The following is a 107,937-nucleotide window of genomic DNA, read 5'->3' as shown; positions in this document are numbered from 1 at the left end:
CCCCAACCACTAAGCACACCCCCAAACACTACTCCCACAACCTCAAACAGCCCCTCAATCTGACTACCCAAGCCGCCCAATCCAGCTACCCACATCCACTGAACTGACTGCCTACACCCCCAACCCGGTATCCCACACCCCTGACCCAATTACCTACACCCCTGACCCAATTACTCACACCCCTGACCCAATTACCTACACCCCTGACCCACACACACCCCTGACCCACACACACCTCTGACCCAATTACCTACCCCGACCCCTCCATCCCACCTACCCACTCCCTAACCCGCTGACCAAACTACCCAACCCCGAACCCTCCTGATTCCATTAACCACCTCCTGACACCCTGAAGCATACTACTCACCCTGACCTGATCACCCTTCCCCTGATCCAACCAACCACCCCCCCCAATCAGACTACCACCCCCTCGATGCCCAACCCAACTACCCAACCCCTAATCCGGCTGTCCAACTCCTTCAGACCTGACTACCCTTCCCGACAACCCCCCAACTCACCATCCACCCACTCACTCATCCACTAACCCCACTGAAAGACTGGAGACCTGTAAAAACTTATCTGAATACAACAGTTGATTTTGGAAAAAGGAGGCGTGTCCTCTATGCTGCTCCTCTTCGCCAGTGTTCCCTGCTTTGTTGTTCCAGCCAGGATCGGAAGTCCCGGCTGGAAGGGTACACAAAGATAAGCTCGCAATGATCTCTGCAGTCAGCAGCAATGCGCGTATCAAAAGCTTGGTCAAAGAGGTAGTTTTTAAGCAGAAAAGTGAGGTAGCGAGATAGGGAGTCGGGGGGTGCAGGGAGGGAGTTTCAGAACATGGGGCCTAGGCAACTGAAGGCTTGGCCACCAAGAGTGGAGCAATTATAATCGGGAATGCGCAAGAGGCCAGAATGAGAGGAGCGCAGATAACTGGGAGGGTTTGCTATGAAGGAAACAGTGTTTCAATTCTAATTCCCGGTCCTTGGATTGAAAAAAATACATTTTTTTTTATGCAAAGGTCCCTCAGCACTGATGAATGAAGGAAAAATAATCAGGCCCCAGGTGTTTGACTTTGAGTTGATATGTAAATATTTACTGCAATTATTTTTCTCTAACATTAAACAAGGAACTCTGAAAAGAAATGGTGTGTGGTTGATTATGTAAATTGCTTAATAATTGTTATCCCTCTCTTGAAGGTATTCAATTTTACAGTTTCATGGGCATCAACTAGACCCCAGGAATGTGCCTGAGAAACTACTTCTCATATGTGAAATGATAGTCACAGTTGCAGTTATTTGGCTATACAAATAACCACAGCCACACATGATCCCATTCAATATCAATAGATACACATCTTCCAGTAATAATCGCAGAAACGCTTGCTACTTCAGGAGCCTGGGGCAGAACTGCAGCAAATATTGGGGTCAATCTTCCCAATTTCCTCTCTGTCCCACTCACCCTCCAACCAAATGCCAACGAACCTTACCTTACCATGGATAAACAATCACCAAACTATCTCTTCATTCCCTCCAACATGTTTCCTCACTTGAAAACATGGCCTTTGTTACTGATGACTTCAACATGGATGACTGTATTGATATCCTAACACTGACAGAAACATGGCCATTAACTCCTTCTTTACCAAAACCTCCCTAGCTGGTTACACTTTTCATCACTACCATGCTCATACCATCACTGTGATGCCACAGGTTTCATCTACAATTGTTGGTCTCTCCCCCTAGTGTTATCATCTGTCCATGGAAAAACTCGATCTAGGCTCCTTAAAACTGCACATCACCTTATTCGCAAATGCCCCCATTTCAGCTTTCTATTTATCATGATATACCAATCACAATAAATTTGCTTAACCATTCCCTCAACATCATCTTCAATAGTTCTGCTCCTGCATGACTCTCACAATGACACACCCTCCTCCTCCCACTCCAAATACAGCACCCCACCCCTGCCTCTTTAATTTCTCATACCTGAGGAGTGGAAACTTGAACATACTCTTTCTTAGGGTCCTTTTTGACTTCTATCTTTTTTACAGCACCAAAATGACCTAACCAGTCACAAATGGCATCCTCTATGACTGTAACCATGATGCATTAGCCTTCCTCATGCTCTCCACAGCATTTCACATGGTAAAACATGCCTCTTCTCTTTCAATGCTTCTCTTCCATGGTCCAGCTCAGTGTGACTCCATGGCTTGCTGAAGGTGGAATTCCAGCTACGTGAATATAATTAGCACATTTCCAGCAATGGCTTATTTTTTTCCCCCTGCGCCATCACCTTTGAAGGCCTCCATGGGATTAGCCTTGGCCCCTTCCAATTGCTTTTTTACATGTTGTGCCTTGGCACCATCATCCACAGATAAAGCTTCCACATGTATGCCATTGACACCAATCGCCCCACACATCTCTCAGTCCCTCCACTGTCTCATTTTGAATGAAGTCATGATGTCCTTCAGCTTGTTCAAAAAAGCCAAAGTTAGTCTTCAGCACGTTGCTCCCTTACAATTACTCAATCACGTTCGCCCAGCCACTGTCACAGACTGAACAAAATAGTTTGCAATCAAGACATCACAATGGAATGTGTTGAGTTTCAGACGCTGTATCCCATCAATTATAAAGACCACTTACTTGCACCTCTGCAACACTGCTTGCCTCCACCCTTTCTACGTGCCTTCATCACCTTGATTCTCCATTGCTTCAACACTCTCCTTGTTGCCCTTTCAATCTAACTCTAACTTGTTTAAACCCCTGCTTACGCTGCTATGCAAAAAGTCATGCAAGCCCACCATCCCAGCCTTGCTGATTTCAGTGGCTTTCTGCACCTAAAATCCTTGTTCAAAGGCCTTGTGTGCTCTCTCCCTCCCCGCACTATCTTCCATTTTGAGAGTTCTCCCTCCACTCATTTTTCCCCCTCCTCTTCCCCTGAAAAATCCATTCCTCTAACTCCAGACTTTTGTGCTTAGCTTTTCCTTTATTGCCCATCATTGTTGACAGCGACTCCGACCTTTTGGCTCTTAATTTCAGGAGCTGCACCCCACTACTCCCCACTTCTCCACAAACATCTCCAAAACCCATCTTTTCGACCTACATTTCAGTCACCCCTCTTCAGTTCTCCTTTCATGTCTTAGTATCCATTTTCCTTCCTCCTATCAGTGAAGTGCCCTGAGAGGCACCTGTGAAAGATGTTATATGAATGCAAGAGAATGAATGCTGAGATTGGCAAACTCCCCAGAGTCTGGGGTATGAACCTAGGAGCTTCTGGTCTGTCTGAGTCAGTATCACACGATGCAGTGCATTTGTAAACTGAACCATCAGAGACATTTAACAAAGTATCATTTATTTTTGTCAATTTTCCTTCCGTTTCTGTCGTAATGGCAATAACTCCTTCTGAGGTGCGGTTCCACAGGACACCTAATTTTTCGTTAAATACAAGGCAATAGTGAGCATTTGACTGCAGGCTGTGAAGAGCATACCAAGTGTGCCTGATTCTGGCATCCACACATTATGCACATTCCAGCAGGGATCCTTGCATAGCAACAGAGAGCAGGAACCTTGGCTGATTTTTACCCTCCCAAGCTACAGAAGCCAACTTTAGCAACAACCCACCACCCAAATGAAATTAACTCAGAATAGGAATTGAACTTGCGACAATTAATAAACCAGGTGGAGCCTCTTTCCTTGAGGCCATTAGGACAGAAGTGTTTTTTAAATGAAATACTAGAGTTCTAACCCTTTTTGCAGTCTCATTTCTAATTAGGCAAATTAATCATCTTCATCCGAATGGATTTATGCTGAGCAACAAAACTATATTATTGAACTCCGACTGCAGAGGGCACTCTTTGTAGTTAAATATGGATATGCATAACCAAAAGAAACTGGACTGAATTCAGTTGCATCTCTTTGTACAGATCCACATAAATAATGCTCATTCAAAAGGGGTGTCAAACATAGAAAATTGTTATTTCCAGTGCGTAAAAGTGTCCCAAGACAACTTAAAAAAAAAAGTGTCTAATAGAAAAAAAATCAGCTTATATGAAAAGGAAAGGGCTAGGCTTAATAAGCAACATGCTATTCTACAGACATTTACTTCGATGTGTTAAAGCTGTCAGTTGCTCTGTCAGTACTGACTGTGAGGGAAGAAGTTTGGCAGAACTGAGTTGCATCAGTGTAAAAAAAAGCAATGAAGTAAGGTAATGGAACACTGAAAAATATAGCTTATGGTCATGCATTAGTGGCAAGGCTACAGTACATTTTTTAAAAATATAACACGATATAAACATGCTGATGAGATGCAGAATTTCAACTACAGCTAAATTTCTGTAGATTCTTTTATTCAACTGTTTAGGTGTTTAGGTCCAGGGTATGACTCAATTAGACAATATTTTACCACAGATTTCAAATTATTATTGCAATTATATTAGAAAATCAACAGTATCAGTAACCTGAGTTCAGTTTCTTGGAGCTGGGGCATCCTGTTTGGGCTTCACATTTGTTGTGAATTGGCAACTTAGAAGTATGAATGTGTGACATGATGATGATCCTAAAAAAATAAACAGAATTTGATGACCACTGGTATAGGGTGGAGCTGGATCTTGGGTCAGTCAAGGCAAATCTTCTCCTCAGCTTGGTGACCTATGCCCTAAACCGTTCAAACTTTGCAGTTTAGCCGGGGTCAAGCTCCCATTGTTGGTTTTGTCCACTCCTCAACACTCTTCTCTCCGACATACCCTCTCACTAGCTTTGTGGGTTACTTCAGTTAGCCCAGCCTACTCTCATCAGTTGTCTGGCCTTACTCAACATACAGGCCCAAATATTCCGGTCTCCGGATCATCGGAAGATATGCGTCAGGGCCCTACGGAAGTCCTGACGCACGGACTATGTGGGAATTGCCCGGCAAGTTCTGATGGGCAATTCCTGGCTGCCCAGGATCCTGCACGATGTTTCTGACTCTGAGCTAGAATCGGAGGCTTGGGGCAGATCCACATGACTTACCCTGATAGTAACCCAGGAAATGTTAGACAAATCAAAATCTTGTCTAAAACCTGGGTAACTACCCCCACCCTGACCACCTGACTAGCCCCCGACCTGACTACCCCTTGAACCAACCTGACTACCCCCTCGACCCAACCCAACCCAACTAACACGCCCAACCGGACCCGACAACCCCTCGGCCTGACCCAACTACCCTCTCTACCCAACCCAACCCAACTAAACCCCCCGACTCAACCACCCCTCAAACCCACCTGAGTGCCCCTCGCCCGAACCTGACTACCCCTTGACATGACCCAATCCAACTAACACCCCCAACCTGACCAGACAACCCCTCAGCCCAAACTGACTACCCCTCAACCCAACCTGACTAGTCCCTTGACCCAACCCAATCCAACTAACCCCCCTGACCTGACTACCCCTCGAGCCAACCTGACTACCCTTGCCCCATCACCTGATTACAGCCCGGCCTGACCCGACTACCCCAAACAACCTAACTACCACCCCCCGACCTAACTATCCCCCTGACCCAACTAACCCGTCCTGACTATCCCCCAACCGGACCTGTCAATCCCCGCCAACTGGCCTACAACCAACCAACCGACAACCCATTCACCCACCTATCCACCTCACACACCTACACACCTCATCCAACTACCAACTCACCTACCTCATTCATCCATTCATCCACTCACCCACACTCCAAGACTGGACCTTTAAACTTACCTGAACATGGCAACTAGTGCTGTAAAAAGGGCGTGTCCACTCTTCCCCTCACTCTTCTCTGCTCTGATGGATTCCCCAGCAGATGTTGCGCTATGCATTTCCTTGACAGCTGGGATTGGAAGATCTCAGAAGAAATGCGCAGCATTGTCTGGTTGGGAGAACCCTCGCATGCAGCAGCAATGCACTGATCGCGAGATTCAGGCCATGATTTCCTCCCACCCTGTAGTCTCCTCAAGATGAGTAAAACAGCACATTTGCAATTAAGGATAAGAGAAAGAGAGGAGATGAAATGAAAGAGATAGAGAAAAGACAGGAGAGAAAACAAAGGAGGTGAGCAAACCAGAAAGGAACACAGAATAAACCTGAAGAAAAGGAGGTGGAGAAAAGAACCACGATGGAGGAGAAATGAAAGAGGAGGAGAAATGAAGGAGGAGGAGGTGAAAGCAAATTCATGCTAGACAGAAAGAGACAGAAACACATAGAAAGGAAGAGCGAGTGAGCAAGGAAAGAAACAAGTAAACAAACAGAAAGGAAAAGGGGAAGAAACTGGAGCGAAGAGAGACAGAAAAGCAAGAGAGGGAGCAGAGAGAGACAAGAAAAACTAGATTGGGGGGAAATGAAACAAAAATATAAAGAAAAGGAGAAAGATAAGTTTAAGACAGGAGGTAAAACAGAGAGAAAGAAAAAACATACTAATGTGATCCTGGCAAATAAAGCAAGGTTAGCTCACTCGAACTTGTGGCACTTACTGTGAGGTACTGGAGCATTACTGAGGCTGAGGCATTGATATGTTCAGCGCCAGTAGTCATTAAAGACTGCTGACAGTATTTTTTTTAAAGAGCATTTGGACAGATGGGGGTAATTTTAATCCCCAAAACAGATGGATTTGGACCAAGCGTGAAGTTAAAATGTAAAAAGAAAAGTCAAACATGAACCCAATCCTTTATGACCCTGCCCACTTCCAGTGTAAGGGAGATGGGGAGGGTAGGTTGGCAACTGACCTGATCCCAGTAGGCTGGTCCCTAACTTAAATATTTTAATGGAGCCTAAGATTTTATCCCTGTCCTACTTTAACACTAGTCGACTGGAAAGAAAAAGAGGTGAGAGCAGCAGGTAAACGTCTTTCCAGCACTTCACGTGAGCCAGAAGGAGAACTGCTTCCACAGCCTATCAAGCTACCCTGTTAATCTCCCCAGTGATCACAGAATCGTTACAGTGAAGAAGGAGGCCATTCGGCCCATCAACCCCACTGTGTTCATATCCAGCCTCCCCATGATCCAATGTCCCCCTGCTGTCCTCCACAGGACACAATGTCAACTCCAGCTTGTAATCTTCTCCACAACCTCTGCACTGATTTTTTCCATGGCCATCCCACTGCTCTTCACCACACCTCTACCCCCTGATTTTCTCCACAATTCCCACAAATTTCTCCCCAGCCTTTAATCTCTCCAGGCTTATGCACCAATCTATATCTCGAGCCATGATCTTTCGCTCCCTCTAGTCCACTCCTCAGTTGCAGCCTAGTGCCACAAGCCTACCAGTCCAACAGTCAACCAACTTTTCAGTCTGGATGCGAAAAGGAAACTAATTCCACAAGTTGGTAAACCGGATCTTTACATTAAATTAGGCACAACATGAAGGAAATCCGTACTTCTGACTTACCCAACCGCTGAAATTTCATCACCCACCTTCCCTGCTCCCTCCCCGTAAACCTCAGAGCCGTGAGGGAGGTAAACAGGGCATAAATATCTCATCACAAGGAAATGTCCCACCAGAAGGAAAATTTTATAAACAGACCTTGTGGAGAGGGTCTCTAATTAAATCAAACTCAATGCAGTGAGAGGCTGCTGGGGGACTTGCCCTCCTCAAAAGGGCCACAAGATCCTTTGGGATTATCACTGATAAAAGGGTCGGTGAAATACAACATCATGGAAACATTCACAGGATATTCGAGAAATCTTCCAATTTCCCACATAGCCAGCCTGGTGCACAGGGCTCTAATCTGCTTCCTGATTATGAGTTGAGCATATCAGGTAGAGTAGGTCTTAGGCCCCCATTCCCAATTCTGCAGGACTCAGGTGGCCAAAGTCTTGTGGCACTTGGTGCATCTGCCATCTCATTATTGAGACAGATGAAGAGGAGGTAAAATAGATTTTTTCAGAATTAATAGCATCAGTACTCTTAGCTAAGAGGCATTTTTTTTGGTAAAGTTGGTGTAAAATGTTTTGAAAAAAGGTATGAGAAAATGTGACCTTATACAATAGATATTCTCCAACTAAAGGTGGCACTCCTTGAAATACTAGACAGAAAGAAGTCCAAATGTTGGCTGGACTGCTCTCTTGTTTTGAGGAACATTTTCCCATGGAAAGCCCTGAGAAGACACACCAAAATATGATGAAAGACTTTGACTGACCTTACACCATCAGCCGACGTGCCTGAGGATTTACTGTCGCTACTCAGTACTGGCTCCTCTTTCTTAAACTGTTAAAGGAAAAACAGCAATTAGAAACAGTGATACATATTAAACATTTAATTTGGCAGCCATGAATTGGCAGTATCTATATTCCTATTGAGATATGATTGTCACATTCAGAGTCTCTGGATTAATTGCCTATTTGGGTCAATGGAGGACACCTAGAGAGCAGGATAGCAATAACCTGCACCAATTATCCACATACACAAATGTGCCATCTCGTTATGCATCCAAAACCTATTTATATCATGGGATGTAGCAGTATGAATCATGTTGCCAGAAAAATAACCCATTCCGGGCTCTGATTAGTTTTGAAGTTTCAAATTTTCATGAAATGATGGCTATCGTTCAAATCATAGAGGTTTGTGACCAAGGAGGTGGTAATTTGACACATCATGTCAGTACCAAATGAAAAAGAGCTTTCCAGATCCAGGTAAAATGATTTGAACTACAAAGGGAATAATAGTTATCGTATGATTCATGTACCTGACATGTTGTCATCTTTGACAGTCCAATTTTAGTAATAACACAGTAAGGGACGTGCAGGGAAGAACCTCAGGGCTAGAGTTTTCGGCTCGGTGAGCGTGGGTGGGGCCCACTCACCGAGGCGTAAGATGACGCAGGGTGATGTCGGGTGTGAGTCCCAACATCACCGCGCGTCATTTAGAATTTCAGTTTGGCAGGCGCGCAGCCGAGTCGGCTGCTCGTCCACCGAACTGTCAAAGGCCTATTAAGGCCATTTAAAAACGAATTAAACCGATAAACTAAGCTGCCCGTCCAACCTTAAGGTTGACGGGCAGGCGAACAGCCCAGGCGGCCTTCGCATTTTTCATGGAACCTCATCCATGGGCGGGATTTATAAATTGAATTAAATTTTTTTAAAAAATTCATTGAAATGTCCCAGCTCATGTGACACTGTTACATGGGGGGACATGTCTGAAATTTTTTTCTTTTCTTTATTCAGCTTTTTAAAACTTAAAATAATCTCCCTGAGGCAGCTCTGTGCCTCAAGGAGATTTCTGCGCTCATTTGCATGCATGCGCGAAAGAGCACAGGCCCCGAATCAGGGAATTCCCCCCCACCCGCACAGGGAGTGCTCAGCGCTTCTGGGTGCACGTCATGCTGGGCGGGCCTTAAGTGGCCCGCCCACATAAAATGGCGGCGTGGGCCCGATCAGTGGCACCGATCAGGCTCACGCCCGCCCCCGCACAACTCCACCACCGACAGGGAGAAAATTCTCCCACACGAGTTGCTCCTGACTACCTGTTCAAACTTTGGCAGCATTCAGTAACACTACACAACCCTGACAAAAGTAGTAATGCACAGATCTTCACTGGCTATCACAGTGACTAGAGAAAAAGAGATGAGATAAAGCAGAAGCAGTATAAACTTAGAATTAAAGCAAAATACCGAGGGTGCTGGAAATCTGAAACAAAAACAGAAAATGCTGGAAGGGAGGAGGTCACAGGGGACCGGACCCAAATTTTTAATTCCTCTCTGGCCACAGGGAAGGTGCCAGAGGACTGGAGAACAGCTTATGTGGTTCCGCTACTTAAGAAGGGTTGTAGAGAGAAGCCAGGGAGCTATAGGCCAGTAAGTCTCACGTCAGTGGTAGGGAAACTATTGGAGAAAATTCTGAAGGAGAGAATCTATCTCCACTTGGAGAGGCAAGGTTTGATCAGGGATAGTCAGCATGGCTTTGTCAGAGGGAGGTCATGCCTAACAAATTTGATTGTATTTTTTGAGGAGGTGACCAGGTGTGTAGATGAGGGTAGTGTAGTTGATGTAGTTTATATGGATTTCAGCAAAGCCTTTGACAAGGTCCCGCATGGGAGACTTATAAAGAAGGCAAATGCACATGGGATACAGGGTAATTTGATAAGGTGGATTCAAAACGGTTTAGTTGTAGGAGCTTAGTTGTAGGAGATAGAAGGTGATGACAGAAGGATGCTTTAGTGACTGAAAGCCAGTGTCCAGTGGCGTACCACAGGGATCTGTGCTGGGTCCCCTATTATTTGTTCATTTATATAAACGACATAGATGACTATGTGGGGGGTAGGATTAGTAAGTTTGCGGATGACACAAAGATTGGCCGGATGGTTAACAGTGAGGTTGAGTGTCTTGGACTACAGGAAGATATAGATGGGATGGTCAAATGGGCAGATAAGTGACAGATGGAATTTAACCCTGAAAATTGTGAGGTGATACATTTTGGAAGGAGTAATTTGACAAGGAAGTATTCAATGAAGGACATGACGCTAGGAAGTTCTGAGGAACAAAAGGACCTTGGCGTGTGTGTCCATAGATCTCTGAAGGTAGAGGGGCATGTTAGTGGGGTGGTGAAAAAGACATATGGGACACTTGCCTTTATCAATCGAGGCATAGATTACAAAAGTAGGGAGGTCATGATGGAGTTGTTTAGAACCTTGGTGAGGCCACAGCTGGAGTACTGTGTGCAGTTCTGGTCACATAATAGGAAGGATGTGATTGGACTAGAGGGGGTGCAGAGGAGATTCACCAGGATGTTGCCTGGGATGAAACATTTAAGTTACGAAGAGAGGTTGGATAGACTTTGGTTGTTTTTGTTGGAGCAGAGAAGGCTGAGGGGCGACCTGATCGAGGTGTACAAGATTATGAGGGGCATAGACAGGGTGGATAGGGAGCAGCTTTTCCCCTTAGTTGAAGGGTCAGACACAAGGGGACACAAGTTCAAGGCGAGGGACAGGAGTTTTAGAGGGGGATGTGAGGAAAAACCTTTTCACCCAGAGGGTGGTGACGGTCTGGAATGCACTGCCTGGGAGGGTAGTGGAGGCGGGTTGCCTCACATGATTTAAAAAGTACCTGGATGAGCACTTGGCACGTCATAACATTCAAGACTATGGGCCAAGGGCTGGTAAATGGGATTAGGTAGGTCGGTCAGGTGTTTCTCATGTGTCGGTGCAGACTCAATGGGCCGAAGGGCCTCTTCTGCACTCTGTGATTCTGTGCTGGATGGGGACAAAGGAGGGATTGACAAAGATGTCATAAACTGAAGAACAAAGGCAGTGTTGATGGTAGTGGTTAGTGCTAAAAAAGTTGCTCATAGTGGCATTAAGGTAAGAAAGCAGAATGTGATTATAGCAGGGGTAGCATTGTGTGAAAGAGCAACATAGAACAAGTAACAGATGGTCCTGTGGGGGAAGGGGTAGGGGGGAGGGGGCAATGGTGGGGAAAAACAAGGATAGAAAATGGGATAAACAAGGGAATAAAACTACAGATAAATGGATAAAAATAAAAATAAGTGGATAAAAAATAAAAATGAATGTAGAAAAAAGGGGATTAAAAAGGGGATGAGGATGGAGGGGAGAGTTCATGGTCTGAAGTTGTTGAACTCAATGTTAAGTCCAAAAGGCTGTAAGGTGCCTCTTCGGAAGATGAGGTGCTGTTCCTCCAGTTTGCGTTGGGCTTCACTGGAACATTGCAGCAGGCCAAGGATGGACATGTGGGCAAGAGAGCAGAATGTTGTGTTGAAATGGCAAGCGCCGGAAGGTCTGGGTCGTGCTTGCAGACAGATTGAAGGTGTTCCGCAAAGCGGTCACCCAGTCTGCATTTGGTCTCCCCGATGTAGAGGAGACCGCATTGGGAGCAGCGAATGCAGTAGACCAAATTGAAGGAGGTGCAAGTGAAGAGCTGCTTCACCTGAAAGGAGTGTTTGGGCCCTGGGACGGTGAGGAGAGAGGACATAAAGGTGCAGGTATTGCACTTTCTGCAATTGCATGGGAAGGTGCTGTGGGAAGGGAATGAGGTGTTGGGAGTGATGGAGGAGTGGACCAGGGTGTCCCGGAGGGAACGGTCCCTACAGAATGCTGACAGGGGGAGTGAGAGGAAGATGTGTTTGGTGGTGGTATCATGCTGGAGTTGGCAGTAAAGGCGGAGGATGATCCTTTGATTGCGGAGGCTGGTGGGGTGAAAAGTGAGGACAAGGGGGACCCTATCATGTTTCTGGGAGGGAGGGGAAGGTGTGAAGGCAGGATTGTGGGAGATGGTTCAGACATGGTTGAGGGTCCTGTCAACCACAGTTGGGGGGGGGGTGATCCTCAGTTAAGGAAGAAGGAAGGCATGTCAGAAGCGCTGTTTTGGAAAGTGTCATCATTGGAACAGATGCGACGGAGGCGAAGGAATTGAGAGAATGGGATGGAGCCCTTACAGGAAGCGGGGTGTGAGGAGCTGTAGTCGAGGTAGCTGTGGGAGTCGGTGGGCTTGTAATGAATATTGGTGGACAATCTATCACCAGAGATGGAGACAGAGAGGTCAAGGAAGGGAAGGGAAGTGTTGGAGGTGGACCATGTGAAGGTGATAGAAGGGTGGAAATTGGAAGCAAAATTGATAAATGCTTCCAGGTCCAGCCGAGAGCATGAAGCGGCACTGAAACAGTCATTGATGTACCGGAGAAAGAGTTGTGAGAGGGGGCCTGGGTAGGACTGGAACAAGGAATGTTCCACTTACCCCATAAAGGGACAGGCATAACTGAGACCATGCGGGTGCCCATAGCCACACCTTTTATTTGGAAGTGAGACAAGTTTAAGGAGAAATTGTTCAGTGACAGAACAAGTTCAACCAGGCGGAGGAGAGTGGTGGTGGATGGGGATTGTTCGGGCCTCTGTTCAAGGAAGAAGCGGAGAGCCCTCAGACCATCTTGGTGGGGGGTGGAGGAGTAGAGAGATTGGACGTCCATGGTGAAGAGCAGGCGGTTAGGGCCAGGGAACAGGAAATTGTTGATATGACGTAGGGCATTAGAGGAATCGCATATGTTGGTGGGAAGAGACTGGACAAGGGGAGAGAGAACAGAGTCAAGATAGGGAGAAATGAGTTCCGTGTGGCAGGAACAGGCTGACACGATCGGTATACCTCTGGGACACCTTGGTCCACTCCCCCATCACTCGCAACACTTCAGCCCCTTCCCACAGCACCTTCCCATGCAATGCAACACCTGCACCTTTACCTCCTCCTTCCTCACCATCCAAGGGCCCAAACACTCCTTTCAGGTGAAGCAGAGTTTCACTTGCACCTCCTTCAATTTGGTCTACTGCATCCACTGCTCCCAATGCGGTCTCCTCTACATTGGAGAGACCAAACACAGGCTGGGTGACAATGCTACCCCTGCTATAATCACATTCCGCTTACTTACCTTTACGCCACTATTAGCACCATTTTTAGCACTAACCACTACCATTAACATTCCCTTTGTTCTTCAGTTCATGACATCTTTGTCAATCCCTCCTTTATCTCCACCTATCGTTGGCCTTCTATCCAGCTCCACCTGCCCACTCCCCTTAAACAGTATAAATTTAATCACATTTCCACTTCTCTTCAGCTCTGAAGAAGGGTCATACGGACTAGAAACATTAACTCTGTTTCTCTCTCCACAGACGCTGCTATACCTGCTGAGTTTTTCCAGCATTTTCTGTTTTTGTTATAAACTTAGCATTAATGTTTTCTAGCACACTCCACATAGGCACGTAGCCCAACTAGAAATGAAACAACTGCAGTTATTTCAAGGCTTTCAGCTGGAAAATGTTACTGTTACAGATTCTTCACACATCAATCATGCACTCACAAATCAAACTTCTCCCCCACAGCCATATGGTCTTCAAAATCAGAAATGATAAAGTTATAAATGGTTGCCAGTCTGGAACTGTGAGCGCTAATTCTACTGAAAATGTCTTAATCTCCCAGGGCCGTGGTTTCTCCATTGTCATTTCAGTTATTTACCCAAGGTATATTTATAATATGTGGGACTAGTGCTAGTATCATCACTTCTAGCAATACAGGTTTTGTATAGCTGACTGAAACCACAACAACCAGTAAATATATAGCACATTAACATTTATAAAATACCACAAGGCACTTCACAAGAACATTATAAGCAAAATTTGACATTGAACCACATAAGGTGATATTAGAGCACTTGGTCTAAAACTAGGTCAAACAGGCAGCTTTTAGGGATGTTTTAAAAGAAGAAACAGAGGAAGAGAGGCAGACAGGTTTGGGAAGGGATTTCCAGAGCTGAGGCCAAGGCAGCTGATGGCACCAACATCAGTGATGGAACAATTAATGTGAAGGATTCTCAAGAGGCCAAAATTAGATGGGCCCCGATATCTTGGACGGTTGTTGCACTCGAGGAGATTACAGAGATAGGGAGGGGCAAGGCCATGGACAGATTTGAAAGCAAGGATGAGAATTTTAAAATCAAGGTATTGCGTAACCAGGAAGCAGTGTAGGCCAAGCACAGGACTGATGGATGAATGAAACTCGGTGCAAGTAAGGGTACATTCAACGGAGTTTTGCATAACCTCAATTTTATGGAGGGGAAGAATGTGGGTGTCCTTCCAAGAGCGCATTGGAATAGTCAAGTCTAGAAGTAACAAAAACATGGATCAGAGTAAGTTAAAAAGAAGATAAACTCACAAGTATTCACAACTGTAGGCTTCAGTGAATCCCGCTGGGTTTCAGACGGCTGCACAAGGAAGTCATTGCACAAAAGCATAGGATAAACGGTCTGTTGACTGACTTTCCAGGGCTAATATTAGCATTTAAATTTCTTCTGCAGTGATAGGGCAAACTATTCAATGCCTTCATAACTGGACAACTAGGCAGTGTGGTGAAATGTGTCACTGACAGTGCTATCAAGCAGCGCTTACTCAGCAATATCCTGCTCATTGTTGCTCAGTTTGGTTTCCACCAGGGACACTCAGCTCCAAACCTAATTACAGTCTTTACCCAAACATGGATGAAAGAGCTGAATTCCAGAGGTGAGGTGAGAGTGACTGCCCTTGACATCAAGGCAGTATTTGACTGAGTGTGGCATCAATGGGTCCTAGCAAAATTAAAATCATGTCCTAGCAAAGTTAAAATCCATGGGAATTAGGAAGCAAAATCTCCACTGCTTGGAATCATACCTAGCACAATGGAAGATAGTTGTGCTGGTCCAAGGCCAATTATTTCAAACCCAGAATACTGCTGCAGGAGTTCCTCAGGTCGGTGCCCCTCAACACAAGGAAAGAAATGGAGATGTTCTCTGATGAATACACAGTATTCAATACGTTGCACGACTTGTCAGACAATGAATCAGTCCATGCCTCCCCATTTTATTACATAATACAGCACTAATATTGACATTTGAAGGCGTGAAAGTATTTTACACTTCCATTTCAGAATATTCACAATTCCTCAGCCACAGGGATCAGTGCTGGAGCCTCAACTATTTTCAATCTAAATTAATGACTTGCATGAAGGGGCAGACAATATTGTAGCCAAATTTGCTGCTGATATAAAGATAGGTAGGAAAGCAGGTTGTGAAAAGGATAGAAAGAGCCTGCAAAGGGATATAGATGGGTTAAGTGAGTGGGCAAAAAATTGACAGATGGAATATAATGTGGGAAAATGTGAGGCTGTCCACTTTGGTGGGAAGAATAGAAAGACAGAATATTATTTAAATGGAAAGAGAGCACAGAATGCTCTAGCACAGAGGGATCTGGGTGCCCTTGTACATGAATCACAAATAGTTAGCATGCAAATACAGCAAGTAATTCAGAAGACAAATGGAATGTTGGCAGTTCAGAAGAAAGTTCACTAGGCAGATTCCTGGGATGAAGACAAAAAATAAAAAATACCTGGAAAAACTCAGCAGGTCTGGCAGCATCGGCGGAGAAGAGTACAGTTGACGTTTTGAGTCCTCATGACCCTTCAACAGAACTGGTTCTGTTCTGAAGGTTCTGTTGAAGGGTCATGAGGACTCAAAACGTCAACTGTACTCTTCTCCGCCAATGCTGCCAGACCTGCTGAGTTTTTCCAGGTATTTTTTATTTTTTGTTTTGGATTTCCAGCATCCGCAGTTTTTTGTTTTTATTCTTGGGATGAAGGACTTGTCTTACGAGGATAGGTTGAGCAAATAGAGCCTGTACTCATTGATGTTTAGAAAAATTAGAAGTGATCTTATTGAAGCATGTAAGATTCTGCAGGGGGCCTGACAGGGTAAATGCCATGAGCATGTTTCCTTTTGTGGGGGAATCTAGAACTAGGGAGCGTAGCTTAAAAATAAGGAGTCTCCCCATTTAAGACGTAGATGAGGATGGAGTTTTTCTCTCAAAGGGTCATTAGTCTTTGGAATTTTCTTGCACAGAAAGCAGTGGAGGCTAGATCATTGAATATATTCAAGGATAAGTTAGACAGATTTTTTATCAATGAGGAAGATCAGGGTTATGGGGACAGGCAGGAAGTGGGGTTAAGGCCACAATCAGGTCAGCCATGATCTTACTGAATGGTGGAGCAGGCTCAATGGGCCGAATACCCACTGCTACTTCTTATGATCTTAGGATTTTATGGATAACATGCTGTTATACAATAGCAGGTGTATTCTACCACCTCTATAAAATGAACGCATTGCTCTGTTGTTAAATTAGAGTTGCGCTTAAATGTGCTTTTACTTTAAGACCAGTAAACTCAAAATTAAATTGTTCCTAACGCATTAAATCTATAATCTTGCACTCATAACATTACAAATAAACTATGATAGTGTTAACTTAATTACAAATAATACTCCTATCTGTCCAAGCATCATTAAAAGTCTTGTATATGGGGCACACTTCCTGTACATACCTTACTTCCAGTGCCGCATTTTTATAAGGGGAAATCTCCATATCAACATAACACAATGGAAAAACACAATGGCCCAGATTTTGCTTTCTCAATAGTGGCAAATGCTTGGAAGTTCGCCACTTTAAAGGGACGCAATGGATCATTAATTCCAGAATTTGGTCTTCTTGCCCACAACTTAAATGGATATTCATGTGCAAAAGTTAGGGCAACTAGGAACAGGCCAGTGAAAGTAAATTTGTCAGGCAAGTAGATGAAGGCTTTATTGCTGTAAACTGTTATAATCGGCAATAAAAACATTCTTCACAATTACCCCAGCTCCTCTTCTGACTCATCCCCAGCTCCCCTTCCCACCAGTCCTCGGCTCTCCGACTCCCCTGGCTCCTCCTCCCTGACTCGGCTGGATCCTCCAGTGCATGAAGTGTTGTTTCTGACATCACAGGACTGAGGAGCCGAGCTGGGGGCGGGGGGGGAGGAAACTGAGGAACAGGAGGCAGGTGGCAAGAGGAAGCTGAAGGGGCTGGGATGGGGAGCCAGGGGAGTAGGGAAAGAGGTCTGAGGGAGGGTGGAAAGAAGAGCCATGAGGCATTGCTACTGGAGGGACAGGCTCTGGCAGACTTATAAAACTGCTATAAAAGCGTTAGAAGTATTTAAAAGTTCAAAACAGATTTAAAAGAGTCATAAATATTTTAAAATATTTAAAATCATTAAAAAGAACCTCGTCTGTTATTGAACTGAAGATTGACCTCAAGGGTCATGTCTTGAGCTCACAATGTCAATGGGCACATGGCTTCCTTGGCAATGCACCACACTGGAAGGCTTCACTGTTTGCCCCGAGGCTAGGCCCAGCTGCAGCAAGAAGAGTGATTTCCAGCTGCAGCCTATTCAAATAGGAATATTTCATGCACTCCGCAGCGAATGCCAAGGCTTTGCCACTGACAGGAAAATCCGGACCAATGCATGAAAAACCCTATATCAGCAAGTGAACATTTCACTGTCACATAGTGTTGATGAACCAACTAAAAGATTTTGAAGAAATCTACCTTTTCTTAGTGACTAAAATTTCTAAGATCTAAAATAAGGCAAGTTCTAGTAATTCAAGTTATGGGGTTGGCAAAAGGAGAGATGAGTTTTTTTTTATTCGTTCATGGGATCGGGGAATCACTGGCTCGGCCAGCATTTATTGCCAATCCCTAACTGCCCTTAAGAACTGAGCGACTTGCTAGGCCATTTCAGAGTCAACCACATTGCTGTGAGTCTGGAGTCACATAGGCCAGACCAGGTAAGGATGGCAGGTTTCCTTTCCTGAAGGACATCAATAAACCAGATGGGGTTTTACAACAACTGACAATAGTTTCATGGTCATCATTTGACTTTTAATTCCAGATTTTTTATTGAATTCAAATTTCACCATCTGCCATGGTGGGATTAAAACCTGGGTCCCCAGAGCATTACCCTGGGTTTCTGGATTAATAGTCCAGTGACAATAATGCTACACCACCACACCAAATTGTTACAAACTAAAATTGAAACTGTGCTGTCTCATTCCTGCAGGTAGTAAATTGTACTTAGATGTTTATAGCATGTAAAATTTATTTTTTTTCTTCCTTTTCCTTCTGTCTTGTATTTCTCTCTTAATCCAAACTTTCTTCTCCTCTCTATGTCCCTTTCTGTATCTTGCATTAAATGCTGGCCTAGCCAACGATGCCCACAGCCCGTGAAAGAATAAAAAGAAATCTAATTTGACTCTAATTCACCCTATTTCCTTCTCCATCATTCCTCGACTTCTTTCTAAATCACATTGCTTATGACAGACAGTTGGTTCCATCATTCACCAAGATCCTAGGTGCCCTGAAACAAAAACAGAAAATGCTGGAAAAACTCAGCAGGTCTGACAGCATCTGTGGAGAGAGAAACAGAGAGAGAAACAGAGTGCTTTTATCCTAAATGCTTTTATTGCTTTGATCCTAGATGCCCTATTGAGCTTTCTGCGTTATCATTCAATCTAAGGATAAGGAAAAAGAAATACGACAAATGGGGTTCACCGTTACTTCAGCTAATTCTGGGCCATTCTTTACTCACTGGATTAACTTTTACATCTTTTAATGCCTTGCTTACAGTTTTTAGGTCAAGACCTCAGACGTTCTCAAAAGCCTGGGCTTTGACTAGATGGCCCAGATTTTGCAGTAGATATAAGAATGTGGCTATGAGTGCTCGCTGTTATTAAGGAGTATGGTGCACAGCACAAGAACATAAGAAATAGGAGCAGGATAGGTCATACGGCTCCTTAAGCCTGTTTCATCATTCAGTAAGATCATCTTCTACCTCAGCTCCACTTTTCCGTCCTATCCTCACATCCCTTGATTCCCTTAGTGTCCAAAAATTGATTACTCTCCATCTTGAATATGCACAATGACTGAGCTTCCATTGTCCTCTGGAATAGAAAGTTCCAAAGATTCACAACCCTAAGTGAAGAAATTTCTCTTCATCTCAGTCCCCTAAATGACTGCTCCTTAACCTGAGGCTATAGTTCCTAGTTCTAAACTCTCCAGCCAAGGGAAACAACTTCTTCGCATCTACCCCATCAAGCCAACTAAAAATGTATACATTTCAATGAGATCACCTTTCATTCTTCTAAAAGCCAGGGTACATAGGCTCACTAGTCATTTTTTTTTCCACAGAGGATCCCTCCTATCCAAGGATTCCATCTACTGAACCTTGAGTGCAGGTCCTCTAAAGCAAGTTTATCCTTTGTTTGGAAAGGAGATCAAAACAATACAGTACTCTAGGTGTGGTCTCACCAAAGCCCTTTTCAATTGCAGCAAAACTTCTTTGTTCTTACACTCCTGCCCCCTTACAATAAAGGCTAACATGCCATTGTCTTCCTAATTGCTTGCTGCACCTGCATGTAACTTTGTGATTTGTGTATGAGGATGCTCAAATACCCCTAAATACCAACTTTTACTAATCTCTTACCTTTTAAAAAAATATTGTGCTTTCCTATTCTTGCTACCAAAGTGGATAATATCACATTTCCTCACATTGTCCCCATCTGCCACCTTCTTGCCTACTCATGTAACATGTCTCTATTCCTTTGCAGCCTCTTTGTGTCCTCCTCATGGCTTAGTATTGTCAGCCAATTTGGATCCCTTACACCCAATTCCCTCATTAATATAGATTTTAAATATCTGAGGCCCAAGTAGTGATCCTTGTGGCACCACCTGTTACAACCTGCCAAGCCGAGGGGAGGTAGTGGCATAGTGGTATTGTCACTGACCAGTATTCCAGAGACCCAGGGTAATGCTCTGGGGACCCGGGCTTGAATCCCACAACTGCAGATGGTGAAATTTGAATTAAATAAAAATCTGGAATTAAAAGTCTGATGATGACCATGAAACAAATGCCGATTGTTGTAAAAACCCTTTAAGGATGGGAATCTGCAGTCCTTACCTGGTCTTGCCTACATCTGACTCCAGACTCACAGCAATGTGATTGACTCTTAAATGCCCTCTGAACAGGGGAATTAGGGATGGGCAGTAAATGCTGGTTTAGCCAACGACGCCCACATCCTATGAATAAATAATTTTTTAAAAGCCCGAAAATGTCCCATTTATTCCTACTCTGCCCAACCCAAGCTAATTAATGTATTACCCCCAAACCCACGAGCCCTAATCTCATCTAACAACCCTTTCTGTGGCACCTAATCAAATAGCTTATGAAAATTTCAACAACTTCTGGTGTCCAGACATGTGCAGTTAAAAATGTAAATCATGAAGTTGCTGTCCAATTTGTTGTCTCTCCACAAGTTTCGCTACACAGATACCTTATTGAGAAATTCAGCATTTCAAACACATGAACGGCGTCTAAACCTGCCAGAAAAAGTTACACCTTGTCCATTCAAGTGTAAATTAATTTTTAATAATTTGGTAAATGTTAATTACTACCAAACAACCACTCTGACACTGAAAATTTACTTTTATAAGTGTGAAGTCTCATTCTTTCTGATTTTAATTATTGTTGGAGATTTAAAACATTTTTAAAAAGTTTTTCTTTCTTTTCTTCTTTTCTCTCTGTCTCTTAATGCCATCTATCTTTCTCTCTTATTTTGCTTTTTGTACGTGACTTCACCTTTCATTCAATGTTCTAACATACACTTCCACATTCTTCAAACTGATTGGTTGAAGTGGAATGCTGTGACTTGCCCTCTTCACACCGGTCCCAGATCCCCTTTAGAGGGCATGGTGCTGAAATGGATCTCTAATTACTGTAAGTTGCTCCATAAAAATCCACTAAAAGTTTGTGAACAGCTGTAAGTGGAATGACAGCAAAATCTGAGCCATATATGTTTAGCAGAGATTTGGACAAAGCTCCCAACTATATCTATGCATTGAGCAAAAGTGTCGTTTCAGAATTTTTTAGCATCTTTGCATCAGAAAGAGTTGATGCAGAAGGATGTGAAGCTCATATTTCTTCTTTTCAAAAGACTAGGACAACCTGGATTCTCAAAGCTGTTATTTAAGACAGATAAAAGTGCTAACAACTGCTCCTTTCCTATTATGAACACTTGCAATTAAAGCAGTTTGGCTTCTTTCTTGACAGGAAACAAAAGGACTGTTTATTGAGTAGGTATTTTTTTCAGTCGGAAGGCAATGAAGGATGTAGGCTTGCTTTTCCAAATGATTGAAACTTAGCAGGGGGATGTTTCAATCACCATATTCCTCCTGATTGCCTACTGTCCGTGTCACTCACAAGCCATTCCTCTATAATGGAATAAACTCTTTCCATTCTGCACCATTTTTGCAAGAGAAAATTATTTTAATGCAAAAAATGTGGAAACTACATAAACAATTCCTTTTGAGTATTTTATGAGGCAACTTGTGTTTATCAAACTTTATGTTTTTTAAAGAATCTATAAGATGGCAAACTTAGTAAGAGCACAATAAATGCTTTATATGGGAGGCATGGAGCCTATTAGTCTCAAAGAGGCCAAAGGCTGTTCAGGTCTCATTCTCCTGGGCACTTTCCCCACAAGACTGCTAGACACCAATATCAAGAGCCACCTCTCGATACTGCCAGAGTCTAACCTGCCAAAGTTTCAAAACCTCTTTCCAAGCCCTGCTGGCTTCTGGACTCACATTCAGAACTTTCTACTTCTCTCAATGTTCCCAAAGTTCCCACAGTATTGCATTTACTACCTAATCACATGGCCACCCCAATGCTTCCAGACCCACAGACCTCCTCCATTACAGTCTGATCATAGGAACTGCTCCAGTGTTCCTAGAACATTCTTTGCAGTGTTTTTGAAATCCCTGAATTCCTTTCCCAGTGCTCTGGGAACCCAATTCTCATATAGTCAGGCTTTGGCTCTTCTTCCTGGTAATCTCAGAAACACCCCTATTGCTGTTAGATCAGCATCCCTGGTTAAAACACGGTATAACACCTCTGTTCTTCATAGTCTCACACAGTGAATAACACCATAGAGATTTTCAATACTTTCTGCGCCACTGTTTTTTGTCACATTTGTGACAGTTAATAATGCCTCCTTGCTTTGGAAAGGTAATTGTTAGCTGTTTTGTCTTTCATTTTTAACAACAGATCAGCAATGTCACCTCACCAACAAGGCTGCTCATATTTCAAGTAAGAGTGAAATGTTGTCTGACAAGTTGTGAATGAAGCAGCATTCCACCAAGTCCTGTGGTATCAAGTTATCCACTTGTATGTGATACACTAAAATAAAGCTAGCTTATACTAGTGCACCTGCCAACACATTCTAGTAATTACAAAGTCGTAAACTGCTTTTTCACCAGTCAAAAGCAGATTGTGAGAGTTTTCAGTTTGCAGTAAATACATCCTTAGCAAATTACCTTTGCAGGAATTTATTTATTTTCAATGGATTTAGGTGTCAGTCAGTATGGTAGCTAAAATTGTGTCACACAAGATGCACCTCTACTTTTGTACAATATAAAAGAGCATTTCAGGATAACTTATCAGTTTAAATAAGAATTATTGAGACTTAAAGACACATTTGCTTCCAGCACCACCTCTTTTACCTTGAAGTAAAAGATGTAAAGGGTTAACATCAGAAGCATACATGATGATGTAATAATGATGTCAGATCACATGACTGAGAAGTAAGCGAGATCTGGAAGGAGGAGAAGCTCCAACCTTGTACAGAGGTCCAACTGTGTAAATACTTGCTGTAAATAAAGAGCAATGATTTTAAGAAACTATAGGCTCAAGCAGCATACTTTGGGAGGGTACAATCCCCAAAACCCCCATCTAGATCCCAAACACACAATAAAACAGAAAAAAGTTAGAGACTAAGAGTGAAGGGTCTTAGTTGTTACCATTTCAGTCTCAGAAGTGTCATGAAAGATGGTTGTCCTGGCCAAGAGACCAATAAACCACCACGAAAAATGAGCAGAATTTATATTTTCCAGGTTTTTATCAACAGAGGTCATGGAAAGCTTGATTCTTAAGAGTCCTTTCGAATTGATGCTATTTTGTGAATAACAGGGAGGATCACTAAGCTAAATTCTGAACCCAGTCACCCTAAGAATTTTATTCTTTGCATTAGCATCACTTTTCTAACTTCTTATAAATTTAAATTACAAAAGTTCAACCTGTTCAAGTTTGATTATGGTGCTGTAGAAGTTTATCATTTTTTAAAAATAAAGTTATCTTTTATTGCTCAAGGGAAAGGTGAGAACAAGTCCTTGTGCTAGGTATGCATCCCTACCAACCACATGGTCCCTGGTATTCTGATTGATGCCTAGCATTATAATCATCCTTTCCTTGTATTCTACTGTGGCAAAGGGTTAGTATTTCTTTTGGGGACAGAGTGGAATAGAAATATATGGCCTCATTGTGATCAGGTTGCTGACTGCTCCCTCTCACTTTTTTTGCGCCATTTGTCTCTTTTTCTATTCTATGCCACTTTTCATTCACATTCTTCTACTTCACTTCTTACAGTTCTCTCAATTCCTTTTTCATGTTAATCTCTTTTCCTTCACTCTTCTCATTCCCTTTCATTTCCAGCTCCTCCTCATGACTTAACATTTCATTCTCCTCTTTCACCAGTCAGCTAGTCAAGCAGCACTTAACACACGCAACCAAGTAGACCAGTTGGAAAGCAGTTGGGCTAGTGGGTGGGCAATCATTTGGGCCAGGGAACGACTGGGGCAAGAAATCAGGAAGGATCAAGGTGCTCTGGTTGGGTTGGGAAACACTTGGGATGAGAGGGCAGCAAGGTTGGTTGGCCGTGAAGAACTTTAAGTATCAGTAGACAAATAGTTGTGCTGCATTCAAAAGTAGGTAAACAAGAAGGTAATCTGGGGTTAAAAGGGTTCAGGCCAGCCAGATTATGATTTTCAAAGCTTGTCCTGACCAAGCAGCATTCCACTGCCCTACTCTCAGCTGAGTTCTTCCCTCTAAGTCTTTCCCAATACATCTCGGGTGTAACAGGACTCTGTGGCTCTGTAATTATTTTGACTGATAGCAGAGGGGATTTTGCTCATCAGAGCTCAGCTTCGCTGGGTCGCTTGGAGGATTCTTGCGCACTCTACAACCAGCTGAGCACGGGAACCTGCACCACACGCCATCCAAAACTTAGAAATAAAGACGATCTGAAAACCACACTCAGAGCTTGCAAGCTGATCCCTATCATTGGGAAAAAACAACCTTGAACAAATCCAAATGGAGAAGTCTCTGTTTTCAAGTAATTTCAACATTTGAGGAAAACAGAATCAAGTGCCTTCAGGACAAGCGAGCGCGGGTGCAAAACCAATCCCTCCATCCAGCCCTTCAACATCAACTTCGTATGTAGTAGTTGCAATCGGTTATTCAGAGAGACTTGGCCTGACATCACACGTGAGATGACATCAACCTAGACTGTGAATAGGTCTTTTATTTTTGCTGAACACTCATCTGTTGAAGCAATGGGAGGATCCATTAGTAGTGTAGGAAATGGAGACAAAAGGGGTAGTTTTAACTTCCCTCCTGAGGACAGGCCAGGGGTGGGACAGACAGGATTAAAGTGGAAAAAAAATTAGAGGCCTCCAACTACATCCAACAGAGAGGCAGGTGAGTAAGTTGCTCTCCAAAGGTGGTTACCAAATTTAAATACTGTAATACAGGTGAAAGTACCTCAAATACGGCAACCACAGGACCAAATCTGTGCCGAATTTTGGAACTTGCCTATTTGTAGGAAAAAAAATCGAATGCCTTAATTCAAATTGGAACACCTTAATTCAGTGAATGGGGGATGCAGGAAAACCAACTGATTAGATTGCAAAGCACTTTAGGTTAATGGCCATGTAGCTGCTGATATTAATTCACTTCTCATGCATTGGATTTAATAACTCTTTCATGCCACCACTACTTCCCTACATCAGCACACACTGCTTAAAATGAGAAAAAAACAATCAAACTAAAATAATGTTAAAGATACCCTTTAGTTGTAACTGAAAACTATTTGCTTTTTTATTCATACAATATTATGCAGTACTTTTTCATAACTCTCTTTGAACTGACTTGGGCCAGTTGCAAGAAAGCAACCAGTGCCCATGGAACTTAAAGGCTTTTAGGAATCAAGTGCAATGTTCGAATTTAGGCCAGTTGGCTTCCATTTTGGTGTCCTTGATGGCATCAAAGCTCAATGCATAAAACCTGCACTGTGGCAAAAATAGGCATATGTCCTGATCCCAAGTACATTTCTAGCTAATATTCTACCTCATTGAATTCTGCAAGAGTCTTTTGTTCTTCTTGGGTGAGTTTGACCAACCTCGCTACATCTGCAATAAATGCAAAATACTGCAGATGATGGAAATCTGAAATAAAAATAGAAAATACTGGAAAAAAACTCAGCAGGTCTGGAAGCCTCTGTGGGGAGAGAAACAGAGTTAGTGTTTCAAGTCCAATATGATTCTTATTTTGAGTCCAATATGACTCCGAAGAAGGGTCATATTGGACTCGAAATGTTAACTCTTTTTCTCTCCCCACAAATGTTGCCAGACCTGTTGAGTTTTCCAGCGTTTTCTATTTTTATTTTTGCTGCACCTGCACTGGGTTGGGTTAGGTGGGGTCAAGGTTCATCGAAACACGGGAAACATCAGGCGCACAGAGCAATCATACTTGGCTACTCCCTGAACTTTTCATAGCTGGGTGGGGTGGGGTCAAGGTTCAGTGAAGCGTGGAACAATACGTCCGGTTTTTGGACACTGCCAGTTTTTGGATTTGAGGTATTCTACCTGTATCTTTATCTGTCATTTTAATTCTCTGCCCTCAGCCTCCTATATTATTCTAACAAAATTCAATGGTAGGCTCCAGGGACAGCACTTCTCGATTAGATACTTTAGAGCATTCCAATCTCTGTCAACAATTTCAGATTGCAGTAATTGTAAGTTAAACCATTTCTTACTGTTATGGGGATCGAGTGACTGTACAGACGAATCAGCCATAAGGACAGGGAATTTTAGGGGCGGAGCTTTTTAGCCTTGGTCTTGGAATAAGCATGTAGTCTCACCAGGAGCCTGTAAATAAAGTTTACTGTTTCTTACAAGAAACCCATCCTGCACTCAAGTTTATTACGCACATCAAGACCTCTGCCCACATATTTTTGATCGGCAGCCGTTGGTGAATATTCTGCTTTTCTTATTAACATCTACTTTAGACCCACCTTTTTGTTTTTCTACTCGCCCCATCAGCAAACCCTTTTATCTTGGACCATCATCCCTTTTATAATTTAATCATCCATGCCTTCCACCCTATTCCCTACCTTTCCTTTCCCTGACCCTGTACTTGTTTAAAACCTGTCATAGCTCTAACTTTATCCAGCTCTGTCACAAAACTATAACAATTTTCATATTATTATTGTGGTTTATTGTAAAGTAAGTTTCTGGAGGTGAGTGTAGATGGTTCTGTCTGTGTGGTTTAATTAAATTAGAGCCAGAAAGGTTGCAAAATTGAAATTGTCAAAAGAAGTGAGGGGTGAAAGGCATTTGAAATACTAATGAGTAAACATGAATGAGGTCTTGGCATGTTGGGTGTGAAGGAAATTTGCATTTTTAGATAAGTGAAGGAGTTGTTTGGGTTTCAAAGGGATGGTAGGATGTTTACATCTAACAAGATAAATATGGCAAGGTTATTATGTTTATTTTTTCCAAAAGGTACTGACCATATTGGCAACATGAAAGATTTTTATATTATGGATAAAGTACATTTCCAAAGACATACAGAACAATGGAATTTACAGATTAAAGAGAGAGAAACATATATAAAGAAGGAAGGAAGGCGATGTTGTGGGGCCATATAAGAACTAAAAGGAGTATGTACAACAGCCTGGGAGAAGCCTCTATCCATGTTTGCAAAAGTCTGCTGTGTCCAGTAACTAAAGTTGGAGAAAAGCCTTTGGCATTCCACTGTTGAGTGGGTGCTGTGGTAAATTTGCTGGCTTGCTATTTAAATTAAAAATCTATTTTGGACTGTCACCTTAAAGGGGGTGTGTAGTTGGGAGTCAGGTTAATTAGGAGTTTTGGGATTTATTATATTATTAAGCAACTGTAATCTTATGTATGGGCTTGAAATATTTTCTTTTGTTAATAAATGTTTTTAGTTTTTAAAATCTCTAAAGGTGTTATTGGACTCATTACTTCTGAATTCAGTGCACAAATCTTCTTGTATTAAATACAAATTACAAAAATACTGTGATAGAGTGGTCAAGTTTCCCTTGTGGATCTGGTCCACCTGGCACACATCACCTGCCATGTCATAACAGTTCTGACGAAAGATCTTTGACCTTTAATGTTAATTCTTTTTCTTTCTCCACAGACACTGCCCGACATGCTGAGTATTTCCAAAATTTAGGCTTACCTGTGTACCACCTGCGGTCGAGCCCGTGATCAGTTGACTCTCCCAATGATCGGATCCTGCGCCCAACCCCCTCCCAGTGGCGGCAACCTGGAGTCCTAGGCCTACCCTGTCTTGGGGATGGTGCGTGGGAAGTCAAATTTTGGTCAAACAGCCTGCAAGACCAGAATCATGGAGTCCTTCTGATCTTAACAATGGTGCTTTATTAATATTATTGGGCTGCTTTCTACTGGCAGCCAGCCAAATGGACAACCTAGTCAGTGAGTGGAAGAAGACAATGACAGAAGGTCAAAGCCAGGGTCCCATGAGTTCAATTCCTGGCACTGGAAAGAAAGCAACAGCTCCAGTTGGCATTAGGAAAGCTGGAGGAAATCAATGAATGGGAGAGCTTGAGGGGGGGGCGGGGGGGGGGGATGCTGCCAATCAGATAGGGAAGCAGGCAGGGTGGGATAGGATTGGGGTTGGAGGAGGCCAAAGGCTTCCTTGAGGGGCCTGGGTGAAGCACTCCTGCTCTTTCTGGTGACAAGGAGCACTAAAAGAGTCACTTACCTTGGAGAGCTGGTAGGTCCTGCCTAGGGTCAACTTCAGAGAATCGCACGTGTTGTGCCTTCCCGTCACATATTATTAAACTTAAGTCACATGCCACTGCTGTCATCAGGTCATGACTATGGTACATTGATTAGGTCCCTGTATGCTTTTTGTGGGAGCCTCACTTTGGCATGATTTCTGCACTTTACAATTTGAAGGGATGGGAATGCCTAATTTTAATGTTTTAAAGCGTACACCCCCACCACCTGCTGATGGTGGGGTGGGGAGTGTTGATTAAAATCAAGACCATGGACTCTGATTCTTTGTGTAATTGATTGGTCTGCTTCAGCTACTTTCCAGTTTGGAACATGTGCCTTTGAAACAATAAAAAAATGAGCATTTGATTTCATAGTTTTGTGTTTAATTGTTAGCTATTGGTAGCTACCATTGAGATGCTTTTAATATTTTTCACTATTGGTGTATCAAATGTTGGATTGGTAATTCAACAGATAAATCTTCATTTAATTTTACTTTCTGTAAGTGTGATGCCCTTTAAGCGTGTAATGGTTCTGAAAGGATGTGTGCTACATGCAAAGTTTTGTTTCTGTGTTTATGAATCAGTGGTAAATATTTCAGATTCTTGGTACTAAAAGACTCTGACATTGCTAAGCTACTGTTTTAGCATGGTATGCAATTACAGAAATTTGATTATAAAATGTAATACTTCACCTGGGATCCCATCTTCAGTGCAGCATCCATCTGAGCTTTAATGATGTTGCTCTTCATCTGATCAGGGAGAGAAGGCGATGCAGGAGGATGTAATCCCTTTTCTAACAGCTTCTTTTCCTCACCCTGGTGGTTACAAACGGGTTCCATTAATTTACAACTTGGCCTATGAATATTAGCTCACTTTATAAACAGAACCATCTTTTTCACCATTTGTTCCATAAATTTTTATAATCAATTTGGCAAAGCCAGCTTTTATCGCCCATCCCTAATTGGCCTTGAGGTAGTAGTGGTGAGCTGCCTTCTTGAACCACTTCAGTCCAAGTGGTGTAGGTACAACCATGGTGCTCTTAGAGAAGGAGTTCCAGGATTTTGACCCAGCAACAGTGATGAAACGGCAACATACTCCCAAGTTGCGATGTTATGTAACTTGGAAAGGAGCTTGCAGGAAGTAATGTTCCTACATATGCACCTGGTGCCCTTGTTCTCCTAGGTGGTATAGTTTGCAGATTTGGAAGGTGTTGTCGAAGGAGTCTTGGAAAGCTGCTGCAATGCATCTTGTAAATGGTACACGCTGCTGCCACTATGCAGGGGGTGGAGGGAGTAGATGTTCAGGTGGTGGATCTAGTGCCAATCAAGTGGGCAGCTTTGTCCTGGAATTTCTTGAATGTTGTTGGAGCTGCACTCATCCAGGCAAGTGGAGAGTGTTCCATCACACACCTGACTTGTGCTTTGTACTTGGTGGAAAGGCTATGGGGAATCAGATAGTGAGGTACTTGCTGCAGAGTACCTAGCCTCTGCCCTGCTCTTATATGCACAATATCTAAGTTCCCTGTTAAGTTTCAAACAGTTTTTTTTTTGGTTCTCTTTGTTGCTTTCAAATCCTGACATAACTGTGATGAGAATTCTTCAGATATTATACAAATAATCTGGCTGTGGTCTGATATTGTTTGACATTTATAATTATGAAAAAATAAATCCTGTGTTAAAATTATTCTGCATCTTCTTGTATAGTGCTTGCAGCCCTTTGGTTCAGTGCTCTCTGAACAGAGGCAGATATTTCATTTTCATGTGAATGTACTCAGCTCAAATCTCAGTCAAAATACCAGAAAAAAAAGCTTGATCTTGGAATAAAATAACTGTCAGCCAGGCATTAGTAACATACAAGCCAGGTGCATGGCTCATAACTCCAATAACATCTCCTGTTACTATATCACTGAGTTTCATTATCTATTCCTGTTTAATGAACCTTTTTTCCAGACTGTATCACTTTTTAAACATGGCTCTTCTTCCTCTAGCAATGAGAATTTTAATCACCAATCAAACTCCCACAGCATTGCACATGGATAACATGACCAAGTGCTGCTTCAGTTTCAAGCCAGGTTAGAGAGTGGGGGAACAATTGGATCAAGGTGAAAGGAAGGAGAAGGCAGGTAAAAGCAAAGGAGGGTAGGCAGAAAGAATAGAAGAGGAGGGGGAGATGCAGGATGGAGGAGATAAAAGGAAAGATGCAGAAAGAGAGGCAGGGTGGAGTCAGGTTGGCAAAGGTGACATAGTAATGGTGAGACGAGGAAAGCAGGAAATGTACCTCAACTGGATATTGGAAAATTACCTAAATGTGGCATGTGTACCGCCTCAGTGGGAAGGGATGGAGGCTACCTTAGTTACGAGGGCAGTAGAAATTTTTTGTAGCAATGATCCTAATTTTTAAAAAAACTATACAGCTCTCAATTTTATTAGTTTCACCAGGCCCTTACTGTTTAAAAATAAAAAGGTCCTGATACTTTTAGTGAACCTGTTCCAATATTTCAGGTTGTAGCGGCTCCATTTCTTCATAGTAAGTAGAGAGATGCCCAACTACACTGACAGGACTTCTATTCTGAATTTGGGACTAACTTCTCCAGGCCGGTTCCGTAGATATGATTTGGGCAGGTTCTGTCACATGAGTTGGGACATGTCCATAACTTTTATTTTAAAATATTCTGAAATTTTAAAATCCCTCATGAAACCTCATCCTTCCCGTGGATGAGGTTTGATGTTTTCTCAGAGCCCGCCTGGGCTCCCGGCCTGCCCGCCTACCTTAAGATTGGATGGGCAGGTCCACTGATTACTTCAATTACTTTATTAATGGCCTTAAGTGGCCGTTGACAGGTTGGCGGGCGCGAAGTCGACTTGGCTCTTGAAAATGTAAATGACGCAGGGTGACGTCGGGACACCTGCCTGATGTCACCCCACGTCATTTTACGTATCGGTGAGTGGGCCCCGCCCCCCCGCTCGCCAACGGGAGGGTGCAGCCCATAATGTTGCTAAAATTAGCAAAGATTGACATTAAAACCCTCTTTTACAGCACCGTGTATAGGCATAACAAGTTATTTCAGGTAAACATGGTCACAGAATCACAGAATTGTTACGATGTAGGAGACCATTCGGCCCATCGTGTCTGCACCGGCTCACTGAGCATATTAATTTAGTGCCAACCTGCTACCTTTTCCCCGTAACCCTGCACATTGTTTCCATTTAAATAATCATCCATTGCCCTCTGGAATGCCTCAAATCAACCTGCCTCCACAACACTTCCAGGCAGCGCATTCCAAACCTTAGCTACTCGCTGTGTGAAAAAGTTTTTTCTCACCTTGCATTTGCTTCTTTTGCAAAACACTTTAAAACTGTGCCCTCTGGTTCTTGATCCATTTACGAGTGGGAACAGTTTCTTCCTATCTATTCTGTCCAGACCACTCATGATTTTGAAAACTCCTATCAAGTCTCCTCTTAGCCTTTTCCTCTCCAAGGAAAACAGTCCCAACTTCTCTAATCTTTCCTCATAACTGACGTGTCTCATCCCTGGAACCATTCTCATAAACCTCTTCTGCATTCTCTCCAATATGTTCACATCCTTCCTATGGTGTGGCACCCAGAACTGTACGCAATACTCCAGCTGATGTCTAACCAGTGTCTTATATATACGTTCATCATGACCTCCCTGCTCTTGTACTCTATGCCCCTATTAATGAAGCCTAGAATACTGTATGCTTTAGAAACAGCTCTCTCTACCTGTCCTGCCACCTTCAATGACTTATGTACATATAGACCCAGGTCTCTCTGCTCCTGCACACCCTTTAGAATAGTATCCTTTATTTTATACTGTCTCCCCGTTGAACTTCATCTGCCACCTATCTGCCCATTCCACCAATGTGTCTATGTCCTTTTGAAGTTCTACACTGTCCTCCTCACAGTTTACAATTCTCCCAAGTTTTGTGTCATCTGCAAATTTTGAAATTGTCCCCTGCACACCAAGATCTAGATCACTTACATATATCAGGGAAAGCAAAGGTCCCAATACCGACCCCTGGGGAACTCCACTACAAACCTTCTTTCAGCCCAAAAATGACCCATTAACTATTATTCTGTTTCCTATCCCTTAGCCAATTTTGTATCCACGTTGCTACGATCCCTTTATTTCCATGACCTATAACTTTCCTCACAAGTTTGTGGCACTGTACCAAATGCCTTTTGGAAGTCCATATACAACACATCAACGATATTGCCCTCATCAACCATCTCTGTACCTCTTCAAAAAACTCCAGCAAGCTAAGTTAGACATGATTTTCCTTTAACAGATCCATGCTGACTCTTCCGAATCAATCTGCATTTTTTATGTGACTATTAATTCTATCTTGAATAATTGTTTCTAGAAGCTTCCCTACCACCGAAGTTAAACTGATTGGTCTGTAATTGCAGGGCAGATCTTTACAACCTTTTTTGAACAAGGGTGTAATGTTTGCAATTCTCCAGTCCTCCAGCATCTTCCCTGAGTCCAGGGAACATTGAAAGATTATTGCCAGTGCCCCTGCAATTTCCACTCTCACTTCCTTCAATATTCTTGGATGCATTTCATCCAGACCCAGTGCCTTATCACATTTAAGTCCCGACAGCTTATCCAATACCTTAACAATTTTAAACCCTTCTAGTGACTGAGTGTCCTCCTCTGTCACCATGGCCTGGGCAGTATCTGTCTCGCAGGTAAAGACAGATGCAAAGTGTTCACTTAACACCTCAGCCATGCCTCTTGCCTCTATGTGTAAATCCTCTTTTTGGACCCTAATCGGCCTTACTCCTCCTTTTACCACCCTTTTACTATTGATGTGCTTATAGAATACTTTGGGGTTTCCTTCTATGTTAGCTGCCAGTCTAAAAACAGAAAATGCTGCAAAAACTCAGCAGATCTGGCAGCATCTGTGGAGAAAGAAACAGAGTTAACATTTCGAGTCCATATGACTCTTCTTCAGAGCTAAAGAAAAGTAGAAATTTGACGAAATTTATACGGTTTAAGGGGGGGTGGAGCAGGTGAACCTGGATAGAAGGCCAGCGATAGGTGGGGGTGCTAAGGAGAGATTGACAAAGGTGTCATGGACATAAAGACAAAGGGAGTGTTAATGGTAGTGGTAAGGCTAAAGAAGGTGCTGATAGTGGCATAAAGGTAAAAAAGCAGAATGTGTTAATAGCAGAACAGTAGTAAGCACCCTGTGAAAGGACAACATGGAACAAGTAACAAATGGCCCTTTTGGGGGTGGAGTGGGGGAGTTGGGGAAAAATGATAGAAAATGGGATTAAAAGGGGGGATAAAAAAGGGGATAAAACAATGAATTAATGAATAAAGATAAAACTAAAAATAAGTAGATACAAAATAAAAATAAATTTTAAAAAAGGGATAAAAGGGGGTGAGGATAGAGGAGGGAGTTCATGGTTTGAAGTTGTTGAGCTCAATGTTAAGTCTGGAATGCTGTAAAGTGCCTAACCGGACTTAACATTGAGTTCAACAACTTCAGCCATGGACTCCCTCCTCTTTCCTCACCCTCTTTTTTCCATTTTAAAATTTATTTTTTTCTTATCTACTTATTTTTATTTTTATTCATTTATTCATTATTTTATCCCCTTTTTAATCTCTTTTTCTATCCTTTTCTCCACAACCACCACCCTCTCCTCCCACCCCACCCCATAAGGGCCAAATGTTACTTGTTCCATGTTGCTCTTTCACAGAATGATCACCCTTGTTCAGTTATTAACACATTCTGCTTTCTTACCTTTATGCCACTATCAGCACCTTCTTTAGTCCTTACCACTACCATTAACACTCTCTTTGTCTTTTGTCCATGACATCTTTGTCAATCTCTCCTTCACCCCCACCTATCGCTGGCCTTCTATCCAGCTTCACCTGCTCCACCCCTCCTTACACAACATAAACTTAATCACATTTCTACTTCTCTTTAGCACTGAAGAGTCATATGGACTCAAAACCTTAACCTTGCTTTTCTCTCTCCACAGATGCTGCCAGACCTGCTGAGTTTTCCAGCATTTTCTGCTTTTATTTCAGATTTCCAGCATCTGCAGTGTTTTGCTTTTAAATAAATCTGGTCCTCAGGTTGAAATTAGTTGCAAGACTGTAGCATTTCAGCAATTATTATTAACTTGGTAGGGACTCTAGAATTATAATACTTTTATTTTCCAAAAGAGAGGATGCCATGCCATAAAATAAATAGTCCATAATAGTTTCTGCTGAAATTAATCCTAAAGTTCTGTCTAATTTAATCACAAAATAGTATGAAAGCCAAATTTGCCTTTAAAGTTGAAAGCAGTTTTCTGCCAAAGGGTCACTGGATACATGTTCCCACCTAGGATTCCTCACAGTCTTCCCCCATCAATAGTCTCCACAAGGGAAGGCTGTTAGTGGAGGGTGAGGGATAAGTTAAACCCCAATTGCTCTTATTGGCCTGAAAGCATGTCACTGCTTATTGTCTCCAAATGAATCAAGGAAGTGGAAATACAAAAATTATTTTTACAAATGACATAAATAAGAAACATTGATCAAACTCATAATGCATTTACCTTTGAAACTGTAAGGAAAAGAAAAACTAGCAATATCACACAAAGGAGGCAAGTTGGCCTGGACTTTCACTGAGTTGGGTTGACTTAGGAGGCCTTTAACGATGATGGGTGGGTCCTGATTCAGGGATTGCTGACCACATTCCCGGGCTGTGCAATTTTTGAAAGTGCCTTTAAAGAGTGCGGGCTGCTTCCTGTCAGAAGCCGAACTGGCTGGCTTATTGTGGAGATAGGTATCTCCTACTCCTCTGCAATTTTTATGGAGTCGGCCAGGTTTTTGAAGATCCATGGTTCACGGCCCCTTAGAGGAGTCATGAACCCCAACGTGCATGAGGGGATGTTTTAAAAGGCAAGTTCAAAAGGTCCCCCTCATGCCTCCTCTGAAAGCGCTTCCCTTCCATCTACCTGCAAGTCCCCTCATTCCCCCTCTGTCAAGCTCTGGGTGGGTTCCACCCACCCTCATTACGTACACTTTGCTGAGAGCCCAGGCAATTATTAGAATATTAGAACACCTGCTCGCCAGAGGTAACAGTGTTTGATTGACAGCTCAGACTCCCTGATCTCTGCAGTCAATTTCACAATGGTTTCAAGTGTTTGTGGTTTTGAAACTTCAAAGGGCTTGGATGATTGACACTTTTATTATCTTGCTGTCCAGTCCTTTTTCCTAATAGAAGAAAGCGATAAATGGATTACATTTTTTTGTGTTGCTTTTAGAGATCCCACTTTACACAGTGGTGTTCATTGGTTGTAGAAAGTGTACAGTGGGTCAATTTGCATGGAATTGCCAGAGCCCGGCATAGGGGTTATGAAGGGACATTGGGGTGGGTGGAAGGGCAGAGCCTGGCATAGGGGGCATGAAAGGATATAAGGGATAGGTGGAGCACAGAATCTGGCATGGGGGCATGACAGGGTGAGTGGGGGCCATGAGGTGGAATCAATGGGACATGGGAGGATTTGGAGGGTGAAGGGGTGTGATTGGTAAGAGATGGAGGGCCTTTATGTCTTTCTTTCACAGGGACACAGTCCTATGGTACCGAGGCAGGCCTTGTAAATAGCCCGCTTGTTATGATCCCAGCTGAGGTTACCACTGGACAAGCCTGATCCTAGGGTGGAACCCAGCTTGATAGATCCTAACTTTTATTTCCTTCGGCAGAACTGAAGCATAGTTAGGAGAGGGGTGAAATATAAGCTGGTTTAAGGTGGGGGGGGGGGGCGGGGGGGGGGGAGAGAGAAGTTGAGGGTGTGGTGATTGTGGAGATAAGCAAGCAGTGATTTGAGCAGATAATCAAAAGATGTCACGGACAAAAGGATCAAAGAGGTGTTGAAGGTGGTGATATTTGTCTAAGAAAAGTGCTAATTAAGAATGGAAGACAGGACACTCAAAGTACAGCTCTAGTGGGGGTGGGGTGGAAAAGACTAACAAGGTTTTAGTTTTAGATTTAAAAATAATGGAAATAGGTGGGGAAAGAAGAATCTATATAAATTATTGAAAAAAAAGGGGGGGGGGAGAAACGGGGTGGGGATGGGGGGAGGGGGAGTTTAAGATCTAAAGTTGTTGAATTCAATATTCAGCCCGGAAGGCTGTAAAGTGCCTAGTCGGAAGATGAGGTGCTGTTCCTCCAGTTTGCGTTGGGCTTCACTGGAACAATGCAGCAAGCCAAGGACAGACATGTGGGCAAGAGAACAGGGTGGAGTGTTAAAATGGCAAGCGACAGGGAGGTTTGGGTCTTTCTTGCGGACAGACCGCAGGTGTTTTGCAAAACGGTCACCCAGTTTTCGTTTGGTCTCTCCAATGTAGAGGAGACCGCATTGGGAGCAACGAATGCAGTAGACTAAGTTAGGGGAAATGCAAGTGAAATGCTGCTTCACTTGAAAGGAGTGTTTGGGCCCTTGGACGGTGAGGAGAGAGGAAGTGAAGGGGCAGGTGTTGCATCTTCTGCGTGGGCATGGAGAGGTGCCATAGGTGGGGGTTGAGGAGTAGGGGGTGATGGAGGAGTGGACCAGGGTGTCCCAGAGGGAACGATCCCTACGGAATGCCATCAGGGGGGGTGAAGGGAAGATGTGTTTGGTGGTGGCATCATGCTGGAGTTGGTGGAAATGGCGGAGGATGATCCTTTGAATGCGGAGGCTGGTGGGGTGATAAGTGAGGACAAGGGGGACCCTATCATGTTTCTGGGAAGGAGGAGAAGGCGTGAGGGAGGATGCGCGGGATATGGGCCGGACACGGTTGAGGGCCCTGTCAACCACCGTGGATGGAAAACCTCGGTTAAGGAAGAAGGAGGACATGTCAGAGGAGCTGTTTTTGAAGGTAGCGTCATCAGAACAGATGCGACGGAGGCGAAGGAACTGAGAGAATGGGATGGAGTCCTTACAGGAAGCGGGGTGTGAGGAGCTGTAGTCGAGGTAGCTGTGGGAGTCGGTAGGCTTGTAATGGATATTGGTGGACAGTCTATCATCAGAAATTGAGACAGAGAGGTCAAGGAAGGGAAGAGAAGTGTCAGAGATGGACCATGTGAAAATGATGGAGGGGTGGAGATTGGAAGCAAAATTAATAAATTTTTCCAGGTCCCGACGAGAACATGAAGCAGCACCGAAGTAATCATCGATGTACCGGAGAAAGAGTTGTGGGAGGGGGCCGGAGTAGGACTGGAACAAGGAATGTTCCACATACCCCATAAAGAGACAGGCATAACTGGGGCCCATGCGGGTACCCATAGCCACACCTTTTATTTGGAGGAAGTGAGAGGAGTTAAAGGAGAAATTGTTCAGTGTGAGAACAAGTTCAGCCAGACGGAGGAGAGTAGTGGTGGATGGGGATTGTTGGGGCCTCTGTTCAAGGAAGAAGCTAAGGGCCCTCAGACCATCCTGGTGGGGGATGGAGGTGTAGAGGGATTGGACATCCATGGTGAAGAGGAAGCGCTTGGGGCCAGGGAACTGGAAATTGTTGATGTGACGTAAGGTGTCAGAGGAATCACGGATGTAGGTGGGAAGGGACTGGACAAGGGGAGAGAGAAGGGAGTCAAGATAATGAGAAATGAGTTCCGTGGGGCAGGAACAGGCTGACACAATCGGTCTGCCAGGACAGTTCTGTTTCTGGATTTTGGGTAGGAGGTAGAAGCGGGCCGTCCGAGGTTGGGTGACTATCAAGTTGGAAGCTGTGGGAGGAAGATCTCCAGAGGAGATGAGGTCAGTGACAGTCCTGGAAACAATGGCTTGATGTTCTGTGGTGGGGTCATGGTCCAGGGAGAGGTAGGAGGAAGTGTCTGCGAGTTGACGCTCAGCCTCCGCGAGGTAGAAGTCAATGCGCCAGACAACAACAGTACCACCCTTGTCAGCGGGTTTGATGACAATGTTGGGGTTGGACCTGAGAGAACGGAGTGCAGTGAGTTCAGAGAGAGACAGATTAGAATGGTTGAGAGGAGCAGAGAAATTGAGACGGCTAATGTCACGCCGACAGTTCTCAATGAAAAGATCAAGAGAAGGTAAGAATCCAGAGCGAGGGGTCCAAGTGGAGGGAGAATATTGGAGGTGTGTAAAAGGATCCGTTGAACAGGGAGACGACTCCTGCCCAAAGAAGTGAGCATGGAGACGAAGACGGCAGAAGAAGAGTTCAGCATCATGCCGAGCCCGAAATTCATTGAGATGAGGGCGTAAGGGTATGAAACTAAGTCCTTTGCTGAGCACTGAACGTTCAGCATCGGAGAGGGGAAGGTCAGGGGGTATAGTGAATACGTGGCTGGGGCTGGGATTGGAAGATGGGGTGAGGACGGAGGGACAAGCAGGGGTGGAGGATCCCAGATGGGTGTTGGTGTCGATGAGTTGTTGGAGCTTGCGTTCCTTAGCACTTGAGAGAAAGAGAAAAAGTTTCTTGTTGAGGCGACGGATGAGGCGAAGAATAAAATGAAACTGGGGGTACGCGCAGCTTTGAAAAAGGGTGCGGCGGTGCTGCTGGAGGGAGAGGTCGAGTGTGTTCATATGGCGACGCATGGCACTGAGTGTGGATCTCAGAATGCGACAGCTCCTCTGACATGTCCTCCTTCTTCCTTAACCGAGGTTTTCCATCCACGGTGGTTGACAGGGCCCTCAACCGTGTCCGGCCCATATCCCGCGCATCCTCCCTCACGCCTTCTCCTCCTTCCCAGAAACATGATAGGGTCCCCCTTGTCCTCACTTATCACCCCACCAGCCTCCGCATTCAAAGGATCATCCTCCGCCATTTCCGCCAACTCCAGCATGATGCCACCACCAAACACATCTTCCCTTCACCCCCCCTGATGGCATTCCGTAGGGATCGTTCCCTACGGGACACCCTGGTCCACTCCTCCATCACCCCCTACTCCTCAACCCCCACCTATGGCACCTCCCCATGCCCACGCAGAAGATGCAACACCTGCCCCTTCATTTCCTCTCTCCTCACCGTCCAAGGGCCCAAACACTCCTTTCAAGTGAAGCAGCATTTCACTTGCATTTCCCCTAACTTAGTCTACTGCATTCGTTGCTCCCAATGCGGTCTCCTCTACATTGGAGAGACCAAACGAAAACTGGGCGACCGTTTTGCAGAACACCTGCGGTCTGTCCGCAAGAAAGACCCAAACCTCCCTGTTGCTTGCCATTTTAACACTCCACCCTGTTCTCTTGCCCACATGTCTGTCCTTGGCTTGCTGCATTGTTCCAGTGAAGCCCAACGCAAACTGGAGGAACAGCACCTCATCTTCCGACTAGGCACTTTACAGCCTTCCGGGCTGAATATTGAATTCAACAACTTTAGACCTTAAACTCCCCCTACCCCCATCCCCACCCCGTTTCTCCACCCCCCCCTTTTTTTTTCAATAATTTATATAGATTCTTCTTTCCCCACCTATTTCCATTATTTTTAAATCTAAAACTAAAACCTTGTTAGTCTTTTCCACCCCACCCCCACTAGAGCTGTACTTTGAGTGTCCTGTCTTCCATTCTTAATTAGCACTATTCTTAGACAAATATCACCACCTTCAACACCTCTTTGATCCTTTTGTCTGTGACATCTTTTGATTACCTGCTCCTATCACTGCTTATCTCCACAATTACCACACCCTCAACTTCTCTCTCCCCCCCGCCCCCCCACCTTAAACCAGCTTATATTTCACCCCTCTCCTAACTATGCTTCAGTTCTGCCGAAGGGCCGTGAAGGCTCGAAACGTTAACTGATTTCTTCTCCACCGATGCTGCCAGACCTGCTGAGTTTTTCCAGGTAATTCTGTTTTTGTTTTGGATTTCCAGCATCTGCAGTAGCTTTTAGCTTTTTGTTTTTACCTAACTTTTATTTGTTTGTTTAGATACATGGAGAGTAGCTACTGAGCAGAGGCACAGGGGTCAGCTGATGAACTTTTCACTAAGGAATAAAACATTTATTCAACAAGAAAAGATGAAATATATTACAATACTTCTTCATCCACAACTATACCTTTACAAATATATACAGATTTGTAAGGACAACACATGTTCCAAAATCTATCGTATATTCTAATGTACACAGCAAGTACATCGTCCATGTAAACCAATAGGCACCCAGTGGTCAGACACACCACACTCTGAAACTAAGTGACAGATGCCACCTCAACCAGATGCTATGGATCTCTCCTCAACTCCCCCAGATGCTTGTCACATTGTGAATCAACCAGTCTCACTGCATTATGTCCTTCACATGAGGGTTTCCAATCTCCACTCTTCAAGACCTCACCTTGGAATCTTCTCTCAAACCGACGTTTTCTCTCAGATGCCTTCCGCAAGGGTTCACCTCCAGGGTTTTGAACTCTCCTTCCGATGTTCCTCTTCCCTAGGTCACCACATGCATTCAAGCTGCCTTCCATGCGCTCTCTCTCTGTCCAAATCTGCGGTCAACAGTACACCACTGTTTTACATGCCCATAGCAAAGAGTTACAGACCTTCAGTTGTCTCTTTGGGCCTTCTTGCCTCTTGCAAGATGCTCTTGCTTTAAATCTGCTTTCTGCAGCTTTTGTCTCTTTAAATCTGAAGCTTGGAGCCTTTCTCTCTGCCCCTCACTCTTAACTTCATTAACAGGACCTTTTTGCAAGTTCCTGTCCTTCCTTTGACTAGAAAGTCTTCTTTGGAATTTCCCTTGTTCCACTCCCCTGGATTTTTGGGGTTTTCTTTAGCTTGGGACTGACTATCTGTCCTCTTTGCTCCAGTCTTGCCTGGCAGAAACTTTCAGAACCAACTGAACTCAAACAGCTTCCAAAACAACTGCTGTTTCTTTTCTTGTGTGTGTGTGTTTGTGGGAGGGACCTGCCTCTCTGGCCCCCTGTTGCTAGGTAACAGTTCAATTCTTCTACAACAAAAACAGAAATTGCTGGAAAAGCTCAGCAGGTCTAACAGCATCTGTGGAGAGAAAGACAGAGCTAACGTTCGAGTATGTATGACTCTTCCTAACACTGTCTCGATACCTGGCAGCCCCTGTGGCTGCCTCCGCACTTCCTCCTGGGTCAGCTGGCCTGACTCCAGTCCATGCCTGGCACCCAGCAATGAAGATCCTGCCTTGGTGGGCGCTTTCTCCTGAGGTGATTGGGCCAAGCCAGGAATTTTCCCAACTCCCACTACCAACCTCAAGGATGAAAAGCCAGGAATTTTCCCAACTCCCACTACCAACCTCAAGGATGAAAAGCCAGGCCACCATCTCCATTGTAACAATCTGGATTGCTGGTAGGAAAATTAGCAGTAAGGAACAAGCAACCACTTGCTAATTTTAACATTACTTACAAAATATAGGAGAATTCTGATGGTTATCATTTAGTTGGATTTTTGGTTATACTTTCCATTAAGAACAGTATGCAAATACCAAGAATATTTAATAACCATGCCAACTGAGGACAAACAACTCTTTCAGTAGAAAGGAGGAATGGAGATTTCATTTCAATTGAATGGCTGATTTGAATCACACACCTTAATGGGTATCTACTGGTAGAACAGTATTGCAACTATAGCTTACATTAAATTAGCTAGCATTTATCACTTCTCAAACTTCTTTTTGATAATTACAAACATAAAATATGACAGGTAGGTAAACACCTACTGGTTCATCTAAACTGTTGGTATACCATATGTATCAAAATATACACAATTCTTAATCACTCAGAGCCATGTAATCTCCTGGGAAAGATGAAAAACCAAATTTAAACACAGAACAATTGCAAGGGTGGGGAGATGAAAAATTTTTCTCCGATCACCTCAGGCAATCGAAAGGGATTCAGTGGATCATAATTAAGCAAACTTGAGTTCCATAAGTCTCGTTTTTTTTATATAGCAGGTTCCATGGAAGGATGAAATGAGGGACAACCAGAGCTGCATCAAACAAATGATCTCAGTGCTTGCTGGGAACAAAGAAAGACAGAAGTTATGCTGTGGTAGCCAAGAGGTTTCCATAGCCTAATGATGCTTTGGGCTTAAATTTATGCACACACAAATAGAAAGTTCCAGATAGTGATCGTATCAGGAGACCTCTACATGCAGGAGAAAAACTCTGAAAATTGTGTTGACTTTTACTTTGTTCAATGCAATATTATGTGAAGCAGCTGTAGAAGCTCTTCTGTCCTTGGAATTAACATGAAAATCTGATTTAAGCATCAGCAAATTCTTGCGGCACCACTTTAGTCCTAATCCTGTAGCAGCTAGCCAGCTTGGCCTCATGTCTTTAAGGCTGGAATACAGCTCATTGAGTCCAGTGCCCTGCATGATGTTGAACAGCTGAATTCAGGAACAATCAGAGATGGTCTGCAAAATAAGGCTAAATAGCGTTAAATTGAATAATCCTATGTTCCATCTAGTGGGTAGAGGGCAATGCTGACAGAGAACTGATGTTATAGTGTTGTAACCTCATCTCCAATCTGGTGTTTCCTGAGAACATGGCTCTTGGGATCAGTAAATTTACCATTATATTTATCATAGGGGGAAATGGTGGTGTAGTGATAATGGCGCTGGACGAGTAATTCAGGGGGATCAGGCTAATGCCCTGGCATAGGTTAAATCCCACCACATCAGTTGGTGGAATTTAAACTCAATTAATAAATCTGAAATATAAAGGAAATCTCAGTAATGGTGATCATGAAAACTATCATTGATTATTGTAAAAACCTATCTGGTTCACTGCTATCTTTCATGGAAAGAAATCTGCTTCCCTGGTCTGATCTATATGTGACTCCAGACCCACAGAAATGTTGTTGACTGCTAACTGCTCTCTGAAATGGCCCAGTAGGCCATTCAGTTCAAGGGCAAATAGGGATGGGCACTAAATGCGGACCTAGCCAGCGCCACACACATCCCATGAAAGAATTAAGTAAAAATACAAACTTGCAAGAACCACATCAAGTTTGTTGAGAATTCTCAAGCTTCCACTGCCTTTCCCAATTATGTTCAAGTCTTGAGTGTTGGTCATATATAATTACCAATGCATAAAGGAAGGGTTTGCAGCCTTCATTGTAGAGGTTGGTGAATTTTACTTTCTAGCTTTTAAGGGCACTGGAAATATTTCTGAACAATGAAAATTAGACTTTCAACGGTCAACTGATTAGACCTGATGTCAAATTGGTAATGAGATTGGTAACTGTGACTGAGATAATGTAACAGCTTTATAAAGCTCATGCAGGCTATAGTGTATGGCAGGAGGGACACTGCTCTATATTGATATGGTCTGATTTTCACCAATTCCAATGTAGGAATCAATGTTTGCTGCTTTTGGTATGCTTTGAAACCTAGGATGAATCTTGGTAAGATTATTAACTGCTCCCATTAAATACAACTGACACATGGCTCTGCCTCTCCATTCCTGCCTTTGATTCCATGAAGATGCCAGGCCTGATTGATGTCAGACTCCTGGATAAGTCAGAACTATCTCTATTTCATCAGCAACACTAAAGCCACCATGTTAAACTTCCACCAGAAACTTCATGCCTCACATACTGATTCATCCTTGTGCTGTGGTTGCTGGCAATCTTTAATTCTTTGTTTATGGACATCCTGCATATATGTCATGAGTTTACATTTACCTATATTAATATCCATTTATTATTTCTTAGTCCATCAACTTAATGTATTGAGATTGTTTTAAGTGTTATTAATCTCCAATGATTTTAATCTCAAAGCCTACAACAGGAACAAAATTTGTTGAGAAATGTAATCACTTCTCTGAAAATTTAGACTTGTGCAGTTTAATTACTGTTATGCATGAATCATGACTAATGATAATATAAAGACTAACTCAATCATTGTGCATCCCTGTCCCCAAGTGGGTGTAGGAAGCTCATGAATAAATTGCTTAGTTGATCGACTGAGATATGGCAATACTAAACTACCTACAGGGAAACAAATGATTAAGGACAAATGATATGTACAGTCAGCAAGAAATCAATAAAAGTTGTTAAAGTTAGAGTGTAATGAATTACCTTGTTATTCATGTTGATATGTAATGAGGGCCACTGTCCAGTCACCTTACTGGTTTCAACTTCCAACTGCTTAAAACATATGCCAACCTCCTCATAGTGTGGAAGAACAGCTGAGCTCAACTCTAAAAATAAAAATAAAAATAAGTAAACCAAATATAAAATGATAGCATACTATACTAGGCAAGCTTTGTAAATACCACAGGAATAATGGAAAAAATGTCTGACATCAATTAGTAATGTTGACTCTGAAGAAAATCTGAGCCAGGGGAAGAAGTTTAGGAACAGCGACTATTTTTCAAAAAAAAAATCTGGGACTCATTTTGATATAACACTAAGGAAATTAAAATTTATTGGTATCAGCAAAGAAAGGTTACTGATTAAAAAGTCTTTTGTACTAATGCGCTAATGTATTTGCAAGATCTGGAGATAAAAAGTAACTTTCAAGGATAACTTACTGTTTGCTCTCCTTCTGGGTTACGTAACCTTGAGAGACCCAAAGCCTGCTGTAGGCCTAGAATATGTCAATTTACTTCTATTGGATTTAATGGAAAACCCTACGAGAGATACCGAGTGCCAGCCGGTGTCAAAGCATAGGGTCAGATCCTCCCGGGTAGGAAATCAAACAGAGCAAGCTTGACCAGCTGATGGGTTTTTCTCCCCCAATTGCATGCAATTTGCTAGCCAGAATTCTTCAATGGGTCTCAGGTAGACTTGCCCATATATGTGGCAAATGGTTCAGGTGAATAGTCTGAGCTTCACAAGCAATGAGTCTGTCAAGAATCAGCTTAAACCCAGTGCACATGATCTATAACACCAATGAAACTTGCACACCCATTGCATCTCCTATGAAGAGAAATATGTCACCAGTGTAAGCTGAAAACACTAGCTTCATGTCCAGCCAGGTTACATCCTTTTATGTAACTTGGGAATGGCTCTAAGCAAAATACCTGGTGCAGGATTGGCTCTGTTGAATGCTTTTGCCTCATCAAGAGACATGAGGGTATATGACAGACCAACCCAATGGGAATAATGAATGAATCCTTGACCAGATGCAAAAGAATAACAACATGCATTTATATATTACATTCAATAAGAAAAATCTTCAATGGTGTTTCACACAGGCAAAATCAGAAATAGATTGACATCGAGCCAAAAACAAAATAGTAATAGGGATTAACAAAAACTTGATTAAAGATGCAGTACTTAAGATAAAGCCAATATAGGTCAGCAAGGACAAGGGTGATAGCTAAGCAGGACTTTATGTAGAAGAGGATATGGACAGCAGAGTTTTGGATGAGCTGGAGTTTACAAGGAAACAGGATGGAAAGCCAGCTCAGGCGAGCATAGGAACAATTGCTTCTGGAGGTGATAACGGCATGAAGGTTTCAGCATCAGGTTTTTTTTAATTCTTTCATGGGCTGTGGACATTGCTGGCAAGGCTAACATTTGAAGCCCATTCTTTGAACAGAGTGGCTTGCTAAGCCATTTCAGAGGGCAGTTAAGAGTCAATCACATTGCTATGGCTCGAGTCACATGTAGGCCAGACTAGGTAAGGGACGGTAGATTTCCTTCCCTAAAGGATATAAGTGAACCAGTTGGGTTCTTACAACAATCAGTGATGGTTTCATGGTCACCACTACTGAGACTAGCTTTCAATTCCAGATTTATTAATTAATTAAAATTTTTTATTAATTTAATTTAAAATGCAGCTGCTGTTGTTGGATTTTAACCCATGTTCCCAGGGCATTAACCTGGGCCTCTGGATTACTAGCCCATCGACATTACTGGTACGCCATCAGATGGGTAGGGAAGGGGTGGAGATCTGCAATATTTTGGAAGTGGTAGTAGGTTGTTTTTTTGCTGGGGAGAATTTGGGATCAAAAGCTTAGCTTGGGCTTGAATTAGATGCCTAGATCAGTCAGGTTCAGCCCGAAAAATGTCTAGGGCAGAGAATAGAATAGTTGCAGGCAATAGTGCCTGTTGGCATGAAGGGGGAGTTTAAGCACTGGACACCCTGGACATTAACACCCTTGAGAAACCCTGATGAGATGGTTCATGACAGCAAAGCCTATGCCAGTTTCATGCCGTTCTTCTTTTCCATGGCCACTGTAAGAGAATGTGTAACATACACCAATTTCATTGAGCTGACACTCCTCAGGTAGATGAATCTAGCTGTGGGCAGCAATCTGGACATTGTGCCTAGCCAGCTTTCTACCAACAAGAGCAGTTCTTCTCTCAGGTCTATCGGCTGTGGCTTTGTCCTTGAGGGTGTGCATGTTCCATGCACTAATGGTAATCGGTGTCACCTTTACGTTCTTTTTTGAGATTGATTTATAACCACTTTGATGGGATTCCTGCCAGCTGCAGCCTAATGGCCAGGGAGGTGAAGCAGACAATGTTTAGGGCACCTTTTCTAGCCCCTTCTTCATACTAGGGAGGTGAGCTGTGTGGCCCTGAAAAGAACTGCTCAGTTGCTCAAGGGGTTGCCGAGTTCCACTTCTGCTTCTTTCCAGTGAAAAACGACATGAGGGCCCAAGCTGCCTGTATGCAGGTTCACGGCTACAGCTCCCAGCGAATCCACATCTGCTGCTACCTCACTCGTCTGTCACCTCAGGACTTGTAACAGACAGATGATGGATTACATATGATAGAAAGATGATGAACATGACTTACACATGAATTGGGTTATGGTGTGGGAGAGTTGTACATTGTGAGACTCATTCTCTTGTCCTGACCTATCTAGGTCCAGTAGCAAGATGAGTCTAGAAGGCTGGAGATAGCTCCAGATGCGGTGGATGACTGAGACAGTGCTGGCCCACCTTCAAGGCCTTAGATTTGTTTCATCTGCCCAGACTGCCAGAATCAGTCTTCACATGCCAGGGTAGACAAATCCCTAAGTTTCTGAGGGTAGGAGAGCCGACAGCTACCCTCATCTGGTTTGGTCCACTTGTTGAAGTGGTTTACCAGAGCGTGGTTGTTTTCGCATGCTAACAGCTATTTGGAGCCACAGGTAAGAGCTGGCTGAATGCGAGGACCAATACAGGATGAGCCATTCCAAAGAGTACAGTGAGCCCACCTGTGAGAGGTGCTACCCCTCCCTTACATCCTTTACATGGATAGTTGTGGTTGTTGGAGGCCAATCACCACAGCCCTAGGATATCACTGCAGGAGTTCCTCAGGAGAGTGACCTAGGCCCAACCGTCTTTAGCTGTTTCATCAATGACCTTCACTCCAACATAAGGTCAGAAGTGGTGATGCTCATTGATGATTACACAGTGTTCAGTACCATTCACCACTCCCCAGATAAATAAAAAGTCCATACCCACATATGACAAGACTTGGACTACCCATGCTTGAGCTGATAAGTAGCAAGTAATTCATGTCACAAAAGTTCCAGGCAATGGCCACTTCCATAAGAGACCCTAACCAGTTCTCCCTGACATTTACTGGCAATATCATCACCAAGGCCACATTATCAATATCATGGGGATAACCATTAACTTAACTGTACCGGCCACATAAACAACATGGCAACTAGGGTAGATAAAAGACTGGTTTTCTGCATCGAGTGGCTCACCTCCTAAAGCCCCAAAGCCTTCCTACTAACTACAAGACTAACTAACTAAGTCAACACTCTGATGGAATACGATCCACTTGTTTGAATTGATGCAGTGGCAGTAACACTCAAGAAACTCATCATCATCCAGGACCAACAGTCCGCTTGACTGCCACCTCACCCGCTAATATAAATATCCACTAGCTCCACTATCAGCATCCCAAGACTGCAGTGTGTACTATTTGCAGGACGGACTGCAGCTACTCTCCAAGGTTTCTTCAGCAGCACTTCCCAAATCCATGATCTCCACGACCTAGAGGGACATGAACAGCATGGAAACACCATCTTGACTTGGACATAAATCTTCACCATCATTGGATCAAAATCCCAGAACTCCCTTTTGGGAGCACCTCACCACACAGAATGCAACGGTTCAAAAGAAGATCCACCATCACCTTCTCAGGGAAACCCAGGGACGTACAATAAATGCTGGCCTAGTCAGCGATGCCCGCGTCTCAAGAATCAATAAAAAGAGAGGCACGTAATAACGTGTATCTTGAGACTTAATGTAATCAATGTCACAAGAAATCCAACAGTATACTTACAAATTTCAAACTTAATATTTAGGAAGCTGTAACTTGGTGTCCCTGAGCCTTCATGTGACTCTCATCTCATTTGGGTTGTCGGGTATTAATGTTTAGTGGCAGCGAGGCATATCCCACACGTCGGGGGTAACATCAACAACTTACACTTAAAAATACACCTTCAACATTGTAAAGCATTCCAAGGCATTTCATAGAAGTGATTATCAAACAATTTGACAATGAGCCGGAAGGAGATATTAGGACAGATGAGCAAAGGTTTCATAAAAGAGGTAGGTTTTAAAATGTGCTTAAAGGAAAAGACAGAAATAGTGAGGCAAAGAGGTTTAGGGAAGGAATTCCAGAGTTTAAGGCCTGGCAGCTGAAAGCATGGCCTTCAATATTGAAGTGAAGGAAGTCATGGATGCACAAGAGGCCAGAATTGGAGGAATGCAAAGATTTCAGACCATTGTAGGGCTGGATTATATTACAGAGATAGGAAGGGGTAAGTGCATAGACAGATTTGGAACAAGAATAAGAAGTGAAAAATTGAGCAGTTGGCATAATAAAGCATTCACAGCATAGAAGCAGGCCATTTTGAGTAACAGGTTTATGCCACTGCTTATGCTCCACAGGAGAAAACATTGGTGTACATGCTCACAGATCCCCGAAGGTAGCAGATTGGGTAGATAACGTGATTAAGAAGGCATATGGGATCATTTTCTTCATTAGCCAAGGTTATATAACTGCTGGGGGTTATGCTATAAATATATAAAATGCCAGTTAGTCTATAAAACACAGCTAGAGTACTGTGGCCAAGTCACCATAGTACAGGGAGAGTGAGACTGCACAGAGAGGGTACAGAAGAGATTTACAAGGATGTTCGCGGAACTTGAACATTTAAGCTTGAGGAAAGATTGGATAGGCTGCAGCTGTTTTCTTTGGAATGGAGGAGGCTGAGGGGAGATTTGAGGTGTATAAAATTATGAGGGGCCTAGGTAGATTGGAATGAAGGGCCAATTTCCATTAGTTAGGGGTCAATGACTGGGAGACAGAGATTTTAAGTAATTGGTAAAAGGATAGTGAGGGGTTGGGGTGGAAGTGAAATTAGTTTCACCATAGGGCGGTGGGGTCTGGATTGCACTGCATAAAAGGGTGATAGAGGCAGAAACCCTCATCATATTCAAAAATCATCTGGATATGCACTTGAACCTACAAAGCTATGGGCCAAGTGCAAGGAAATTGGATTAGGGGGAATAGCTCTTTTTCAGATAGCACAACCTCAATAGGCTGAATTACTTTCTTCTGTGGCATAAACTTCTAATATTCTATGAAAAGTACCCATCCTGTTCAATCTTTCCTGATAGGTATAACTTATCAGTTCTGCAGATGGGTGAATGAGACTTAGTGCAAGTTAGGGTGCTGCTGGCAGAGTTTTAGATTACCTTAAATTTACAGATGGTGCAAGGTGGCAAGACCACCAGAAGAGCATTGGAAAAGTTGAGTCCACAGATAAAGGCATGGGTGAGTGTTTCAGCAGATGAGCTGACGCAGGGGTGCAGATGAGCAATGTTACCAAGATGAAAGTAACAAGCAATCTGATTCAGCCTCAGACAGTGGCCAGAGAAAAGGAAGGAATCCGTTTCTAGGGATAGAGTTGATGGTGACAATTGAAGAAAATTGGATAAGTCTTCCCAATATTTAATTGGAGGAAATGCCTGCTTATCCGGTGTTAAGGCATAGGTGGCACAGTTTGCTCATCATCTACACAGGTAAGAGAGCTTTGTGGAGTAAAATATGAAGTCAAATAACAAGTCAGTAATTGTATCCAGTGCCTCACAGAATAAAAAGTGTCATTCTGCAAGAAAGCTGACTTGGTGAATCTTGTCTGTAGTGACGGACCATCACTTGTTTCTTCTAGTCCGATAGTTGTACGAAATATTTTATTGCAGCAAAGTCAGTAGAGTCCATTTTATAACCATCCTTTAAACCATTGCTCTGCAGTGCTCATTCTACTGCTTTCCAAACTCCGTGCTTTTACTTGTTTTATTTAGAGGGTTAGAGTTTCATGATTTTGACAAACAGCTTTGAGGCCGAATGAATTTTGTTAGCTGGAACACAGCATATTGTCGCTAGTATGTTGTGATTAGTTAATGATATCTTTATTGCGCATACCACAAAACAGATAGGACAATAAGTGAGCATTTTAATAGAAATAAGCAGACAATGTTACTACCGTTATTCGGAAAACTGCAGTTCAGGAATATAAATCTACTTAGTGTTACAACCAGGATGGGAGGAGTGCGTGAATTATCAAGCCCTGCAGGCCCTACCATTAATTTAATTTTCTCACCAAAATAGCCAATTGTGTACCTATACTTCTAGTACCCAGAAGAAGAAACTCTGACCAGGCTTCCTTCAATGAACTCAGAACGATTGTTTATTATAAAACAAAACTTCTTTTAACTAGTTGCAAGTATTGGTTAACACACAATTGTAATCACGAAGTATAACTACCTATCTCTTTCTAAAGAATTTCCACAGTGCAAACACAGACACACACACAGACAAATAAAGGACTAAACAGATAGAGTCTCACTGCTGAGATGGGCTCTGGAGGAATAAAGGGTAAAATCCACAGGGTCTCGACGCTGTCGACCTGGAGTTCCCTCGGGTGAAGATGGGCTGCTGGTCCCAGTGGATGTCTGGAAGTTCTCATCAACTGGTCTCAGCTTTGCAGATCCAAATGCAGACTAGTTACACTCAGATGAGGCTTCTCTGGCTACAGGTTGATAGCCACACACACTTGCAGGCAAGGTAGAGAGAGGGAGCTAGTTAGGGTAACCTTCCTTCCTCAGCTTTTTCCCTCAAGACTGTCTTCAAAACAAGCAGGTTCACAACTTAAGTTTATTTCCTCTCAACCATGTGATTTCCAGCAAGTTACCAACCTTCCTTTTCAGTATTTTTCTCCATCAATTAAAGTGATTTCAGTTCAAAACAAACAACCAGATCTTCCTCAAGTATCAAAAAGGTCAGGTGGTTTCTTGGAAGAGGCCTGCTTGCTGACAATTCCAAGGTGAACTTATTACCTTCTTTTAATAAAAATACCAGGTTAGCATCAGATGCCTAGATCATGCCATGTCCTTCCATTTTATAAAAGAAAAATTCAGCCTTGAGAGATATGATTCTATCATTAGCTAATTTTGTCCATCATGCAACCTGATGCATTATAGGGGGAAAACCTTCAGAATAGCAGTTGGTATGAAAAATGAATGAAATACTGAAGTTCTTAACTCTCATTCTTAAAGTCAAATAATAGAAGAAAATTAGAAGGTGTATTGTTAATTTTTACAGTTTGTTCTTTGCATTCTCTATCCTGTTTATGATTGTTTATTAGGAATAATAGCAAATTTTCCTGATAATTATCTTTTGCATGAAAATGTGAATTTAAGCAATGTATATAACATAGGAGCGTGGGAATTTAGTGTTAAAAAATTGAATGATCAGATTATTTTAATTTATCAACTTTACATTATGAATTGACTTTCTGGAGATCCACCCATGGCATCAGTCATCAAATGTGGGGTCTCTTGGGCTTTTGCTTTTGTCAGCTGCTGAGAAACTTGGGGGATGAGCAAACAGAGAGTTTATCTTCTTATTCTTTTTTCTATCCACATGGAAAATCACTTCATTATATCCCTACATTTATAATGGGATGACTGAAATAAGAACCACACCATATAGGACACGATGAGTATAAAATACAGAAAGCACTATTTGACAATGTGAAATTAATCCTTCCTGGCATTGATGGTTCTGTGTCACTTCGTGCGTTACATTTATCCACCAAAACATCATATAGCGCACACACACAGTTTTTCACCTCACATGTGATACTCAGTAAGGATTTGTCTTGAGTCAATGCAATATCCAAATGATAACTTATTTGTGGTAATAAACTGTCAACAGGATCATAAGTGGTCTGATAGAAGCTGTTGAAAAAATAGCTGGAGTTATCATGGTGGTTTTTCAATAATCGAATAGCTGGAGCATCACTTTTGAGCCCATCATCATCTAAATGCAGCCCCACAGGGCCTTTGAGGGAAATTACTAGACTTGATTTGAGTGAAGCAGTAAAAGCTTGTCAACAGTTAGTGAAGCAAAAAGGGCTGATAGAAAAAAGTTAAAGCTCAAGTGGCTCAAATATTCTCTTGGTGAATACCAATAGAAGCAATAACATATTCAGTTGATGCAGTGTGAGAGGTTGATAGATGAAGTACAACAAGTTAACAACATGTCAGTCAGCTGTAAGAGCAGAGTCCAAAGCCAGAATTTTTCACTTGTCGGTCAGGTTTGTGCATGACTTGAACAAGTGTAAAATGGCACGCGATGACATCAGGTGAGCGTCCCGGCATCATTGCGCACTCGTGCGATATGTCGGTCGATGGGCGTGCATGGGAGTCAGCAGCGCGCCCGCTGACAATTAATAGGCCTTTAAGGCCATTAAAATTATAATTAAATTAAATTTTTCACTGCCCGTCCAACGTTACGGTTGGCGGGTAGGCAAGAAGGCCAAGCGGTTTTTGGATTTTTTAGGAAACCTCATCCACGGGCAGGATGAGTTTTCCAACAGCAATCAAAAATCAAATAAAAATTGTAACATTTCATTAATAACACGTCCCTGTTCATGTGACAGAGTCAAATGAACAGGGACATGTTTTTTTAACATTTTTAAATTTTTTATTTTCAAAAATCTTCATTTCCCTGAAGCAGCTCTATGCCTCAGGAAGCTTTTCCTGTGCGCACTCGCGTGCATGTGCCAACTTGCGCGCTCACTCTCCTTTCCTCCTGCCCAACACAGACTGAGCACTGCAGCACGCATTTAAGTGGCCTGCCCAGTGTGAAATCACAGTCATGGCTCAATCATTGCCGGCAGTTGGCTTCCCGGCCGCTCCTGCTCGCCCCCGCCGAGCCGCCCCACGAGGGCAAAATCTTGGCCCAAGTATTTGTTGAGAATAGAAAATCCTATTGGGGCTGAGAAAGCAGAAAGGTGAGAAATTGTTTTGAGGAGAAAGAAGACAACTGCTACTGGGGGTTTGTATGACCTTGTTATAAAACAGTGGAACATCAACTGTTAGAAATATCTGTTAGAAAGGAGAATACACCAAGAGCTCTGGAATGTGGCCAGAACTGGGTAAACCACATGTATCAGGAAAACAGGAAAGACACACCTATGTTGCTGACATTAATAGTTCCTTATCCTCAGATACACAAGAACATAAAAAATAGGAGGAGTAGGCTGCTTGGCCTTTCAATGCTACTCCACCATTCAATAAATCATGGCTGATCTTCAAACTCAAAACCATTTTCCCGCACCATCTATATATCCCTTAATTTCCTTAGTATCAATTAGAACATGGAAACAGAAGAAATAGGGATACTGTCCCTGGCCCTTCAAATATGCAATCATCATTCCCCCCCCAAAAGAACCCACCCTTGGCCTACACTACACTTGCAAACTATCACCCCGCCTCATTCTTGCTTTCCTCTCCGAAATCCTTCTCAAATCCATGAACTTTTTTCCACAACTCCATGCTTCAATCCAGGCAAGTACTGAAATGGCCCTTTTCAAAGTGGCATCTTATGTGACTGTGACCATGAAAAGCTATCGCTACTTGTTCGTGCGTTCGTACATCCTTCTTGACCTGTCTGCTGTTTTTGACATGGTTAATCATGGCATGCTCCAACACCTACCTACAATAGATTAGCTGGGTGGGACTGCCCTTACCTGGTTTCACTCACCCAGTTTTGGTAAAGAATCACCTACAATGGCTTCTTCTCCTGCTTTATTACATAGGAATATAGAACTTAGGAGCAGGAGTAGGCCATTCAGCCCTTTGAGCCAACACCATTTTAAAAAGATCGTGGCTGATCTGGTTGTTCATTTTCCTGTCTGCCGCCCATAACCCTTGACTCCTGAGCCTCTCAAAAATGTATCTAACTTAGCCTTGAACAAATTCAATGACCCTACACTGCTTTCTGGGGAAGAGAATTCCACAGACTTGTGACCCTCTGAGAGAAAAAGTTTCTCTGCATCTCAGTCTTAAAAGGGCGACCTCTTATTCTTAAACTGTCCCTCATCCTCCCGGTTTCCATTCTATCACCTCAGGGTCTTCTATGTTTCAATAAGATCACCTCTCATTCATCTAAACTCCAATGGATGTAGGCCCAACCTGTTTAACCGTTCTTCATAAGATAACTCCCTCACCCCAGGAGAGTCGAGTGAACCTTTCTGAACTGTTTCTGATGCACTTATATCCTTTTTCAAATAAGGGCACCAAAACTGTATACAGTATTCCAGACGTGGTCTCACCAAAGACCTGCACAGCCACAGTAAAACTTTCCTACTTTTATATTCCATTTGCCTTCCTAATCATTTGCCATACCTGCATACTAACTTTTTGTGATTCACGTACCAGGACACTCGGATCCCTCTGTACCACCAAGTTCTGCAAACTCCCTCCATTTAAATACTATGCTGCTTTTCTATTCTTCCTGCCAATGTGGGAAAGTTCACATTTTCCCACACGATACTCCATCTGCCAATTTTTTGCCCAATCACTTAAGCTATCCAAATCCCTTTGTAGACTCTCTACCTCCTCTTGACAACTTATTTTCCTACCTATCTTGGTGTCATCAGCAAACTTAGCTACCATATATTCTGTTCCTTCACCCACGTCATTAATGTAGATTGTAAATAGTTGAGGCCCCAGCAACTGAACCCTGTGGCACTCCACTAGTTACAAGTTGCCAACCCGAAAATACCCATTTATCCCTACTCTCTGCTTCCTGTTTGCTAACCAACCCTTTATCCATGCTGATATGTTGCTCCCTACATCATGAGCTCTTATTTTGTGCACTAACCTTTGATGTGGCACCTTATCAAATGCCTTTTGGAAGTACAATTACACCACATCTACAGGTTCCCCTTTAGCCTCCTTGCTTGTTGCTTCCTCAAAAAGCACTAACAAATTAGTTAAGTATGACTTCCCTTTCACAAAACCATGCTGACTCTGCTTGATTGTGTCATGATTTTCCTAGTATCCTGCTATAACCTCCTTAATAATGGATTCTAGCAATTTCCCTATGACCGATGTATGCTAATGCCTGTAGTTTCCTGTTTTCTGTCTCCCCACTTTCTTGAATAAAGTTGTCACATTTGCTATTTTCCAATCCACTGGGATCCTTCCTCAATCTAATGAATTTTGGAAGATTATAATCTCTGCAGCCACTTATTTTGAGACCCTTGGATGCAGGCTATCTGGTCCTGGGGACTTGTGAGCCTTTAGGTCTAATAGTTTTCCCAGGGCCTTTTCCCTTGTTTTAAGTTCCTCCCACCCTTTCACCTCTTGATTTTCGAGTATCTTTGGGAAGTTTTCTAAGTCTTCTACAGTGGAGACAGACACAAAATACCTGTTCAATGTCTCTGTCATTTCATTGTTTGCCATGATGAATTCCCCAGACTCACTCTCTGGAGGACCAACACTAGCTTTAATCACTCTTCCTATTTAAATACTTGTAGAAACTCTTATGATCGGTGTTATATATTACTAGCTAGCTGTCTCTCGTTCTCTGCTCTCTCATTCTTTTTTTTAGTCATTCTTTGCTGGTTTTTAAAATCTAACCAATCTTCTGACTTAGCACTAATCTTTGCAGATTTGTACAGTGTTTCTTTCAATTTGATATAATCTTAACTTCCTTATTTAACCACAGATGATGCATCCTTCTCAAAGAGTCTTTCTTTCTCACTGGATAAATCTTTGCAGAGTTATTAAATATCTGTTTAAAAGTCTGTCACTGCATCTCTAGGGTCCTACCTTTTAACCTAGTTTCTCAATTCACTTTAGCCAGCATTTGATAGAGTGTGGCATCAAGGAGCCCTAGCAAAGCTGGAGTCAACGGGAATCGGGTGAAAACACTCCACTGATTGGAGTCATACCTAGCAGAAGGGAAGATGATTGTGGTTGATGGAGGTCAGTTATCTCAGCTCCAGTGCATCACCGCAGGAATTCTTCAGGGTAGCGTCCTCGGCCCAACTATCTTCAATTGCTTCATCAGTGACCCTCCTTCCATCATAAGATCAGAAGTGGGAATGTTCGCTGATAATTGCAAGATGTTCAGCACCATTTGTGACTCCTCAGATACTGAAGCAGTCCATGCCAAAATGCAGCAAGACCTGGACAATATCCAGGCTTGGGCTGACAAGTGGCAAGTAACATTCGCACCACACAAGTGTCAGGAAATGGCCATCTCCAACAAGAGAGAATCCAACCATCATCCCATCACTGAATCCCCCACTATCAACATCCTAGGGGTTACCATTGCCCAGAAACTGAACTGAACTAGCCATATAAGTACTGTGGCTCCAAGGGCAGGTCAGAGGCTAGGAATCGTGATGGGTAACTCACCTTCTGATTCATCAAAGCCTGTCCACCATCTACAAGGCACCAAGTCAGAAGTGTGAAGGAATACTCCCCACTTGCCTGGATGAGTGCAGCTCCCACAACACTCAAGAAGCTTGACACCATCCAGGACAAAGCAGCCTGCTTGATTGGCACCACACACATTCACTCCCTTCACCCCCGATGCACAATAGCAGCAGTGTGTACCATCTACAAGATGCACTGCAGGAATTCACCAAGGCTCCTTCGACAGCACCTTCCAAACACTACAATCTAGAAGGACAAGGGCAGCAGATAGATGGGAACACCATATTGGAAGTTCCCCTCCAAGTCACTCACCATCCTGACTTGGAAATATATCGCCGTTCCTTCACTGTCGCTGGGTCAAATTCTTGGAACTCCCTTCCTAACAGCACTGTGGTGTACCTACATTGCATGGACTGCAGCGGTTCAAGAAGGCAGCTCACCACCACCTTCTCAAGGGCAACTAGGGATGGGCAATAAATGCTGGCCCAACTAGCGAAGCCCACATCCCAAGAATGAATTTTAAAAAAGCAAGGGAAGTGGGTCAAGCATTAGGGACACCTAAATGAACTGACCATTCCTCTGCAACTGATCAGGCACAACTACAAAGATGTGAATGGAGTTGGACTCCTAGCCTGCCCACCCATGCAAGCAACGTGGCGGTATGAAAGGGCCACCAAGTGCTCCATACCTTCCCCCACCCTAGTGGCACAGACTTTGAGTCCGCTATCACTTCATTGGAATGTGGAGCAGTTGGGCTGCACACGTTGTACAATCTCCTCGCCAATGCTGGCCATGTAGCAGTCACTGCTGGAGGTGCTCACAGCCCCTTGCAATCTCAGCATCCTGGCTTGGACCAGTGTCTCACATGTCGCAGGTTGGCGGGGAAACCATGCAGCACACTCATCTCTGGCCATCTGAGGGGTGATCAGCACTCTCCGGGACGTGTTAAGGGGCAGTCACACAGGGGCAGGAAAGGTGTTAAGTACAGCCATGATAACCACGTCTCTCTCTCTTTCGTGCTGCAGGAGGACCACGTCAGATCATGGATCCTGGTGATCTAGCTGTACGCCTGTTGGCCTACAGAGACCGTGAAAGACTGAGGAGAGAGCGACTGAGGTTCCTGGCTGCGCAAAGGCAGGAGCACTAACCTCATGAAGAAGGGGTAGCAGGAGCTACTGCACACACTGCCCAGGAGCGGCAACGAGCCGTGGTGGTTGACGCCTCGCGAGACCCAGGATCTATAGATGTTGCCTGTCATTCCTGCAGATGACTGAAAACCACTGTTGCTGATGACTGCGCATGTCTCGGGACCTGGTGGCTCACATCTGCCACTTACTGCAGGACTTGGCACCAAGGGGACATTGAGGGCTCCCACTGCTAGTGGTTGTGAAAGTGACTGTGGTGCTCAATTTCTATGCCAGTGGCTCCTTTCAGGGCTCCACAGGTGATCTCTGTGGGATTTCACAATTTGCCACCCACAAATGCATCCATGAGGTCACGGATGCTATCTTCTCCATGGCACACAGCTTCGTGCATTTCGTCCAGGACCGGGACAGCCAGGATACAAGGGCCATTGGATTCGCCCTGATCTCAGGATTCTCACAGGTGCAGGGTGCAATTGACTGCAGTCATGTGGCGCTCAGGTCTCGGTGGACTTCCTCAACTGCAAAGGCGTCCACTCACTGAACGTGCAGCTGGTACGCGACGACCAGAAACACATCTTGCAGGTGTGCACACAGTTTCCAGGGACTGTACACGATGCCTACATCCTGAGTCGCTCACAGATCCCTGCAGTCTTCCAGGTTCCACAGAGGCTGCAGGGTTGGCTCCTTGGGGACAAGGGCTACCCACAGAGGCCGTGGCTGATGACACCAATGTTGCGGCCTCAGACTGCAGCAGAGTGGCGCCATAACGAGGCTCATGCAGCAACTCACAACTTGGTGGAGCAGACCATTGGGATGCTGAAGATGCAGTTCCAGTGCCTGGACCAGTCTGGTGGAGCCCTGCAATACAGTCCACAGAGGGTGTCACGCATCGTCGTCGTCTGCTGCGCCCTTTACAACCTGGCGCTGCAACGGGGTGAGGAGCCGGCTGAGGAAGAGATGGAAAATCTGCACATCTCCTCCGAAGTGGAGGATGTCGACGGGGATGAGCCCCTCGCACTGGCCAGACGAGGCAGCCACCTCAGGAGGCCCTCATAGTTGCCAGATTTGAAGAGGATGATGATGACATGCAGTGAGGTGTCCCCATAGATCCTCACATCGCAGTTGTGAACGTTTGACTCCAGTCTGGCTTATTGCAGGGCCAATACCCTCTGTGAGAATGTTCCTGTCATGGAGATGCAGTGGAGGCCCTAATAGTTGCTCGATCTCAGGAGGATGATGACAACATGCAGTGAGGACACTCCATAGATCTTCACATAGCCTCTGAGAATGTCTGACTCCTGTCTGGCTGAGGGCAGCTCACTTGCGCTCCATGATCAGGGCCATCTCAGAGACGTAGACATGAAACCTTAGACGCATCTGTTGCTGTGTCCACCTTCAGCACCTCAGCCCTTCAGGAGCTGGTGCACAGCATCACTGGTCGCAGATGCTGGTGTGAGGGGGGCCAGCCCCACCTTAAAGGTGCTGAGAGCACACAGAGAGTATGAGAGAACTCTGTGGCGCCTGCCCACTACATTCTGACAGCAATGACCAGCACCGTCGATGTGCAGGCATCAGTAATGTTTCCAGGGAGTTTGAGGCTGGGTCATCATTGTGGTCTGAAGGCTGCACAAAGCTTAGGGAAGAGGCCCTGGACTGAGACACCTGCCTTTTATCTTGCGCAGAAAAGTTTCACATCTGAGGGACAAGAACACTGCTCATCAGAACAAGGAGCCACAAGCAGGGTGACATTCTTAGGAGTTTATTGACAATAGTGAACAATATGTACAAGTGATCAACACCCGTGGCCAGGCTGTGCAACTACTTTTACCTATGGGTGGTGACCTTCCGCCTTCAGGCCCTGCAGCGATACCTTTATGTCAAGCCTCCTCCGAGATTGTGTCCCCTGGTGACATATTTCTTCTGCCAGGTGCACGGCCTGAATTATGACGTGCAGCTCCTGTTTGTAGACCGGAAGGGCCTTCGTGGCTCCTTGCAGGTGTTGTCCATCTTTTACCAGGATCTGATCAAAGTCTGGAACATGGTCGCCTCGCGACGCAGCTCTCCCCCATCAGGAGTAGTGGCTATCGTGAGAGAGCTGCTGCTCAGGAATCTGCCCATCCATCCCTTTCAGTGGCTGGCGGAGAGGAGCGCTGTGGCTGCTGGGATGACCAGGATCGGGGACGTGCTGGGTGGCAGAGGAGTGAGCAGGATACTTCCACAGGAGTTGGCGCGTCGCACGTCTGGCTCACGGCCAATGCCAATGCCATTCAAGACTTCAGGACAGTCATTCTCGGACCCGACGTCATACTGGGCATTGAGGTGGAGTAGGTGCGCAGTGGTCTTCTGACCGAGCGTACCCCTGTTTGGACAGAATTCCACATTGGCCCCAAGCCCTGAACCCTCCTCAGCCTGTGAAGCTGAAGCTGTGGAGGTCACAGGAAGCAGGTATTCGGATAGGCCGATCACTCTCAGGGTGACCTGGGTGGATGGCCCCGGAGCGTGCACCTGCTGATCCTCCTCCCCTTGAGTGCCCAAGGGCCCCTGGCTGACTCAGGGGTAGCTGGAGTGAGATCGAGCTGCCCAGCACCCCTCTTGTGTACCACTGCTGGAGGCCAACTATGGCATCAGTGATGGAGCTAAGCCCGCACAGCAGTGCAGGAGTGACATCCTGGACCAAGGTCATCATGGCAGCTGCCATCCTGCCAGCGTTGACCTTGGTGCATTGCAAATGCTGGCGCTATCACCTCAGCCTGAAGACGGATGGAGTCCTCTATTGCGCTTTGCAATCTGAGGAGTGCAGTGGGCATCCCTTCCTGATGTTCCCGAGCTTGCCTTTGCAGCTCCATGTGACATGACCGAATCCAGGGGCTCATCATCTGACTCGGAGTCAGCAACGTTCTGGCCTCCAGCAGTCCTCTGAGTACCGGGGATCTGGGAAGTCCCTGCCTCTGCCTGCAGTGGATCAGAAAGTGTGATATGCTCACCAGATTATTATCCCGAGGCTACCTTAAACCTAGCTCCCACTGAGTTGTGAGTCTGCGCTGGTGGGGGGTGTGGGTGAGCACAGTGACGGATCTTCAGGGCGGGTGCCTCCAGATTCCTCTTCAGATGTTTCTTCGGAGCTTGATTGGAGGGTCTGGGCCATGGACTCTGTCGGCTGTTTGGCGGATTTGCCTGCAAAAGAAAGGAGAGATAATTAGTGCATGGCAGGGGCCTGTGAAAGAGGACACACCACTAATGGCATGGTTGTCTGATGGATGTTACACTGCTGAATCCTCACTCGGTAGAGCAGTGCCGACCTCACTGTCAGGACAGGACCAGTCCCGGTTATCACCAGCTAGCTGGATGGCTCTGTTTTCGAATTCTGTCAGAACTTTGATCTCCGCATCCCTCCACCTGTCTGCGGCTTTTCCCTCCTGTTGTGAGCCAGTTTGTCCAGCGTGGAAAGAGATGGGGAGAGTGTATCAGGACTCCTGCTGGGCCAGATGATAAATATGCCTGGCCTGTGTGGGTGGTGAATGGTCCCATGGGCAGGATGAGGACAATGATGGTGTGTGTGAAAGAGTGAATGATGATGTCCCTTGAACTGGCAGTGAGTGAGGGCCCTGTGGATGTGTGATGGGTTTGCGAGTGTGTGAGTTGGGAGTGATGAAAAGAGTGGGTTACCCTGGTGGAACAGAGGAGATCATTCATCCTTTTGCGGCACTGGGTGGCTGTCCTCCTCTGCACGGCGTTTGCGCTGACCACCGCCTCCCAAGCTGGGCTGGTGACATTGCCACCCAACCTGCGGCCAGAGCGGAGGTAGAGCACATCCCGGTGGGCCTCCATGGCATCCAGCAGTTGCTCGAGGGACCAGTTGTTGAAGCCGGGAGCTGCCGTCTTTTTTCCTTTGCTGGCCATGTCTCCCGGGCAGTGGTGGTGAGCTGATGGCAATGAGTGCTTTGCTGGTGGTGGCCGGTAGGATGCAAGAGCCAGGTGATGCGGGCAGGCGAATGAGACCCCGCCGCCCTGGAAACGGTGTGTTTCACAGGAGTGAATAAATAATGAGGCGGGCTTGGGATGATATGGCGTGAAAACCCACCATTTTATTCAGCGGGTCTCCATTTTACCTGCCCACTACCGCACTTAGTGCAATTCTGAGAAAATTCCGCCCTGAGATTGTGATGGATGGGAGCAGCAACACTCAGTTGAATCAGGACAGAAATAGTGGAAATCTTCATAATCATTTTAAAATGGATCAATCACTCTGATAACAATGTCAGAAGATTGGTTTTTCCCAAGTGAATACTTTCATTTTAATTGCTATAATCTTCATAGTGATTGAATGTTGTTGAAACGGAAGAGACATATTGGTTTCTTTATTCAAATAAAAAAATTATCTCCATCACAACTGGGATAAGTGTTTTGTACATAACACCCATGTAATAAACAAAAAAAATTAAAACAAAATATGAGAGATGGCAAGCACCTGATACTTTCTGATGAGTCATTGCCCATAAGCGAGAAATAAATAGCCTCTTTCAAATAATATAGATTTGATTTTAAAAGGCCAACTAGAAACCCCTGACAGTCCCATTATACAACAGCTGTTAGAAGAGTGGTGCACTCAATAGGAAATGTCAGTGAGGAGGAGGATCAAATCTGCAGCACTAACAGACTTTAAATGAAGCAGCACAATAAGCACTTACCCAACGAGGGACAGAAAAAGTGAAAAAAAAAATTGTTTAAAATAAGGGCACTGTAGCATCAGATTTTTTGGCATTACTTTACCTAGGTTTTAAATGTACAGTAAGAAGTAAAGGCACACCAATAACTAATCTATAAATCTCCAATTTGACATGATATCTCCATTAATATTATTTTATATATTCCATTCCTTGTGTGTCTATCATTTTCTTTCACCCACATTTCAGAAATTGATTTTCACTTTCAGTTGTAGTTGGCATAATGAGCACCAACGATGTTTGCACCAAAAAGGAATCGTACCACTGTTCACCCAACTGATTTCTCGAAATATTATACACCAATTGACTCTACTACCGACAAGCATAGATGAGGATTAAAGCATTATACAACCTCAATAAATGCTTACAGATCAGGTACATTAGCAGTTTAACAGTAAGTTGCCTCACTGTACATTCCAGACATTGTGAACTCAAGTCATAGACCATCCTGCCATTCATCATTGGCTGCTTCAGTTCAGAGGAATTTTGTCCAGTCTCTGGAATATATCAGGTCAGGGGCAGGGAAGCAGACACCATGCTACATCAGTTTGCTACAAGCACACCTGCTGATACTTAATTGTACAGCAGCTTTGAGCACCTGCAAGCTTCACTTGGCCGACCCTGCTTAAATTGAGGATGAGATTTGTAAAACAAATTACGTGCATTTATATAGCACCTTATCAAGTAAAAACATCTGAAAGATTTTCACTTAATTACTTTTAAAGTCATGACTATTATGTAGGCAAAAGTAGTAGCTGTTCTTTATCAGCATGCCATAAACTGCAATGAGATGAACAACCAGTTATGCTGGAGATTTTGGCCAAGGAAGGACTGTTGGCCAAGATAGCAGAAGAGTCATTTGGGATCTTCAACATCGCCCTGAATAGACAGCTGAAGCTCAGCTTAGCCTCTTCTCCAAAGGATGGGATGCTTTTACTGACAGTGGACAAGCAGAAACGTCAACACAATCCTACATCATTAAATTGTTATAAACATCACAACATGTTAAAACTGTCAAATTAACAACATGGTGAAACCCTGGTATAGTCACACTGATTTTAAAGGTTGAATTGAGTCCCTCACTGCCTGAAGATGAAACTTCAGTTAAAGGTTCCATCCAGTATAATGTTTAAAACACTACAGCTGCAGGATTAGTGCGTTATGAATTACAATTTCAAAAAGCTGATTTTTACTTTTGGTAAAGAAAAAAATGGAATGTATTGGACACAGTTAACAAGTTGTGCACCCATATATTGATTGTTAAATAGCTCCATAAATATTTTATCATCTGGAAAAACCAAGTATTATCATGCCTTACCTCCTCAAGAATTCTTTACTTTGGGTTTTTGATTCTGTGGATTTAATTTTCCACTTTTGATTCTATTTTTATGTTTTCATCATCTTTTATCATTCAAAATTCAATTTAAACTGGAAAGCTTTACTGTGCACTGCTAAAGCCCTTTGTTATTGACCCATTGCAATGCACCTATCGATTATTATTTTCTTAATCTCTAGAGACTGAACTAAAGATTACCTAATGCTGTTAGTATAAAGTCTAGCCCTGTGCAAAAATTAAAACCTACTTGGTGACATTAGCAGAGTTTTCAATGTTATGTTGATAGCTTTGTTAATAAAACATGCACTAAGGAATCTACTGACTAACTGATAATCAGATAGAATCCTAACCCCACTTTATCCATTCAATTATCTGTAAAACAGTATGTAGCTAAACCTATCCACAAACATTATGCATGCTTGGTTAGAAATAAAAAACAGAAGGTGAGATAAATCAGCAGAAAACTGGTGGCCAGCCAGGTGTAAATGGGAGGCCCAGATCTCATACTGCATACTAGAACAGGAGAGGAATGGAATAATAGCCTAAGTCAGATAGGCACTTAAATTATGCAAACAGTATTTAGATTGCTTATGCAATTGGTCAGACACATGCAAACAAAAATGTAAGACTAACTTTAAGGGTGCTCAAAGCACAGCTGGATACTAGGCTGGGACAGCTTGAATACAAAGACAAATATCAATGGGCCAAATGGCCTTTTTGGGCAATTGACTTTAATTTCTGACAAATACTGAAAAAATGTGGAGCATAATTAGCATGGAGAACTAGAAAACCATAGCAATTAAAAACAGTTAATTCAAAGTGTAAAAAGTATGGATGGAATTTTCCTTTCTGGAGACTAAGGGCGGAATCGTCCCAGACTTGCACTAAGTGCGGGAGCTGATGGGAAAAATGGATGTTTTACCCGTTGGCGCAATGACGGCTTTTCACTCCGTATTGTCTCAATCCCGCCTCAATAGTTATGCATTCCAGGGAAACATGCTGTTTCGCCAACACCTCATCGCTTCATCGTGCCAGGCGCCATATTTAAAGTGCAGCCGCACGCACACACCTCAGTGCTTTCAGCCCATGACTGCTGAAAAGAAGACATGGCCCTGAAAGGCAAGAAGACTGCAGCCCCCTGGTTTAACGATGAGTCCCTTGAGCGCCTTTTGGATGCAGTGAAGGCTCACGGTGATGCCCTCTATCCCCGCTCTGCCATAGGATGGGCAGTAACATTATTAATTCAGCGTGGGGGGCGGTGGCAGTGGTGGTCAGCACCACTGCCCTGCAAAAGAGGACAGCCACCCAGTGCCACAAGAGGATGAATGGTCTCATCATTCTGCCAGGGTAATTCACTCTTCTCATCACTCTCAGCTCACACAATCACAAACCTATCACACATCCACAGGGATCTCGCACCTCAAGGGACAACACCACTAACTCTCACACCCACCCTCATTTCCATCAGCCTCATATCCTATCGCGCTCGTGTCCTCATCCGTCCATGTCTTCGCTCACCACACAAACATTCCATGCAGTGCCATGTGTCCTGCTCACTCTCGCTATCTGCTTTCATGCTGGTGAAGCTGGCTCACAACAGCAGGGAGACCTGGGGTGGAGTGGCCCACATTAGGTTCCTCACTCACTTTGAGGAGTGTGCCATCGCGCTGGCTGGTGAGGACATGGACCGTGCCTGCGGTGACGGTGAGGTCGGCGGCAAACACCCTCGTGAGGATCCTGCACGACATTATCCCTCCTTCAATGCAACTGTGAGTGCTCTCTCTCTCTTTCCTGCTTTTGACTCTGCTGCCATGCACTAATTATCTCCACTTTGGTTCACAGGGAGCTCTGCCAAGCGACCGACACTCTCAGCCAGCCAGTCCCTCAGCACCATCCATGTCCTCACCTCCAGCCAAGAGGACACCTCCTCCATTGAAGAGCTGCAAATAAGCAGCCTGGAAGATCCGTCACGGTGCTTACACACACCCCCAACAGCGCAGAGACACACACCTCGGTGGGACCTAGATCTAGAGCAGGCTCGAGTTCACAATTTGGTGGTCACCGTACGGACACGTATCTGCAGCAGGAGGAGGCAGGTTCAGCTGAGCTCCCTGGTACTTGGAGGACTGCTGGGGAAGAGGCATCTGTGGAGGTCCAAGTCAGATATTGGGCCTCTGAATTGGGCCTTCCAATTCATCCAGGAGAGTCAGAAGGCCAGGGAGCATCATGCAGAGCTGTTGGAAGCCCTCAACAGAGTGGCACGCGAGTTGGAGGAGTGCAGCCGCCTGTTCTTTGATGAAGTGGTGCCCACATTTGCTCATATGGAGTTCTTCATGGGGAGAATGAGGAATACCATGGAGACCCTGGTCCATCAGAATGCAGAGATGCGCGTAGGCCTGCTCTCCATCGCAGTAGTCATGGGTGAGTTCTGCAGTGGCAACGCGAGGGGGAAATGGGGCACCTTGACGTCCCCCCAGGTGCTCCTACCCCTCATGGAGTCAGGCTGGGGCCCTCAGGCACCCAGAGGGAGGAGGAACAGCAGCTGGACACTCCTGAGTCATCCAATGAGGAATCTCAAAGGCTGTCCTCTTCCTCTGAGTCCCCTTTGCCTGTGATCTAGAGTCATAGAGTCATAGAGGTATAGAGGTCTGCAGCACAGAAAAGGCCCTTCAGCCCATCAAGTCTGCACCGGTCAAACAAGTACCTAACTATTCTAACCCTATTTTCCAGCGCTAGGCCTATAGCCTTGTATGCCATGGCCTCAACCTCCTCGAGGATCCCCTCAACCTTGTCCTCTGTCACTGCAGAGGGAGCAGCTGGCCCACAGGACGACAGCCAAAGCAAGCAACGGCCCACAAAGCCTCAGCTCTCCAGAGGACCCACGCCAAAGTCATCAGAGGCAACAGGGCCAACCATTGCACAGGCTGTGTCCACCCCTGCTTCAGATGTTAGGGCAGCATCTAGAAGTCTAAGGCGTTCAAAAGTTAAGAAATTCTGATCACAATTGGTTGTACGGGTGAACACATTTTGTCACTTTATAATCTGAAAATATATTCACTTTCACTGAATAATGTGTAATGGTGTCTTTCAGCTTCATTGACAGGCTTCGCGAGTCCTTCCGCTACATCCCCAACCACCCCCCACACCCCAACTAGCATTTCTGCTGCATGCATTCGGACCATGAGTGATTCTGGAGGGAGGAATGTATGTGTGAAAGAGCCTTTCAGAGCCTCGTACAAGCACACGGATCATACTCACCTCACTGTCCTGAGCATTTTCAATGCTGCCTGCAGGGGTTCACTTTCAGTTGTTCATCTGAGCTGACCTGCATCTCCGCCCACCCACTGATCACACTCCCATGCAGCACCTGATCTCGCCCACCACAACTTTCGTTTCACTTTCGATTTAGCCAGCATGGTAGTGCTACAGTATTTCTTGTGTTCCCCGTCCTTTCCACGCCCCAGTCATCCATTTATTTCAGGGATGTCCTGGTGAACGTGCATGTTCCCTTCCTTCCCGAAAATTCCATTCCCAATCACATTAACCTTCCCGACCTCCTCCTTCCCACCCCCAGGGTCGGTGTCTGCCTTTGAGTCTCATGCAACCACCCCCCTCGCTGTTCCTTCTACCGATATCATCACAGCCTAACCCTCCCACCTCACTCTGTCCTCGGTCATTCTCACCATTCCCTCTTACCACGCCCATCCTCAGTTCGCACCCCAGGAGGCAGACATAGGCTCAACAGAGCTCTTCCTTGCACATCCACCTGGATATCCACCCTTCCCATCCTTCCCGTCTTGGAACTTTTTACCCTCTTGGAGCTCCCTCCCCCCAATCCCTGGACACCCCCCCCTCCGGACTCCCCTCTCCCCTTTGTCCTTCCCTTTTTCTGACTCCTTCATCCACCCTTACTCCTCCTTCCCCCATCAGACTCCCTCCTCCCCCACCTGGACTCCCTCCTCCACGTCCCGGACTCCTTCCCACCTCCAAACTCCGTCCCTTAAATCTTGCTCCCCTCTTACACCTACCTCCCCAGTTGCTGTCTTCATCCCTTTACTCCCTCCTGCCCTGTACTCCCACTACCCCAACATCACCCCCCAACACCTTCTTCCTCCCTCCCAACTTCACCCCCCCGACACCTTCATTCCCCCCAACCTCACCCCTCCCCCACCAGACCATTCGTTCCCCCCCCATCTCATCCCCCCCACACCCCCCACCTTCCTCCCCCTGTTGATCCTAGACCTTCTGCTCCCACCTCCCCCGGTACATCTTCCTCTCCCAAACACAGCTAGACCTTCCTCTTCACCCCCTTGATGACCATCTGTTGTGAGCAGACCCTCAACAGTGATTTTCCAACTTCTATGAGCTGCTTCGTGGTGGAGCCATGTCTACCCAGCATGCCATAGGTGTTCCTCCAGGGTCCCGTTGCTGTCGGACTCCAGCATCTTCTCTCCTCAGATGTCCGCGATGTGAGCAAGGCCCTGACTGTGAGTCCCAACTTCCGCACGTCACACTTGTCATGAGGTGTTCTGCACCAACGTGTTTTCCCATTGACGTGCTCAGATGATCCAGCGCGGGAGGGATGATTCCAGCGGGATGGGCTTATAATGATATGTAGATGTATTACAATGAGGTTCCTGACATCTGATGGCGGGAAATATAGCCCATCATTAACGGGCAGAGCAGACGATTGCAAACTGGTTTCACGACATCGTGAAATGATTTCTGGTCTTCTCACCATATTATCTGCTCATGCTGCCGAACACGTCCGATGTCAGCAGGCTCAGAAAATTCCGCCCTAAGTCTGGGCGGCAGGGCAGGTGAACATGCCCGATCTTCCACTTTTCAGCTCATTAATTATGCAACAGGGAGAAGCACAGTGAATCTTATTGGGGGCAGGCAGGAAGTCATCCATGCCGCAATTACCTCATGGAGTTGAAGGTCGTGGAGCCATTTTAAATGGCACCCGGACAGAGATTCACTCATTGCAGGCCAGGGGCTCCGCATTACCCCTCCAGAAACATTGCAGCTGCAGTTCATACTGGAGAAGCTCGCATATGTGAGCAACCACATCCCAGGACATATGAGGGCACCTTTGGCATTACCTTATGTTCACCTCTGGATAAGAGCACTGCCAGCAATACATCCATGGTCGGGCCAACGCTCACCATCGCAGTGGTCCACGTTCGCCAGCCTCTTGGCCTTATAGGGGCCCGTTGCCTCTTGCTGCTTGGGCCCTTGCCCCTCACGTCCCTCTGTCAGCCGGCAACAGGCTCTCCTTCTCTTCATCTGGATGGGAGCCATTACCAAGGCAGGGTTGCCTGCAGCCTGCATCATCGATGCCTCAGTGGATGTGTGAATTAATTGAAGTGATACATTAAGTGTCATGCCATTTACAGGCTCCCCTCTATCTCAAAGACAGCAGGCAAGTGCCAAGTACTTCACCTGGCCTCCATCTAGACATGGCATCCCCACTCCATCCATTCCAGGTAAAGGACATCGTGGGGGATCAGAGATACATGAATGCGTATGGAGACGTTGCTCTATGACCAGGGTGATTATAGCCTTGTGCAAGAAGTCTCATGTGGACACTTTTCTGCTTGTCTCTACTACTGTCAAGTTCAATGTACTTGTCACCACAATATATTCTACTGGCCTTAAGGTGTGGTATGGGGAAATGATGGTACAAGGCCAAAGGAATCTAAATAAAATGCAAAGATTAACTAGGGATTGATCTGGTTGCACAATAAACAAGTCTTTGAGATGACAAAGAACTATTGCAGACAAATGGCAGGAGACATACATTTGTAATAAGTTATTAGAAAAGATCATTGCTGCAAACAATATAAATGGGTTAAAAAATGATGTCAAACTAGAGAAACTGTAAACTGAACATAATAGTGAGAAGGAGGAAGATGTTGTTGAGATCATCCAAAATATCCAGGCTTGTTTGGCCAAATGGTCTATTCCCAAATACCCTATGCTATTTTATTTGCAAAGGTCATCCTTAGGCATTCTTTAAGGGTGTTTTGTAATCAATAATGGAATAACATACCGTAGCAGTCAGCAACTCAGCCTCTGGAATATTCCATCTTGGAGACCCTTGGCTGAAATCTGGATCAAAAACTAGCTGCTTACTTGGAAGATTTTAGCTATTGATTCTGAAGCAAACATCTCTAAGTTGCATTCTAAAATTGATGTGAAATACAACACTTAATGATGTAGAGGAATGTCTATAAATGCCCATACTATGGCCTGAATTTTCGTAAAGGCCTTTCTGTTATTATGAAATGTCTTGAAGCCCAGGTTCAAAGTCCCGTTCCCGAAAACCCCATTTTCGTAGGGGAGGGGTGGGTGAGAGGGAATGGGGGTGGATTCCAAATTTCACATCTGTGGTTCATGGAGGTAGCTGCCCATATAAAACTGTAGCTGCCTCCAGTCATATCAGACTTTTGTCATCTAGGAGTGGAAAACACAATGTTTGCAGATTTGATATGGTAAGGGCAGGTCTAAACTTTGTGGAGTTGCTTGGATAGGTGGAGAGGTAAGGTACCCTTACCTTTTGGAGAGATAAGGTGCTCTTTTGGATATGATCCCAGGACACTTTTTGGGGAGGTCAGGTGCCCTTTGGGGGAAGATAGGTTTCCCTTTGGGATTGTTAAAATTATACATGAATGTGCATGCATAAACCCATTGGAACTGTCAAGCTGTCAAGGCATTTACAACTCCTGCCCTTTAAATGTTTGAAAACTGCAGGTATTTAAAAAAGCAGTGATTACTATTTCACTCTGTTGGCATAAGCCTGAGGACTATCATAACTGTATTAGTGGTGCATGATTGATTTCACAACATTCCATTATCACAGTAGGGTGCCTCACAATTTGATTGACAGCTCCAAATGGTCATAGACTCTTTGAAGTGGGACTACAAATTTCAATGTTTATTCTTATAAGGGATTAAAGGAAGTTAAATGTAGTGAATGGGTTTTTATCAATGAGAGTGTTTTTGTTTTGTTTTTGAAATATTGGCCCAGATCTTCCAATCAGGATTGGAAACCCTATTTTAGTGGGTGGGTAAGGGGATAGGGTGACAGAGTGAGTATGGTGGCAGGGTAGCAGGTGGGTAGGGTAGTAGGTGAGTGAGGGAGGTAGGGTGTAGTTGGGGCTAGCCAGGTTAGGTTGGAGGCTAGTCATGTTGGGTCATGGGGGTAGTTGGGTTGGCGGGGTCGGGTCGGGGTAGTCGGGTAGTGGGGACTAATCAGGTCAGGTCGGGGGAGTTGGTGGGGTGATTGTAAGGAATCTGGTAGTGGGGGCTAGACAGGTTGTGTAGGGGGTGTTGGTTGGGTAGTCAGGGAGTAGTCAGGGGGTAAGGGGGTAGTTGGTGGGGTCAGGGGAGTAGTTGGGGGGGGTCAGTGTGAGTGACTTGGGTGGGGTGGGGGTCAGCTTTATACTTACCCAGGTGTTAGACCAGGTTTTTCCTGTTTAACATTTCCTGGGTAACTATTCAGGTAAGTAAGTCAGAACCGTCCAAAGTCTTCAACTTTAACTCACAGTTGGAGACTTTTTCGGAGGGTCCCAGGAGCAGGGGTGTTGGCCTTCCGAAGTTCAAACTTACCAGGCAATTCCCACGGAGTCCTTGCGTTGGGACTTCTAAGGGGTCCCATAACACATCTTCTGGGGTATATCCACTTTCCGACTATCTGGAGACCAGAAGATCTGGGCCAGTGAATTATTCGATAGATGTTTAATAACTTCATTTTATCTCATTTCATTTTCATCCTGAGGTCTGCCCATGGTGGATACAGGGTGAGTTGGCATGGTAGGTGTAAGGGTAAAGGATGGTGTGGGGAGGGCATGGGTTGGCATAAGTTGGCACTAAGTTGGAATAGGTGCTAGAAAGGGCCATGGGGGTGGATAGAGGGGCATAGGTTGGCATGGAGGGCCTTGAGGGCTGGGGAGCATGAGGTGGCAGGGGTTGGCATGGAGGGGGGGCAATGGAGTGCATGGAGGGGTGAAGGGGTGTGACAGGTGAGGACTGTTACATGTTTTATTGTATTTTTAAAAACCTCCCACACAGTGCCGGTGCACCGAAGGAGGCCTTCTGCCCAGCCTGCATCCACTCCAGGCAGCCTCTGCACTCACTACAGGATTGCTTGCCATGACTCCCATTTTCACCTGCACCATCCCCCGGACCGAAAATCTGACCTCCCAGGGCATTTCTCCCTGGTTGAGTTTCCTTAGCCAGGAATTGTGCTCCCAACCGGGAGCGAAAATTCAGGCCTGTATCATTACAGTAATAAATCATTTCAGTTCCTGTTTTTGAAAGTCAAAAATTATAGCATCTTGGGTCTATGAATGATGCTATTTTATTTATACAATTGCATGAATTGCTTATATTTTGGATAAACTGACTGGTTTGATGTTATTGAAGGTACACGGGTTCATCTGGTTTTCCTCAGGACAGCAAAAATGTCACCTTTATGTACAACAGTTTTTCTCACAAATAGACGTTAAATAGTCACGAACCAAAATTAGTACTACTCCTAGTTAATGTGATTGAAAAAATTGTTGCAGCAGAACAGTGGAAATACCACCAGGATTGATGTAACCAAAAGATAAATGAATTAAATCACCCATTTCATAAAATCTGAACAAAGAATTGACTCTGAACAAAGAATTGACCCTGAAGTTCTAGGGACAGCAGCTTATTGACAACACTTCCACAATAAATAGATGGATGCGGCTGCTTTTCCCAATTGCTCAAGGGTCCACATGAAAACCTAGCAGGGTCTGAAAGAAATAGTTAGCTCCCATCTCCAGCTTTTTCAGTGTTGGATTTCTTGCTAAATGTTTTGCAAGCCGAATGTCCATTTACACATCTCTAGCAACAGTGTGTGAGTAAGGACCAATTCATGAATACTGCTTACCAAGCTGCTGGCTAGTTCATGTTCCAGACTGAAAGCAATGGATGATATATATAGGAAAGTGGGATCACAATGAGAAAGCAGAAAATTTCCTGTGGTGATGAAACATCTTGCCCCTTCCCCTGCCCCACCTCTCCGTGCCTTTCATTGCTGTACAGTAATCGAATTGATGTCTTTCTTTTAGTTTAGAAGAACAGACTAGACTGTCCCAAAGGCACTGCTGCTCACTGCCTTTAATTTCCATCAATGGTTTTGTATTAACCTGTTGCCAACTTCAGCTGGAGATGGGAGTTGACTGTTCCTTTCAGACCCTGCTAAGATTTTCATTTGGACCTTTGAGCAATTGGGAAACGCAGCCGCATCCATCTATTTATTATGGAAGTGTTGTCAAGACTAGCCCCCAGAAAAGCTGCTGTTCCAGAACATTAGGGTCACTTCTTTGTTCAGATTTTATGAAATGGGTGATTTAACTTCAGCAGTGCCATCAGCAGTAAACTTGTAGCACAAGCAGGGTATTAGTGAACAAGATGTCACAGATTGTGTATCAATGCTTATGTTGGTAGTTTTATTTTGTCTTTAAATAAAACTATGTTCTCCGTTCATCTTTCAACTTAATTTTAAGATGGTATTTGAAACTTACTGCTCGGACTTGGCAGTCCAGGGTAGGCGTCTGTGTCTTCCAACTCCAGAGTGATCAGACCACGGTTAGGTAGATGATGCCTTCCCACAGTTTTCCCAGTAAATGGTGTTCCACCGTTCTCTTCTATGCTGAACTGCTGTAGATCGGTGCTGTTTAATAATGGTGCTACCAAAGGATGGCTGTAATTTTATGTACATTAGAGTCAAGAAAAATTCATGAAAAATAAATACTTGTTAATTATTTGCTTATTTTTTTTTTAAAAAGCTGGTGATAGCCATATATAAAGCTAAATGCGACATCCTTTGCAAGCTTATGAACCGAGCCTTTCAGTTTATCACAATTTGTTTTCATTTCATTCCCAATGAGCAGTACTTATTTGAGCAAAAAGCATTTATAGGTGGGAACAAGCCCAAATTGCACAGCACTTAGTGCTGAGTCATCTCCAACATCACCAAGGAACATTTCTGGAAAAGCATGGTATGGAAATGCAACAAGTGATAAGACGTGAAATGGTGGCAGCAGGTTTCAAAGTCATTTGCAGGTTTGATCAATGTAAATTGTAAAACATCATAAAAATATTTATAATATTACAAGAACATTCAAGAGATTCTACTTTTTTTCATTCGCAGGATGTGGGCTTCGCTGGCTGGGCCAGCATTTATTGCCCATCCATAGTTGCCCTTGGGAAGGTGGTGGTGAGCTGCCTTCTTGAACTGCTGCAGTCCATGTGGTGTAGGTACACCCACAGTGCTGTTAGGAAGGGAGTTCCAGGATTTTGACCCAGTGATAGTGAAGGAAAGGCAATAGATTTCCAAGTCAAGATGGTGAGTGACTTGGAGGGGAACTTCCAGGTGGTGGTGTTCCCATCTATCTGCTGCCCTTGACCTTCTAGATGGTAGTGGTCGTTCGTTTGGAAGGTACTGTCTAATAAGCCTTGGTGAATTCGTTGGTGAAATACTTAGTATGTGCATTAAAATCCCTCCTCCTGTATGATTCAACAATTGCACCATAATGCTTCCTTTTGAACCATGATGTTGCACATAGAAAGAAAGTTAGTTACATATTGCCTTTCACATCCTTAGGACATCCCAAAGTATTTTGCAGCCATTTAAGTACTTATGAAACGTAATCGCTGTTGTAGTGTAGGATGTACAACAGTCAATTTGTGCACAGCAATGAGATAATGACCAAATAAGTGTTTGTTGTTTTAAATGTTGTTGGTTGAGGGATAAATATTGGCAGCACACTCAGGAGAACTGCCTTGTTCTTCTTCATAGTACCAAGTGCAGTCAGAGGAGAGATGGTTTCGCATCTCACCGAAAAGACGGCACCTCCAACACTGCTGCACTTCCTCAGTACTGCACTAAAGTGACAACTTAGGTGTATGAATGGACTGAACTCTCTATGGAGGTGGACTTAAGCCCACAATCTTCCGATTCAGAGGTGAGAGTGCTAACACTGAGCCAAAATAACTGAAATATATGATGACATAATGTTCACAGCAGTATGATTGCAGAATAGATGAATGTACCAAAAGTATCTTGAACTTCATATTAGAACTAGTGATCACCTGTGCTCTGCTGCCTTAAACACTCATCTCCCTCATTAGTGAAATAATGTGGTAACGTTTTGTAATTTCATGCAAATCCATGTAGCCAATCCCAATTAGGTTTATTATAATCATAATTCTTCCCCCAACTGGAGCTCTCTCTTCCACACAACACACAGCTCCCACTTCTTGGGAGTAGGAGTCCATCCCTCTCTTGTTCCTACATTTGTTGATTAAACTACAAAGGCATGCATTTATATGTGATTTGTAATTAGGCTTCCAACTTGACATAGCCACTTAGAAATCTGATTTATAAGAACAATTTTTAAAAAATCTTCATGAATTAATATTTCATTGTGTGCTCTGAATCAATTTTTAAGGAACTCCTTTTAAATGAAACAATTTAGCTGAGAAGCGTAGTCACTTCAATTATTTGATCCCGGAGGAGATTTATTAGGATTGTATGAGGGATGAGAGCCTATGGAGAGACCAGAGACCCTGGGATTTTAGATCCTTAAAGCAGAAAAGATTAAGGGAAGATTTGATAGAAATGTTTTAAAGTTATGAAGTAATAGAGTAAATAAGGAAAAACTTTCCACTGGCAGGAGTGTCATTAATCTGAAGACACAGATTTGAGGTAATTTACAAGGAAAACAGGCGAGCTGAGGAATATTTTTAAAAATGTAGCGAGTTACTACCTGATGGATGCACTACCGGAAAAGATGGTAGAAGCAGATTCAGTAACAACTTTCCGAAGGGAATTGAATATATATTTGAAAATGAACATTTCCAGGGCTGTGGGGAAAGAGCAGGGTAGTGAAATTAAATGGATAGCTCCAAAGAGCCAGCACAGGCACAATGGGCTGAATAATCCCTTCCGTGCTATATAAATCTATAATTCTATGAATTCAGTTTTCTGAATTAATGGCTTGGAATTTGCTGTTGTAATGATATGGAAACTGTTAGCACTTGCTGTCATTACTGTGTAAATGGACAGCACTTTCTGGTGTATGCGCATGCAGCTAAACGTGGAAATCCAGAAGTTGCCGTCAGTTATACAGGGCACTAGTGAGACCACATCTGGAGCACTGTGTACAATATTGGTCACCTTACTTAAGGAAGGATGTAAGTATGTTGGAAGCAGTTCAGAGAAGGTTTACCAGATTAATACCCAGAATGGGTAGGTTGTCTTATGAGGGCAGGTTGGACAGACTAGGCTTGTATCTGCTGGAGTTTAGAAGAGCAAGAGGCAACTTGATTGAAACATATAAGGTTCTGAAGGGTCATGACAGGGTGTATGTGGAGAGGACATTTCCTCATGTAGGAGAATCTAGAACTAGGGGTCACTGTTTAAAAATAAGGGGTCGCCCATTTAAAATGGAGATGAGGTGAAATTTTTTCTCTGAGGGTTCAGAGTCTTTGGAGCTCTCTTCCTGAAAAACCAGTGGAAGCAGAGACTTTGAATATTTTTAAGGCAGAGGTGGATAGATTCTTAGTAAGCAAGGGGGTGATAGGTTATCGGGGGTAGGCGGGATGCAGATTTGAGGTTGCTATCAGATCAGCCATGATCTTATTAAATGGTGGAGCAGGCTGGAGGGGCCGAATGGCCTACTCCTGCTCCTTGTTCATGCATAATTTTTTCAGGGGCAGTAATTATGACTTCTTATGCTGTTAAGAACTCAAGTATTCCTGATCAAACAAGGCTTGCAGAGAGTATTGTGCAGAAGATGTTGAGGTTCACATCAAATCACTGATACTTTGTTGATTCCAGCTGCATATACTGCAATAGCACATCCTGTGGAGGCCCTGTGAGCCTGCTCCGCCATTTAATAAAATCATGGCTGATATGATAGTAACCTCAAATCTGCATCCCGCCTACCCCCGATAATCTATCACCCCCTGGCATTCTAAGAATCTATCCACCTCTGCCTTAAAAACTTTCAAAGACTCTGCTTCCACCGCCTTTTCAGGAAGAGAGCTCCAAAGACTCACAACCCTCAGAGAAAAAATTTCATCTCATCTCCATTTTAGATGGGTGACCCCTTATTTTTAAACAGTGGCTCCTAGTTCTAGATTCTCCTACATGAGGAAACATCCTCTCCACATCCACCCTGTCAAGACCCCTCAGGACCTTATATGTTTCAATTAAGTTGCCTCTTACTCTTCTAAACTTCAGCGGATACAAGCCTAGTCTGTCCAACCTGTCCTCATAAGACAACCTACCCATTCCAGGTATTAATCTGGTAAACCTTCTCTGAACTGCCTCCAACCCACTTACATCCTTCCTTAAATAAGGTGACCAATACTGCACACAGTACTCCAAATGTGGTCTCACGAGTGCCCTGTATAACTGAAGCATAACCTCCCTACTTACGTGTTCAATTATCCCTCGCAATAAATGATAACATTCTATTATCTTTCCTCATTACTTGCTGTACCTGCACACTAACCTTTTGCAATTCAATCAATTTTATACATTTGGACTCTTGTTCCCTCAGATTAACATTCAAAAATTTCATGCTTGTAGAGTCATATCTTTTTTTAAAAAAATGGTATTTCAGTTTCTCCCTTAATCCCATATGTATGTCCCAATCTGTATTCCATTCTCAGTATAATGATTAAAATTTGAACTATAACCTCTGCTTTTTACTGCCTAAGATAACTTTACAATGTGATTGGCTGATCAGTCTCCTTGTTGCATGCACTGTCATTGGATGCCAGGGACCCAGGGTAATGCTCTGGGAACCTGGATTTGAATCCCACCATGGCAGATGACAGAATTTGAATTCAATAAAAATCTGCAATTAAAGGTCTAATGTTGACCATGAAACCATTTTTGATTGTTATAAAAACCCATCAGGTTCACTAATGTCGTTTAGGGAAGGAAATCTGCTGCCCTTACCTGGTCTGGCCTACATGTGACCCCAGGCCCACAGCAATGTGGTTGACTCTTAACTGCCCTCTGAAATGGCTTAGCAAGCCACTCAGTTGTATCAAACTGTTACAAAGTCTCACCTTCTCAAGGGCAACCAGGGATGGGCAATAAATGCTGGCCCAGCCAGCAAAGCCCACATCCCATGAATGAATTAAAAAAATTCAAAATCACACCTTAGTAAATGGCTGATTTTCAGACTTCAGGATGCTAAACAGTGGAGCTCCCCAAGGTTCAGTGCTAGGATCACTGCTTTTTTTTTGATACAAAGCATATGCAAATAACTTGGATATTGAAATATAGAGTAACATTTCAAAATTTGCTAATGATACCAAGCTTAGAGGTGTGGCAGACAGTGAGGATGATACCAATTGACTGCAACAGGACATAGGCTAGCAGAATGGGCAGAAAAGTGGCAGATGGAATTTAATACAGAGAAGTGTGACGTGTTACACTTTGGCAGAAGGAATAGGGGGAGGCAATATAGGTATAATGGCACAGTTCTAAAGAATGCACAGGAACAGAGGGACCTGGGGGTTCATGAGCATAGGTCCTTAAAGGTGGCAAGACATATTGAGAGAGTAGTTAGTGAAGCATATAGGATCTTGGGCCTCATAAATATAGATTGTACAAATAGGGAAGTTATGCTGAACCTTTATAAAGCTCTGGTTAGGCCACAACCAGAGTATTGCATCCAATTCGAGTCACCACACTTCAGGAAAGGTGTGAGGATCATTGAGTGCAGAGGAGATTTGCCACAATGGTTCCTGTTGTGTTTTTATAAAGATAAAAAGGCATCAATCACTCATAAAGGATCGGATAAACAAGTTGTGGGTTCATTTATTTAAACTAGGCACATGAGAACGGTATATACATGGATAGAAAGCTTGAAGACACCAGCAGCAGAGCTGTGTATGTGTGCTCTGCTTAAAAGCAAAAGTGAAACTAAAACTGGATCACATGGCACACTTCATTTCTAGCGATGTCATGCTGCAATCCCTTAAAGGCATATTACAACAAGGGTGAGAGATTTTAGCTAAAACATAAGGTTGGAGAAGCTGGGGTTGTTCTCCTTGGAGCAAAAGAGATTGAGGGGAAGCTTGATAGAGGTGTTGTGAGAGATTTAGGTAAGGTAGACAAAGAAAAGCTGTTCCCATTAGCTGATGGTGCAAGGAGTAGGGAACGCAGAGTTAAGGTTTTGGGCAAGAGATCAAGGGGGTGTGACGAAGAATTTTTTTTATGTAGCAAGGACCTGGAACTCACTGCCTATAAGGGTGGCAAAAGCAGAGGCAATGAATGATTCCAAAAGGAAGTTGGGTGGAACTTGAGGAAAATAAATGTGCAGGGCCAAGGGGATAGATTGTGGGAATGGGACTCACTAGATACCTCTATAGCGAGTCACCATGCACTCAATAGACCAAATGGCCTCCTTCTGTGCTATAATGACTCAAACAACAAAAGAGTGAAGAAACCGACAATCTATTGGTCGCTAAATCTTTGTGGGAAGCTTTTTGAGGTCAGTGGCAAGCATCGTTCCTTTGTTACTGACCACAGAATCCAGCCATCATCTGCACAATTTTGCTGTGAAACAAAGAGTGACCTTAGCTTGCCTGTATGCATTACATGTCATTCTTTCCTCTAGTAAATGTATTCAGCCAAGAAGCCTTCCACTGTAAACACTTTAAAAAAAACAACTTGCTGGCCAATATAAAATCAAAATACTGCGGTTACTGGAGATCTGAAATAAAAACACAAAGTCCTGGAAAAACTCAGCAGGTCTGACACCATCTGCGGTGAGAGAAGCAGAGTTAATGTTTTGAGTCCAATATGACTCTTCTTCGGAACTTGCCAGCCAGATTGGCGATTGAATTTTTAAAAAAATGGAACCCTGCTGTTGATAACAGATTTGATTTTAGCTCGATGAAGAATGATGAAATTAATTTAATCAGAACCTGTTTTATGAACAAAACCTTCCCTGAAGAAAACTGATTTATTTAGAAACATAGAATGACAGAGCACAGGAGGCAGCCATCTGGTCCATTGTGGTTATGCTGGTTCTTTGAAAGAGCTATAAAATTAGTTTCAACTCCACTGTTCTTTCCCCATAGTCATGCAAACTTTTAATTTTCCAGTATTTATTCAATTTGCTTTTGAAAATTACTGAATCTGCTTCTTCCACCATTTCAGGCAGTGAATTACAGATTACAACAACTTGCTGTATCAAAAAATTGGCTTTTCTCCTCTCTCATTCTTTTGCCATTTACTTTAAATTTGTCTTATCTGTTTACTGACCCTTCTGTCCATGCAAACACTTCCTCCTTATGTACTCTAAGATTTTGAACACCTTTATCAGTTCACAACCTATCATTTCACTGCTCTATGGAGAATAACCCTAGTTTCACTAGTCTCTCCATGTAACTGAATTATTTCATCCTTGGCACCATTTGAATAAATCTCCTCCTCACCCTCGCCAAGGACTTGAAATCTTACCTAAAGTGAGGTTCCCAGAATTGGCCACTACTTCGTCTGGAGCCTAACCAGGTTTAGCATAACTTCCTTGCTTTTATACTCTATGAGTTAGATGTTCATCTCCCAGTGGAGTGCGAATTAGGGTGCAAAATGCTGAACATTGTTGTTTTTGCTGGAAAATAATTTTCCTGTGCCTTCCCGATACCACACCATTTTTGTTTGGCCCTTTGATGTGTTGGAAAGGACATGGATGCAAAATGCACCTCTTTGGAGGTCGGGGTCCCCATTGTGAGGACCACAGGAAAATTGTATTTCCTCCTGCACACTATTATCATGTGTTGGTGTAGGTTTTGCAAGACCTACAAAAATGCATCTCCATGGTGAGTTTGTGGCCACTGGGGAAAGCCTGCTGAGGAGTCGAGAACATTCTGAAAGGTAAGTGTAAAATGTTTTGACACCTTCAAATATCATTATTAGACATCGTGTTGTAACATAAATGTGTTTTTAATGTAGTGAATCATCTTAGGGATCTGTCCTGAAAAGATACGTTGACTTTTACATTGACAAGTATTGTGTAATTGTTGTCATGCATTTTACAGTACTTTTCCAATTGCCAAATGAGCCAAAATGCATTAAAAATGCAAAAAAAAAGTCCTGTTAGTCTCTGCTGTCATATTTTGTGCTGATTTAAATTGACCGACAGCCCTGGCTGTTAAAAAAACTGGCTTTTGAAAGTTGAAAAAAATCTATGCACCTGCATTAATTGATAGGTACTCTGCTTTGAAATGGAAATGGGACACCATTCTGTTCTGTCAGTTTCAGGCAATGTAGCTGTAAGAAACAAAAACAAAAATAGCTGGAAAAACTCAGCAGGTCCGACAGCATCTGCGAAGAGGAATACAGTTAATGTTTCGAGTCTGTATGAAGAGTCATACGGACTCGAAACGTTAACTGTATCCCTCTCCACAGATGCTGTCAGACCTGCTGAGTTTTTCCAGCTATTTTTGTTTTTGTTTCAGATTTCCAGCATCCACGATATTTTGCTTTTATCTTAATGTAGCTGTAGGCTTTTGTTATGTCAGATGTAACCATTATGAATGCTTGGCTGTTTTGAAAAACTGTTAATAGCTTCAGCTCAGCAGGTGGTCTATTGATCCGAGAATGATTGAATCTTTTAAGAGGCTGCAATAACAGAATGTGCCTTTGTTGTGGTTTCTGGTTTGTTTTGAAGCCCAATAGCACTTAAAGATTTACAAATATTTTTGCACTGGAGTAGATTATTTCTTTCCAGTATCAATTACTGTGTTTGAATTCTGGGTTTTATTAGATTGTTAGGGTTTTATCTCTACAATTATTTTAAAATAATTCCCGCTGCTATTGCATTGCTCCCTGAGAACTGTACATACTGCATACTGGGTGAGTGGCTATGGAGGGTTCATGGGAGTGCATAGAGGTGGCATGGGGAATCTGAAGCAGCAAGGGAGGTGGGTGGGGTAGGGGGGGGGCGGGTGAAGGGTGAGGTTTAAAGGCCTTTAAACAACATTGAGAGCTGGGCTGCTGTGTTGGAGAACCAAGGCGGGCCTTTTAAGCAGACTACCCCCTCACCCACACTCCTCACGCGCTCCATCGTGACATGAAAGATACACTGCGAACCCAAACCCTACGTAAAAAGACAAAAATCCATGGGAAAGTCATACATGGGCTGGGTGTGCATTCCGGAAGGTGCAAATGTGCGCAGGTCAGGTTTTCCCCAACCGCACGAAAATCCAGGCCAATGCCTTTATTTATAAAGCCAAGGATGCTAAATGCCTTTTTAACAGCCTTCTTAACTTGTCCTGCCAACTTCAGAGTATTGTGTACATGCACCCCAAGGCCTCAGTCTTTGCACATCCACTATAAAATTATACTATTTAGTTTGCATTGCCTCTCCTCATTCTTCCTACCATTCTTCTGTATTAAATTTCAACTCCATGTGTCTGCCCATTTCACCAGTCTATCTATGTCCTGAGGTCCATTGCTATATCCCTACTCTTTACTACATTTCTAAGTCCATGTGTTCCCCAAACTCTGAAGTAATGCCCTACATACCCAGGTGCAAGCTATTAATATATATCAAAAAGAGCAGTGGTCCCAATAGTGACCCTGGAGACACCATTGCACTCTTTGGATATTTGTCAGACTGGAACACTCACTTCTACTCTGCTTTCTGTTCCTTCGCCAATTTTGTATCTATGCAACTTTTACCCTTCTAATCCCATGGACTTCAATTTTGCTAACAAGTTTAATAAATGACACTTTACTCAACACTTTTAGACAATCCATATGCACACCCATCAACTGCATTACTCTCATCAACCTCTCTATTACTTCATCAAAAAACTCAATCAAACACGATTTAACAATTATTGGCTTTTATTTATTAACCCATATTTTTCCAAGTGCCAATTAATTTTATCCCAGATAAATGGCCAGAATTTCCCAGCCCCTCACGCTGGCCGGATTTTCTGGTCCCACCAATGTGAATGGAGATTTCAATGGCTCGCTGGTCCTGCCGCAGGGGAACCTGCTGGGCCTGGGGGCGGGGTTGGACAATTCTGGCCAATATTTCTAAAAGTTTCCTCACCGCCAACATTAGACTAACTGGTCTTTAATTGCCAGGCTTACCCCTTTTCCCCTTTTTAAACAGTGGCTTAACATATGCAATTCTCCTGTCCTCTGGCCCCATTTTGCCATATCCAATGAGGATTGGAAGATTGTGGCCAGAGCAACACAGGATGCATCCCATCTACACCAGGCGACGTTTCTATTTTCAGTACCTATAAGTACATCCTCTTTACCTATTTTTATTTTACCCTATTTCTCCACCCCACCTCCTTCACTAACATTGGCACCATCCTCTTCTTTAGTGACGATATATGCAAACTAATTTTGTTACTACCTCAGGCATGCCCTCTGCCTCCACAAGATCATCTTCTCTTCGGTCCCTAATCGTCCCCACCCTTCTGTTAACTACTCTTTTACTATTTATATGTTTATAAAAGACTTTTAGTTTTCTTTTTGTTACCTGCTAATCTATTCTCATGTGCTCTCTTTGTCTCTCATTTCTTTTTTCATTTCTCCTCTGTACTATTCTATATAACTTGGTTTTCTACTGAATTATGAACTTGACATTTATCATAAGATCAAAAGCCTCCTTTTACATTTTCATTTTATTTTTTATCTTTAGTTACCTAGGGAACTCTAGCTTTAGATGATAGACTTAAAACAGCAAAAACCTCATACCATTAAAAAAAATCTGAAAATACTGGAAGTACAACTTATACTTGAATATAGCTCCTTCAGCATTGTTAAATGTCCCAGGGCATTTCACAGAAGTATTTTAAGACAAAATTGACACCAATCCCTATGCGGGGATATTAGGACAAGTGACCAAAAGCTTGGTCAAAGAAGTAGCCATTAAAGAGTGTCTCAAAAGAGAGGAGAGAGATGGAAGGGAAAAGTGGTTTAGTGGGGGGAGCTCCAACTGGAGGCATGGCTGCCAAAGATGGAGTGATAAAAATTGTGGATGCATAAGAGGCCAGATTTGGGGGAGTGCAGAAATCTGAGGGCTGTTGGGCTGGAGGAGCTTACAGAAATAGAGAGGGGCTAGACCTTGGAGGAGTTTAAACAGTAGGATAAAAATTTTGAAATTGAGGTGTTCTCGGACAAGGAGCCAAAATATATCAAGCGAGCACTGCAAGTTAGTCAGTACCTGTAAACAGCAAGGACATGCTATGGATGTTTCAGGTGTGCAGCCCTTCGAGAGATGTCAAAAACCTATCTTTTCACAGATGTTGACTGATCTCTATATTTTCAACACTGCTTTTATTTTAACATTTTACCCTGATCATTCTCATTGTGTCAATCAATTCTATGTGTTATTGTACAAGATGTAAAACAAAGCAGCATAAGGGTGGAAAGCCAGTAAAAGCAGTTCTATGATATTTGTGTCCTTGTTAAATTACTACATCATTGTGAGATATTGTAGATGCAAGAATGAGATATGCAGCCTGATATGAATAAAATATTGTGTTTTTCTGCTGAATTCATTTGGACTTCCATTCCCAAAAAGACTATATTTTTACTACCTCTGGGGAACATGTTAACCTCAATGCAGCCCGGGATTATATTGAAACTAGCTCATATATCAAGATATTAAATTACTTCCAATGCTCCAACTTTTAGTTTCTAGTTGAAATCCACAGGAAATCTGCATCAGGTGTTCATATGAACCTGACGCACTTCTGAGAGGCAGGTGGGTAGTTCTTAATTTTGAGATCCAGTAGAGTAAATAATACTCTACTATTTATACTTCTGCAATGACTACAATGCTTATTTTCATGGATGCATATTTGCAGCACAGGTATAAACTGGATGCTGTGGTTAAGCCTTGCCAAAATTATAGCACTCACTGTAGCTGTCTTCTTTCAACACAAGATTTTACAGTGATAGAAGAACAAAATCAACAGGAATCCACATAGGATCTATGATGTGTACCATATTCAACATTTTTTCCATTCTTCCTAATCTATGACTGATATTGAGCTAACCAAACCTTAAATAACCTTTACTTTATGTGTATCCAAGGCTAGCTGAATTAGAATATTGCAGCATCATCAGCATCATCATCATCATCCAAAATTCTGCTGGAAAACATTCTGTGCCATGTGCATTTTCCTTCTATTTGATATATCTCTTTTCTGTGTGATCTATAAACCTACTGCTCTTTTAGTATATGGGATTAACTTCATCAATATGTTTTAGATTACTTTGACTAGGGTTTATTTCTACACTTTGGGTTCACAATCCTTACCACAAAGCATCTTCTCAGGCAGCTTGGACTCAATTTTCCTGGCCTTATGGAGATGGGGGAGGGAATGATATACAGGGGAGCTACATTAGGACAGCTCTCTGACATATTCCTGTGGCTGGGAATGTTTCCCAGGGTTGGGTAGGGAAGCGGATTGGCTGCCCGCACTACAAAGGCTGCCAGCTCAATCGAGGCAAAGGTAGGTAGGGAGGCAAGTTGTGAGGAGGATACAAGGACCTGGATTTTCATCCTCTAAGCAGGTAGCAGGAGTTAGGAAAACTCCTGGATTGGCCTGCACCTTGGGAGAAAGTGCCGCAAAGGTGGGATCTTCATTGCTGGGATGCAGGCTGGAGTTGGGCCATCCGACCCAGCTAAGAGATTGGAGGTAGCCACAGGGGCTGCTGGGTGCAGAGGCAGGCTGTTTAAAAGGCCTGCCTCGGTGCAGTAGAACTTCATCCCAATTAAAATAAAAACAAAACCCTAACCCTCCAGCCCTCACCAGTTATATCCCCTCACCCTCCAAACACTTTCCATGCTCCATTCATGCCATCTCATGCACTCCCAACACCCCCTATGGCATCTCATGCCCCCCATGCCAAGCTATAGCACTTCCATGCCTATTGTATCCACAATGTATATTGGATCAATGAACCCTATAGTGACGGTACGTGTAAAAAATAGCTTTAAAAAAGTAATTTATCCCTAACTTTCCACTATGCTGAAAAAAGTCATTTCATGTAGAAAGCAATAAAAGTGTGAATCATCCAGGCCTTTTAGAGTTTCAATAACAAAAACCACAAACCCTTGAAACCACTTAACATTGTGTAAATAAACATTGTGAAATTGACAGCAGAGATCAGAGGGCCAGAGCTGTTAATCAAGCAATGTTTTCTCTGGAGGCACAGATCTTTCAACAAACCTATTGGTTTTCTGGGCTGTTAGCCAAGCCTCTATCATTATGCTATACACTTTCTACCATGGAGGTGGGGGTGGAGGTGGTGGGGGAAGTAAAAAGTAGATTGAGTTTGTAGCATAAGTCTTTATAAGCTATAATGTAAAGTTATTGGATCTTATTTTGTTTAAATATTTTTTTATATACAATAAAGTTTGTTTTTGTTTAAAAACGTGAAATCTTGTGACGTCGTTCTGTTGGTTAATTGCTGGTTGTTCGGGTTTCTTCTTTAAATGTTAATGGTCCCTATCAGGATCGTAAAAATATAAGTTCAGGTCACTAAATATGCAAATTTGCAGATGGCACTAAGTTAAGATGGACAGCACATTCTGCAGATGGAGGAAGGAAAGTGAAAAAGGACATAGACAGATTAAGGGAATGTCCAAAACTATAGGAAATGGAGTTCAATGTGGGCAAATGCAAGATACCATCCACTCTGGACCTAAGAAAGATACATTTAAGTATTTTCCAAATGGTGCAAAACAGGAATTAGAAGAGCAAAGTGATATGGGAGTCCAAGTACACAAATCATTAAAAACTAGTTGACAGGCACAAAAAGCAATTAAAAGAATAAAGAAATGTTGGTCTTTATCTCGAAGGGGAGAAAGCTATGATCAAGTTGTATAGAGTTTTGGTCAGACCCCATCTGGTATATAGTGTTCAGTTTTGGGCACGAACCTCAGCAAGGATATATTAGATTTGGAAGGGTTCCAGTGCAGATTTACCAGATAGCGAGCCTTAAAAGCTTAAATCATGAAGACAGGTGGCATAAGTATGTAGTGGAGGTTATGGATTGATCCAGTTGAGGTGCTTAAAATGTTGAAAGCATTTAAAAGGATAGATGCAGAGATACTACTTTCTCTGGTTGGAGGAAACAAGAGGATAACATCTTATTAGAGCAAGGCCATTCAGGGACGAAATCAGGAAACACTTTTTCACAGCAAGGGCAGTAGAAATCTGGAAATTTCTTCCCCTACAAAGTAGTGTATGCTGGGACAGTTGGCGAATTCAAAACAAACAGCATGAAAAGGGTTTGTGCTAAGTGCCCTTAGTGTTCCAAAATGGTGTCCAAGGCAGACATGCACATGTTTGGGGGAATCGTACTGGATGCCCTATTGGTGAGGTTATTAATGCATGCTCAGTTAATGACAGTTGCAGTATGCACAGCAGGAGAATCATGACATCTATCAGCATGCAACTCTCCAGCTAATGGCCACTCTTAAGCTTTCACAGCTGAACACGCATTCAGCAGCGATAAGGACCCTTCTCACCAACACTATTTAAAGGGCTCAACTACTTATAGGTTAATTGCTTGCTGATTTCTTCTGGCTGTTGCTGTGATTCTACAAGTGTTTGGGGGATTTATAAAGTTCTTTAAAGTGGCAAAAGTCTACAGGGAATAGTGTGGTAGGTGTGAAGGCCCTGGTTTCAAGGCTTCAGCATAAACCAGTTGCTCACAGACATGGGAGTACACTTGGACATTCCTCTTGGAATACAGCATGATTGTGAGAATGGCCAAAGACCACATAGGGCATGACAAGCTGGTGGAGCGAAGGGGAGGAAGTTGCGGTGGGGGGGGGGATAGTTGCAGAAGCATTTTCAGCTGGAGATTTATCCACCCAAGGTGTTCAGGGAGCAAATTCCCTGCCTGAACCTCAGTGAGGAACAATGTATGAGACCTCTGCGTTTCAAGGAGGACATCCTTGGTGAAATTTGCCACCTGCTCCAGCCACAACTGCAACCTCAGTGCAGGGCAAGGCTGCATTGTCAGTGACTGTGAAGGTGACTGTGGTGATGAACTTTTGTTTGTTGGATTTCTTCCAGGCTAGAGCTGGACATATTTGTGACCTCTCGCAATTTGTCTTCCACCGTTGTGTGAAGGGAGTCACTGACACACTTTATCAATGAGAACTAATGATATTTTATTCTCTCTTGCCAAAGGCAAGTTGGTAGAGTGTGCACATGGCTTCACCAGGAATTCAAGCTTCCCTATGGTGCAGGGTGCTAGTAACTGCAAAAGTGTCACTCTGCAGTTGCAACGTTGCCCTATACCAGAAGCAAAAGGGCCTCCACTTCCTCAAAGTTCAGCTGGTGTATGACCAGAGGCAGAGAATCATACAGGTTACAACCCAGAATCCTAGCAGCAACAACTTATATTTATGTCGTGTCTTTAAAATAATAACATTCCACGGTGGTACACAGGAACATTACTAAACAAACATTGACACCAGGCCACATAGAGAGATGTTTGGTCAGATGACCAAAAGCTTGGTCAAAGAGGTAGGTTTTAAGGAGTGTCTTTAAGGAGTAAAATGAGGTACAGAAGCAGAAAGGTTCAGGGAGGGAACTTGTGAGGGTTGGCAAAGCATTATCAATGGTGGAGCAATTAAAATTGGAGCTGCACAGGAGGCCAGAATTAGATGAACGCTGATATCTTGGACAGTTGTATGGCTGAAGGAGTTTACAGAGATAGGAGGGGGGGCAAGGCCATGGAAAGATTTGAAAACCAAGAATGGGAATTTTAAAATCAAGAAATTACTTGATCGGTAGTCAATGTAGGTTGATTAGCATAGTGGTGGTAGGTGAATGGGACTTGGTGCAAGTTAGGACATGAAGTCATCTAAAAATCTGCCACCCATGTTTACAGCAGGTAGAATGTAGGAGCTAGTCAGAAGTGCATTGGAATAGTCAGTTCTGGAGATAGCAAAAGCATGGATGAGGATTTCAGCAGGAGATGAACCGAGACAGAGGTGAAATTGGGCAATGTTGTGGAGTTGGAAATAGATGGTCTTGGTGATGGTGTTATGTCTGGCCAGAATCTGCACTCAGGGTCAACTATAACAGATATGAACAGTCTGGTTTAGTCTTAGGCAATTGTCAGGGAGGCGGATGGAAACAATAGCTAAGGAACGAAGTTTGGAGTGGGGACCAAAATGATGGCTTAAATCTTTTCAATATTTAATTGGGAGGTAATTTCTGCTCATCCACATACTGGATGTCAGATAAGTAGTCAGATAAATTAGCAACAGTGGAGAAATCAGAGAGGTGGTGGTGAGGTAGAGCTGGGTATCATCAGCGTACATGTGAAAACTAATGCTGTGTTTTCAGATGATGTCACCGAGGTCGGTATGTGGATGAGAAATAGGAGGAGGGGATCAAGAATAGATCCTTGGGGGACACTAGAAGTAACAGGCTGGTAGCAGGAAGAGAAGCCATTGTAAATGATACTCTGGATACAATTAGAAAAGAATGGAATCAGGCAAAAGCAGATATGGTTAAACGTGTCAAAGGCTGCAGACAAGTTGAGTAGGACGAGAGATAATTTATCTTTGATGGTTACAAAGGATGTCATATTTGACCTTGATAAAAAAACATCCTGATACTGTGGCAGGGGTGGAAACCTGATTGCAGGGATTAAAATATGGATTTTCCAGCGGTCGGGCAGGCTTGGAGGGCAGGCCCGGGAGCTGTCAGGAAGCCAACCGCCACCCGCAATTGGGCTCCGGCCGTAATTTCATGCTGGTTGGCCAATTAATGGCCAACCAGCATGAAATTGGTGCTGCAGTGCTCAGCGCTGGAGGGATGGGGGCGGGAGGAGCACGAGCACTGAAGTTCGCGCATGTGTGCGCAGTAAAAGCTGAAGATTTTTTAAATTAAAAATATTTTCATTAAAAATTAAAAACTTAAGCAATGTTAAAAAGTTGTCTCCTCATGTGACTCTGTCACATGAGCAGGGACATATTATGAATGAAATTTAAAACACTTCATTTAATTTTTATTTGCTGTTGGAAACCTCATTTCCACCCATGCCCCCCGCCCCCCCACCCCCTCACCCCCGGATGAAGTTTCTTAAAAAATCCAAAGGCTGCTTGGCCTTTTTGCCTGCCCGCCAACCGTGAGGTTGGATGGGCAGCAAAAGAAAATTTCATTTAATTATTAGTTTAGTGGCCTTGATAGGCCTGTTAATTGTCGGCGGGTGCGCTGCCGACTCCTGCATGCGCCCGCCGACCGAAATATCGCGCGAGTGCGTGATGACGTTGGGATGCTTGCCCGACGGCATCGTGTGTCATTTTATGCTCGTTTGGGTCAGGTGCACACCTGCCCGGTGAGCGCAATGGAGTTTGGGAAAGGTGGGCACAGATTTGGGAGGCAACATGTTCAAGGACTTTGGAGAAGAAAGGGAGGTTAGAGGTGGGATAGTGGCTTGCAAAGATGATAGGGTTAAGTGGTTTTCTGAGAGGGGTGAAGAAGTCCAGGGCCCAGGAGAGAACTCATGAGCCCTATTGCTTCTCCTGTTTACAGGCCCGTTATTCTCCACCCCCTTTAATTATTGAAGGTGAGCAAAGGGGAAAGGGAGGAATAATGATAGGCTGGAGAGAGTAATGTTGGTTATTATACCAGGGAAACGTTCTTCAAACAGAAGGTGCCAGGATCTTTAGTCTCTGGTTGAATCAGCAGGAGGACGAAATGGCTCCTTGCTTTAGCAGCCCCTTTGCCCATGAAGTTCTGAAAGTGGGTGGGCTTTAACCTGGAGGCTCTCTAGTCCTGGAGTGTGTCAGGAAGATATAATAATTCTCATGATGTTATTGGAATTTATTGTAAAATAGAGTAATAGTGGGATGTGTGTGTGAGTGCACGTGAGAGACTTAACTGGCAGCTGGTCTGAAGGCTTTGATGTAAACATGAGGGAAGTTTAGAATGTAAGATAAAAGGATATTTGCATTTTTAAATAACCCAGACTAGATTGTCTTCAAAGGAGGGGTGAAATGTGTCACCTAGCCAGCTGAAGTTTAGAAACAGTGTGTTTATTCTTCCCAAAGATTACTGGTAAAATTTAGTAGAATGAGAGGTTTTTATTATGAGGAAGATAAAGTCCAAAGACATAGTGAAACAATGGGAATTTGCATTCAAAGGGAATGATATGTATAAAGGAACGAAGGCTGTGTGTAAGGGTAAGCATTTTTGAGATCTACAAGTGGAAAAAGCCTTCAGCATCTTTGCCTCCAGCTGCTTTCTTCAAAGGACTGAAGTGAAGAAAACTCATTTTAAATTTGACTTGTTCAGGGTATCATGTTTCTTTGCCTGGGTCTTTTAAAATCTATGGGTCTTAACGAAAGTGTAACTGGGAGTTGGATTGATTACGGGATTTAGAAGTTATCATAGTAGTAACTTGTATATCTATGTATACGTTTAAAATAATTTCTCTTATTAATAAATGTTTAATCTAATTTTGTAAAAATCTATAAGGCTTGGTGGTCTTATTATGACTGAATTCAAGGTATGATCTTGAAATTTACACAAATTGCAAAACAAGTTGTGGCAGTTGTTTCAAGTTTCTCTTTGGGAGAACAACTCAGCATTTACCATCGGCTGTACCATAACAAGAGAGACGGGCTTTGAAGCCAGAGGCCTAGCACTGGTGACCTCACTAATCCTCTCCCACCTTTAACACCAGTCTAAGCCATTGAAGGATAGAAACCCCTCACCAACCCAGCCTAACTCCTGAACCGGGAACACATTCACACAGCTTGATAATGTTTGAGGTGACTAGTATCACCCAGTCTGATTCCTTCCTGCTCTTCCACTTGCCTCTGGCCACCTCCCCTCCCCTCAAACCCCAGTAGCTCCTAGGGCCTCATCCCACCCAACATGTAACCCTCACCAACTGTCAACCAATACCCACGAGACTCTCTACATGTGACCCCCATCACCACCAATCACTGACCACAGCCCCACAACATGTGACCCCCATCACCGCCTCTGGCTACACAACACGTGATCACCACCAATCACTAACCACAGTCCTGCAACAAGTGACCCCCATCGCTGCTCAACATGTGACCCCTTCTTCATCAACTATCAACCGGCGGCCGCAAGCTGCCTAGCATGTGAGCCCTTCACTGCCAATCAGCACTCATCTGCTTATCCATTCCTTTCATTTTATATGAGAAAGGAATTTAATTCAGAGTATTTGATGCCTTGAATTTCTCTATTTTTCTTCTCCTAAGATTAAATGTAGACATTCTAAGAGCAATTTACCAGCAATAAAAATGTGACCTTCTCCTGATAGGATTTTCTGTTTGCCTCTTTCGGCTTGCCTCTTGGGTATCATAAGCCCAGGCCCCCCTACAGCACAGGCCCTAGTGTTATGCACCTTGTGCACACCCCTCTCCCGGGCCTTGATGATGGCAGGTTTAAAAGAAAATGGGACAATGTCTGAAGAGAGAGAACCATTATTGATATCAGCTAACATGGGGAGCAGGAGGGGAAGTTTGATGGTTAGTAGATTTCTGAGGGTAGAATCAAGGGAACAGGGGGTGGGTCTCATGGAGAAAATGAGCTCAGAGAGGGAATGAGGGTAGATAGGAGAGAAAATAGAGAAAGATGGGAGGTCCGGCGGAGGGCTAGGGTGGGGAGGGGGGCACTTTCAAGAAAGTTTGGCCCGGTGGGCTAGTGGAAGAGAGGGGTACGATGGAGATAGCTGATCAGATTGTCTTGATCTTAGTGACAAAGAAATCTATGAGCTCCTGGTACTTATTGATTGAGGTAATGGTGGAAGAGACAAAGGAGAGGTTTAAGATGATAGGGGCAGTAGAGAAAGGAAGCCGGGCGTTGTCTGTGCATTCTCGGATGATCCTGGAATAGTGGGCAGTTTTAGCGATGAGAGCAGGTCTCGTTAGTGGCTTTATGTGGTCTAGCAAGATCTGATGGTGAATGGCTAACTTATTGTCTGCCATATTCTTTTAAGTTTGTGTCCCTTGGACTTAATGGAGCAGAGATGAGGACTCTACCTGTGGGTATGGCCAGGGTGAGAGAGTAATAGTTTTATTACAAACTAGGGCATCGGAGGTGGTGGTGGCGAAGGTGTGGAAGAACAAATCAGCAGCTGCAGAAATCTTGTGGCAAATGGAGGGCCAAAGGAATTTTGAGGTTCCCAAGTGAATAGATTTTTCCAGGGGCTCATATAGAAAGAAGTAGGTTTGGGACAGGGAAGATAGATGCGAGTGGAGAGTGATACAAGGAAGTGATCAGAGATGGTTTTATCTGTGATTAATGTAATGGGACCAGCAAGACCGCATGAGATGATCAGGTCAAGGAGATGATTGCGAATATGGGTTGGGGAGGGGGAGATTAAAGGATAGGAATGCAGTGAACTCAGAGGACAAAGGGCATGATGAGTTGAGATGGAGTTTGAAATCATCGAGGATGAGAAATCATTCAGCGCAGAGACCGAAGAGTAAAGCTGCGAAAGTATCCTGGTGAGAAAATTTTTATCCTATGTGGGAGGTGGTTTAGAGCAATGATTTTGATTGATAGGTGAGAGGGGCGGAACAAGGTAAGGTTTTCAAAGGAGGAGAAAGTGCCAGAGAAGTTGGGGTTCAGACCGAGTATGATCTAGTGAAAAGTGCCTTGCTGCCAATGTGACAGTCTTGACAGGGCAACTGGTGGAAGCTATAGTCAGATGAGGAGGCTTCATTTAGTGGGAAGGTCTTCAATCTCAATGGCCTTCATTAAGGCCATAATGTAAATGCAATCATCCACACTATGTTTACGGATGGCAAAGACCTCATTCGCAAGGGAGAAGCTTGGAGTGGTGGTGAGTTGATTGATTGGAAGAGTCCACTGGACAGGAAGGTCAACAAGAGTGTAGGTTGGGGCAATTGGGATTGCTGCTTTTAATGACCCTATGCAGAGTGCCTCGATGAGCTCTTTGAAGGATACTAAGAGAAGCATAGAGGAAAGCTGTAGGTTTATTTAAGGAGGAATCAAGCCTGGGACAGTGGCAAGACAACAGGAAGGTTGAGGAGCACTGAAGGGGCTAGGGAATTGGGAGGGCAGAATACCTGGGGGTGGGGGGAAGTGAAAGCAGACATGACAATAGGAGAGTGTCTGAGAAGGGGAAAGAGAAAAGTAAAGGAAAAAAATAGAAATGGGAATAGAGTGATGGGCTCACGTTGAGAGCTGCAGGCAAAATGCACACGCAAATGAACTCAGGGAAAGCTCAAGTTACATAGACATGGTTACATAAAATTTAGGATATGCAAAATTCTGATGGCAAACAGGAAATAGGAGTTAAGAGGGAGGAGTCCAGTGTTAAAGTCAGAACACCCATGATGGAATAACAATGCCATAAATTGGATGGAGTTAGTATGGAGCATCAACAAACTGTTATCTGAATTCGGAGGCCAGTAAAGCAAGTGAAGTCCAGAAGCTATGTGAGTGGAGAATGTCAGGGGACATATTGATGGAGGTATTTTCGTGGGAATGAAGATTCAGGATAAGTACAGAGTCATTGCAGAATCAGAAAGATGATGGCAACATTGAAGAATACCATAAAATCCAGAAGCAACAGAGGTTTGCTCTTCAGCCCAGGCGAGTAGTTTTCTGACCACAAACAACAAACTGAATCTGAGAAACCTGAATAACCAATGGTCAGACACGAGCTCAACAGCAAATTGAAGTCTCTCGATCACAGTAATGGTGGGGGAAGGCTGTAAACTGGTCAAAACTTCCTTAAGTATTGCAAAAGAGCAGCAGACCTGGGTCTGGAGTTGGGCCTTACAATATAACCAGTTTAGTCCAGAACAGAAGTGTCTTCTTCATGATTAGAGAAGTCCAGGAATTTAAAGCCATGTTTAAGAAAAAAATTCAGGCCCAGGTATTTTTCTGGTCTTCGCCAGAACTCACAAGGTAAGGTTGGGGAATGGGATTTGAACTGACAAACATAGGACACCACAGTATACTGCACATATCAAAGTTAATTCTGATCACCTGCTTACGGGTGACACAATCAGAAATATTGATTGGGGGCGGTGGTGGTGGGGGTGGATGAGCAAGGATGGATCCTTTGGAAATTAAGAATGTGGTGCGGAGGAGCCATGGTTGGAGATGTACCAGCAATGTAGGCATAGAACCATGCAAGAATAGTCCAACAGATCTAGATAGTCCACTTAACTAGGCGAAATGCAGCAGAGAGTTCAAAGAAGGACTTTGGCTAGGACTGAGGCAGTGTAATGTTTGATATTATAGATATCTCTCAGATGGAGTATCTTGCATTTTTAGACCACTCTGAACCAACTCCCAGAGATGCAAAAAAAACCCACCCTTTAGTCTCCCAGCAGGAACTTTACTTGATGCCTTCCACCAAAATTCAGTTCAATGAAAATACTCTGCAAGACTGCGTGTAATAAAAACAGAAATTATGGAAATACTCAGGTCAGGCAGCATCTGTTGAAAGAAACAGAGGCCTGAATTTTTAGCATGTCGGGCACGTGCAATTGGCGAGACTGGAAGTTGATGTGAAATCCGCTCCCGACATCAATTTCATGCTGGCTGGCCAATTAACTGCCAGCCAGCAAGAAACAGGGGGTGGGAAGAGGGTGGGTGGTGGGACCAGTAAGGGTGAGGGCAGGGGATTTAAATGGAGCTCCCTGAAAGCTGGGAGTCTGCACTCAAGAGCCCCAGGGAGCTGCTTTGGAAATCACATTTTTTGACACATCACTTGAGTTGGAGTGTTGCCACTGTCTCCAGGATGTCATTGTTACCCAGAACCCACACCAGGTGTAACGGAAATGCACAGAGTCAATCTGCACCCCTCTGTTTTGCCAATGAGTTCCTTCGGGTTTTTCTGGGGGCAGATAGTGACCGATGTGACATCTTGCTCCTGCGGGACAGGAAGAGGGGGCCACCTCAGGTGACGAAGGAGGCCTGGATGGAGGTAGCAGGCCTGGGCAGAGGCCATGACATAATTTGCAGAACCTGGATCCTGTGTAGGGAAAGGCCCAATGATCTTCTGCGATCCACCAGGGTGCATACTGATTCCAGTTGGAACCTTGGATAGATGTCTTTGTGGGTGGCAGCACTTGTTGGTGCTCATGGGTGTGAAATGCTGAGTGTAATGTGGCACAAAATCATGTGCCTTGATAGACAATGGCTGGCATGTATGTCAGGGTGAGGGGCAACAATGTGAAGGGCAAGTGAACCTGCGTCTTTGGTGGTGGGGGGGGGGTGCTTGAATTTTCCAGCATTTAGAAGGGGTCTAATGAAAGTACTTTCATCCTTACAGGAGGAGTCACAATGTGTAGGAGCGAGGACGGGTGGGCAGTAGGATCGCAAACCACCTTCTCCTAAGCCAAGCGGAGGAGCAAGCCCTGGAAATGTCCTGCAAACATGAAGCCAGGTCCACTGGTCACAGAGAGGCAGGGGTGTTGGATGAGGGTAACAGTCCAGTGGGCAGGGAAGAGATTGGGGTTGGGTGTGAGAGATGTAGGGCATCGGTTGTAATACTGGCAGGTGAAATCCACTTACCCCAATTGCTCGACCATTCAGAAGTTTTTGCTCAACAGATGTCCAATCTGAGAAGCAACCAGACTGCATGCACTCTTAGACTGCATAATGATGCTCGAGGCTGACATTTTTACTTCCTCACTCAGATGGAACATCATCAGGACCCCCAGAACCTTCCCTTGACCTCCAGGGATGACCAGCTGCCAGATACACCATACCGTTCTCTCTACACCATACCAGTGCCGATACAGGCATTCCGGAGCAGATGGTAGTGCATACTGGGGAAGGCACATCACACTCGCTTAAGGAGCTGGCAGAGCCAGAGAGCCCCAGGGTTACGACAACTGGAGAAGTGCTGAAGTCCAGGGCGATGCTGAGCCCGAGGCAGATGATAAGCCTCTGGAGTCATCCATCAGGTGGAAGATGCTGGATGTCCAGCGGGATGCGCATGACAATCAGAGATCCTTGAAGGTCTGTGTACCATGGTTTGTATTGGAGGAGTCCAAGCAGAGCTTGAGCACTGCCATGGCACAGAGCTCTGAACACACAGCTTCCTCCATAGAGAGAGTGGTGACTCTCATGGAGAAGCAGCTCCAGGAATTCAATCAGGGGTTTCTGGGATTGCATTCAGAACTGCGAGCCCACACAGTGGCAGTGACCTCAGCATGTCACTGCCAATGTGAGAGATGGATGAGGCACCTGGTGACTCTGCTAGATGCCCATCCATCTCTGGTGAGCAGGGATGTTGGCACATGACCTGAAGCTTGCATCTGGGGATCCTCTGTTATGATGTAGCAGATGATGTGTGCCATGTGGGCCAAATCCACGAGGGAAACCTGGTCACGCTATCACAATGGTTTTGCAATTTGTATTTATTATGAGATGTGTGCACTGAATTCAGAAGTATTAAGTCCACCAAGACCTTTAGAGATTTAAAAAATTAAATTAAAATATTTATCAAAATAAAAGATTTCAAGCACATACATAAGACTGCAATTACTACTATAATAACTCCTAAAATTCCTAATAACCCTAACTCCCAGTTACACCTCCTTTAAGGCAACTGTCCAAAATAGATTTTAGATTTAAAGCAGACTCAGCAAGTTAACACAATACCCTGGGCAGTGGAATTCCAAATGGCTTTTCTCCAGCTTCAGTTCTGTTAGACAAAAGACTTATGTACAAATGCTGGAGGCTTCGTTAAGGCTTTTCGCACACTCTTGTTAGACCTTTCATGGCCTTCTCCTGACACATAGCCTTTCATTCTCCTTTGTATATGTTTCTCTCTTTTCGACATGTAAATTCTATCATTTAATATATCATTGAAACTGTATCTTCCTCACAATATAAAAACTTTCATGTTGCCACTATTCCCAATAACCTTTGGGAAAAATAAACACATTCCTTAGCCTTGCTTATTTGGCTAGTTGTAAACAGACCGAGATCCCTTTGAAATCCAAATATCCCTTCATTTATCTAAAAATGCAAATTCCCTTCACACCTTACATGTTAAGCCGGCATCCATTATTACTCATTAGCATGTCAAACACCTAGCTTCTTTTGATGAGTTAAAGCTTGCAGTCTACTTGACTCCAAATGGAATTAAATCACACATGGACAGACCCAACTATACTTATCCCCATAAATCTGCTTCACAATAAATCAGAAAAATATTATGAAAATTATTATACTTTCATGTCACCTCTGTTCGCGCTCTTGATGGCAGCAGCTCCTCTACCAGTGACCATTGCATCTGAGGAGACTGTGACAATGGAGGGATGTGCAGCCATGACGCTGGACTCTCCCGCTGAGATGGGACCTACAAAGGCTTCAGCAACCAGAGGATGGCTACCAATCATCAAGGTCAAAGGGGCATCAGAGTCAGCAGTCTGCCTCCAATCCAACTGCCAGCGAGGGGGAAGCACCAAGGCGTAGCACTCATAAGCGGTAATTTAAGTCACCATGACCACATAAGGGGTCTCATGGATGATTAATTTCTCCTTAGCATGTGTATAATGGTGCATATATCTCTTTGGCTTCAATATTAAAGTGTTATATAATGTTCAATGGCCTTAGTGTGCTTCATGCAGTTGTTAGGGAAGAGGCCTGGGGGTCGTGTGTCATACATAAAAAGGCTGCAAAGTTTATTTCAGATGTCGGGACTTGAGTGGAGGATGATAGGAATGCCTTATCAACAATGAACAGTAAGGTGGCATTTCCTTTGCCATCACCTTGATTCCTTGCTTTGGATTCCTAACTGAAAGTCCTCTGAATCAAGGCCTTCCAACCTCCCATAAGCATCCTCACATTGGGATCTTGCTCCTTTCTGTGGGGCTCTTCAGGCTCCTCCTCGGGCTCAGCATTGGAATTGTCCTCTGCGCCCTCTGGAACATCATCCTCCAATGGGTCCCCATCTTGACAGAGCAAGATTGTGTAGTGCGTGGTGGGCAACAAGGGAGACACACTCAGGAGGATATTGCAATGATCCCCTTGAGTGGTTCAGGCAGTGAAACCTCATCTTGAGCAGGCTTATTGTCCTCTCAATTATTGCCTTGAGGAGGCATGACTGCAGTTGTAGCTCTCCTCGGCTGCAGTCCTTGGGTGCCTCAGCTGCATCATAAGACCATAAGACATAGGAGCAGAAATTAGGCCATTCGGCCCATCGAGTCTTCTCCGCCATTCAATCATGGCTGATAAGTTTTTCAACCCCATTCTCCTGCCTTCTCCCCGTAACCTTTGATCCCCTTACCAATCAAGAACCTATCTATCTTGGTCTTAAATACACTCAATGACCTGGCCTCCACAGCCTTTTGTGGCAATGAATTCCATAGATTCACCACTCTCTGGCTAAAGAAGTTTCTCCTCATCTCTGTTCTAAAAGTCTTCCCTTTACTCTGAGGCTGTGCCCTCGGGTCCTAGTCTCTCCTGCTAATGGAAACATCTTCTCCACGTCCACACGATCTAGGCCTTTCAGTATTCTGTAAGTTTCAATCAGATCCCCCCATATCCTTCTAAACTCCATCGAGTATAGACCCAGAGTCCTCAAACGTTCCTCATATGTTAAGCCTTTCATTCCTGGGATCATTCTCGTGAACCTCCTCTGGACCCTCTCCAGGGCCAGCACATCCTTCCTGAGATACGGGGCCTAAAATTGCTCACAATACTCTAAATGTGGTCTGACCAGAGCCTTATAAAGCCTCAGCAGCACATCCCTGCTTTTATATTCTAGTCTTCTCGAAATAAATGCCAACATTGCATTTGCCTTACTAACTACCGACTCAACCTGCAAGTTAACCTTAAGAGAATCCTGGACTAGGACTCCCAAGTCCCTTTGCACTCCAGATTTCTGAATTCTCTCCCCATTTAGAAAATAGTCTATGCCTCTATTCTTCCTACCAAAGTGCATGACCTCACACTTCCCCACGTTATATCCCATCTGCCACTTCTTTGCCCATTCTCCTAACCTGTCCAAATCCTTCTGCAGCCTCCCCGCCTCCTCAATACTACCTGTCCCTCCACCTATCTTTGCAGCTTCTGCAAACTCAGCCAGGATGCCCTCAGTTCCTTCATCTAGATCATTAATGTATAAAGTGAAAAGTTGTGGTCCCAACACTGACCGCTGCTGAACTCCACTAGTCACCGGCCGCCATCCTGAGAAGGACCCCCTTATCCCCACTCTCTGCCTCCTGCCAGACAGCCAATCTTCTATCCATGCTAGTACCTTGCCTCTAACACCATGGGCTCTTATCTTACTGAGCAGACTCCCGTGCGAAACCTTGTCAAATGCCTTCTGGAAGTCCAAGTAGGTAACATCTATTGGCTTTCCTTTGTCTAACCTACTCGTTACCTCCTCAAAGAATTCTAACAGATTTGTCAGGCATGACCTCCCCTTGATGAAACCATGCTGACTTTGCCCTATTTTACCATGCACTTCCAAGTATTCTGAAATCTCATCCTTAATAATGGACTCTAAAATCTTACCAACGACCGAGGTCAGGCTAATCGGCCTGTAATTTCCGGTTTTTTGCCTCACTCCCTTCTTAAACAGGGGGGTTACATTAGTGATTTTCCAGTCCTCTGTGACCCTCCCTGACTCCAGTGATTCCTGAAAGATCACCACTAACGCCTCCACTATCTCTTCAGCTATCTCCTTCAGAACTCTGGGGTGTAATCCATTTGGTCCAGGTGATTTATCCAACTTCAGACCTTTCAGTTTTCCTAGCACCTTCTCCTTGGTAATGGCCACCATACTCACCTCTGCCCTCCGACTCTCTTGAACTTTGGGGATGTTACTCGTGTCTTCCACCGTGAAGACTGACGCAAAGTACCTATTCAGTTCCTCCGCCATTTCTTTGTTCCCCACTACTACTTCTCCAGCATCATTTTCCAGCAGCCCAATGTCCACTTTTGCCTCTCTCTTAACCTTTATATATCTAAAAAACTCTTGCAATCTTCTTTTATATTACTGGCTAGTTTACCCTCATATTTAATCTTCTCCCTCCTTATTTCTTTTTTAGTTGTCCTCTGTTGGTCTTTGTAGGCTTCCCAATCCCCTGGTTTCCCACTGCTCTTCGCCGCATTGTATGCTTTCTCTTTAGCTTTTATGCTGTCCCTGACTTCCCTTGTCAGCCATGGTTGCCTCGTCCTCCCTTTGGTATGCTTCTTCTTCCTAGGGATGAATTTTTGCTGTGTCTCCCAAATTACTCCCAGAAACTCCTGCCATTGCTGTTCCACTGTCTTTCCTGCTAGGCTCATCTCCCAGTCAATTCTGGCCAGCTCCTCCCTCATGCCTGTGTAGTTGCCTTTATTCAACTGTAATACCATTACATCTGATTCCAGCTTTTTCCTCTCAAATTGCAGGGTAAATTCTATCATATTGTGGTCACATCCTCCTAAGGATTCCTTCACCTTAAGCTCCCTTAACAAATCTGCCTCATTACACATCACTAAATCTAGAATGGCCTGTTCCCTAGTGGGCTCCACCACAAGCTGCTCCAAAAAGCCATCTCATAGACATTATACAAATTCCTTTTCTTGGGATCCACTACCAACCTGATTTTCCCAGTCTACCTGCATATTGAAATCCCCCATGATCACTGTAACCTTGCCTTTCTTACACGCCTTTTCTATCTCCTGGTGTATCTTGTGCCCCACATCCTTAGTACTGTTCGGAGGCCTGTACATAACTCCCATTATGGTTTTTTTACCTTTGCGGTTCCTCAACTCTACCCACACAGATTCTACATCATCTGACCCTACGTCATTTCTTGCTATCGATTTAATTTCATTTCTTACTAACAAAGCAACCCCACCCCCTCTGCCAACCTGCCTATCTTTTCGATAGGATGTATATCCCTGGATATTTAGCTCCCAGTCCTGATCCCCTTGCAGCCATGTCTCCGTGATGCCCACCACATCATACCTGCCAATTTCAATCTGCGCCACAAGCTCATTTACCTTATTTCGTATACCGCGTGCATTCAGATACAACACCTTCAGTCCTGTATTTCTCGTCCCCTTTCTCATTGTCATCCCTTTATCTGATGTGCTTGAAGTTAGATTCCTAGCCCTTTCCAAAGACTCTGTCCTATTTTGTGTTCTGGGGACTTTAATAGCCTCTCCTGGGCTCTCCTTTCTTATCAGTTTTTTCATAATTTTCCATGAAGTTGAATCCACCCCCCCACATGCTAACCTGCTGCTTTGTTTCCCATTAGTCATACTTCTTGGAGTTTTACCCTTCCCTTCACTCCCCCCCACCCCCCCAACTTTCTAGTTTAAAGTCCTGTTGACCACCCTATTTACCCTTTTCGCTAGAACATTGGTCCCAGATCGGTTGAGGTGGAGACCATCCCAACGGTACAGATCCCTCCTGTCCCAATACTGATGCCAGTGCCCCACCATCATCAGCCACCTTTTCAGCAGATAGTCTTTGTCCCCCCCAGGAGCCAGCCATCCAACTGTGCAGGAGCAATGAACAACATTGACACGTGGGAGTGACGCAGGACATAGGCATTATGGCAGCATCCTGGGTATGTGGCACAAACCTACATTATTTCACTCTTGCGGTCACTCACAATCTGGATGTTGAGAGAGTGGAAGCCCTTTCTATTGACAAAGGCACCCAGCTCCCCTGCCTGGGGCCTTTGTGGGCACATGCGTACAGTCAATGTTTCCCTAAATGCAAGGAAATCCTGTAATTGCAGCAAAGCTTCTAGCTCGCTCTGTCTGGACAGAAGTGACAGTCTCCCTGGAGAGGCAGAGTCTTCCCTGGCACTGAACTTCAGACATGTCCAGGTAGCATGATCATTCTCTGTACATTCTGCCTGCTCTGGTGCCTTCTCTGCCCCTCTGCCTTGCACTTCCTGCTGGCCCTGCACCCGCTCTGGCTGTGCCTCTCAGTCCATAGGTCCAACTCAGGGACAGTGCCTGCGGGAAACTGGCCTCTTCTCCCTTCTGGCCCTATCCTCCTCAGATGAGGAGGTCTCTCCAGCAAAGTACACAATCACCATTTCTGTACAGATGGTTGCACAGGTTTCTGCACAGAAGGCACCTTTCTGCAGAAAGCCTTTGCGAATGCTTAAAAATCAAGGAGTTCTCCAAAACAACTGCCTGAAATGATCTTTAAATCAATTCCAAAAAACTAACAGCAGAATTCCTAACTACTCACCTTACCAACATCCTGGCGGCCTTTTATCCCGCCCTGGATATTGAGTACATGAAAAACGTGAAGGCTGCCTGGCCGAGTGCCTCCTGTGCTGAGCGTAAAAGTGCATAGGCCACTCAAAATCGCTAACAATTACCCCTTTAATGGGCTTAATTGGTTGTTTAACTGTCAGCAGGTGCAGTTCCAACTTTCGCGTGTGCCCGCTGGCCGAAATATCGCGAGGCAGTTCGACGACATCAACCATTTCACGACCATTCGTGTCTACTGCGCAACTGCTCAGCGAATGCAAAATTCTGGCCAGAGTTAAACATTTTAGGTCGCTGGCCCTTGTTCTGATGAAGGGTCATTGACCTGAAATGTTAAATCTGTTTCTGACCTGCTGAGTAGTTCCAGCACTTTTGTGTTTTTATTTCAGCTTTCCAGCATCTGGAGTATTTTGCTTTTGTCTGATTGACACTCCATTGCTGCAAAGACCCCAGGGGGGAACCAGGGAGACTCAAAAGTTCAGTGTTGACGTACACCAAGGCATTTTGAATTTATAAATCACTATGTATTGCCAAACAGATAAAATATTACAGAGATTAGATTGACATCAATTTCGATGGTCTTTGGTTCATTGAAGACGAATCTTGAAAACTGGCAATCTGTGAAGCAGAAAACACAAACCTTTCCTGCTGAGAAAGAAACATCAATACCTTGTTACTGACAATGGGAGAGTGGAAAGGGTGCCTGAGGTGTGCTCTGCAGGCAGGCTGTTTATGCATGACAGGACATGGGGAAGATCATATTTTCAGATAATGCAACTCCTTGAAATAAATAGTTGACAAAGCTTTCCCTCAGTTAGACAGCAAGTCTTATTTTAACATGTGTGGAGGACGAACTTAAGTGCAACTCATGACATGAAAACTGTATGTTTTTAACTTTCTCCTATCAGTGTATTTAATTCCTTCTAGCCACAGCACAAAAAAATAAGATTTCACTTGTGTCAATCCATGGGGCAGAATAAATATTACAGGGGTGGGGAGGGTGGTGGTGCTGGATGGATTGCCCACCCACCCCACCCCCAGAAGGAAAGTCAATGTGGAGCTAACCCACTCCACACCAACCCCCACCACAGCGAAAAACCACTGTGGTCGGGGTAAATTGGAGCAGTGTGGGATTTCCGCCCCTCACCGGAGTGGAAGACCCAACCTCGGGAACTGCCAGTCAATCGGGTTGGCCAGCAGCTCCATCAGTCCTGGCAGCACCAAGGGCGCAATATTGGGCGCTTCTAGGACAGCAAACAGGAACAAGAAGGCAACCCATGAGTCCCAAAACCAAGTGGGTTCGGGGTCTTGGGCAGGAAGGGTTTGGGCAATTAAAAAAGAGGGGCGGGGGGTGGGTGTGGTGTGTTTTATGAAGTAGGCAAGTAGAAAGAAAGGGAAAATACCTCAGGGAGGCTGCCCCCCGATCCGCAAAGGCACCCCCTGAAGATAGTAATCCCTCTTCCTTCCCACCCGTTGAAAAGGTTTTTAAAGAAGCAGCCTGCCTACTCCTGCCCAACTGCCCATGCCAACCGTTTTATATCATGGGCAGCATATTATCGGGGTCAATTGGCTTGTAACAAACAACTGACCCGTGATTATTTATTTAAATATGGCGAATGGGCTGCCGATTTTGGTGCCTGCCCACCCCTGTATTGTTGGGGTGAGCAGGAAGGTGGTGGGGTGGGTATCTGCCCTATGTTACGTGCCTCCCCCGCTAAAAAGATGCCTGGTGGGGCACTTGAAATGCATCCTATGGTCTCGAGTGTTTCTAGGGAATGTTTAACAGCGGTTAATTTGTACTGAAAGGACACTGGTTTAACAAAATACAAAATAGTCATTGACAAGATAATTATGGATGAAGAGGGCCATTCTGCCCATCTTAATTTTCTCCATTCAGAAAAATCCTAAAACCATCCCACTGCAGGACTGAATTATTCTTAAACGATCCCAAATATGTTGCCTCCACTCCTTTACCTGAACATTCATTCCAAATGCTAAAATTTCTTAAGAATTTCCTGATATTAACCTTAACATTTATTTTTCACTAGTTCAAACTTGTATTCCAAAGTTTTACTGCCTCAATTCAATTTAAAGTAATTGCCACGGACAAAGGTTATGTAAGATGTCCCTGATCAAAGCATTTTAATAAGAGGTGAGAGTGTTTTCCGACCCCTAGAGTGATTTGTCCCAATTTAAATGATTTTCAGCAGCAAGCCATTGTGAACTCAAGAATGAAGATTATTTATTAGCGTACACTTGCCCAGGAGGTTTAAAATGCAACATCTCTCACACAAAGATCAGATACAGATAAAAAAAACACGACAACAATGTGCAATTATTTCAGTCTCTTTCGTAGCAGTCCTGTACTTTCCTGGATGAATTGATGTGTTAGCTGGAGTGAAGCACTTGCAGAGGGTTCTCAGTAAGCTTTAAGGCTTCTTGTGGTTGAATTGCAGGAGGTTAACTCTCAGGTGAATTTGAAATGCGAGCAGGTTGGGGTTGCAGGGTTCTCCTACTTTCAAGGTATAGCTGTATATTATCCTGTTTGGTTGTCTTGTAGCTGGTTCAATGACTGAGATGGTGTTTCTGTTGGTGTCTGTTTCAGAAAAGTTTCTGCTGTTATATTTTTAAAGTAGCTAACAAACATGGCCTGTTACAAGTCCAAAGTCCTTTTCCAAATAAGGTGGGGTTCTAGACTGGTAAATATCTTGGGCAGAATTTTGCCGTCAGCGAGCAAGGGGCAGGACCCACTCGCTGGCGCGTAAAATGACACGGGATGACATCGGGCAGAACCCCCGATGTCACCCCGCCCCATTTAAATTTTTAGGAAGGTAGAGGTGCAGCAAAATCAGCTGCGGGCCCGCCGACCTGTCAATGGTCAATTGAGGCCATTGACAGGATCATTAAAACAATTAAAGGACCTGCCCGTCCAACCTTAAGGTTGGCGGGTCGGCCAGGAGCCCCGGTGGCAAATAAAAAAAACATGAAACCTCATCCAGCGGCAGGATGAGGTTTCATGTAGGGTTTAAAAATTTGTAATAAAGTTGTTCTGTAAATTATGAACATGTCCCAACTCAAGTGACATTGTCACATGAGGAGACATGTAAGGGTTTTTTTTTCTCTATTTTTAATATTTTTAAAAGTTGAGCCGATCTCCCTGAGGCTGCATGCGCGAAAGAGCACACTCTCGATTTCAGGGATTCTCCCCCGCCCGCACATGGAGCGCATAGTGCTTCCCGGTGTACGTCATGCTGGATGGGCCCGCGATTGGGTCAGGCCCGCCCACCTGACAAACGAGAAATTCTGCCCCTTGTGTTGTAACTTTTCATATCCTTGAGTTTCAGACAGTCAAGGTATTTGTGTTTGGGATGAGGAGCCATCACAATACAACGAAAGGTCGATGAGATCCATTGATTTTCGATGTCTCTGTTGTTCATGGCACTTTCTGTTAATAGTCCATCCTTAACAAAAGGGATGTGTGAATTCTACAAGTGACTGTGATTGTCCATATTTTAATTAGGTACTTGCTTGAGTTTCAAGACTGTCTGAAGCTGGATACTACCAAGTCCCATGATATGCTACAGCTATCTTAAACAAGCTTTTGGTGTCCATGTCTAAAAAGATAGCTTTAGGCTTTGTAATATCTTCATGCCTGTGCTGGGCATGACAGAATATTCTGGATTTACATTTTCCATTTCCTTGACAATCTTATGTACCTCTATAAGATCACCTTTGTGTGCTCCTTCCCAGGATGAAAAGTCCAAGATTTTCCAGTCTTTCCTCAAAACATTGAGACTCAGGGATCAGCTTGTGGCTCTTCTCTGCGCTACCTCCAGTGCCTCAATTTCTGCCTTGTGCCTTGGTAACTATAAATGGATGCAAAGTTTAAGCTGTGGTCTGACCAGAACACACAATGGTTTGATCATGCTTTCATCTCACTTATATTCTATTGCCTTGACTACACTGTTCAACATTGTATTAGCTTTGTTGACTGCTGCTCTGCGTTGGTTGGATATGTTGACCCTACTGGATTCTAGATCTCTTTCGACTTTATACTGAGCTATTTTATCATCATTCACAGCATGCATGTGTACCTATTTTTCCTTTTATGTGCAGTTCTTTAAAATTGCCTTAATTAAATTCCATCTGCCGTTCTTCTCTCCACCAGCATCTTTTGTCCAATGTGTTCTGTAATTTCCAAGTTTCCTCCTTTGATTCCACTGCCCTCTTTGCTTGATATCATCTACAAATTTGACCAATTTGCCTTGAGGTTTCTATAAACCATAAATAGTAGTGATTCCAGTATTGAACCTGAGGATACACCACTCACGACTTCTTCCAACATCATCATAACTCCTTTATGGAGTTCTTCTTGCTTCTTTCACTTTGGTAACTTCTTATCCAAACAGTCGCTTGTTAGTATAGAACTTGAGTATTGCTGAAAAAAAGAGACATACTGTCGAAGGTATAGGAATTTCAGTGCTGATGTAATGCCAGGTAATTGGGTGCGCATCCCAATGACTCACGGATCATACAAGCTGCCCATAG

General features: G+C 44.0%; 1 protein-coding gene across 1 annotated transcript; it reads right to left on the bottom strand.

The window, feature by feature from the left end:
* Positions 1 to 7,929: 7,929 nt before the first annotated feature.
* Positions 7,930 to 74,973, bottom strand: LOC144672242 (band 4.1-like protein 4B). The gene is made up of 5 exons (XM_078534082.1): positions 74,909 to 74,973; positions 73,662 to 73,840; positions 44,268 to 44,389; positions 28,957 to 29,079; positions 7,930 to 8,207 (listed from the first exon to the last, which is right to left on the bottom strand). Exons 1-5 carry the CDS (start codon positions 74,971 to 74,973, stop codon positions 7,980 to 7,982), a joined length of 717 nt encoding a protein of 238 aa, XP_078390208.1. The 3' UTR covers positions 7,930 to 7,979.
* Positions 74,974 to 107,937: the final 32,964 nt, after the last annotated feature.

This window comes from Cetorhinus maximus, chromosome 3 (genome assembly GCF_964194155.1).
Source record: "Cetorhinus maximus chromosome 3, sCetMax3.hap1.1, whole genome shotgun sequence".
NCBI classification, from domain to species: Eukaryota; Metazoa; Chordata; class Chondrichthyes; order Lamniformes; family Cetorhinidae; genus Cetorhinus; species Cetorhinus maximus.
Note: the sequence above shows the minus strand (reverse complement) of the source record. Positions and strands in the feature narration are given on the sequence as shown.

Excerpts from the sequence above, each read along its gene's own strand:
- LOC144672242 (XM_078534082.1), bottom strand. The coding sequence starts at position 74,973 with ATGCGAAACCATCTCTCCTCTGACTGCACTTGGTACTATGAAGAAGAA. Across the intron at positions 73,841-74,908 it reads GAACAAGGCAGTTCTCCTGA|CCATCCTTTGGTAGCACCAT; the intron begins GTGTGCTGCCAA and ends ATAAAATTACAG. Across the intron at positions 29,080-44,267 it reads ATATCAACATGAATAACAAG|GGTGAGGAAAAGAAGCTGTT; the intron begins GTAATTCATTAC and ends TGTAACCACCAG.